The following is a 121522-nucleotide window of genomic DNA, read 5'->3' as shown; positions in this document are numbered from 1 at the left end:
ATGGAAAAAAGTGCAAACCCCTTGCCTTGACTTTGGAACGATCTCTGTAATCCAGTCATTTCTCATCTACACTTTGGTCATCCACTCACCATTTCCTGAAAAGACCTGTATGTAATTTCCAAACTCAGTATTTTACCTGTGCCTTCTCCCTGAAAGATGTACTCCCCCCACATACCTGATGGTTTTCTCACTCTTAAGAGATGGTCTTAAAGAACCCATGCCTCACAAAGTGTGCCCTTGATCACATTCTCTGGGATCCCTCACATCAGTATCTATCTTCCCCACTAGACCATAACTGGCACAGGCGTGACGCTGATCTGAATCACCTCTGTCCAGAGCATTGACCAGCACAGTGCTTGGCATAGCACAGATGACACTAAACTTTCTGTTGAATTGAATGAGTAGTGCTTGCTAAGCTAAATCTTAAAGTATCTTTGCATTGGTTGATTTACTGATTGATGCGACCTGCAAGCTTTCAGGTCCCTCTGGAGCCTCCTCGTGCTTCTCTGAGCTCTCTCCTATCTTCTCTTCCTCCTCCCTTCCTCCCTGCAGTCCCAGAACTGGGCTGTCCCTGCCCCACCCTCGCCCTCTCCCTGGAAGCTCACCATCCAGACGTTGGCTCCTCACCTCCCTATTTCCCTGAGGGCCTGAAGACAAGGAGTTAATTGGCCATCCTCAAACGTTTTACTGCCAATCTTTTTGGAGATGTGGATGAAGAGGGATGACACATAACAAAAGACAAAGGTCCTAGAATCTCATGGAGTTCTTGTCTTTACCCTAGACCAGTGGTAGCCTAGAAGTCTTTCTGTGATGATAGAAATGTCCTATACCTGTGCTGTTCACTATGGTAACCCCTAGCCACATGTGGCTGCTGAGCACTTGAAATGTGGCTAGTTGCAACTGAAGAACTGAATTTTTAAAAATGCAAACAGCCACATGTGGATACTAGCTACCATATTGGGCAGTGCTGGACAAGACTCAGAAGTAGACAGCCTGGGGGGATAACGCCAATACAACATAAGTGCAGGCCCAGAAGGAAGCACAGAATGTGTGGGGGTGCAAAGAAAGGGAAAACTCAACTTGGGGCAGGGGAGAGGGGTCAGGTGAGCATTTCTGGAACTGCTCCTTTAGCTGAGTCTTGAAGGGTAAGTAGGAATAAGCCCGGGAAAGAAAGGCATTTGCCAGAGAGAGCAGCATAAGCCTGGAGGTGTGTGAGTATGTTAATGTTAGTGAAATAATGAGAAAGGAATGGGAGAGGACAGCCCAGGTGGTGGGCATGGCACATCCTAAAGGAGAGGTGGGCAGTCGCCATATCCTCATTGCTCTGTTGCCAACAGGTTTTCTCACCCAAGCCTTGGAAGCTAAAGACCAGGTGACATGTTGGGCTATATAGCATCTCTGTTATAAAGCTATTATTTTTCCCTTTGTAATGAATGATTATGTTGAGGGGAGATGCATTAACATTATATATTTGTCTTGTTATTCCTCAAACTTTCACCCACCAGTTTTAGCATTCACTGATGATTCTTGAGGTGTCCAAATGGTGACTGACCAATGCTATCATTCTTTGCACTTGTATTAGTTGGCTCTCCAGTGTAAGGGAGAGCTTTCCCTTTTCCTACATTTATGTATTTATAGTCTCATGGACTCATAGTTGTCTATCATTTCAGTGAATTATAACGCATTAATATCATTCTTTATCTCGATGTTCAAAATGTCCCATATATAGCCAGCAGGAAGATGACTCCTGTGTCCTTTTGGCAGCTGTCCATCTTTCCTGAGCACTTCCTTATTTTCTGGTACCACAAGATGCTCCAGATTCATCTTATATTTTCCCTGACCCAGTCTTGGAATCAACCACTTTTTCCAAGGAGCTCTGGTTCTTTTTGGTTGAGAATGGCATTTAGAAACCAAGATTTGGGCACTAGGTGTTTTGTTTTCAGGATTTGCTTTGTTTTCAGCATTTGATTTTTTATTTGGGAAAACTTTGAGCATCTATTGATGATTTTCTAACTCCATCATTCTTTGAAGGAAAAATTTTTCCTTTTCCCTCATTTTATTTATTTATATCAGTGTGGAGTCATGGATTTTTATTTTACTCGAGTTATAAGTAACTTGAGTAAAATACTATCATAATTCATTTGGAATTATCATTGTTTTGAATGTATCATTTTATTGTTATGCATATGTATTGAGCACATAATATACATCTCTCTCTATCTACCTATCTATAAATCTCCACAAACTCACATAGAGACCTTGATATCTTAAGGAGGCTCTTTTAATAACCTAGGCTAGAAAGTCAATGGCTCTCTTGGGGAGTAGATTATAAAAAGGCATGGGGCAGAGGGGATAAATTCCAGAGCTACTTAGGATTTAGAACTTGCAGCTCATACCTACTTTAGAATTGGAAGGGACCCTGTTTTAAAATCAAGAAAGTGATGCACGAAGTCACTATGCAGTTCATCCAGAAAACATGGATGGAGTGAGTGTGGTCAAGAGCAGAGCCAAGCGTTCCAATCACTGCTCTGTACCAGTTCCATGCCAGACCCTCTCTCCCAGGTGCATGGGTGAGGCCAACCCAACCTCCAGCCCAGGGTGATCTCCCTGCCGCTTCTCAGTTCTTAACCCTGCAGGGCCCAGACTCAGGCTGGTCCCAAGCAAGATCCAAAGATTGAGAAAGGATCCCATTTCCTGAGCACCTGTTTTTCGAGGGGCACCATTTGAGTCTTTTACAGGCAGAATTGTATAGCAGACAGACTTGAACAGTTTGTACTCTGCTACTTACTAGCCATGTAACTTGGTTAAGTTTACACTACTCTGAATTTCAACCTCCTCATCTGTTATATAGGTATAACAATACCTATTTCATAGTACCTGGCTTTTGAGCAATGGTAGTTATCATGATCTCTAATCTTCATAACCACCCTGTGTGGAAAGGATTATATAGTCTCATTGGACAAATGAGAAAAGCGAGGTTCAGGGAGGTGAGGTACATGGTAGATCTCAGTGGGTGAATGTTAGCTGCAGGAAAGCAGAGACCATGTCTGTCTTGGTCACTATTATATTCCTAGGGCCAAGAAAAGTACCTGGTGCATAATAGGAATTTGATAAATGTTCGTGAATGAATGAATTGGGACTGACTGGGCTTCAAGGAGTCTATGCAGTTTCCATTTGCCCTTCCAGAATGGTGGGTGGTGTCTGGGCTAAGAACCTTAGAGAAGGCTTTGGGAAGGCTAGGCTGAGCTGAGACCCCAAACCTGGTCTCCTGACTCCTAACTTGTGCTCTTTGCCCTTCACTGAGTAGCCTCAAGATAGAAAGGTCGAACTTCTTTCAACCTAGGATTCGGCATATTCTCTTATCTTCTTTGTTCTCTTCACCTTCTCCTGCCTAGTTCTACTATGGTGGGAGCAAATGACAAGAGCATTTGACCAAGAGTCAGCAACTTCCTGTGTATCAATGGGCAAGTTGTTTAATCTGTCTGGCACTTGGTTCCTCATCTACAGGTTGGGTAAATTGATCTACATCTTTCCCAAAACTGTTGCAAAGATTAAGGGAAGTAATTGGTATGAAAGAGCTATGTGGGCTGTTAAATGCTTACACCTGTGAGAGACTAGTGATTTCTTTCTTTCTTTCTTTTTTTTTTTTTTTTTTTTTTTTACTGTTAGTAGCATTACCTTGCCTAGCTTTGTTTCCTGTCCATACAGTTGTTCAGTTGGGTCACTCACCTGTTTTTCTGGTGGAGAAGGGTTGAGGTTTCTCCTGACACTAGAAAGCTAGAAAGGAAATGTCACTTACTATATCTATTACTTGGGACAAGTTTCCTCACCAGGCAAGTAGGGGATAAAGATTCCAAGCATTAAAGGCAATCTAAGGGTTCAAGTGATAAAAAATCTGAAATCACTAGGCACAGTGCCTGGCACAAAGGAGATTCTTAATGAGTTTTGACATACTGTTTGTTGACTCTCAAGAGTGAAAATAACAGTTAACAGATACTGAGGGCCTTCTATATGCTGGGTAGTATACAACAATCCTTCAAGGTAGGTATTATCACCCCCATACAACATCACTCAGTTTCAGAACCTGGGACTTACCCAAGGCCACATAACTAGAAAATGGCAGAGCTGGTGGGACTAGAAGTCAGGCCTCTCTGACTACAGGGTGTGAGTTCCTACTGGTGTTCCCCACTCCCTTAGAGATGATGCCCTTAACTCAGTAGGCAGAATGAATATACTTAACTGGGACATGGTATAGATTAGAAACTGGTATAGATTAGAAACATGATTAGAAACTGTTAACTGAAGGAATGACACTCTCCATCCCCTTCAAACATACTCAAGCTTACAGCAGATGCTTAATATATCCAGGAAATGTTTGCAAAGAGTATATATTATTTTTAGTGAATATATATTAAGGCTGCTCAAAAATATACATTCATTTTTCTGTTTACTCAGCATTTATTTACTGCTTACCATGCCAGGCACTAAGGATGTATAAGATCACAAGGTCCTTGCCCTTAAGGAATTCACAGTCTGATGGAGGAGCACAAAATAAGCACTTAAGCAGCATGTAGTGAAAGTTAAAGTTGCTCAGTCATGTCCCACTCTTTGCAACCCCATGGACTATACAGTCGACGGAATTCTCCAGGCCCAATACTGGAGTGGGTAGCCCTTCCCTTCTCCAGAGGATCTTCCCAACCCAGGGATCCGAACCCAGGTCTCTCACACTGCAGGCGGATTCTTTACCAGCTGAAGCTGGGAAAGCTTCTTCACCAGGGAAGCCCAAGAATACTGGAGTGGGTAGTCTATTCCTTCTTCAGGGGATCTTCCTGGCCAGGAATCCAACCGGGGTCTCCTGCATTGCAGGTGGATTCTTTACCAACTGAGCTGTCAGGGAAGCCCAATCAGCATGTAGAGACGTATTCTAAAATGTGCACAGTAGGTTCTTGAACTATGTATGCTTTAGGCCCACAACCGACGAGTGACTTAGAGCTCCTCAAACGCAGTAGATGCCTGCTGCTGCTGCTAAGTCGCTTCAGTTGTGTCCGACTCTGTGTGACCCCATAGACGACAGCCCACCAGTCTCCCCCGTCCCTGGGATTCTCCAGGCAAGAACACTGGAGTGGGTTGCCATTTCCTTCTCCAATGCATGAAAGTGAAAAGTGAAAGTGAAGTCGCTCAGTGGTGTCCGACTCTTCGCGACCCCATGGACTGCAGCCCACCAGGCTCCTCCGTCCATGGGATTTTCCAGGCAAGAGTACTGGAGTGGGGGTGCCACCGCCTTCTCCAGTAGATGCCTGATCTATGGTCAAAGTATTGGTTTGATAGTCAAAACATTTGCAATAAACCTATTCAGAAACTGCTCACAAACATGCACACAATGGGAGCAGAGGTACACATAGTAGATACTCAAATAGAAGGAGGGGGCTATACACAATAAATACAATCCATGCACACAAATACGTAAGTACACTGTAGGCTCACAAGTGAGCACAGAGTAGGTACTTCAAATGGTGGGCACTGGTAGGTGATACATATAGTGTTGTTAAAATCCAATAGTTAAAATATACATACTCTCAGGCTTATTTTGTAGGGGTACATGCCACAAATGAAAGTTGCTCAGTCGCGTCCGACTCTGCGACCAGTCTATGGAATTCTTTAGGCCAGAATACTGGAGTGGGTAGCCTTTCCCTTCTCCAGGGGATCTTCCCAACCCGGAGATCAAACCCAAGTCTCTCGCATTGTAGGCGGATTCTTTACCAATTGAGCCAGAAGGGAGGCCCACATGCCACAAATAAGGACACGATAAAAGTGTTCATTAAAATGCTGATTGACAATGACTCTTTGGAGTTAAGGATGGAAGCCCCATCTTTGAGAGGCCTCTACACGCAAACTTGGACAAAATAAATATTTCCTTCCTCTCCTTGGGGCCCAGGGTTCTAAAAATCCGCAATTCCTGAGAAGGGAGCAGCATCCCAGCTTCCTTTTTTCAAAGCCCCAGAGGTGTCAGAGCCTAGACCTGGGAACTATGTATGTCTCTCATAATCTGCGGGCCTGCAGAAGGGTCCCTTGCCATCACGGACTCGAAGACGCCTTCTGTGGCCCACACCGGAAAGACCCGGGAGGAGAGCATGTTGGGGCGGGGCTCGCGCCAGTGTTGAGGTCATCGAGTGGGTGCCAGTTTAGACCCACCACCCACCAACGCCAACTCCTCTTCCGGTCTCCCTCCGTAACGCGCATGCGCAGCACTGGCCTTTAAACGTGCACCGCCGGTCCGTCCGGAAAGAGGGATCGGTTTGCTAATTTCAACTTTGTTCCTCCGCCGCTGAGGCGGACTATTTGCTCTCAGTCTGGGAAGCAGTTTTAAGTTCCCGCTTCCTGATAGGAGATCCATGCCTGCCGATTCAGCTCAGTCCCCACGGGATGATGGCTTCCTAGGGCTTGGCCTCACGCAAGGCATACGAGGCTCGGAGGGACATCCCGCGGAGGGATCCGGTTTGTTGTGGTGAAGGGAGGGGGGGAGACGGTGAGAAACCAAGATGGCGGCGGCGGCACTAAAGGCCGCGGCGGTTGGGAGTTAACTGTAGTGGTGAAGGCTGCGGTAGTTGGGAGACAGCGGCAGAGTTTGGAACGAACGGAGCGGGACGAAGAGGCGATAGAGTAGCGTCAGCCTGAGCCTCTCAGAGCGCGGCAGCTACACGTCCCCTGGGCCCTCGGCGGGCGGCGGCCGCCCCGCTTAGGGCCTAGTCTCCGAGCAGTGCCTCGGCTTCGTACAGCGGCGTCCGCCATGAGTCCTTAAGGGCGGTCCGAGCCCTCCAGTCCTAGGGCGCACCATGGAGCCGGGGTCTGACGACTTTCTACCGCCGCCGGAGTGCCCGGTGTTCGAGCCTAGCTGGGCGGAGTTCCGAGACCCTCTTGGCTACATTGCGAAAATCAGGCCCATCGCCGAGAAGTCGGGCATTTGCAAGATCCGCCCACCCGCGGTAAGGCCCTGGGCCGGTGGTCGCCGGAGATGATGAACTAGGGTAGCGGGCGGAGAGGTCCAGATCAGAGGGCAGCTCGAGGTGTGGGGAGATGGGGTGGCTGGCACCGTTGTGGATGCGGCGCGGGTCGGAGAAAGGGTGCTGGGGGCAAGGGGTCTTTCGTGGTGGCCCTAAGTCGGAGACCCACTCCCACTCCGCCCTTCAGGATCACTCTTAGTAAGATTCAAGAAAGGGATGCCTAGTGGCCCCGGGGAGAGTTCACAGAGAGGCACCCCAAACATCTCTTGGTTACCCTGAACCACCTAGGTCAAGGCTGCTCTAAAGGTCTTTTCTCCCATTTACTGGCATCACTTCTCTTAATGCATGCAGTGTGGTGTAATGGAAAGATCACAGCTCTGAAGGGAGATAGACCTTCAGAACTCCACTTTGCAGTTTACCAGCTGTGTGACCTTGGTCAAGTAATGTAATTTCTCTGAGCCTGTGAAATGGGTTCCATGAATGGTTATTTCGAGAATTGGATTAAACTAGGTAGCGTCTATGTGTAGTAGGTTCTAGGTAAGTGGTAATTATTGTGACTGCGAAGGTGTTTGATGTGGTCATTGGTTTGCTTCTATGTGGGTTGACTCATATTTACTCATAGCCTGCCAGGCCAATACATTTATGATAATATTCTGGGCTGGTAGACCAGTCAGGAAATCAGTCTCACAGGGAATGCTGTCTGGCTTCCCTGAGATGGGTTCAGCGAATTGTCCTCTTTTCTTGGTTGAAGGCAATATCTGGGCCTTTCCTGCCCATCACTACCCAGGCTTGAGTCTTGGACCAGTCAGCTTGGGGTGGGGTATGAGTCCTTCTCAGAAGATTTCTACTCTGATCTGTCCCAGGATGTAGGAGGTGCCAGATGATAGGATATTCTTGAACCCTCAGAAACAGAATGGTTGGATGGATGGAAGTATGCCTCCTTTGGAACCCTTGATTCCCAGAGGTCAGCGACAAAGGGCGGTGTATCTTTATTCCTAGACCTGGCTTCAGGCCAAGAGAAGTCCCCCAAGCGCTAGGATACGCTGCCACCTTGCTAGCATCAAAGGGAAATGATGATACACGTTGTTCAGTTACCACTTGGGATTCAAAGGGCAGGAATTGAGTTTGGGTGTTTTTGAGCGGGTGTCTCCTGGCTGAAACCAAATGAGAAACCTCGCTGCCACCTGAGGAGGGCATCACAGGCCTCCTCATTTAACTTGGTGCTTTCTGGTGCTCAGCCATAGATCTAGGCTGGTTTCAAATGGATCCTTTGGGAGGTGTTGGGTAAGCTGATTTCTTCCTTATTGGAGCCTGGCCACATCTCTCTGAGGTATCCTTGTCCATGGTGGAAAGGCTAGCAGAAAGGAGAAGCTGGAGTCTTGGGCAGCCTCAGGGAGTATTCCCTGAAGTGACTTGGCAGGCCTGTGGGAAAGAGGCATATCTGACATAAGGGGTAGTTGAGCCTTGAATTTTCTGTCCCATTTTTCTGTCTTGGGCTTCTCAGGGCAGACTGGCGGTGTGCACGTATTGTTACCCTTCCTTGGGAGACCAGGAGTAGGAAATGTGACGTGTGGGTGTGTGTCTGTGTGTCTGTGTGTGTCTGTGTCTCCTGCAGGGGGCCTTCCTTTGTTACGCTTCTCTACTCCAACACTGTACTTCCCTCTAACCCAGGAGATCTGGCTCTTTTTGGTTTTGTTCGGTTTTCCCCTCCTGAAGAGCTGCTCCTAGGCCTCCTTTAGAAGTCCCTCCTAGCGGGGACTTCTGGCTGGAATTTAAAGCACTCACCCAAGTGGTGCTTGGGCCCAGAGTTGGAACGTTTGTAGGGGTGGGTGCTTGGAAATTGGAGGTTTGCCTAAAGAAGGGCAGGGGAAGGGTAATTTGGGTTCTGAATTGCTAGGCGAGTGGCTGCCACTCTTGGGGAAGATGAGTGCAAGGAGAGTGTTGGTATTCTGGAGTAGACCCAGGGGAGCTTGGAAGGGCCTTGCTTCTCGCATCAGGTGGCCAACCATTTTATCACCATCCTGCCAATACTGACACACTGAGTATTTGACACCTGAGACTATGGGACTGAAGGCAGGATGAGGGAGCTTGTAGGTCCCAGGGAGAGCCAGGCAGGGAGACCACTGAACCTTCCTCAGCTGTCTGTTGTATGTACAGCTTCTGCTCTAGGATTTCAGTTCTGCCACTGTCAGGTTGCTTGATGTTGCACTTATTCTTATCTCGAACTTGATTTAGGAGGAAAGAAGGGTGCCTGGAGTTCTGGGTTTGAGCACCTTCCTACCTGGGTTACCTGCGCTGAGGGGAATGCCCTACTGATGGGAGGCAAGGGAGCATGGGGAGCCTGTCTGGACTTGAGCCATATCTTTTTAGTTTGAGTTTTTTGTTGTTAGTTTTGTTTGTTTTTGCCCCTACTTCACTGAGTCCCATGTGTTTGCTACCTGCTTTGCAGGGGGTGGGGATGGGGATTATGTATGCATGTAAGTATGAGTCCTCTGGCCACTTTTCTAAAAGTGTGTGTACAGAAGAGGCCAGCAGCTTTTTATTCTCTTTAACTGTCCCTCCCCTTTTCCATGTGAATGCATGTATGAGTGAATACTGGTATCCTGGTGTAGTGTGAAGAGCCTTGGACCAGGGGTCAGAAGACAGAGGTTCTGGTCTTGGCTCTACCAGTAACTCAGCATGTTATTTTGGAGAAATCACCTTTCTTTTCTGGGCCTCATTTTCCCCATTCGTTAAATGAAGGCACTGGTCTAGGTTACTCCAGGTTCTTTTCACCATCCCAGCAGGAGCCAGGGTTCTAAGAAGGACTGCTGGGAGGGTGGAGGGAGGAAGGAGCATTGGGGAGGAGGCTCTTCACAGCTGCCTTTTGGGCAGGACACAACAAGCTCCAACTTGGCAGATCAGTCTCCTCTACTTTTGTTATCATTCCTAATTTCTCTCCTCCTCCCCAAATCCTCCCAATTTTTGCTACCACAGTCAGTGGTACATTCCAGCGCTTAGAACACCCCTCCCTCCTTCCTACTTCTTCCCCTACCTCTTCCTGGTACTGGGCAGGTGTTTGAGAGAGGACACATAGGAAGCCTTTCTGACCAGGTGAGTATTACAAATTCTTGCTCCTTGTTCCTTGCTCTTCCCTGCAGTGTCTATCCCACTGAGAGAACGAACATTAAAGGCCCAAACCTTTAAATAGCCCAAATTGGAGCTGAGCTACTCTGCATATGTATTGGGTAGTGAGGTCAGCCTTAGCTGTCAAGTCTTAATGGTGATTCCTTTGAATAACATTTTCATTTGAAAACCAGTTTAATTTTTCATATCAATCTTATGAGGAAACCAGGGCAGGAGTTCATATTGCCACCTTACAGTTAAGGAAACAGATTCAGAAAGGTAAAAATCCCATAACTAGTAAGTAGCAGAGCTAAAATGTGAACCCACGTCTTCTGACTTCAGGTCCTGTGTGCTCTCCAGTACAGCACATGCCTCAGGGATCTGTGCATAGGGAGAGTTTGAAGTCAGCTGTTTTGGACCTCGTTTTTCTACTTCTTAAAATTGTACCACTGTACTGTTGGGAGGGAATCAGGAGATGTTTCCCAGGGTATGTGCATGGGATGTTGAGTATGGACTTGAGGCACTTCTAAAGCTCTGTTGTGAGTTGTGTTTGTATGGGTTGGGTGTTTGCCAGGTTAGAAGGTCTGGGGTGGCTAGAGGTCTGGGAAGCCATGAATGGGGTGCTGAGTTGCTTTTGGTGCCCAGCCTGGTCTTGCACTATGCTGGAATAACCCAACTCCCTTTCTCCTCCTTACCACTCAGGACTGGCAGCCACCGTTTGCTGTTGAAGTGGACAACTTCAGGTTTACTCCCCGAATCCAGAGGCTGAACGAACTAGAGGTAAGAAGACTAGCAGCTGGTGGTGGGGTTGGGAGAATGGATACCTGAGCTCTGATCTACTTCCCTCCTACCTTCTCTGGCTGAGGTACTTTACCTAACTAGGCCTTTATTCTATCTTCTGTGAAGTTGCCTGGAGGGCATGGAGAAGCTTTAGAGCTCTGAATATAAACCAGAGCAAGGGCTTTTAGTCTCCCAGATCTGATAGTCCCAAGGCTGGGGATTGTGCTTTTCCCACAAACATTTGGTACTTCTGAAACTCCCCTGTCAACTAACCCACCCTACTTAGGTCAGCAAAAGAAAAATATGAGGCTAACTGAGACCCTTTCTTGCTTGGCCAGCTGAATATGTCCTCATCTATCCAATTCATCTACAGCCCTGTGCTTCCTACCTTCCTTCCATGGTGCTTGGTAAGGTGGAAGGTGAGGTGGATGGGCAGGAACAACAAAAGAACTGGTCTCTGTGGAAGCTGGAATGGTTACAAACTTGGACAGAAGGTCAGGCAAGTAGGCTTTTCCCTCTCCCTTATGTTCTGTACAGGAAATATAGACCCTTTGCATGGGTAAGGTGAGGTTCTCCATGAAAGACTTGAGAATGTTCCAGAGCAATGAGAGTAGATGCCCTTAAGCCAGTTCCAAGTAAAATCCTGGAGTTTCCCTTGGAAAATGTAGATTAGAAGTATGCTACATACTCCTCTCCCTCATTTTTATGTATCTTCAAGCCTTAATAGATGTCTAAGGGTATGGGGCTGACTGTTAGGCCCAACCAAATACCCATAACTTAAAAGGCTACTTATCTTTTAGACTGCAGATCCTCAGCCTTGGCACTATTGACATTTTGGGCCAGGTAATTTATTGTCATGGAGGGCTGTCCTGTGCATTGTAGGATGTCTGTCATCCCTGTAGGATGTCTGTCAGCCCATTAGATACTAGAACATATTACCCTCTCCCAGTTATGGCAACCAAAAAATGTCTCTAGACATTACTTAAATGTCCTCTGGAAGGCAAAACTGCCACTTGCTGAGAATCACTGTTCTACAGTCAGTCTAGGTACTGTTCCGGTCAGGGCAAAAATCATCTTTTGTATGGGATACAAGTTCCTTAGAGAAATGGATCTGACCAGGTCTCTTGGGGTATAGGTAGGGCAAGGTGTAGCCTACCATAGGACAGGGGCAGGTTTTCTAGAGAGAGAGTGCTGGCTAATGAAGGAGGGAGAGGGGGCAGGCATGAGGCCAAGGCTGGAAAGCTAAGGGGTTGAAGTGGAAGGATTAGGGTTCCTGGCCCCTTAGGGGTTCTCATAGCAAAGGAGTCATAGGATGTTCCTTTCTATGGATAGACCTTAACTTTTCCTCATCTGTGAAAGAACTGTCCCTGTATCCCCCAATGGGATCAGAGCAAGGTAATGAATGGTAAAGACTTAACCTAGTTCTCCCTAAAACTAGGCCCTCTGACTAGGGTGAGGTGGTTATAGACTTGGGGAGCCCTTCTTAGGTCACAGATTTCAGGAACGCATGGCACATGCCTTGTTCCTAGGGTCTTTTGCCCACACTGGGTCCTGGATAGGTCAGGTGCCAGTGCTGCTTTGGTACACCATCTCAGTTCTTTAGGCCATTTTGTCTTTAGCATGCACTCTCACCCGTTGGCCATCATGGAACAAATTTCATGGTGCATGTGAAGAGGTGAATGTTCTCTTTTGGAGCCTTCATTCTCTAAAACATGCCTAGAGCTTAGATATAATTGTGTAGTTTCCAGAGGGCATTCACTGTTCCTCTCATAAGTCTACTCTTCTGGGGTGAGTGGACGGGGCAGTTGTTTTATTTCCCTCCTAATCAGAAAACAGGGATCCAGAGAGTAGAACTGATTTACTCAAAACTACCCACTCCAGTATTCTTGCTTAGAGAATCCCAGGGACGGCGGAGCATGGTGGGCTGCCGTCTATGGGGTCGCACAGAGTCGGACACGACTAACGCGACTTAGCAGCAGCAGCATACAGCAGATTATTAGCAGAGGAAGAGCAAAAACTTATTTGACACTCAGATTTCTTGGTACCTGCTGTGTGACTTGAGGAAGCAGAGGCTCTGTAAGAGATGATGATAATCACACAGCCCTGTCAAGGAGACTGAGAAAGAATATATGTAAAGCTTTGGCTGTTGTGACTCAGCCTGCTTTGTTTTGGGACCTTGGGCTTCTCCTGTTGACTGGAAGGTGACAAAGATAACAGAGGTGGGTGAGGTGCTACCTAGAGTTGAGGATCCAGTTCACTGGGAGAGGCCTGCTGCTCTGTAGATGAAGTGGGCTGCTCTGTATCCCTTCTCCTGCCCTAAGATTAGGCCAGAAGATGGTCAGGTAGAGGGGGAGGCCAGCCTCTCTGAGCCATTTCTTCTCCAGGCCCAGACGAGAGTGAAACTGAACTACTTGGATCAGATTGCCAAATTCTGGGAAATCCAGGGCTCTTCCTTAAAGATTCCCAATGTAGAACGGCGGATCTTGGACCTCTACAGCCTCAGCAAAGTAAGAACAGGTTTTTCTCAAACCCCTCCCCACCCCACGCCTTAATATCCTCGGTATTCTGGGGGCCACCTTGGTTTGGATATTGGATCTCTAGGCTACAGTGGAAGGGGCACAGCCTGGTAGCACACAAGCTGTCAGCAGAACTTCTTGGCATCCCTTGGCTACAATTTGAGTCTGAGTGGTGGAGGTAGGAGGGGGTAGCCTCCAATGAAGTAAGGGGATGGAGTTGTCCTCATTGTTCTTTCTGTACCTACACACAGCGAATCATGTCCCTTCCTGCTTGTCCTTACAGATAGTGGTGGAGGAAGGTGGCTATGAAGCCATCTGCAAGGATCGTCGATGGGCTCGGGTGGCCCAGCGCCTCAACTACCCACCAGGCAAAAACATTGGCTCCCTGCTGCGCTCCCACTATGAACGCATCGTTTACCCCTATGAGATGTACCAGTCTGGAGCCAACCTGGTGGTAAGGATGCCAAGCCAGGGTAGGAGTAGGCTTTCCTCTGCCAGATGCAGATTTCCACACTTACTCTTACTGGAACTGGTTCAGTGGAGTGGACTGGACACCTGGAGAGATCTGGAAAGAGATGAAGTCTGATTGTTGGGGAGATGTTTGGAAGGAGGGTTGGTATAAGCAAAAGCATGAGAAGTCTTAGAGTGTGTGCTGGTGTCAGTGGTAAAGACCAGTTAGGCAGGGCCTGTTGGCAGGGGAGGGGGGATGAAACCACAACTTTGGTTGCCACTGAGGGAGGGTAGAGGGAAGTCCTTGCTGTTGGGGGCTGGGGCCCCATGCCCTGACCCTTACCCTTCACCTATCCCCAGCAGTGCAACACACGTCCATTTGATAATGAGGAGAAGGACAAGGAATATAAACCTCACAGTATCCCCCTTCGACAGTCTGTGCAGCCCTCCAAGTTCAACAGCTATGGCCGGCGAGCCAAGAGGCTGCAGCCTGATGTGAGTGCTTCCCTACTTTTAACAGAGCTGTAGGGGTGAAGAGTTGTCTCCCTCTGACCAAGACGCTCTTCCCTGTTGTACTCTCCCTTCTCTCGGTTCTCTGAGTTCTGAAAAGTAGTGTGCCTCTTTCTGGCTTCACTCTTGCTCTTCCTCTACTCTCAACTGAGCTTCTGAGCTGGGTTTTGATGTCTTCGCATAACATCTTCCCTGTGTCTGCTGTTCTTGCCTGCCTTGTTGCTTTCCTGACTCACTCTGCTTATAGGAGAAGAACTCTCTTTCTCCTTACACCTATATTCTAGCCTCAGAAAGAAGCTTATGTGCCAGCATTCTTCTGGGCGTTGGGGCTACAACAGAAAAGAAGATGGACCCTGTCCTTGGGCTCACCAAAGCATATAATTTACCAGACCATGTTAGTCTCTGCCATTTATTGGTAGTGTCAGATACTTAGATTTCTTTATGTATATCTTTCTCAAGCCCCTTGTAACTGTGAGATAGGAGTTACTATTCTCATTTTACAGTTGGAAAAACTGAGATCCATCTTAATTGCATTCCAGGAGAGGGATGAGGAGGGAGCTCACTCACCCTCAGTCTCCAAAAAGCAATCTAAATTCTTGCCATGGCCCACCTGTGCTTCAGGCCTGACATGAACTAGTCAGGACTATGATATAGTCCAGGCTGTTCTTTTAGGATGGGGCAGCCTGCAATCTTGATTCATTTCCTTCTTTCCTCCTAGCCGGAACCCACAGAGGAAGACATTGAAAAGAATCCTGAGCTAAAGAAGCTTCAGATCTATGGGGCTGGCCCCAAGATGATGGGCCTAGGCCTCATGGCCAAGGATAAGACTCTGCGCAAGAAAGGTGAGGCCTGACAGGCTGGGGAAGTGTGAAGAATGGCCTCACCTGGGGAGAGGAGGCGGGGCCCTAACTGTTCAGACTTGTACTTTAGAGCCATTCTCTCTCCCAGATAAGGAAGGGCCCGAGTGTCCCCCTACTGTAGTGGTGAAGGAGGAGTCAGGCGGGGACATGAAGGTGGAGTCAACCTCACCCAAGACCTTCCTGGAGAGCAAGGAGGAGCTGAGTCACAGCCCAGAGCCCTGCACCAAGATGACCATGAGGCTCAGGAGGAACCACAGCAATGCCCAGTTTGTAAGGACCCAGCCCTGACTTCCTAATGCTCTGCTTCTCATCCCTTCAACGAGCATTTCCCCAGCATGGCACTGGACCAGGTTGCATTAAACAGAAAAGTGGGCCTGGTGGGCCCTGCCCTCAGGTAGCTCACTTAATTGGGGAAACAAGGCCAGCTCACATGGAACAAAGAACAGGAAAGGGTGATCAAGTGCTGTCAACATGAAGTGCTGGAAGGGTGCAGAGAAGGAGACTCCCTCTCCATTGCTTCAGGATAAAGGCTAAGCTCCTCATTACCATGCATGATCCAGTCGCAGCAGACCTCTAGCCTCATTCCCCAGCACTGCCCACCTTACTTCTCTGCTATAGCCACACTGAACTACTTGTAGGTATGTTTGTTTTCTCCCTGAGATGTGCCATGCTTTCTTGCCCCATCCTTTGCACATGCTGTTTCTTCTGCCTGGAAGAGTTTCCCCCTGTTCTCTGCGCCATTGCCAAATCTCAGTTTGCCTTCAGATTTCAGTTAGTTTCAAGTGTCACCTTTTCAGTGAAGTTCTTGTTCAAGGCTGTTCCTCATCTCCAACTGATTTGTGTGCTTCCTCCTCTAGGTTTCCATAGTACCCTTTTATGGGGAGCTATTGGCAGTTTCTACACTGCCTTTTAATTTTTATGAACTTGTGCTTCTGGACTATTGTATGCCTTTAAAAGGAGGATACCATGTCTTATTTAACACTGTACTGTAGGGTCTGGCATAATGTTGAACACATAAGTGTTCAGTAAATGTTTATTGAATGAATAAAAATGGGGAGTTCAGCACTGAATGATAAAGACTCTTCTCTCACAGCTCTACCAATTAGTTTATTTGGGGAGATTCTTGCTTGCAGTTTAACTCCTGACCTAGCATGACTAACCTGTACAAGGCCATGAATGATCCAGCCATCAAGCACGGTGGGTTTCTAACAGAGATCTCTGTGGACTAGGATACTGTCTGGAGGAGTATTATGTTTGAAAGGCTGGACGGGGCTTGGGTTGATGAACTGTTGCCTCCCTCCCCTGGCAGATTGAGTCATATGTGTGCCGAATGTGTTCCCGAGGGGATGAGGATGACAAGCTCCTGCTGTGTGATGGCTGTGATGACAACTACCACATCTTCTGCTTGTTGCCTCCTTTGCCTGAGATTCCCAAGGGTGTCTGGCGGTGTCCAAAGTGTGTCATGGCGGTAAGGACTTCCCAGCCCCAATCTATGTCTGCCTCATAGGCTGTCCTTGCCTTCCTTCATCTGGTCTTACTGAAAGCAGCCTCCTAGCTCAGCCACAGTCTTATGTTTTGGGTCCCTGAGGTTGGTCTAGGTTGGGCAGAGCTTTGGGAGAAAGAAGAGGAGGGCATTCAGCCTGTGTTCTCTGGAAGCTCTCAGACCACCTGGGGAGTTGAGGTTCATAATTAGATTGTATATGATGACATATAATCAAATGTTAAATTGTGTGTTAGAAATTCAGATGTAGAAGTTCAGAGGAGAGGAAAGTGACTAAGAGTAGTAATCAGGGAAGGTGTCAGCAATTAGATTTGGAGGACAGGAATATGAAGAAAAAAATGTTCTTTTGATTTCCAAGTTTTTTATTTTTTATTTCTTTTTGAAAGCTTGGAAAATAGACAAATTACCTATCATCTTACCACCTAGAGATAACCATTGTTAATAGTCTGGTGTATTTTCTTCTCATCTTTTCGTTGTTGGGTATATATAACTAACAGGTCTGGGATCATACTGTGTACTTTCATTTGTTACTTTATAATCATTTTTCTGTATTATTTATTCATGGGTATGATTTCTTGTAAAGGGTTCATCATGTGGGTATAATATTTATTATTTTCCTTCTGTTGTGATAATTAAATTGGTTTGCCCTGTTGTAGACTTCAGTTACAAGCATTGGGCAGACTTTCTAGACTGGGGGATGAAGGAGTTCAGGAGTAAGGATATGTGGGGATAACATACCTAGTGCAAGAGAGGCAGTGAGGAGAACACCTGAAGCAGCCGTGAGGGCTAAGAGGCCTGGTAAGTCTGCCAGTTTCATTTCATGAGCCTTTTACCTTAATCCAAATTCTGGGTTGCTCGTCTACATCTTTCCCTGGGTTTCTGGGAGAGTAGATGTTGATAGTCTCTCACCCTGTCAGCTGTGGTCATAGAGTCCAGGTATGCATGTGCACGCGGATACACACACATACACACACACGAGGAAAGAGACTGGAGCAGTGTAATGCCTTGGTAGTGGTGGGGATTCCTTTAGGGAGGAGTTTGAATGCCAATAGTATCATAGACAACAAAGATTGTCAGGTCTACTTAGCTCTCTTCTTTAAGTGGTCTTGGGCTGGTAAACCAGGTTGACATTTAGATTTCAGACATGAGCAGAAGGTGCGTCTGCCTCGGGTACATACAACTCTCATCTAAAACCATGAATATAAGTACAAAATGAGTCAGACATATGTCCTGTCTTATGAGACAGTCTAAAGAACAGAAAGTGTGGAGTTTGACACTAAGGGTTGTTGTCTTTGTTTCCCATCCTCCGAGCTACTGGAATATTCAGTGTTGTTTTCCCAGGTCTGTAGTTCCAGTCTCGGCATAAAAAAGTTTCTCTAAGCATCCTGTATAAGCTCACATTTTGTCTTGAAAGAAAGATAGTGACGGAAGAGCATGGCGTAGCATATTAAATCAGAGCCCATGGTTTAGATAGTCAAGTCCTGAAGGAAGAGAAGATGAAAGCATGGTAGAAGTGCATGTGAGGAATGAAGAGACTTAACTGCACTGAAGTGCTAGGAGAAAAAGATAGAGCTATGATGTGAGACCTGCCTCAGGGGCCTTCAGTACAAACCTAGGGCTGTTCTCCTTCCCGATTTCTACCCCATATTCCAGCTCAGCTTTTGGGGATTCTCCACCTCTTTGCCTCTGCCTTGGTGACGTGTTCTCCTTTGGGTTTCAGGAGTGTAAGCGCCCCCCTGAAGCCTTTGGCTTTGAGCAGGCTACCCGGGAATACACTCTGCAGAGCTTTGGCGAGATGGCTGACTCCTTTAAAGCCGATTACTTCAACATGCCAGTACACGTAGGTGATGGAGGGCTGGGGTAGTGTCAGGGCTAGGGTCATAGGCGCCTGATGGTCTATAGCTCACCTGGGTCAGTGGGGCCAGGATGTGATGAGCCACAGTCATCAGCTACCCCTGTTCCTTAGATGGTACCCACAGAACTTGTGGAGAAGGAATTCTGGCGGCTGGTGAATAGCATTGAGGAAGATGTAACTGTTGAGTATGGGGCTGACATCCATTCCAAAGAATTTGGTAGCGGGTTCCCCGTCAGTGACAGTAAGCGACACCTAACCCCTGAGGAGGAGGTGAGTAGATGATTCATGGTTATATTCAGCTGTGTGACTTAGGCAAGTCCTTCAGTTTCTGAAAGACTCAGTATCTCTATAGGAAGGGGACTGTTATCCCTGCCGTATGTGTTGCTGTGAGATTTAGATGGGAGGATGTGTGTAAAGAGCACAGCCTAGTATCTTGCATGGCATCTCCAGCCATGAGATTGGCTATTTTTTGTCTGTAGAAAGGGAATAGTATCCATTTCGCAAATTCTATAAGAATTAAATGAGAAGGTATTTGAAGTACCTGTCAGAGTACCTGGCTCATTCATAAGACGTGTTCAGGGACTGGGATTGTTAAGTGCAGGAAATAAAGAGGCCCTAGGCCTGTATCGCAAGAAGGGTACATTTTGGTCCAGAGCAGGGGCTTTTAACTGGCAGGTACTTTGGCGAGTGGGCACATCTGTAAACTTTCCTAAAATTGAAGTAAGGTGAAGTGAATTGAAATTTTTTCTATGCATTTGAGGGAGGCAGGGGGAAGAACATCTGTAGTATTTTTTAGACATTTCAGAAAGGTCTATGACCTCAAAATTAAGGTTCCCTGGGCTAAAGAACTCAGCACCTTAGCAAAACTCTCATCTCTTTTCCACAAATACCTGACCTATCAGGAGTATGCTACGAGTGGTTGGAACCTGAATGTGATGCCAGTGTTGGAACAGTCTGTACTGTGCCACATCAATGCAGATATCTCTGGCATGAAGGTGCCCTGGCTGTATGTGGGCATGGTCTTCTCAGCCTTTTGTTGGCATATTGAGGATCACTGGAGTTACTCCATTAACTACCTCCACTGGTGAGTGGGGTCCTGGGCAGCCAAGGAAGCATTCAGGGTGGGCTCTTTGAGTGCCCACTCTACGTGTCCCCTTTCTTTTTGGCCAGGGGTGAGCCGAAGACCTGGTATGGGGTACCCTCACTTGCAGCAGAACATTTGGAAGAGGTGATGAAGAAGCTGACACCTGAGCTCTTTGATAGCCAGCCTGACCTTCTGCACCAACTTGTTACCCTCATGAATCCCAACACCCTCATGTCCCATGGTGTGCCGGTGAGTGCCTAGGAAATGGGCAAGGAATAGGAATGAGTTAGTGATGTCCCGTATGGTGGTGGTGGTGGTCATTGTCTAGAATATACCCCCATGCCTTTCTCATTCTTATTCTCTCTTAATCAGACTGTAGGTTTGATGGAAATAATAGTGGTTAGAGATACAGTGTGATGGTGAGCCTCCTGGGCCAGATGTTTTGGGGCAACACCTTAAGGGTGGATTCCACCAGTAGAAGAGGGAAATGAAGGAAGGACTGGGCAAGACAAGTCTCCTTACTGTTAAGGGCACACATCATTTTCATTCACCTCCTATTAGTCATAACTTAGTCACATGGCCACATCTAGTTGTGAGAAAAACTGGGAAATCTGATTTTTATTAAGGATGGTCATGTACCAGCTACAAATTGGAGGTCATATTATGGAAGAGGGTGAGAATGGATATAGGGGGACAACTAGCAGTCACTGCTATACTTCCCATATTGTGACCCATCTTGGAGAATTGAGTAGGTCTGTTTAGTTAACAGGTCAGAGTTCTGTGGTGGTAATTACTTTGCAAATACATAAGTGTATCACATCAAAATGTTGTGCACCAACAGGTTATATGTCAGCCATATCTCAATAAAGTTGGTGGGGAGTGGGGGGAATTAACCTAAAAAAAATGCCAATATCTTTCAGCATTTAAAAAAAAAAGCTGAACTCAGAATCCTGGCTTGTCCTATTCTCCTTCTCTATAGTTTTCTCTCCCACTCTGGGTACACATCCTGGCTTACCTCTAAGGGGCTATATTCCTGGGAATTTCTTTTTTTTTTTTTTTTTTTGGAATTTCTAATGTTGATTAACATCAGCCAGTTTTCTGGTATGGGTCTTAAAATAACCTGATCAGTAGTCCTGTAGGAATAGGATTGAGTACATTTTCCACCTTTGCTTCAGTCTTACTCATTCTGTGGTTATACTTCTCCCTACTCCCTTCAACTCAGCACTCCCCCTACGCACACACCCCCACACCCCAGCCTTAGCTACCCTGCCACTTAGTCTGACATATGGGACATGGTAGACAATCAGTACATACTGAGTTAATCTCCTTGAAATTCCTGGTCACCTGAACAGCAGGTCTTTGGACTAGGTCAGTGGTTCTCACCAGAATTTCTTGCCTTCAGCTTGTTTTACTATACTATATAACCTGCAAGTAATACTTTTACACATTTTAGTGGTACTTAACTAAGGATTGAGATACCTAGGGAATTAGAGGAAATGAATTCTGCAACAGTTTAGGTCACCTTCCTCCACTTGAGGGAGGTGGTGGGGGGTTACATTTTCCCTCTCTGCATCACCCCATTTGAAAATGACTGGGCTCAAGGTATGGAAATGATCAAGGGCCCTTCAAGTTATGCTCTTCGCAAGTAGACATTGAGTCTGACCTTTCCTCAGGCTACTTCCTGATTCACAGCATCCTTTCTTTCCCACAGTGTCAAGAATTGTAAGAGTAGGAGAGGATTCTCCTTAAGGATTCAGACAGCTAAGATGCATGCATATATATATATAATATATAGCTATTCAATTCTTGGCTCTTGTTTAAAAAAGTCTTATCACAGACTCTTAAACGTGTGCTCTTTGCATCCACCTCCACAGCATTTCTCCTGCTCATGGCTCCCCAGCTTCTCTGGCCAGCTCTTGTCTCACCACCTCACCCTCTGTCTGCCCTGCCACTCCTATAGGTAGTTCCCGGCATCTCCAGGCTCTTTAGACTTGGCAGTATCCCCTCCATCCACGACATCTGATTTTTCATATTCACATGTTGGCAAACTGCAATTTAGCCAGCTGGAGCTCCCTCAGCCGTCTTTGACTGCCCCCACTCCTACCTGCCACCACCTTACCCATCTTCCCCTTTGGTGAGAGAAGGCCATTTCTTTTTTTGATAAAAGATATATAGTATAAGTATTTTTATTATAAAAGAAACTGCACCCCCCTTCAAAAAAAAAAGGAAATACAAAGGTCACCTCTATTTTCCTCCACATTTTGTTGTTTCCACCTGTTTTTTATGTAAATTTTGACATAACAGTAATTAGTGTATGGATTTTTATAATCTCTTTTGTTAAGTTTGATCATCTAGAATGGCATTGTTCAGCTTGATAGCCACTAGCCACATGTGGCTGTTGAGCACTTGAAACATGATTAGTCATAACTGAAATGTATTTAAAGTATAAAGCACATGTTGGATTTCAAGGTGTAATATGAAACAGTTTAAAATATCTCACTAATACTTCTGTATACCAGTTATACTTTAAAATGATATTGTGGATATGTTAAATAAAATATATTAAAGTTAATTTTACTTTTTTAATGTGGCTATTAGAGAATTTGAAAAGTATGTATGTGGCTGGCATATTTCTGTTGGACAGTGCTGGTTTAGAATGATTTTTGCTTCCTCACCATGAACTATTTATACCATCTTTTTTGAAAAACAACTTTATTGCAGTATAATTTACATACCATAAAAATCATGCATTTTAAATGCACGATTCAGTGAATTTACAAAGTTGTGCTACCATTACTATAATCCAGTTTTAAAACATTTCCATCACCCTGAAAGGATCCTGTGTACCCTTTTGCGGTCACTCTCCATTCCAACCCCTAGTCTCAAGCAACCACTAATTGACTGACTCTAAAAATTTGCTTTTTCTAGACAGTTCATATAAATGGAATAATATGTGGTCTTTGTATATCTGGCTTTTCATTTAGCATAATGTTTTTGAGGTTCATCTGTGTTAGAGCTTGTTTCAGAACTTCCTTTTTAAGGTGGACTAATATTATATTGTATGGATATACTAAATTTTGTCTATTCACCAGTTGATGGACTTTGGGGTCATTTTTTTTAACAGCTGCAGAATGTGAGGAAAGCTTTTTTAAAAAAACTATATAGGAAGGAAATAGTAAAGTGACATTGGGAAAATGAGGGTGCAGGAGCATTAGGTTTTATTTCTGGCTCTGCTACTTGAGGCTTTTCTAGGACTCAGTTTTCACATCTATAAAATCAAGGCTGGGACTAGATATTCAACAGATATTGCTAGAACTCCCTGTGTGCAAGACCTCTGGTCAACACCCTGAAAGCAAATAAACCAATCCCTGCCTTTGGTCGTGTGCAGTTAAGTAGAGGACAGAGATGAGTAAACAACTGGAATAAAATATTATTAGAGGTGTTACAGAAGAACAACAGACTGGGTCATTAGGAAGTTAAGGGAGGGGTCAGGAAAGTATTTGTAGAAATGGTGACACTTTGAAGGAAGAGTAAGAGTTTGTCTGTTGGGGCCATGGCTTTATCATGTAGATATGAGGATTTGAGTGAGGGGTTCTCAGCAGGGACATTACATGATCAGTTTTGCATCTTGGTTGGGGAAGACAATTCTGATTGATAATGGGGGCCAGTACAGTAGTACAAGCAGTAAATACTGATATTGTCTCTAAGTAGGAGTAGATTTGAGAAGAAAATGTATTGGAGGTGGGAGCTGATACATGACCTGAATAAATTTGGAGATTCAATGCTGATTCTCTCCACATAATCTAGAATCTTAGCAGAGGAATTGTTGTGTTGAAGGGTATAAACCTTTTAGGTTCTTAGTATATATTGGCAATTTTGCTTTCTAGAGAAGTTATTGGACCCCATACCTGCACTGTACTTATTTCACTGTGTCTTCATCAGCGTTAAATGTTCATCTTAAAAAACTTTGTAAGACTTCTTGGTAATGGTGGCAAACTAAACATACACATGGCTACTTCCATTCCTTATTGAAACTTCACTAAAATGACACAAACGGATATTTTTTAAGGTAAAAAAATCACAATGATGGGGAAAACAAGAAAAGAGACAATGAAAAAATTCTTGAAACTAAGAAACAAGAAAACTGAAACTTAAGTCAGTACCTGGAACATCTGAGAATCAATCTGAAAGCTGTGGGAACCTCACCCACACTAGGTAGTGGGAAATGTGACCCTCCCTCACTAGCAAAAGATTGTGAGGTGTACTTTTGAAATTGATCTCTGGATTGAGGTCTTTTAGGTACAGTTGAGGTATAGTGAAACTACTAGAATTCATTGTATACTTACTGAATGTTGAGGTTCCCAGCCATCCTCCTCCACGTGACTCTTAGAACACTGGTAGCCAGACCTTTTTTTTTCAGGCACAGAAAATGGGAGAGTTTTCTCTGGGGACTCTTAACTGGCTCAAAAGGAAAGACCTAGAATTTCCCAAACTAAGTGGCTTTACCCTACAGTGAAGCTCACAGTTGACAGACTTCATCTCAGTACTCAGAACTTCTATTCAGTCTTTTCCTTTCTTACTTTTGAATATAAGTAGATAACCGAGAAAGCTCTAGAACAAAGTAGAACCAAATGGTAAAAAAACAGTTTGAACAGAGGCTAGGCTGGGAGAAGTAAACTTCAAAAAGAAAAGGAAAAGAAACCTTATTAAAACTTTCAGAGATGAGCATATGTTGCAAATGTAAAATAAGAACAAGATGCTATTTTAAAAGAACATGCTAAGAACAGAAAAGAGCTCTTGGAAATTAAAATTAATGATAACAAAAGTGGAAAACTAAAGAAAAAGCATAGAAGATAAACAGTCAAGGATATCTCCCAGAAAATAGAATAAAAAGTTAAAGGTAGAAAAAGCTAGAGAAAATCAGAGAATTTTCTTCTGGTAGTTCAGTATTCAATAATTCTCTCTGAAAAGAGAATAAATGAAAACTGAAAGGATCAAATTATTAATGAAAGTGTTTAAGAAAATTTCCCTCAACTACAAGAGTTTCCAGAATCAAAGGGCCTACCCAGTACATGAATGAGAATAGATCCACACCAAGGTATATCTGGTGAATTTTCATATCAAACACTGGGACCAGAAAACTCGTAACAAGCTTTCTGAGAGAAAACTGGTTTCATTCAAAGCATTACAAATCAGAATGGCTTCAGACTTTCAAAAGCAACATTGGAATCCAGAACACTAGAAACATGCCTTCAAAATGGTTTTCAACTTAGAATTTTATATGTGCAGTCAAATTATCAAGTGTGAGGGTAGAATAAGGATATTTTTCTAAATTCTTCCCACTGTTTCTCAGGAAGCTGTTGGATGATGTGCTTAATTAAGCACAGCAAAGGAACAGACCAAGAAAGAGGAAGACATGGGATCTAGGAAACAAGAATCTGTCATGGGAGAGTGAAAATCCAGGGAGGGCAGCTGGTCCCAATTGTAACAGATCATAAGGCTCTATGAGAGATTGCTACAAAAGGTGAAAAGTGATAGTTTTACATTTGTCAAAAAGGTTGGGATTAAATTACTAATACATGCATAGAACACTAAGCAAATTGAGAAATAGAAGGCTATTTTTAATATAGTCTTGAGGCGTGATATTTAGAATTGTTAAGGTGAATGCCAAAATAATCAGAAGAGGTGAAAACCAATGGCTGTAGGAAATGGAGAAATGGCAGGGCCTGCTGATTTTATAGCAGATCTTGTAGAACCACTTGGTGTGAAACTGCTTACATGACTGCTAACAAAATTTTTACTGAGAAAGGAATGGCCAGCTTAATGGAAAGTAATATTTTGAATTTTTATAAAAATTATTAAGTTGAAATATTTTGGTATATTTCCTGCTTTTGACTCAAATTCTCTTTTTTAAAATTAATTTAATTGGAGGCTGATTACTTTACAGTATTTCCAGTTGTCACAAATCAAAACCTTGAGAACGGAGACCAGTGGTCCTCTCTGTTGGAGTTGGAGTGTCTGGGAATCTGTTGTCAGACTGTTCCCTGAGACTTTCCTTCTTCTCTTTGAGGACTCTGCACTTAGATGAGGTTTCTGTAGACTATGGAAAACTTTTATCTCAGCGATCTTGGCTTTTCTTCCTCAGGTTGTCCGCACAAACCAGTGTGCAGGAGAATTCGTCATTACCTTCCCTCGTGCTTACCACAGTGGCTTTAACCAAGGCTACAACTTTGCCGAGGCTGTCAACTTTTGCACTGCTGACTGGGTGAGTCTGGAGTGTGATGATGGGTGGCAAGGAGAAGCAGGAGGGTGGGAGGGAAGCTGAGGCACCATTGCCTCCAGACTTGGCTATACTCAACCTTGAACCTGACCACAGCTGCCAGCTGGGCGCCAGTGCATTGAGCACTACCGCCGACTCCGAAGATATTGTGTCTTCTCCCATGAGGAGCTCATCTGCAAGATGGCTGCTTGTCCAGAGAAGCTGGACCTGAACCTAGCAGCAGCTGTGCATAAGGAGATGTTCATCATGGTGCAGGAGGAGCGGCGTCTACGAAAGGCCCTGTTGGAGAAGGTGGGTGGTGGGGAGAGTGCACAGGATTGGGTACCCTAGTCTGGCAGAGATAGGGAGTGGAAGAAATAGGAGTAGGCACCATTCTTGGGAAGTACTGAAAAGAACTAGACACATCTAAGTTGGAAACTACATTCCATTCTTTGCCATTTACTAATAACTGTTGGCAAGTTAATTTACTTGACTGAGCATCAGCATCCCCCTCTGAAAAAGAATGGAATTATAATAGTGCTTATCTTTTTGGATAGTTGAGTGGATTTAAGATGTTAAGTGGGCTTCCCAAATGGCTCAGATGTTGAAGTGTCTTTCTGCAATGAGGGAGACCCAGGTTCGATCCCTGGGTCAGGAAGATCCCCTGGAGAAGGAAATGGCAACCCACTCTAGTACTCTTGCCTGGAAAATTCCATGGATGGAGGAGCCTGGTAGGTTATAGTCTGTGGTGTCGCAAAGAGTCGGACATGACTGAGCGACTTTACTTTCACTTTCTTTTCTTTGAAGATGTTAAGTAAGTGACCCATAGCAGGTGCTGGTATAGCTGCTATTCATGATTATTTAAATAACACAATAAGACCAACTTACATAACGAAACCCCCACTTGCTGGTAAGCTGGACAACCTTTTCAGGTTACCTCCCACTCTATAAAATGGGAATAAATACCTAACTTGCAAGGTGGTTGTAAAGCTTGAGTAAGGTGATTTATGTCAAAGCATCTATTACTGCACTTTCAGTGTAGCAGCTGCCATTATTAATAATATGAACAAAATAATTGAAATATGGGATATTAAGAAATGCCATTTTATTGCAATTCAAATGGTTTAGCAGTTCAGATTGGGTGTTACTGAGTAGAAGGCAGATAGATTGCTTATAACTTATCAGTTTTGTTTGAAGGTGAGTGGGACTGCTGTTCATGTAGTTTAGCTGCCTTCTTAAAGCTCCAAACTTGCTCAGTTAGGGAATTGATTTAGTGAGAGTGCTCCATAGGATGACAAAAGAATGCTGGTATTGAGGAATCCCATGCTGGATCCCTTTTCTTAAAATAAGGAAATTTAGGCTAATATTGTCTTATTTTAAAGCTCATTTATAACTTCCCTATGAGTATGGGCTATAAGAATTGCAGCTTTGGTAAGTGTTGGAAGTCTGGGGCCTATCAGTCTGTGGTATTAGTTGATGGGCTTTTTTAGGCATCATTTTTTCTCTCTGTTCAGTGCTGTTATTAAATGATGACTTTGGGACTATGCTAGGCTACAGGAAGGAGCCAAAGTAAGGTGGGAAAAGTAGATGTTCCCATACTAACACTCAGAATTCTCTATATTTGGCCCTTACCTAGGAGAAGAATTCTGGAACCCCTAGTTTCAAAATTCTGTAAAAGATTGTATGTGTGTGTGTCTATGTGTTTGAGTCCTTTTTTAGCAAGAGGGCTCAAATTCTGTAAAAGATTGTGTGTGTGTGTGTGTGTGTGTGTGTGTATGTATGTATGTATGTTTGTGTATATGTTTGAGTCCTTTTTTAGCAAGAGGGCTCATAGCTTACATCCAGTTCTCTAAGGAGTCCATGATCCAAGAATAGCTAGGGGCTTCACCCTAAGAGCAGCATTCTCTAGCTTCAGATTCAAAATAGGCTGTAGTCAGATTCTCACTTTGTGCAAGTTACTCTCTCTAAGACTTTGAGATAGGCCTGTGAAATATGTGTCTTTATCTGAAAATTAGCTAATATCAGTAAATATTTGTTGAGTGCCTATTGTTCCCCTTCCTATAGTCATGTTATACATTAGACTTCCCCAAATCTATTTATTTTCTAACTGGAAGTTTGTGTCCTTTGACCAGCATCTTCCTATATTCCGACCTCCCTAGCCGTTGGCCACCACCATTCTACTCTGTTTCTTTTTTGTTTTGTTTGGCCATGCTGCAAGCCGGCTTGCAGGATCTCAGTCCCCCCACCAGGGGTTGAACCCAGGGCATGGCAGTGAAAACCTGGAATTCTAACCACTAGGCCACCAGGGAACTCCTCCTACTCTGTTTTTAGGAGTTTGACTTTTTTAGATTCCATATATAAGTGATACTCTGTGATATTTGTCTTTTTTGTCTGATTTGTTTAACTCAGTATAATGCCCTCAAGGTCCATCTGTGTTGTCACAAATGGCAAGATTGCTGTCTTCCATATGGCTGAGTAATGCATATTCCATTATATGTATATGTACATATACACATACATACACCACATCATCTTTATCCATTCATCCATTTATGGACTCTTAGGTTATTTCCGTATCTTGGCTATTGTGAATAATGCTGTAGTGAACAAGTTCAGATACCTTTTTGAGATCCTAGTTTCATTTCCTTTGGAGTATACCCGGAAGAGGGATTGCTAGATCATATGGTTAATTCTATTTTTAATTTTTTGAGAAACCTTCATATTGTTTTCCAAAGTGGCTGTAACCAGTTTGCATTCCTACCACAGTGTACAAAGTTTCCCTTGTCTCCACCTTCTCTCCAACATGTATCTCTTTTCTTTTTGATGATAAGCCATTCTGACAGGTGGGAGGGGATATTTTGGTTTTGATTTGCATTTTCCTGATGGTTAGTGATGTACATTTTTTCATGTACCTATTAGCCATTTGTATATCTTCTTTGGAAAAACATCTTTTCAGGTCCTCTGCCCAGTTCTTATTCGGGTGTTTGGGGTTTTGCTGTTGAGTTGTATGAGTCCTTTATATACTTTGGATGTTAACCGTTTATCAGATAGACAGTTTGCAAATATTTTCTCCCATTCCACGGGTTGCCTTTTCATTTTGTTGATGATTTCTTTTGCTGTGCAGATGCTTTTTAGTTTGATATAGTTCCACTTATTTATTTTTGCTTTTGTTGCTTGTGCTTTTTAAAGATACCATGTACAAGAAATCATTGCCCACACCAATGTCCAGGAACATTTTCCCTATATTTTCTTCTAGGAGTTTTATGGTTTCGGTTCTTAGGTTTAAGTTTTTAATCTATTTCAAGTTAATTTTCATGAGTGATAGAAGATAAAGGTCGTTTCATTTTTCTACATGTGATTATCCAGTTTTCCCAGCACCATTTATTGAAGAGACTATCTTTTCCCCACTGAGTATTCTTGACTCCCTTGTCAAATATTAGTTGAGTCTATGTATGAGAGTTTGTTTTGGGGCTTACCATTGGTTTATGTGTCTATTTTTATGTCATTACCATACTGTTTTGATTACTACAGCTTTGTAATATAGTTTGAAATCAAGAAACTTGATACCTCCAGCTTTGTTTTTCTTTCTCAGGGTTACTTTGACTGTTGAGGGCCTTTTGTGGTTCCACTAGTCTGAGTGCTAAGATACTTTTCTATGTCCTTAGTGACTTTACCTTTGTTAATCCCAACCCAATGAGGATAGTACTATAGTCTCCACTTTACAAAATAGGGAAACTGAAACCCAGAGAGATTTAAATAATTTACTCTATATCAACACAGCTAGATTTGTAATGTGCAATGGACTCATATGAGCAGGATTTGTAATGTGCAGAGCACATTTGTGGCAGGGTGGGATTTGTAATGTGCAATGGACTTACACAGAAGTTAGGTCAGTACAGAAGACAAAAACTATTAGAATCAAAATTTCTCTCTAAAATCCCCAGTTGCCCATAATGTATAGCATTATATTGTCTTTCAGTTACTCCAAGATAGCTGGCTTTTCCTCCAGTTTTGGAGTGGATTGCTTTTTCTTCATCTAATCAACAGATAAAGTCATTGGCTTAGGTTTGGAACTTTAAACACTGGATACAAGCACATAGTTTATTTCTCTTAAGTTATAGATGTGTATGCAGTGTGCTGCTAAAGCAGCCAGCACAGTGCCTAGAGCACAGTGGGCACTGAGTGCCTGGAAGCTAGCATTATTCCCCAGTACCTGACACTTGTCTTGGCCACTTCCACATATTTCCATCTCTCTGGTGCCTTGGTCCACGTTTTCCTCACCTTCTCTCACCCCTAAGGCCCTTTCTGCTAATCTGAAACTTACCTGATTTTTCTTCCTCTCAACCTACATTGATCTTACCTTGCTTCATATGATTACCCAGCTTTGAGAGTCTGGACTTCACGGAGGCAGTGTGATCTGTGGAGTTTTGTCTCCTTCATAGCTCCTAGCACAGATTTGAGTCTTTAACGTGGAGCTCAGTGGTGGCTGAGTTAGGGGTTTCTGCAGCCCTGTTCTGCTTCTATATAATGAACACCCCCAGGGCATCACCGAAGCTGAGCGAGAAGCTTTCGAGCTGCTCCCGGATGATGAACGCCAGTGCATCAAGTGCAAGACCACGTGCTTTCTGTCAGCCCTGGCCTGCTATGACTGCCCTGATGGGCTTGTCTGCCTTTCCCACATCAATGATCTCTGCAAGTGCTCCAGTAGCCGGCAATACTTGAGGTGAGCAGGGGGCTTACCTGGGGGAAGTGGGCTGAGGAGGGGGATGTAGAACTGGGCCAGATGTGCTCTTTCCTGCCCTCTTCCCATAGGTATCGGTACACCTTGGATGAGCTCCCTGCCATGCTCCATAAGCTGAAGGTCCGGGCTGAGTCCTTTGACACGTGGGCCAACAAAGTGCGAGTGGCCCTGGAGGTGGAGGATGGGCGGAAGCGCAGTGAGTGATGGGGGGACGGAGGGACTCCACAGGCAAGTTCTATTCCCTTTTCTTCTGTACCCTCCACCCCCTTCCTCTGCCTTTACTCAATACTGCCTACTCCTTGCTGCTCTTATTCTCTCTCCAGGCCTTGAAGAGCTGAGGGCACTAGAGTCAGAGGCCCGTGAGCGGAGGTTTCCTAACAGTGAGCTGCTGCAGCGACTAAAGAACTGCCTGAGTGAGGCAGAGGCTTGCGTGTCCCGGGCTCTGGGGCTGGTCAGCGGCCAGGAAGCTGGGTATGGCAGCGTGAGGCATTGGGCACAGATAGCCTACTAAGGAATGAGCACCTTAGGAAAAGGACTTTTGGTGGGGGGTGGTGGTGAACTCTGAGTACCATTAGCAGGTGACATCAACAGGAAGCTGACAAGCACTGCCATTGGAGGAACTGGGGAGGCAAGGAGGCCAGGCAGCTAGAACGGAGGGGCGTACCTCAGTTCGAAGAAAGCTAGGATTGTCTTTTTATCAGTACCTGAAGGTACTGATTTCAGACAGGCTGAGGTCAGGAGTTGTTGGAGGTTTAGGAATAAGAAAAGGACACAGAAGCATACACTTAATCTGACTTCACAGTAGAATATGGATTATAATTGTCCAGCTTCTGTTGCCATCAATTTCTAAGCTTTCCCCATCAAATAAATCCTATATTCCTCTCTTCTAATTCTTTCCCCTCATCATATGAACATGCATGTATCTTAAAACTCTCTCTCTAACCTGGGCATTTGCAGGGAACTGTGACGTATGAGAGGTCAAGGTGGGCATGTGTGAGGAAAGGTGTTGGGCCTTAGTACAGAGATGAAGGGAGGGGACTGGGTTGGACTTGAAACCCTACATGTGAAACTCTATAGCCCCCACAGGATGACTGGTCTGCAGATGACCCTTGCTGAGCTCCGGGCCTTTCTGGACCAGATGAACAACTTGCCTTGTGCCATGCACCAGATTGGGGATGTCAAGGTGAGGAGGGGTGAACTTGGGGTACTGCTCAGGGTTTGGGGGAGAGGGAGGGGGACCTGAGCAGCAGGCCAGGACAGGATGCACCTGTGAGTAATAGAGGTAGGAGGCAAAGGGTTTAGCAAACTGCCTGTTAGAAATGGGATTTGAGGCGCAAGTGGCAAGGGTACAGATACAGGATGTGTAGTCAAGGAAAGGTTTCCTCTTCAAGGTAGAAGAGGTGAAAGGAAGTAATAAGGGTGTTTGTGGGCCTGGAAAGCTGAGTAAAGTTCAAGAAGGTACAGAAATAGGATGGAAAGAGCAGTGGACACCAGTGTGAGTGTAGAGATTGTGAGAAGGCCAAGCAACCTGTGCAGCCCTATGGACTGTAGCCCGCCAGGCTCCTCTATCCATAGAATTCTCCAGTCAAGTACTGGACTGGGTTACGGTTGCCATGCCCTCCTCCAGGGGATCTTCCCAACCCAGGGATCAAACCCAGGTCTCCTGCATTGCAGGCAGATTCTTTACCTTTAGGGAAACCCTTTAGACTCCTGACCAATCCCTATTAAGAATCTCAAGGAGTGGACCCAGAGATCTGTGTTTTAACAAATGTCCTAGGGTATGTAGTGGGCAGTGAGTATTAGGAACCACTGCTTAGGGCCTGGCGAAGGGAGAGTGCCTAGACCATGCTAGGTTCTCTTCCCAAATACTGAAGGGTAAGAAGGTAAGTAGGGCAGAGGTATGTGGTGGTGGGACCTCTGTGTGGGCTCTGCTGAGGAGTTTGTTTTTTGTTTGTGTCCTGGTAGGGTATTCTGGAACAGGTGGAAGCCTACCAAGCTGAGGCCTGTGAGGCTCTGGCCTCATTGCCGTCCAGTCCAGGGCTCCTGCAGTCCCTGCTGGAGAGAGGGCGGCAGCTCGGAGTGGAGGTACCTGAAGCCCAGCAGCTCCAGCGGCAGGTGGAACAGGCACAATGGCTGGATGAGGTTAAACGCACACTGGCCCCCTCAGCCCGAAGAGGCACCCTGGCTGTCATGCGGGGACTGTTGGTAGCAGGTGCCAGTGTGGCCCCTAGCCCTGCTGTGGACAAGGCCCAAGCCGAACTGCAGGAGCTACTGACCATTGCCGAACGCTGGGAGGAGAAGGCCCATCTCTGCCTGGAGGCCAGGTAGGTCCAGCTTCTTCCCCTCCCTGCTCTACTGCATCCTTCAGAGTTTAGCAGAGAAGCTGAAGATGATTCCCATGGGCGGCCTTGGGCACCAGACTCCTATACTGGTGGATTGACTAAGCCTACCCTCCCTCTTTTGTTTAACTCTGTATTACATGTAGAGGCAGAGATAGTCTTATGGAGAAACAGATGGACAAATGCAGAGCTATATAGAGTACTAGCTACACAGGCTGACGTGTACACACGCTCATGAGAAGTACCAACAAGCGACGTGTGCACACACTCATGAGAAGTACCAACAAGCAGATGAACACCTGTCAGTAGAAAGACCCCACACATGGGACAGTCTGACAAACTGCAATTCCCAGATTAATACTGTGTGTGTAGGCACTGCCAGCAGGCGGACAGACTGGTGGACAAACAGCATGGGGATACGGCAGAAGTTTTGGTGCGTACAGTCTGGAACAAGCAGAGACTGACAGCCGCTTGTAGGCAGAATACAAGCAAGTAGGCCCAAGTGGCAGCCACAGGGGCTCATACTGCTATACCCAAAAGTCAGGCTGGGCTTCTGGTCACGGAGACCATCCCAAACTGAGGCCTCTTTTTTCCCTACCTTTAGGCAGAAGCATCCACCAGCCACGCTTGAGGCCATAATTCATGAGGCAGAAAACATCCCTGTTCACCTGCCCAACATCCAGGCTCTCAAGGAGGCTCTTGCTAAGGCCCGGGCTTGGATTGCTGATGTGGACGAGATCCAAGTGAGGACCCTGTTGCCCCACCCACCCTTCACCTCAGATCTTCAGTCCAGATGCGAGAGATGTCATACACTGTGTTGTTCTGGGTTGAGTTGGGTTGGCTAGAGCAAGGAAGGGGGCATAGCACATTGTGAGGAGGCAAAACGTGCTTGGTGAGCAGTGTGAAGAAGGGTTGCGAGGCTGGCCTGAGGGAAGATAGGATGCTGGTTAAGATGAGAATGGTAGGGGCAGGGAGGCTAAAAGAGGCCAACCACAACCATGTAACTGGGCTGGTGGTCCTGGGGACTGCCTGGCTCTCTGGAGGCTGAGCCAGTGGACGTACCAGTTGGAGGAGAGAACCAGGTTGGCGTACCTTCCTTAGGATGAGTCTGTTTTCTTCTGGCTTAAGACTGTGAGTCCAGTCCATCTTCCCAATTCAGGACCAGGGTCAGAGTAGCATCAGTAGATGTTGGCGAGTGGAATTGAGCTTTCTCTTGCCCTGTCCCAGAATGGTGATCACTACCCCTGCCTGGATGACTTGGAGGGTCTGGTGGCTGTGGGCCGGGACCTACCTGTGGGGTTGGAGGAACTGAGACAGCTAGAGCTGCAGGTACTGACAGCGCACTCCTGGAGGGAGAAGGCCTCCAAGACCTTCCTCAAGAAGAATTCTTGCTACACTCTGCTGGAGGTGAGGCCTGGGACCTGACCCACAGCCTCTCCTGCCTCTGACCCAGATGTGAGACAGCTCATGTGAGAACGTGGGTTTGGGGGCTTTGGGTATGGGAAGGATGGGAACCCCAGACATTCCCTCTCTGCCTGCCTGCCTCAGGTGCTCTGCCCGTGTGCAGACGCCGGCTCAGACAGCACCAAGCGCAGCCGTTGGATGGAGAAGGAGCTGGGGTTGTACAAATCTGACACAGAGCTGCTGGGGCTATCTGCGCAGGACCTCAGGGACCCAGGCTCTGTGGTAAGGAGCTTAGGCCCAGATGGGGAGAAGAGTCTGGCAATGATAGTGTCTGAGCCTGGTGACCATGGGCAGACCGCTTGCTCCCTGTGTGTCAGTTCTCTTGGTTTGGGAGTGGGGTGTTCATGGTGCCAGAGAAGGAGGGTTGGGGTGCTGACCTCTCCTCCCCTGTCCTGGGCACGGCAGATCGTGGCCTTCAAGGAGGGGGAACAGAAAGAGAAGGAGGGAATCCTGCAGCTACGTCGCACCAACTCCACCAAACCCAGTCCACTGGCATCATCGACCACAGCTTCCTCTGCAACCTCCATCTGTGTGTGTGGGCAGGTGCCAGCCGGGGTGGGAGCTCTGCAGTGTGACCTGTGTCAGGACTGGTTCCATGGGCGATGTGTGTCGGTACCCCGCCTCCTCAGTTCCCCAAGGCCCAGTCCCACCCCATCCCCACTGCTGGCCTGGTGGGAGTGGGACACCAAATTCTTGTGTCCGCTGTGCATGCGCTCACGGCGCCCACGCCTGGAGACCATCTTGGCACTGCTGGTAGCGCTGCAGAGACTGCCTGTGCGGCTGCCTGAGGGTGAGGCCCTGCAGTGCCTCACAGAGAGGGCCATCAGCTGGCAAGGCCGTGCAAGGCAGGCTCTGGCCTCTGAGGATGTGACTGCTCTGTTGGGACGGCTGGCTGAGCTTCGCCAGCGGCTGCAGGCTGAACCCAGGCCCGAGGAGCCCCCTACCTACCCTTCAGCCCCCGCCTCTGACCCTCTCAGAGAAGGCAGTGGCAAGGATATGCCTAAGGTGAGCTGTGCAGCCCAGCTCTTTCACCCTTAAATTCCTGTTTCCTAGCCCTTGCCCTTAGGCTCCAGCCCTACTACCCCTGCTCTCTGACTTTTGGTCTCCTTTGGCCTGGCCTTCTTGCCCCATTCTGCCTCCTCTCCAGATCCCTGTAATGCTCAATGCTGGCAGCCTGTGTCTGCCCTTCTCCAGGAGGTGGAGGGTCCCAAGTCTGAAGTTGGGGGGCAGCAGTAGGATCTGGTTCTTCAGTTACCACTACCTTTTCTTGATCTCTCTGGCAGGTGCAGGGGTTGCTAGAGAATGGAGACAGCATGACCAGTCCTGAGAAGGTAGCCCCGGGGGAGGGCTCAGGTAAGAGAGGTAGGTCCAAGTGTGGGTAGGCTGTTAGTGGATTTCACCAGAGTGATCCCTGTGGTCCTTAGCTCTGTTGGGGTAGGGGGCAGAGGTATAACCAAGAGTAGCCTCTAACACAACCTGTCCCTGCAACCCCCCAGACCTGGAGCTGCTGTCCTCGCTGTTGCCACGGTTGACTGGCCCTGTGTTGGAGCTGCCTGAGGCAACCCGGGCCCCCCTAGAGGAGCTCATGTTGGAGGGGGACTTGCTTGAGGTGACCCTGGATGAGAACCAGAGCATCTGGCAGCTGCTGCAGGCTGGGCAGCCTCCAGATGTGGAGCGGATCCGCACACTTCTGGAGGTGAGGAGAGGACAGGTCCTGTGCAGAGCTAGGAGGTCAGGTGGAGCAGGCAGGGAGCCCAGGCCTGACCACTTGCGCTGCACCTCTTTTTGCCTGTTGTGATCACAGCTGGAGAAGGCAGAGCGCCATGGGAGCCGAGCACGGGGCCGGGCACTGGAGAGGCGGCGGCGGCGGAAAGCAGATCGGGGTGGGGAGGGTGATGACCCAGCCCGAGAGGAGCTAGAGCCAAAGAGGGTACGCAGCTCAGGGCCAGAGGCCGAGGAGGCCCAGGAGGAGGAGGAGCTGGAGGAGGAGACTGGGGGTGAGGGCCCACCCCCACCCCTGCCCACCACTGACAGCCCCAGCACCCAGGAGAATGGCTTGGAGCCTGCACTAGGGGCCAGTTCAGGCTCCTCGGGCCCTTTCCCCACTTTGACTCCCCGGCTGCACGTGCCCTGCCCACAGCAGCCGCCTCAGCAACAGTTGTGACAGTGGCTGAGCCTAGCACAGACCCCAACAGAGACCCCTTGGCCTCAAGGATCCTCTTTCTGACCATCAAGCCTGCTTCTTGGGAGGTGGGCGAGTAGGGGGGATGACCACCCCAGCCCACCCCTGAGTCCCTTGACTTTTATATTCTGACTCCAAGGTATTGTTCAGACCTCAGCTCCTGGGGGCTGGCCCCTGGAGTCCCCCTCCCTGGTAGCCTCTAACCAGCATTCCTAGACACCTGAGGCAGATAGATGGATGGGCAGGTGGCAGGGGGTGGCTGGGGCTGGGCCAGCACCATTCCAGAGAGACAGCCAGTGCATATGCAGACTGGGGGAATCTCCTCTCCCTTCTCTCCCCAGTTGTGGCCCTGGCCAGGCCATGCTACACTAACCTCACCTCCCCCCTCACTCTTCCTCCTCCTTCCCCCCTTCTCCTGCCTCCGTCCCTCCCCTCACCTCCTTCTCCCTTCCCCTGACTTCCACCCAGGAGGAGGAAACTTCACATAGCTGTGCTCACAGTTTATTATTTTAAATAAATTTGGTTGGGGAGCTGAGGAGGGCTCCCTGAGATCTGAAGAAAGCTTTTGGTGCTTGTCCTCATTACCACCTTGACCTTCCCTCCATGTCCTGCCCTGTCTCCTTTCCTCCTCCTGGGTTCATGTTGTAATAAAAGAAGATTGTTGGTGTGTAATTAATTTGTTCAAAAGAAAAAAAAGGCAAAACAAGAAACTTGGTTCCAACTGAAGCCTATTTTAATTTTATTTTATTATTTTCCTCTTGTTAGAAATAAAACCCTTAGCAACATTTTTTTGAAACATGTTTCTGAAGTGCGTTTCTCTTCGGAAGGTCTCCATCACCTGTCAGTGAAGAGCTGCAGTGCTGGTGGAACACGAGGGCTGAAGCCAGGGAACTCTGAGTTCTGAAACGAGTTCTACCAGGTTCTCCTTAACCATGGGCAAGACATCCCAATTCTCCCCCGACTCCACCCCCAAGCCAGTTTTAGCCATCTCCCAAGAGATAGGCCGTGGCACGTAACTCCTGCCACAGCCTCCTCCAACTTTATGCCCTCCTATATACCCTCTTCGAGCCCCTAGAGGTATGGTTTGGGGGCAGGGCTTTACTGAGGTATAATTTACACACAAAATTCACCTGTTTTAAATGTACAGTTCAGTGATTCAAAGGGATGTTTCTATCCTGCTTAAAACCATTCATGATGCATCATTGCCCTTAAGATACACACGGACACATGGTTGAACCTTAAACAGTGGGTTTGAACTATGAGGGCCCACTTAAACTCAGATTCTTTCCAATAAGTATGTATTGACACTACTGTCCTGTACACCATGTGTCAAATCCACAGATGGTATGGAAGACTGGCTTTAAAGTGACATGCAGATTTTCGACTGCACAGGGGTCGGTGCTCCCTAACACACACATGTACACACACACCCATGTAATCTCATTTTGGAATGCTTTCCTGTCAGACCCATATGCTGGGTCTTTCAGGGGCCCTTCCCTGGTTTTTCTCTACCCTAAAGGGTTTTTCCTACCTCTGTGAATGAGGACTAAAGTTAGGTCGTTTACAATCAGCAAGTTCACTTTTTAAAAAACAGCATTACTATAATAGATTTTACATACTACACAGGTTTCACTCACGAAAGTATACAATTCAATGGCTTTCAGTATATTCTAGCTGCATAGTCATAACTGCAAAAGGTTTTAGAACATTTTTGTCATTCCAGAAAGAAACTCTACACTCGTTATGCATCATCCCTCACCCCTGGTCCCCCACTCCTAGGCTACCACTTACTCTATAAGGGTTTGTCTATTGTGGACATATATAAGTGGGATCATACAATATGTGATTCCTTGTGACTGTTCTTTGACAGCATAATGATTTCAAGGTGAGTTCACTTTTAAATATAGATTATTAATGGTGACTTTATATTGGATAGATTTTTTTTCCCCTCCTGGGCCCCAAAGTCTTTAAAATGAGGGTGACTAAGGCTCTAAAATCAGAGATCATCACTGGAGTTAACATGTTTTTAATGGGGGTTTGCATGCATCTATTATACTGGCAAGAAGACAAACCACGTTGTGTCAGATTCATAAAGGGATCCTAGTCCCTCCAAAGGCTAAGAACCGCTCTTTGTAGTCCTTAATACTGTGTTCAGAGTCCGCCCATGATGGGAGGATACGGAGGAGGAAGCAAGAGCACTATCCCAACTAAGCCAGCCCACCAGCATCCTATCATGCCTGGCTCCGGAAGGGCTTTTCTTTCAGTGTGCTTGCACAGAGGGCTTAAAGGCTAATGGGCAGGCTTTGGTGCCTACCCCAGGAACCCAGAACACTGCCACTCTTGCCTTTTCTCATCTGAATGCTCAGTAGGTTCATTTTGCTTCTCTTCTTCCCCTTCAAAGATTTCCAGTTGATAGTAACCTAGTGATGAGAAAGCCTACCCCCTTCTAGCAGCTTTGATTGGTTGGGGCTTTGATTTGACATCTGCCTCAGCCCTGCCTCCAGTTTTCCAGCCAGGAGATGGTGGGCTGTGCAAGTTACAGGAGGTATGGGCCAGTGGACACCTCTAACTTGGGCTCATTTTGATCCCAGTCCATGGGGAAAGCTTGGTCTTTTGTTTGCCCACTTATATGGAATTGAGCATGAAAAGTGGTTAGAGGAGACCACCTGAGAGGAGACTGGGATGTGAAAGCTGGGACGGACAGGAAAGGGCTCAGTCTCTCAGCACTTCACTACCACTCCCACGTGGAGGTAGACCCCATAACAGGATCCTGGTCTAACAGGAGAGGAACAGTGCCTACAACCTGTACCAGTTCCCCTGCTTGAGAACTCGACCCAGGCTCAGGGCCTCCAAAGGAAGGGGCTTACCAGTTTCCAGACAGCCTTTCCCATCTTGGCACTGCCCTGCCCCATCCCTCAGTGATGTGCATTCCGTGAGCTCTGCAGGAGAGGTGCTAGCCCCCATCATGTGAAACACAGATCAAATATGACCTCTTCCAGAGAGCTTGCTCTGGGTGCAGATGTGTCCCCCTTTTCCAGACTCACCTAGAAAGGAGTGACTGCCCTGGGGGATTCCAGATGAGTGGCAGATGGGGAGAAAGAGCACTGGGGAAGCACAGTATCTTCATCTCGAAGTCATTTTCTTCTGAAGAGACATCATTTTGCAGACAGATGCAGTTTCACAGCGGCTGCCAAATCCCTCAGAATGGCTCCTGAGTCTGCAGTGACAGGGATGGGAAGAGACATCACTTCTACTAAGGACTTTCCAACCCCTTCCCCCTCCGTAGTGCCCCCACTGTGCTTTAGGTGGTACCTGAAACACTATTCCCACCCCCAAGTCCCCTGTACTGGGAGTTCCTAGAGGGAAGGCAAGGCCCAAGCCTGAGGCCTCTGCTCCCACTTTCAGTCAGGGTTCAGAAGAGAGGAGACAGGAGACAGGAACAGCAGTTGGAGTCTCATTCTGTTCTCTGCAGTGCATAAAGCTCCTTGGTAAGGGTGCTATCCCACAGGAGTGGGGCCTGGGGTCTGAGGTCCATGATCACTGAGACCCTGAAGGGATAGACACTGACCATGCTTCCCAGAAGCTCTGAAATTGTAATGATGGGAAAAGAGGGATTTGGAGACAGAAATGCATTCCCTGCCTCTGGGGCACTCACCTTCCAGGAAAGGGAAGGGAACTCCTTCCTTGTGAACTCCTTTCTGGGTGCCAAGCTACATGTGAGATATTCACAAAGTCTTTGTCGTATACACAGGAAACAGACCCCACAAAGAATGTGTCTAGCTCAGGTAGTATCAGCTGGGATTCCCACTAAATCTTTGAACCTACAGCTTGGATCCAAAATAATCAGCCTGCCCCTGGGAAACAGTTCATAGCTGGGGTTCAGTGTTGCTGTCTACTACTGTTGGCAGGTGGGACCTCAGCAGTGCTATAGCCAGATTGTCTTTGGTAGGTAGAAGTCCACATGCTGAACTTGTACATAACCTCCATGCCTTCCTGTATTGATTATGTATTACTGCATATGTGTGCTAAGTCACTTCAGTTGTGTCTCTTTGTGACCCCATGGACTGTAAGCCCTCCAGGCTCCTCTGTCCATGGGATTCTTCAGGCAAGAATACTGGCATGGGTTGCCATGCCCTTCTCCAGGGGATCTTCCCACGCCAGGGATTGAACCCGTGTCTTTTATGTCTCCTGCATTGGCAGGTGGGTTCTTTACCACTGAGCCACCAGGGAAACCCCTATTCAGTTCAGTTCAGTTCAGTCGCTCAGTCGTGTCTGACTCTTTGCAACCCCATGAATCGCAGCACGCCAGGCCTCCCTGTCCATCACCAACTCTCGGAGTTCACTCAGACTCATGTCCATCGAGTCAGTGATGCCATCCAGCCATCTCATCCTCTGTTGTCCCCTTCTCCTCCTGCCCCCAATCCCTCCCAGCATCAGTCTTTTCCAATGAGTCAACTCTTCACATGAGATGGCCAAGCATATGGACTTCGACCTACCAAAGACAATCTGGCTATAGCACTGCTGAGGTCCCACCTGCCAACAGTAGTAGACAGCAACACTGAACCCCAGCTATGCACTGTTTCCCAAGGGGCAGGCTGATTATTTTGGATCCCTGCTCTCATGTAACACAAGCTGTAGGTTCAAAGGTTCAAACTGGAGTTTCAGCTTTAGCATCATTCCTTCCAAAGAAATCCCAGGGCTGATCTTCAGAATGGACTGGTTGGATCTCCTTGCAGTCCAAGGGACTCTCAAGAGTCTTCTCCAACACCACAGTTCAAAAGCATCAATTCTTTGGCACTCAGCCTTCTTCACAGTCCAACTCTCACATCCATACATGACCACAGGAGAAACCATAGCCTTGACTAGACAGACCTTAGTCGGCAAAGTTACTGCATATGTATTACTGCAAATTACTTCAAAAACAGTGGCTTAAAACAACATGTTAGTATCAACATATGTACATTACCATGTGTAAAATAGCTGGTGAGAAGTTGCTATATTACATGGGGAACCCAGCCTGGAGCTCTGTGATGAACTAGAGGTGTGGGACAGGGGGAGGGAAGGGGAGGGAGGCTCAAGAGGGAGGGGATATATGTATAATTATGGCTGATTCGCATTGCTGTATGGCAGAAACCAACACAACATTGTAAAAAATAAATTTTTAAAAAATGCTGAAGAAAAAACCTAAATAAAACAACATTTATCTCAGTTCCTGTAGATCAGAAATCTGGACACAACTTAGCTGGGTTTTTATTTCAGAATCTCTCACAGGCTACAATCAAGGTGTCAGATGGGGCTGCAGTCATCCCAAGGCTTGACTGGGGAATGATCTGCTTCCAAGCTCAATGTATGGCTGTTGGCAGGACTTAGTTCCTTGTGGGCTGTTAGACTAAGTGCTTCAGTTTCTTGCCAACTGGTGGTGGAAGCCATCCTCAAATTCCTTGCTGTATGGACTTTCCCACAGACCAACTCACAACATGGCTGCTTATTTCAACAGGGTGATCAACTGAGATGAGACAGGAGTGTGAAGGGACATGGGGAGAAAATTGCACACACAAGATGGAAGTCACAGTCTTTATAACCTAGTCTCAGAAATGACATCCTACCACTTTTACAATATTCCACTCACTAGAAGTAAGTCATTAGGTCTAGGCCACACTCTCAGGGAGGGGGTTATACAAGGATGTAAATATCAGGAGGTGGGGATCATTGGCAGCCACCTTGGAGACTACTACAGTTTGTCCTCAGGCCCCAATAATTTATGTCCCTTCCACATGCAAAATACATTTACCCCTTCCCAAGGTCTGTAAAAGTCTCAATTCGTTAGAGCATTGTCTGAAAGTCCAGAATCTCATCTAAATCAGGTCCAGGTGTGAAGGGCTCCTTTGGTGTATTCCTTAAGTGTGACTCTTTAAGTACTATTCCCCCCTCCCCCACTACCGGTAGATCTGTGAAATTTAGAGACAAGTTATCTGTCCCCAACACACCCCAACATACAATGATGGAACAGACATAGGATATTGGCTACAGACATTCCATTTCAAAAAGGGGAAATGGGAGACACAAAGGAGTCACTGGTCTATAGCAATTGTGAAATCCCACTGGGCACATGGAAGTTCCTGGATTAGGTTTCGAGGCCTGGAAATAATTCTCTAGGGTTTCTGGGCTTTGCTTGGCTCTGCTTTCTGGACTCTTGGTCCCACCCTCTGTGCTTTCCTTCCTTTTTCATGAAAGGGCTTCCCTTGTAGCTCAGTCAGTAAAGAATCTGCCTGCAGTGCAGGAGATCCAGGTTCGATCCCTGAATTGGGAAGATCCCCTGGAGAAGGAAATGGCAACCCACTCCAGTATCCTTGCCTGAAAAATCTCTTAGACACAGGAACCTGGTAAGCTGCAGTCCAAGGGGTCGCAAAGAGTTGGGCATGACTGAGCAACTAACACTAAGCACATATTTGCAGATGAGTAGTTTCCCCAGTTTGCTTCTTGCCAGTATAATGTTGGGGGTCCAAATGGTTTTTTATCATTTTGTACTGTGCCTGTAATCAGTTGCCACTGTGAAATGATTCCAATAGTGGGGCTTGGTGTACCCTTCCTGTCAGTAGGCTGGGTACTCAACAGTTGCTATAGCCAGACTCGCCTTGGTGAAAGTCTATACTGTAGAGCTTGTGTCTAAATTCCATGCATGCCACCATGGCCATTTTGTTCAGGAGTTCATTGGATAAGAAACTGAAGTTGGCTGGCATCCACAGGATAGAACATCTTATCCATCTGATTGAGTCTTCCTCAACAGTTGTTTCTCTCTGCTGCTCATTTCAGAGAAGGCAATGGCACCCCACTCCAATACGCTTGCCTGGAAAATCCCATGGATGCAGGAGCCTGGTAGGCTGCAGTCCATGGGGTCGCTAAGAGTCCGACACAACGGAGCGACTTCACTTTCACTTTTCACTTTCATGCATTGGGGAAGGAAATGGCAAACCACTCCAGTGTTCTTGCCTGGAGAATCCCAGGGATGGGGGAGCCTGGTGGGCTGCCATCTATGGGGTTGCACAGAGTCGGACATGACTGAAGCAACTTAGCAGCAGCAGCAGCTGCCCATTTATGTGTGATATGAATACCTTCACACCCATTCCAAAAGGGACATCCATATGCCTCTTCCCCAGACCTCCCCCTTGAACAATATTTCGATCTTGTTCTAAGTCCTGGACCACCTAGCCAAGTCATTACTAACTACACATGAATCAGTGGATATCTAAACCTCTGACCATTTGTGTGACCAGTCACTGAAAAGTTACCTTCCCATTGTCCCCAGGATCAACCCTAAGTGGAGCTATAACACTGCAGCTAGCCATGTCCAGCTGGTGCCAAAATACTATGCAAAACAATCTGTGAACCAAGCTTAACTATTGTGCCTCTGAATCACCTGGTCACAGGGAACACCCCATTAGATTCAAGTGTGAGAAAGGGATGGCAGTGCAGCCAGTGTATGAGACACCTGTTCAGACAGCTTACTTTTTTTTCTTTTAATTGGAAGCTAATTACTTTTTGCCATACATTCACATGAATCAGCCATGCACATATGATAATATACATGTTTCAATGCTATTCTCTCAAATCATCTCACCCTCGCCTTCTCCACAGAGTCCAAAAGTCTGTTCTTAACATCTGTGTCTCTTTTGCTGTCTCACATATAAGGTCATTATTACCATCTTTCTAAATTCCATATATATGTGTTAATATACTGTATTGGTGTATTTCTTTCTGGCTTACTTTGCTCTGTATAATAGGCTCCAGTTTCATCCACCTCATTAGAACTGATTCAAATGCATTCTTTTTAATAGCTGAGTAATATTCCACTGTGTATATGTACCACAGCTTTCTTATCCATTCATCTGCCAATGGACATCTAGGTTGCTTCCATGTCCTGGCTATTGTAAACAGTGCTGTGATGAACATTGGGGTGCACGTGTCTCTTTCAATTCTGGTTTCCTCGGTGTGTATGCCCAGCAGTGGGATTGCTGGGTCATATGAAAATCACTGCAGATGGTGATTGCAACCATGAAATTAAAAGATGCTTACTCCTTGGAAGGAAAGTCATGACCAACCTAGATAGCATATTCAAAAGCAGAGACATTACTTTGTCAACAAAGGTCCATCAGGGGGCCCATCTCTTATGAACCCAAATTACAGGGGAAAAAAACACTACAATGTTTTTAAGGAGGCTGGTGCTTACTTGTATTAGTTAAAAGTAAAGTTAGCTTTCTTTAGACAGAAAAAAAAAATCTGTGAAATTTAAGACAATAACATTTACTTCTTGCTCCTGTAATCTTCCAATATAACCATTAATAGCTGGACTGCCTTTTTCTAAGTGGTGATTCAGGGTCCTAGGCATCTTCTGTGTAGATGATCTGCCACCTTCAAAATGTGGTCACCATTGTACTGTTGTCATCTCCATCCCAGCCAAATAAAAGAAGGTAAGACCATGTGGGAGGTTTTAATGAGCTAGGCCTAGACTGTAGCGTATAGCACTTCTGCTCACATTCCATTAGCTAGAACTCAGACAGCGGTCACATTCAACTGCAAGGGATGCTGAAAGATATAATCTGAATTAGTCCCCAAAAGGAAGAATAAAAACAGGCCTAGTGACCACCTAACTAGTCTCTGCCTATCTCATAATGCATGTCTTGAAGCCTTTGTGAAAGGAGTGTCCACATAGTTAGGGGGTGAGTTAGGTGGGTTATACAGAATGAATTGATTCCAGCACTCTGATTTTTTTTTTTTTGAAAAATTTTACTGTGTTTGGTTTCCATGTGGAAGCACTGGCAGAACTGAAAAGAGGCAGCATGTTCCACTTAGTTTTCTGAAAGATCACATAGCTAGATGAAATCTCTCCCCACCCAAGGCTGATTTAATAAACCTTACCTCAAACTCACCCCAAGCAAAAGATTAAAACAAATGTTTGTGGTGATCATTTAAAAACAATACCACGTGTGAGATGGTCAGCATCTGGATTTCTGTGACTTCTGCATTTGATGTGTGCTCTTCGCCCTCTCACCTGCATCCAACCCCCCCGCACCCCCCTCCCTGTCCTCAGGCCCTTCCTCCTTCAACTAAGACTCAACACACAAGTGTGCAAGTGGAAACGCTACTCAGTCTCAGTACTGCAGGCTTAGGTGTCTGCCAATTCCAGCAGATGGACGGTCATCTCTCAACTTTGTAATGTTGCCCTTGCATCATGGTCAGCTAATGCAGGTCCACTGTCTCTCAGGTTGAAATACAGACAAGATATGGGTACGTACACATTTATGGGTCTAAAATATCAGAAAGTAAACCCACTGTGAAAATTTACAAAATGAGGAAGAGGGGGGTCAATGGGTTGGGGGGGGGTCTGTGGCTGTTTCACTTAGGCAGTAACACTGCTGAATGGACACTGTGCTAGGAGAGGGAGGGAGGTTGGGTACTCAGACAGTAAGCAGAAGAAACAAAGGAAACAGGGCTTGCCTGAAGCTACGTCATTTTCTTCTTGTGATTGTGTAAGGCATTTTAAGGACTTCCCTGGTGGCTCAGACGGTAAAGCATCTATCTACAATGCGGGAGACTCGGGTTCAATCCCTGGGTTGGGAAGATCCCCTGGAGAAGGAAATGGCAACCCACTCCAGTACTCTTGCCTGGAGAATCCCATGGACGGAGGAGCCTGGTGGGCTACAGTCCGCAGGGTTGCAAAGAGTCAGACAAGACTGAGCAACTCCACAAGGCATTTTAAACTGGAAAAACTTCTTTCCTTCACATTCTTCCAAATAATCATTTGGAATATAACTTGTGATTCAGACTACAAATAAGACCCCTTTCATCTCCACCCCCCACCTCCAAAATCATTCTACACACCCAGGGCCCATAAAGTACAAGGCAGGCAATTGATTTCACAAATCAGGAGGCATTGTGCTCACATGGGGCATGAGGCCACTGTGTCAAGGACAGTTTTTAGGGCTTCAGCCCTGGTCCTGGCCCTCTCAGACCACAAGGGGTAAGAATCCATCTTCAGTGAAGATTTAAGTCCCAGATCCTTAGAAAAGTTCAATCTTCCAAGACTGAACCAGGAAGAAATAGAAATTATGAACAACCCAATTACAAGCACTGAAATAGAAACTATGATAAAAAAATCTCCCCCCAAAAAACAAAAGCCCAGGACCAGATGGCTTCACAGGTGAATTCTATCTAACATTTAGAGAAGAGCTAATGTCTATCCATCTAAAACTCTTTCAAAAAATTGCAGAGGAAGGAACACTTCCTAACTCATTCTATGAGGCCACCATCACCCTGATACCAAAGCCAAACAAAGACAACACACAAAAAGAAAACTACAGGCCAACATCACTGATGAACATAGATGCAAAAATCCTCAACAAAATTCTAGCAAACAGAATTCAATAATGCATTAAAAAGCTCATACACCATGATCAAGTTGGGTTTATTCCAGGAATGCAAGGATTCTTCAATATACACAAATCAATCAATGTGATACACCATATTAACAAATTGAAAGATAAAAACCATATGATCATCTCAATAGATGTAGAAAAAGCCTTTGACAAAAATTCAGCACCCATTTATGATTAAAACTCTTCAAAAAATGGGCACAGAAGGAACCTACCTCAACATAGTAAAGGCCATATATGATAAGCCCACAGCAAACATTATTCTCAGTGATGAAAAACTGCAAGCATTCCCTCTAAGATCAGGAACAAGACAAGGGTGTCCACTCTCACGACTATCATTCAACATAGTTTTGGAAATCCTAGCTACAGCAATCAGAGAAGAAAAATAAAAGTAATTCAGATAGGAAAAGAAGAAGTCAAGCTCTCACTGTTTGCAGATGACATGATACTATACATAGAAAACCCTAAAGGTACTATCAGAAAATTACTATAACTAATCAGTGAATTTAGCAAAGTTGCAGGTTACAAAATCAATACACAGAAATCACTTGCATTCCTATATACTAACAATGAAAAATCAGAAAAAGAAATTAAGAAATAAATCCCATTCACCATTGCAACAAAAAGAATGAAATATCTAGGAATAAACCTACCTAAGGAGATAAAAGACCTGTATACAGAAAATTATAAGACACTGATGAAAGATATCAAAGATGACATAACAGATGGAGAGATATTCCATGTTCCTGGTTAGGAAGAATCAATATTGTGAAAATGACTATACTACCAAATCGATCTACAGATTCAATGAGATTCCTATCAGATTACCAATGGCATTTTTTACAGAACTAGAACAGAAAAATTCACAATTCATATGGAAACAAAAAAGACCTAGAATACCCAAAGCAGTCCTGAGAAAGAAGAATGGAGCTGAAGGAATCAAACTTCCTGACTTCAGATTATACTACAAAGCTACGGTCATCAAGACACTAAGCTACTGGCACAGAAACAGAAATATAGACCAATGGAACAAGATAGAAAGCCCATAAATAAACTCATGGATCTATGGGTACCTTATTTTTGACAAAGGAGGCAAGAATATACAATGGGGCGAAGACAGCCTCTTCAATAAATGGTGCTGGAAAAACTAGACAGCTACATGTAAAAGAATGAAATTAGAACACTTCCTAATACCGTATACAAAAATAAACTCAAAATGGATTAAAGACCTAAATATAAGATCAAAAACTATAAAACTCTTAGAGGAAAACATAGGCAGAACACTTGATGACATGAATCAAAGCAAGATCCTGTATGACCCACCTTCTAAAGTAATGGAAATAAAAACAAAAGTAAGCAAGTGGGACCTAATCAAACTTAAAAGCTTTTGCACAGCAAAGGAAACCATAAACAAGGTGAAAAGACAACCCTCAGAATGGGAGAAAATAATAGCAAATGAAACAACTGACAAAGGATTAATTTCCAAAATATACAAGCAACTCATACAAAATACGAGAAAAACAACCCAATCAAAAAGTGGGCAGAAGATCTAAACAGACATTTCTCCAAAGAAGACATACAGATGGCTACCAATCACATGAAAAGATGCTCAACATCATTCATTATTAGAGAAATGCAAATCAAAACTACAATGAGATATCACCTCACACCGGTCAGAAGAGCCATCATCAAAAACTCTACAAACAATAAATGCTGGACAGGGTGTGGAGAAAAGGGAATGCTCTTACACTGTTGGTGGGAATGTAAATTGATACAGCCACTACGGATGATGGTACTTAGATTTCTTAAAAAAGCAGGAATAAAACCACCATATGACCCAGCACTGTATGACTCCTAGGCATATACCCTGAGGAAACCAAAATTGAAAAAGACACTTGTACCCCAATGTTCACTGCAGCACTATTTACAATAGCTAGAACATGGAAGCAACCTAGATGTCCATCGACAGATGAATGGATAAAGAAGTCGTGGTACGTATACACAATGGAATATTACTCAGCCATAAAAAGGAACACATTTGAGTCAGTTCTAATGAGGCAGATGAACCTAGAGCCTATTATACAGAGTGAAGTAAGTCAGAAACAGAAAGATAAATATCATATACTAATGCATATATATGGAATCTAGAAAGATGGTATGGGAGAATTTATTTTCAGGGCAGCAGTGGAGAAACAGACATAGAGAACAGACTTATGGACATGGGGAGAGGGGAGAGAGTGAGATGTATGGAGAGGGTAAAATGGAAACTTACATTACCAAATGTAAAATAGATAGCCAATGTGAATTTGCTGTATGTCTCTGGGAACTCAAACAGGGGCTCTGTATCAACCTAGAGGGGTGGGATGGAGAGGGAGCTCAGAGGGAGGTTCAAGAGGGAGGGGACATACCTATGGCTGATTCATGTTGAGATTTGACAGAAAACAACAAAATTCTGTAAAGCAATTATCCTTCCCTTAATAATTAAATTTTAAAAATCTCCTATTAAAAATTATTTATTTAAATTGGAAGATAACTTCTTTACAATATTGTGATGGTTTTTGCCATACATCAGTATGAATCAGCCATAGGCATACCTGTGTCCACTCCCTCTGAAGCCCCCTCCCACCTCCTTCTCCAGTCTCTCTCTCCAGGCTGTCACAGAGCACCGGCTTTGGGTGGCCTGCATCATACATCAAACGCTCACTGGCCATCTATTCTACATATGGTAATGTATATGTTTCAATGCTATTCTCTCAAATCATCCCACCCTCTCCTTCTCTGACTGATCCCCAAAGTCTGTTCTTTATGTCTGTGTCTCCTTTGCTGTCCCGCAGGTAAGATTGTCAGTCCCATCTTTCTAGATTCCACAAATATGTGTTAATATATGGTATCTATTTCTTTCTGCCTTACTCTCTACAATATTACACTGTATAATAGGCTACAATAGGTTCATCTACCTCATTAGAACTGACTCAAATGGGTTCCTTTTTATAGCTGAGTAATATTCCATTGTGTGTATGTAAGGAAACTATAAGCAAGGTGAAGAAATGACCTTCACAATGGGGGAAAATAATAGCAAATGAAGCAATTGATAAAGAATTCATTTCCAAAATATACAAGCAGCTCAAGTAGTTCAATACCAGAAAAACAAACAACCCAATCAAAAAGTGGGCAGAAGATCTAAACAAACATTTCTCCAAAGAAGACATACAGATGGCTAATAAACAAATGAAAAAATGCTCACTATAGCTCATTACTGCTACGTGGCCGACTTGTAGTGACCCATGGACCGCAGCCCACCAGGCTCCTCCGTCCATGGGATTATCCAGGCAAGAGTACTGGAGTGGAGTGCCATTGCCTTCTCCGAGCTCATTACTACAGAAATGCAAATCAAAATCACAATGAGGTACTATCTCACACCAGTCAGAATGGCCATCATCAAAAAGTATACAAACAATAAATGCTGGAGAGGGTATGGAAAATAGGGAACCCTCTTATGCTGTTGGTGGGAATGCAAATGGATGCAACCACTATGGAGAAGAGTATGGAGATTTCTTTAAAACTAGGAATAAAACTACCATATGACCCAGCAATCCCACTACTGGGCATATACCCCGAGGAAACCAGAACTGAAAAAGACACCTGTACCCCAATGTTCACTGCAGCAATATTTACAATAGCTAGGACACAGAAGCAACCTGGATATCCATCAGCAGATGAATGGGTAACAAATGATTTTAAAAAGTGAAAAAGAGGGCTCCCCTGGTGGCTCAGTGGTAAAGACTCCACCTGCCAATGCAGGAGACAAGGGTCCGATCCCTAGTATGGGAAGATCCCACATGCCATGGAGCAACTAAGCCCATATGCCACAACTGTTGAGCCTCTGCTCCGGAGCCAGTGAGCCAAAACTAAGCCGGCATGCCCTAGAGCCCGTGGTCTGCAACAACAGAAGCCAATGCAATGAGAAGCTGCAGTACAACTACAGAGTAGCCCTGCTCACAGCAACTAGAGAAAAGCCTGCATGCAGCAATGAAAGCCCAGCCCAGCGAAAAATAAATACAATTATTATATTTTTTCAAAGGAAAAAAGAAAAGCAGAAAGGACGATCTTTTAAAAACAAAACACAGAGACTTTTTTTTCTGCAATGTTCTGCCATTTTACTTGAGACATTAAACAAAAAATGTTTTATTTAGAGTTGTGTTGGTTTTTCGGTTTGGACATTCATAAGACCCAATCCAAGGGTAGTGCTAGGATGTGGTTTGTGTCTGAGTGGCAATGCTGGTCAGAGTCTTTCAGATCATATGCTGGTACGGGTCTGCCTTCCCTTGGTCTGGCATGACAAAGGGGCTGGCCCAGCCTAGAGAGAAGGGGTGGCCAAAAACGGCTTTCAGGTTCACCCATGTTGTTTTCTTGGCCCATCTTCTGTCTTCCTTTTTCAGTTGTTCTATTCCCGTCTCATCTGTGCAGATGGAGAGCATCTGGGTCCCAAACATGGCCGATGTGAAAATGAGGAAGACAAGCGCCTCCAAGCCGAGGAAAATGAGGAGGGTCATCGTGGTGGCCGAGGAGGAGCTGCAGTCTTCTTCAAAGCAATGCATGAAGTGGAATACCACCAAGATGAGGGAGTGCAAGGAAATGAGAGCTACGTACATTGTAAACAGGACGAAGTACTTCTGGTTCTTCTCGCCGACACAGTTGTTGATCCAGGGACAATGGTGGTCCATCTTCCGAATGCACCGCTTACAAACCCTGCAGTGGTGGGCTCGGTCGGGCTTGATGCTGCAACATTTGGGACAGTTGTACAGCACTTGCCCAGACGTCAGCTGTAAAATCTCGATGAATTCTTTAGTGGCATTTCCTTTGGGCACAGCCCCAGGGTCGGTCAACATGGCCCGGCAGTGGGAAGCCAGGGCCAAGGCGGCCAGCAGGCTGAACACGATTCCGTTGATGGCGCTGTACATGTAGTCCCCGGATGGAATCAGCATGACGAAGAGGACCACGAACTCCGCATATAAGACCAGAAACCAGGTGACAACGGCAAAGACAATGCCACAGCCATCGCGGATGAACCACATGGTGCCCGTCGGATAGGGGTGGGAAGGTGGCACGCACTTCTCTGACTGGAAGCACTCTGGTTTCCACTCAAGGTCTCAGAAGCAGCGGGCGGGGATAAACATCGTAAGTTATTCTGTCCATACTGGCCTTGTGAAGCCGCAGGCAGTTCCTCAGTCCCAGACTCCTGGTGGGGCTCCCGTTGCCGCCACCGTCGTCGCTCCTCAGGCAGCCTCCGACCCGGGAGCCGACCTCAGGCTGCAGCGATGGCTCCCCGGCAGGAGGCGCCGCAGCTTCCGGGATTCAGCGGGACGCGAGGCGGCGCGCCCATCAAGCGCCCCTCAGTGGGGTGGCGGCAGCTGCAAGAGCCGGCGGAGCCCAGCACTCTTATTGCCCTAAACCTTTGGAAGTCAGTTATGCTCACCAGAATACCACCGATGTCACTAACATTTGGATTCCTCCCTCTACACTGTACAGTTGTACAATTAACATAGGCTACTGTTGAGTACAGGCTTCCCCAGTGTGATGGCTCTGACGGTAAAGAAGCTGCAGGCAATGCAGGAGACCCAGGTTCGATCCCTGGGTCAGGAAGATTCTTTGGCAAAGGGAATGACAACCCACTCCAGTATCCTTGCCTGGAGAATTTCATAGGCAGAGGAGCCTGGTGGGCCCCAGTCCACAGGGTCAAAAAGAGTCAGACATGACTGAGCGACTAACACTGTTGAGTCCAGGTTTCAATCAGTAGGACTAATCTTAGAAATACTGCTAGCTGCTTTAGCTAACACAGTACATACATCCAGGAATGCTAAGTGCACCCATACTGAAAAGTCTGGCCCTACCAAAACCAAAGATATCACAAGAAAATTACAGACCAATATCCCCTATGAATACAGATGCAAAAATCCTCAACAAAATACTAGCAAACAGAATCCAACAGCATACTGAAAGGATTATACATCATGATCTAGTGGGATTTGTTCCAGGAATGCAAGACTGGTTCAACATCAGAAAATCAATCAGGGTTATAGATACATCACATTAATAGAACAAGGGAAAAAATAACCTACATGATCATCTCAACTGATGCAGAAAGGGCATTTCAGATGCAGAAAAGGCCTATATCTAATAAATTCAGCAAAGCTGCAAGGAACAAGATCAACACATAAAAATCAGTTGTGTTTTAAAATGAAATTAAGAGCAATTTCATTTACAATACCATCTAAAAGATATCTGTAGGGGACTTTCTTGGTGGTCCAGTGGCTAAGACTCTGCACTCTCAATGCTGGAGGCCTGGGTTCGATGTCTGGTCAGGGAACTAGATCCCACATGCCACAACTAAAGATGCCACATGCCACAATGAAGGTAGATTTTTTTTTTTTTCGCTGTGTAGAATGTGGGATCTTAGTTCCCTGGCCAGGGATTGAACTCACACCCCGTGCATTAGAAGCTTGGAGTCTTAACCACTTGACTGTCAGGGAAGTCCCCAGATTGGAAGATTTTATATTAAGATGTTACTAATACACAAAGCAACCTACAGATTCAACAAAATCCCTATCAAAATTCCAACAGCCTTTTTGCAGAAATGTGGAGATGCCAATCCTCAAATTCATATGGAATTTCAAGGGGCCTTGAATAGTCAAAACAATCTTGAAAAAGACAAATCAAATGGCCAAGTGGTTTTTGACGAGAGTGCCAAGTCCATTCAGTGGGGCAAGGATAGTCTATTCAACAGAGGGTGCTGGTGCAACTGGATTTTTATATGCAAAAGAATGATGTTGGACCCCTACTTCATACCTATACTATTAATTCAAAATGGATCAACAGCCTAAATACAAGAGCTAAAACCACAAAACTCTTAGAAGAAAACACAGGGGTAAATCTTTATGACTTTGGATTTGGCAATAGGTTCTTTTTTTAAATTTATTTTTAGTTGGAGGAAAATTGCTTTACAATGTTGTGTCGGTTTCTGCTGTACGACATGAATCAGTCATAAGTATACATACATCCCCTCCCTCTTGAACCTCCCCGCCCCCAGTCCCACCTCTCTAGATCATCACAGAGCATAAGCCCTGAAAATATTATTCGAAGAGAAATAATCCAAACATAAAAGGACAAATATTGTTAAGATTCCACTTACATGAAATATCTAGAACTGGCAAATGTATAGGGACAGAACGTAGGTTAAAGGTTACCAGGAATCAGGGGCAGAGTGGAATGGGCGTTATTGCTTAATGGGTGCAGAACTTCTATTTGGGATGGTAAAAAAAAAAAAAAAGTTTTGGAATTAGATAATGGTGATGGTCGCACAACATTTTGAATGTAATTAACACCACCTAACTGTATACTTGGAGAAGGCAATGGCAACCCACTCCAGTACTCTTGCCTGGAGAATCCCATGGACAGAGGAGCCTGGTAGGCTACAGTCCATGGGGTCACTAAGAGTCGGACACGACTGACGACTTCACTTTCACTTTTCACTTTCATGCAGTGGAGAAGGAAATGGCAACCCACTCGTGTTCTTGCCTGGAGAATCCCAGGCACGGGGGAGCCTGGTGGGCTGCCGTCTATGGGGTTGCACAGAGTTGGACACGACTGACGTGACTTAGCAGAAGCAGAACTGATACTAGAAAGTGGTTAAAATGGCAAATTAAAAAAAATTTTATTTTAATGAGGCTAATTACAATATTGTGGTGGTTTTTGCCATACATTCACATGAATCAGCCATGGGTGTACAGGTGTTCCCCATCCAGACCCTCCCTCCCACCTCCCTCCCCATCCCATCTCTCAGGGTCATCCCAGTGCACCAGCCCTGAGCACCCTGCCTCATGCATCGAACCTGGACTGGCGATCTATTTCACATATGATAATACACGTTTCAATGCTATTCTCTCAAATCATCTCACCCTCGCCTTCTCCCACAGAGTCCAACAGTCTGTTCTTTACATCTGTGTCTCTTTTGCTGTCTTGCATATAGAGTTATCGTTACCATCTTTCTAAATTCCATATATATGCATTAATATACTATATTGGTATTTTTCTTTCTGACTTACTTCACTCTGTATAATAGGCTCCAGTTTCATCCACTTCATTAGAACTGATTCAAATGCATTCTTTTTAATAGCTGAGTAATACTCCATTGTGTATATGTACCACAGCTTTCTTATCCATTCATCTGCTGATGGACATCTAGGTTGCTTCCATGTCCTGGCTATTGTAAACACTGCTGCGATGAACATTGGGGTACACATGTCTCTTTCAATTCTGCTTTCCTCAGTGTGTATGCCCAGCAGTGGGATTTCTGGGTCGTATGGCAGTTCTATTTCCAGCTTTTTAAGGAATCTCCACACTGTTCTCCATAGTGGCTGTACTAGTTTGCATTCCCAACAGTGCAAGAGGGTTCCTTTTCTCCACACCCTCTCCAGCATTTATTGTTTGTAGACTTTTTGATAGCAGCCATTCTTACTGGCATGAAATGGTACCTCACTGTGGTTTTGATTTGCATTTCTCTGATAATGAATGATGTTGAGCACCTTTTCATGTGTTTGTTAGCCATTTGTATATTTCTTTGGAAAAATGTCTGTTTAGTTCTTTGGCCTATAAAATGGCAAATTTTATGTTATATATATTTTACCACAATTAAAAATGTTTGGCCCAATCTAAAATTGTATTTATTTCCCTCTGATCTATCATGCATATAATCAATTCTCACATATATTATTGGTGCTTCTGCCAACATAAATTAGACTTTCTTCTTACAGGTCTGACATACAGGAGTCTGAATCCAGTAATGGGGATGGAGGCACCAAAAGGTGATATGAATGAATGGATCTCGAGAAAGATCAGCCAATCGTTGGAGGATCCCCAAGTCACTCAGGTCCAGTCCCATTAGACTGGGGAGGAAGGGCTGCTTCTGCCACCAAGGGAGATTCAGTGGAAGCTGGTGCTTAGGGATCGCTCAGGTTAATGCAAATCAACTTGGATGCTCCAATTTCAATTCCCAAGGTCCCATTCTTCTGACAACCAGCAGACTTTAGGTTTCACATAAGAGACCTGGAGATCTGGTGAATTCAGCCTGCGGTGTAATTCAACAACCTGCAGTATTTGGCTTTACGACTGATTTCAGGCTACATCAGTCTGGTGACTAGAAGAGATACAGAGGTTTCTTGTTTGTTTTTTAATATAGGCTCTATGTTTTCAGAGAAACTTTTAGGTTCAGGCCCTGTTGTCTGTCCCATGTCAGTACCACCAGTACTGTCAGTTTTTAATTTTTGCCAATCTGAGAAGCATAGTATCTCATATGGTTTAAATTGGCATTTCCCTGAAAACTAATGAAACTGAGCACCTTTTTGTGGCCACTTACTGGCTATTGGATATTCTCCTGTGAAATGTTCATTCAAATCTTTCAAATATTTTTTAATTAAAAAAATTTATTGGCCACGGCTTGTGGGATGTTAAGTTTCCCGACCAGGGATAGGATCTGGGCCCTTGGCAGTGAAAGTATGGAGTCCTGTCAACTGGACTGCCAGGGAATTCCCTGTCGAATATTTTTCTATTGATTATAGATCTTTTGTTGAACTGTAAGATTTCATTTTGTAATCTGGATATGAAATCTTTGATGGTTTTAAACGGTGAAAATATGTCTTTTCCCATTCTGTAATTTACCTTTGCACAGTTTATGGTATTTCTAGGTGAAAATAAGTGAAAATCGTTCAGTTGTATCTGATTCTTTGCAACCCCATGGACTATACAGTCCATGGAATCCTCCAGGTCAGAATATTGGAGTGGGTAGCCATTCCCTTCTCCAGGGGATCTCCCCAACTCAGGCATCGAACACAGGTCTCCAGCATTGCAGGCAGATTCTTTACCAGCTGAGCCACAAGGGAAGCCTAGGTGAAAATAAGTTATTATTTTTAACATAGTCCATTTTATCAATCCCTTTATCATTAGTAATTTTGGTGTCTTGTTTAAGAAATGTTTTACTATCCCAAAGTCAAAAATAAATTCTCCTATGTTATCTTCTTTGCTTTTCACATTTAGGTTTATAACTAATTGTGAATTATTGATTTTTTAGATATGTGAGGTAAACATCCAATTTAGATATTTTTGTTTGTTTGCTTATTTTCCTATTTGGACACCCAATTGTCTCAACATAAAATTGCCCTGGTACTTCTGTTTTCCAGTGCTACATTTTGTTAAATCACACACATGGGTCTTTTTCTGAGCAGTTTGTTCCACTAGGCTAGTTTTCTATCCTTGTGCAATACTATGGGGCTTTCCCAGTGGTCAGTGGTAAAGAATCCACCTGCCAATGCAGGAGATGCAGGAAATGCAGTTTCGATCCCTGGATCAAGAAAATCTCCTGGAAGAGGAAATGGCAACCCACTTCAGTATTCTTGCTGGGAAATACCATGGACAGAGGAGTTCGGTGGGTTACCATCCATGGGGTCACAAGAGTTGGACACAACTGAAGCTACTTAGCATGCATGCATGGCAATACTATGGTCGGAATTATTGTAACTTTATTTTAAAAATCTGATCATCTGATAGAACAAAACTTCTCTGTTGTTCTTCAGGAGTAATATATATTTTTGGCCTTTTTCATTTCTATATAAATTTTGGAAGTAGTCAAGTTCTACAAAACAATGACTACCCATTAAGGCTTTATTTGGATTTATATTGAATCTGTAAATCAATTTGAAGAGAACCGACATCCTTGTAATACTGAGTTCATCAGCCTGTGAATACAGTATATCACTTCATTTGTTTACATCTTCTTTAATCTCTCTTTAAAAAGTTGCAGTTTTCTCCACAAAGCACTTACATGTCCTTTTAAGATATATTTCTAAATAATTGATTTTTAAATGCCATTTAAGTGTTAATTAAAACATTTTATTTTCTAACTGCTTCTGGCCAATAAATTTATATGCAGTACAATTGATGTTTGTAAAGTGATTTGATATTCAGTAAACTTTAATCCTGGGATATTTATCTCCATTCTTTAAGTATTTTCTCCTCTCGTTTTTTTATTTTTACTCTTTTTCTGAGACCACTATCGAGGCTTTTCTATTTTCCGTTTCTCTTAGTTTTTTAACTTAATATTTTCTACATATTTATTCTTCTGCTTTCTGAAAGAATTCTTCAATCGAATCTTCCAATTCCCTTATTCATTCTTTATCTGTATTCAACCTATTTTACTCCTCTATTGTGTTCTCTATTTCAACTTTATATATTCTTCATAGCTTAATATTTCCACTTTTCTGTAGCCTGAGGGAAAGGGTAAGGGAAGATCCCAGAGAAGGTGGTGATTAGCTGTCTGGAGTGATGAGTTAGGGGGTGTCTGATTATAAAGAGAGAGAGGAGAATCACCCTGAGGGTGCAGCAGTAGCTAAGGCCTAGAGACCAGACAGCAGGGCCCTGCTCTCCTGCTGAGAATGGCTGGAGCAATGAGTTGAGAGTGGGGTGGGAGGGAGATGCTGTGGGAAACTGCAGGGCTTTAAACTTCACATGGCCTTGGTCACTGAGAGCCTTCACTTGTGAGCCCTGCAGACTATGGTGACCTCCAGAAAGATGGCAGCTTCAAGACAGTGTTGGAGGACACCCAACCCTTTGAGGTGAAGAGAGTCCTCTCCACTTCATGCTCTGGTTCCAGCACCTGCCAGCTCTGGTTCCCTTGGGCACCTGCCATAAGGTCCCTCGTTTCTTTCCTGGGGAGGAAGGTAAGTGGAGACAAGAAGGAGACTTGGACCCAGAAAAGGCACCTAGAGAACCTATGATTATATCTGGATTTTGTGGGATGCTGGGGATGGAGGTAGAGAGAGGGAAGTGGTCCAGATAAGGACAGGAGTAGAGGGAGGCAGCCACAATAAAGGGGGGAATCTGTGGGTGAGAAAAAGATGGTGGGGGAGGTGCCAAGAGTCTACTTTGGAACAGGGCATAATCTGGAAGGATTTACGAGCTAAGGCTGGTGAGGGAGGGGCCTGGGCTTGGAGGTGCCTGAAGGCCATGGCCATCATTTCTCAAAAGTCACTGAAGGTCATATGTATCTCTCTCCCTGTCCTGGTTGCCCCAGGGCCTCCTTCCTAGTGGTTTCCTGGCAGTCAGGTCTCAGGCTCTTCTAAAGTTCTTCCATCTTTCATGCACCCTTGCCTCTTTGAGGAAAGGGTACCCCATGTTTTATCCTCATGATCTGCTCCAGATAGGTAGTGCAGGGCCTTGACAAGAGTGAAACCTCCTGGATGATAGCTTCTACAGCGCCTCCTTCCCCTGAGAGGACCCCACACAGAATCCTTTCAGGAGATTTTGGACAGTGGAGTGTCCCTGGAGTTTTCTGATAAAAGGTTATATAGCTTTGGGGAGGAAAGATAGCTTGTGGACACATACAGGGATGAGTGGAAGTGTGTGGAAAGCACAGGAGTTGCATCCTAAGGGTCAGTAGGGAGGCATGAATGTGACTCCATCATCATGGCCTTGATCCACAGGGAGACTTTGAAAAGAAGAGGGTGCTGAGGACCAGAGTTAGGGAAGTTTGTTCAGACAGGTCAAGAAATCAGAGAGAGAGAGGCATCTGTGAGTGCCCCATGGTACAGAGTATAGAATCCCTGGTTGACATCCAGGTTTCCTGCAGGACTGGGATCACTGGTGTAGACCACACAGAAGGGAAACCTTTGGAGAGGACTTCAGATGCAAACAGGTCTACAAAGAATATGAAAAGGAAAGCAAGCCATAAGGCTAACAGGCTCATGAACAAATGCTCAAACTAAGCAGCCATCAGACAAATAGAAATTAAAACAAAATTAAAGGGGCTTCCCTGGAGGTCCAGTGGAGCTCTATGATTCCACTTCAGGGGGCGCAGGTTTGATCCCTGGTTGGGGAACTAAGATCCTACACACTGCATGGCCCAAAACAACAACAAAGACTAATGCAGATATATTGTTACACCTATTAGACTGGTGAAAAAAATTTTAAAGCTGAATAAGACCAAGTGTTGGGGTGTGTGTGTGAAGCTGTAAGTTCAGTTCAGTTCAGTCGCTCAGTTGTGCCTGACTCTTTGCAACCCCATGAACCACAGCACGCCAGGCCTCCCTGTTCATCACCAACACAAACCCATGTCCATTGAGTTGGTGATACCATCCAACCATCTTATCCTCTGTCATCCCCTTCTCCTCCTGCCCTCAATCTTTCCCAGCATCAGGGTCTTTTCCAATGAGTCTGCTCTTTGCATCAGGTGGCCAAAGTATTGGAGTTTCAGCTTCAACATCAGTTATTCCAATGAACACCCAGGACTGATCTCCTTTAGGTTGGATCTCCTTGCAGTCCAAGGGACTCTCAAGAGTCTTCTCCAACACCACAGTTCAAAAGCATCAATTCTTTGGCACTCAGCTTTCTTCACAGTCCAACTCTCGCATCCATACATGACCACTGGAAAAACCACAGCCTTGACTAGACAGCCTTGACTAGACAGACCTTTGTTGACAAAGTAATGTCTCTGCTTTTTAATATGCTGTCTAGGTTGGTCATAACTTTCCTTCCAAGCAGTAAGCATCTTTTAATTTCATGGCTGCAGTCACCATCTGCAGTGATTTTAGAGCCCCGAAAAATAAAGTCAGCCACTGTTTCCCCATCTATTTGCCATGAAGTGATAGGACCAGATGCCATGATCTCAGTTTTCTGAATGTTGAGCTATAAGCCAACGTTTTCACTCTCCTCTTTCACTTTCATCAAGAGGCTCTTTAATTCTTCTTCACTTTCTGCCATAAGGCTGGTGTCATCTGCATATCTGAGGTTATTGATATTTCTCCTGGCAATCTTGATTCCAGCTTGTGCTTCTTCCAGCCCAGTGTTTCTCATGTACTCTGCATCTAAGTTAAATAAGCAGAGTGACAATATACAGCCTTGACATACTTCTTTTCCTATTTGGAACCAGTCTGTTGTTCCATGTCCAGTTCTAACTGTTGCTTCCTGACCTGCATACAGGTTTCTCAAGAGGCAGGTCAGGTGGTCTGGTATTCCCATCTCTCTCAGAATTTTCCACAGTTTATTGTGATCCACACAGTCAAAGACTTTGGCATAGTCAATAAAGCAGAAATAGATGTTTTTCTCAACTCTCTTGCTTTTTCGATAATCCTTGTAAATGGCTGATAGGAGTGAAGATGGAGCAGCCCTTTTGGAGGACTCCAGTTAAGAACATACACTATGCAAGTCCATGCCTTGACATATATCTCAAAGAAATTCTCTCAAATGTGCATGAGGAAACATACTGGAGGGTGCTCATCACCTCAAAATTTGTGATGGCACAAAGAATCAGAAGCAATCTGGGTGTCCACTCTTGCTGAGTAGACAGGAAAAATAAGGATTTTGTACACCATAGTGCTGTAAAGCGGCTGAGGTTGCTTTCTGTCTTACATGCAAGAATATGTCTTACAATATATGCTGCCACTACTTATTATAGACCAAGAGTGGAACAAACCCAAATGTCTTTAACAGATGAATGGATAAATAAAATGTGGTATATCCATACAATAGAATATTGTTTGCAATAAAAATAGGTGATGTACAGACCCATGCTAAAACATGGACAAACCTTGAAAACATTATGCTAAATGAGAGGAACCAGAAACAAAAGATACATGTTGTATGATTCCATTTATATGAAATGTCCAGACTAGGAAGTCTATAGAAACAGAAAGTAGATTAGTGGTTGCCTACATGCTAAGTTGCTTCAATCGTGTCTGACTTTTTATGACCCTGTGAACTGTAGCCCTCCAGGCTCCTCTGTCCATGGGATTCTCCAGGCAAGAATACTGAAGTGGGTTGCCATTTCCTCCTCTAGGGGGTCTTCCTGACCCAGGGATCGAACCCGCCTCTCTTATGCCTCCTGAATTGGCAGGTGGATTCTTTACCACTAGGGCCACCTGGAAAGCCCTAGGTGTTGCCTAGGGAGGTGGCAGATGGAGATTGAAGGGAAATGGGAAATGACAGCTAACAGGTACAAATTTTCCTTTTGTGAGTGGTGAAAATATCATAAGCTTAAATGGTGATGATGGTCTAACAACTCTGAATATGCTAAAAGACACTGAATTGTACATTTAAATGGGTGAATTGTGTGATATGTGAATTGTATTTCAATAATAGTGTTATACTTAGTATGTATATTTTAGACAATTATATCTCAATAAAGCTGATATATAGATATATTGCTGATATATAAAGCATCTATCTATTTATTTGGACTTCCCCGGTGGCTCAGTGGTAAAGAATTGGCCTGCAATGCAGGAGACGTGGGTTCAATCCTGGGTCGGGAAGATCCCCTGAAGAAGGAAATGGCAACCTACTCTAGTAACCTGCCAGGAAAATCCCATGGACAGAGGAGCCCTGGGGCTACAGTCCATAGGGTCACAAAGAATTGGATACGACTGAGCAACTGAACATGCACACATCTATATACTTATCTATCTATAATCTATCTAAACATATTAGAGACATGGATGATTTTAGGGCTGGGACCAGAGGGTTAAGACGGGCTTAAAATGAAAGGAACGTGTCAAAAGCACACAAAAGCCAACTTAAAGGATCTCCCAATGTCCAAATCTGGGGAAATTTGAGCAACAAAATAAATAAAGAGTGTAATGAATCATAATCCACAAACTAAAATAAGAACTCATGAGTCCCTACAGATGTAAACAAATGAATGAACTAGCCTCTGTCCATGGGTTTCTCCAGGCAAGAATACTGGAGTGGGTTGCCATTTCCTCCTCCAGGGGATCTTCCCAACCCAGGGATCAAACCTGCGTCTCCCATTTCTCCTGCATTGCAGGTGAATTCTTTACCACTAGAGCCACCTGGGAAGCCCAATAAATAGGGGAGAAAGCAAAGTCTTTAATACAAGAGAAGTCTAACTAATAACATTAAAAAAGTGTAGAAGGAACAGTTGAAATAGAAAAATCACTATCTGGAAACACTACAGTAACAACTGTATCAGGCATGAATCATTCAGTTCAGTTCAGTTCAGTCGCTCAGTCGTGTCCAACTCTTTGCGACCCCATGAATCGCAGCACGCCAGGCCTCCCTGTCCATCACCAACTCCCAGAGTTCACTCAAACTCACGTCCATCGAGTCCGTGATGCCATCCAGCCATCTCATCCTCTGTCGTCCCATTCTCCTCCTGCCCCCAATCCCTCCCAGCATCAGAGTCTTTTCCAATGAGTCAACTCTTCGCATGAGGTGGCCAAAGTACTGGAGTTTCAGCTTTAGCATCATTCCTTCCAAAGAACATCCAGGGCTGATCTCCTTTAGGATGGACCGGTTGGATCTCCTTGCAGTCCAAGGGACTCTCAAGAGTCTTCTCCAACACCACAGTTCAAAAGCATCAATTCTTCGGCGCTCAGCTTTCTTCACAGTCCAACTCTCGCATCCATGCATGACCACTGGAAAAACCATAGCCTTGACTAAACGGACCTTTGTTGGCAAAGTAATGTCTCTGCTCTTCAATATGCTATCTAGGTTGGTCATAACTTTCCTTCCAAGGAGTAAGCATCTTTTAATTTCATGGCTGCAGTCACCATCTGCAGTGATTTTGGAGCCCAAAAAGATAAAGTCTCACACTGTTTCCACTGTTTCCCCATCTATTTGCCATGAAGTGATGGGACCAGATTTAGTGGATGCTAAAATTAGTGGGTGAAACCTTGGTGAAACACAGAATATTTGTGAAGATATTTTGAGTGTCTCGTCACAAGTTAGTTATTAATTACAAAGGTGAAAATAGCAATCTTACAGTGGAAGACACCACCTTAATCAAGTGATAAAAGTTAATATCATCAATAATATGATATATGAACATCCCATACCCCGTCATGACGGACTGGGAAGGCTGCATCACTTCTGAGGTCCTTACCAAAAATGCATACATTTAATCTAATCTAATCCTAAATCTAATCATGCAAGAACATCAGGAAAACCCAGTTGAGGGACATGCTATAAACTGACCAGTACTCTTCAAAAGTGTCAACGTCATGAAAAACTGGGACAGCCCGTGGAACTATGGTAGTTTAGAGGAGACCAGAGAGACATAATAATGATAACTAACTGTATTGAGGGATCCAAGAACAGAAAAAGGATATTAGGTTACAAACTGGTAAAATCTGAATAAAGTTCAAGGTGAAATTTGAATAGATTAATAGTATTGTATCAGTGTTGATTCCCAGGTTTTGATAGTTGTACTATGATCATGTAAAATGGTAACATTGGGGAAGGTGGGTGAAGAGTATACGAGAATTATTTGTATTGGGTTTGCAACATTTATAAGTCTGAAATTATAAAACAAAAAGTTTAAAAAATTAAAGGACATATTGCTGTGTAAACAGGAAACAGAATGAAATATACAACATAACACCCTTAGATATATTACAAATACATGCACACACAACAATATATTTTACCAGGACAAACAAAAGGCTATATAACATTAAATATTAGCTTGATTTCCTGAGAATGGTGACTAGGAAAAGAAAAAGAAATCAACCAATTCATCAGGAAAGGGAACTTAACTTGGACCCTAGAAGTTTTTCTGGAGGGGGCGGGATTGGATTTAGACCTTGCAGGATGGATGGAGAGACTTGGGAGACGTAAGGGGTGGTCTGAAACCATGATAGTGGCAAAATGTGGAAGACAGAGCTAGATGGGCTTTGGAGGCCTGCTTTGAGCGAAAGGGCATAGTCCAAAGGGGCTGGGAGTTGCAGCTGGCTAGAGGGACTCAAGCTCTGGAGATGCCTTGAGGGCCAGCCTCCTCTCTGGCCATTTCATTCCCTCAACTACTGCCAGGACGTGCCACAGGGATTTAGCCCTTTCCTGCCCTTTACCTGGTCCAGTCAGGCCTCATTCTCTTCTAAAGACCTCCTTGCTGGCATATCTCTGTCCTCTGCATGTTGGCATACACTGTGTTGCCTCACGATCAGGTAGACTGGAGTGTAGGTGAAAGTCCAGGCCTTTTCCCCAGACTGGGGCTGAGCGACAGGCTTGATCAGGGGCTGGTGCTCCATTACTTCCTGATTCCCCCTAACTGTAGACCTCAGTGGCCCCAGCTGGGCCTGTCCTACTGTGTGGTCACCTGTTCAGCCTATAGCTTGACCTGGGATAGCCCTGACATCGACCCCTCTATACAACCAACCACTGCAGATGAACAGCTGAGGCCCAGCAGTGAAGGAGAATTACACAGCTCAAAATAACCTGGAGTTAAAACTCCCCTCCAGGTCCTCCCTACCATTCTATGCAAAAAAAAAAACTCTCTCACCCCAAGAAAATGGACGTTAAGGTTGATTATGCCCAGCTCCCAGATGGTCCCAGTCTCTGGTCGATCTCTAGAATTCCTTGCCCCAACCGTTTGCTGCTGCTAAGTCGCTTCAGTCGTGTCCGACTCTGTGCAATCCCATAGACGGCAGCCCACCAGGCTCCCCCGTCCCTGGGATTCTCCAAGCAAGAACACTGGAATGGGTTGCCATTTCCTTCTCCAATGCATGAAAGTGAAAAGTGAAAGTGAAGTCGCTCAGTCGTGTCTGACTCTTCACGACCCCATGGACTGCAGCCTACCAGGCTCCTCCACCCATGGGATTTTCCAGGCAAGAGTACTGGAGTGGGGTGCCATTGCCTTCTCCGGCCCCAGCCGTTTAAGAGATAACTAATCCGAACAACCTTGGAGAAGAACAGGCCCCCTTAAGACAGTAGATTTCCACATATAAGCCTATATATACTTACTCTTTTCTTGGGTTAGGGCAGCAGCTTACTAATCTGACTGCTGCCCCTTCCTGCCTCATTAAAGGTGATCTGTTCTGTAAAGTGCCGGTCTCGTTCTTTTTCCAAACATGGCGTTCTCTAACTCCCTACACACGGAGCAGAAAGGGGCCCAGAAGGAGCAGGTACATTGGGTACTCAGAGGGAAGGAACCACCCACCCAGAGGCTACTGAACTGCTTGGGTGCAAATGCTCCTGCCTCCAAGGATTACTGGCTGTGTAAATTTTGGCAAATAACTTAGTCTCTTATAGTCTAGATCCCATATCTTTCTAATGACGGAGAACAGTAGAATAATAATACCTACCACAGAGGGTTATTGTGAGAACTAAAAAGATTATGCATTTAGTAGTTGAGTAAGATAATTAAATACGATTATGTATTTAGTATGGCTTCCCTGGTGGCTCAGGAAAGAACCTGCCTGCAAGGCAGGAGACTGGTGTTCCATCTCTGGGTCGGGAAGATCCCCTGGAGAAGGGAATGGCTACCCATTCCAGCATTCTTGCCTGGAGAATTCCATGGGCAGAGGAAGCTGGCGGGCCACAAAGAGTAAGACACAATTGAATGACTTTCACTTTCACTTCTTTTCCTGTATTTAGTGTTCGGCATAAATCAAGTCCTCAGTAACTGTTAGCTGCCATTATTATCATTAGATGTTCTCAGTCCTGGTGCTTGGGCTCCCAGAGCTGGAGCAAGACTATAGCTCAGAGGAAACATCACCTTGGCTGTGGCTCCAATTCAGAGGAGGTATGGGGGTGCGGAGAAAGGAGTGGGAAGAGGGCTTGGTGAAAACATGTGCTACTTTGGTTTTTTATTTTGGTTTTTTTTTTTTTTTTTTTTGGTTGTGCTGCACATCATGTGTGGTCTTAGTTCCCCGACCAGAGATAGAAGGGATCAAATCGGTTCCTCCCCCACCTCTGTGCAGCGGAAACCCTGGGTCTTAATCTCTGGACCACCAGGGAAGTCCCTCTATTTATTCTATATAGTTGTGACAAAAATAAACTATACAGTATTAGAGGAGACAGTAAATCTTTCATTTGTATAAATATGGAAATAAACTATTTTCACATTTTAATGACACATTCGATCATCTTTTTTGGAATATACATTTTACATAAGGTTTTATGCTGGAAATGGCTACACACAATTCCTGATCAGGACTTCTCATAATCTCTTCAAAATCTTGACTGTGGCTATTAATGAGATTTTTTTTTTTTCTCAAGTAGGCGGTGGTAAATGGAAAGGAAAAATTTATGAGTTTTTCTCACCACTAGCCAGAATTTCTACTTCATTCTTGAAATCATTTAAATCCAGTTGAACATCTTAATGGTTTTTAAATGATGATTCTTTCCTTGAAGTTATTCACATTATTCTACTCCATTAAAATTTTTGTCTTTGTGATTCAAATTATAACAGCAACATTACCAAGGGAATAACTTTTAACCTCACTTTTCCAAAGCTCCAAAAACTTTCCAGAGTTTTTGCTTTTAACTCCCCAAACTGTCAGTTCACATTAACTTCTTTTCACAAAATCCTTACAAATTTCTATAAACTATATTCAGGGACCAAAAAATTCAGCTCATCTCTCCACAAATCTGTCAGGTACCAATTGACCATGGAAAAAAACTTTCAATTTTTATTGTGGCTCACAAACTTTTGAAAATATTCTTCCTCTGACTCAGCTCACACACTTGTGAAACAACAGAGAATGTTCTGAGCCCTTGTCTTTATACAAAGTTGAAAACAGGAGAGAGGTTAGTACCTTGTATTTCATTTCACCATACTGATACTACCATTTCCCATAGAAATCAGATCAAAAGGCAAACTCTTACAGATGAAGGCTCCTCTGTATAAAACAATAAATAAAACAATGTATTACTTAAACCTCAGGTTTTCAGGACATCTTCCTGTCACCATGGCCTCACTCACCACACAGACTTGTTTCAAAATGTTCATAAAAATGCAATGCATGATCCTGGATTGAGTCCTTTTGCTATAAATTTTAGGCTATTATTAAGATAACTGGTGAAATCTGGATGGGATCTGAGAATTAGGTGATAGTGATGGATTGACATTAATTTCATGACATTGATGGGTGAATTGTGGTTATGTAGGAAAATATCCTTGTTTGTAGAAAAGCACATTGAAATATTCAGAAGTGATGGGCACTAGGTCTGCAACTTGCTCTCAAATGGTTCGGAAAAAAAATTCTCTGTACTGTTCTTGCAACTTGTCTTTGTGATTGCTCCAAAATAAAAAGTAATTCATGAAATATTTATTGGAATAGTTTAACATAGAATCGTCTGTTTGGTATTGTTGCTTCTCTCAAACATTTTGTATACAAATCAGACATTTAAGCTGAGGAATGAGGGCTTGTTGGGCATTCAAATCCAAATTTGAGATGATCCTTAGAGAAGGAAATGGCAACCTACTCAGTATTCTTGCCTGGAAAATCCCATGGACAGAGGAGCCTGGTGGGCTATACTCCACGGGGTAGCAAAGAGTCAAGCACGACTGAGCGACTTCACTTCATGATGTAAGGCTTCCCTGCTGGCTCAGTGGTTAAGAATCCACCTACAATGCAGAAGACCTGGGTTCGATCCCTGGGTCAGGAAGATCCCTTGGAGAAAGAAATGGCAAACCACTCCAGTATTCTTGCCTGGAAAATTCCAAGGAGAGAGGAGGCTGGTGGGCTACAATCCAACAGGTCATGACCGAACGACTAACACTCATGATATAAACACCATTCACGGACGTGGAGCTGGTTTTGGAGATATGATGACATCGCATCTTTACCCCAAAAGTCCATTATGATATTGTGATGGTTAATTTTATTTGTCTATTTATTTCTGGCTGTGCTGCATGGCTTGCAGGATCTTAATTCCCCTCAGCAGTGAAAGTGCCCAGTTCTAATCACTGGACCTCCAGAGTATTACCTTGTAATGGTTAATTTTATGTGTAAATCTTACTGGGCCATAGGGTGCCTAGATATTTGTACATTGTTCCAGGTGTGTATGTGAGAGTGTTTTTGGATGAGATTAACATTTAAATTAGCAGACTGAAGAAAGCAGATTGCACTCTCTGATTGAGTGGGCCTCATCCAATCTGTAGAAGGCCTGAATAGAACAAAAAGGCTGACCCTCCCCCCCAGGTAAAAAAGAATCCTTCCTCCCTAACTGCCTTCTAACTGGGACAGCAGCTTTTTCCTGACTTTAGACTCAAAGGAAACAATGGCTCTTCCTGGGTCAGTTGGCATTTGGGCTGGAACTACACCACTGATTCTCTTGAGTCTCCCACTTGCCAACTCACTCTGTAGATCTTGGGGCTTGTTAGCCTCCATAGTTTTATGAGCCAATTCTTTCTAAAAAAAATCTCTATCTATATATACACATCCTATTGCTTCTGTTTCTCTGCAGAGCCCTAATCTTGATTTTGATAATGAAAACAGTCTAAAGGAACAGAATTTTAAGAATGAGTTTCTGAATTGGTTCTGGGGTTTCTTGAATTGGCTTTGTAATCTGATTAGCGTTTTGAGACTGGTGGCTACTTCCCTGGTGTCTCAGATGGTAAAGAATCTGCCTGCAATGCAGGAGACTGGGGTTCAATCCTTTGATCAGGAAGATCCCCTGGAGAAGGAAATGGCAACACACTCCAGTATTCTTGCCTGGAGAATCCCATGGACAGAGGAGCCTGATGGGCTACAGTCCATGGGGCTGTAAAGAGTTGGACACGACTGAGCGACTAACACACACAATGACTATCCCAGTGGAAAAGAAAGCACTGATATTCCATGAACTGCTCATAGAGATACACAAACTATTACCAGTGGATACTCCTAATCAACTACTCATAAGGAGCAAGGATCTATATATTTTTGAACATTTTTCTTAAATTAATGAATATAATGAGATTGTCTGGTTGCTTCTAAGGTTGATCTACAAAGTGGGGAAAGTAAAGAATGAGCTCAAGAATTTGAAATTCCAGCACAAGACCTGACAGCTTCTAGGTGTACCCTGGAGGTCATTATCTCCTGTAGTTCCAGGACTGAGATTGCTGAAAATCAAACCCAGATTCTCATCCTGCAGCTGGCTGAATTTCAACACAAGTTGAACTCCTGGTCTTACAAGGTGTCCCCTGTTAAAGTGAGAGAGAGCTAATTGGTAAGGAATAGGATCCTGAAAGTTGGAATGGTGAGGCCAGGTCTCCTACAGGAACACTGCCAAAAGTTCATACTGTTAATCTTTCTCTCAGCCTCCACAAAAGGACCTAGAGCTTTTACTAGGGTAACTGTGCATTGAGTAACGGAATAAGCAGATCTCTGGGGGGACTACCGGACACTGACTCTGAACGGACATTACTTCTAGGAGACCACTGTGGGCCACCAGTCAGAGTATGGACTTATGGAGGTCAGGGGATCAATGTAGGTTTAGCTCAGATCTGTCTCGCAGTGGGCCACCTGGGTTCCCAAACCCATCTTATGGTTCTTTCCCCAGTCACAGAATGCATACTTGCAGTAGATCTACTCAGCAGCTGGCAGAATCTCTACCTGTTTCCCTGACCTGTGAAGTGAGGGCGACACTAGAACTGCCTCTACCTGGGAAAATAATAAACTAAATGCAGTACTGCATTCCTGAGGGATTGAAGAGATTAGTGTCACCAGCAAGGTTTTAAAAGATGCAGGGGTAGTGATTCCCATCGCATCCACATTCAGCTTTCCGATTCGGCCTGTGCAGAAGACAGATGGATCTTGGAGAATGACAGCAGATTGTTGCAAGCTTGAGTGAGTGGTAGTTGCTCCGCTGTGTCTGACTCTTTGTGACCCTATGGACTGTAGCCTGGCAGGCTCCTCCGTCCATGGAATTCTCCAGGCAAGAATACTGGAGTGGGCTGCCATTTCCTTGCAAGCTTAACCAGGTGGTAACTTGGGTTGTAGCTGCTGTACCAATGTGGTTTCATTGTTTGAGCAAATTAACATATCCCCTGGTTCCTGGTATGTGGTTATTCATGTAGCAAATCATAATATTTACGTCATGGGATAAGAGAAGAGGAGACATCATACAAGGACTTTACCTCCTCTTCTGGGGAAGGGGTTCATTCATTTTTGCTGTACACAGGACAGCTGTATCATGTTAAGTAGAAGGATAACCTTTGTATTATCTTCATTTGGAAATTAAGTATAATTTAAGGAGATGCCTATGAGTGTCAAGTTGAAGGAGGTAAACTTGTGATGGTTAATTCTATGTGTCAACTTGATGGGGTCACAGACTGCTAGCTATTTGGCCAAACATTATCTTGGGTGTTCCTGTGAGGGTCCTTTGGGATGAGATTAACATGTGAATTGGTAAACTGAGTAAAGCAGATTGCCCTCCCCAATGTGTGTGGGCCCCATCCAATCTGTTGAAGGCCTGAATAGAACAAAAAGTCAGACTTTCCCCAGAATAAGGGAGAATTCTTTATGCCTGACTGTCTTCGAACTGGAACATCAAGCTTTTTTTCTGCTTTTCGATTTAAAATGAAACACTGGCTCTTCCTGCTTGCCCACTCACCCTACAGATCTTGGGGCTTGTCAGCTTCCATAACTGTGTGACCTAATTCCTTAGGTCTATTGCTTTTGTTTCTCTAGAGAACCCTAATACAGATTTGGAAACAAATATTTTTTTATAAATTAAATCTATTTATATGTAAAGTTCTCAAAATTGATATTTAATATTAGGATGCATTAAGAATACTTAAAATGAACTTCATGAACACTTAAAAATCTATATATGGTAAATGAAATATTAATTTCTGGTTAATTTGATAATGAAAATTCAAAAAATTCTAAATATTCAAAATAAACATTATACTTACATAATGAACATATTTTGAATTACAGTGTTTTTAAAGTGGTGTGCATGCTAAGTTGCTTCAGTTGTGTCCAACTATTGGTGACCCCATGGACTGTAGCCCGTCAGGCTCCTCTGTCCATGGGATTCTCCAGGCAAGAATACTGGAGTGGGTTGCCATTTCCTCCTCAAGGGAATCTTCCCAAACCAGGGATCTAACCCACATCTCTTCTGTCTCTTGGCAGGTGGGTTCTTTACCACTAGCACCACCTGGGAAGCCCTTTAAAGTAGCAAAGGCCTATAATCAGCCCACTCTGACTTAATTATATGATACCATTATTATGTTTTCATATTTTTCTAAAAGTAGAAGATAACTCAGTATAAAATTCCATCAAAAATCAGCATATGGTTCACTGTTAAACGCGTATTTCATTTGGCAGGGTACTGCCAGATAGCCCTGCCCAAGTCTACACTCCCAGCAGTCATGCAGGTGGGTTTGTAGGTCCTTACAGCTTCATCAGCACTGGGCATTATCCTGTTTTCTAATTTTGTCAGTCTCATAAATGTAAAGTCAGATCTCACTGTTATGTTAACTTCTCAGATTTCCAATTATCTTGAATACCTCGTCATATATGCTCTTGGCTTTTCAAATTTCTTCTTCGGTAAACTGTCTATTCTGTGCTTTGCCCAATTAGTAGTGGGTATTTTTTGTTGATTCACAGGAAGTCCTTGGATGCTCTAGATGTTAAATCCTTTGTTGATTTAAACACTGCAAATATCTTCTCCCAATCTGTAGATTATCTTTTACCTTTTTCCAGTGTCTTTCACCAAGCACAAATCCTTTAATTTGATGTAATCAAATCAATCAACTCTTTACCATATGAATTACAGTCTTGCACTTTTATCTAATAAGTCATTCCAAGCCCCTAGGTCACAAAGATATCCTCCTATAATTCCTCTTATTAACATTAGAGTTTTATCTTTCACATTTAGGTCCTCTATCTAGAGTCCATTTTTTGTATGTGGTATGAGGTAGGGGTCTGTTTTTATTTTTCTCCAAGTCATGAGTCAGGTTTTTAAACACCTTCAACAAAGCAACTGTCCTTTCTCCATTTATCTGTTACACGCTAGGTTCCTTTATATCCACAGGTCTGCATTTATGCTGTTCTATGGGTCTACTTTTCCATTTTTGTGCTAATGCCACAGTTTATATTACTGAATTCAAAGAAATAAGAAAGAAACAATGGTAAGGCAGAAATAAATGCCATAGAGAATAACAGACAATGTCTTTGAAAAGACTCATAAGGGAGACAAATCTCTGACAAAGAGTAATAAAAAAAGTGAGTGGGGGAAGAAAATTACAAAAACAAGATGTAGAATGAAATTCTTTTAAAAGAAGAATGATGAATAATATGCCAATGAGTTTGAAAACCTGGATGAAAAGGATACATTCCAAGAAAAATATAACATGTCCAAATAGACACAAAAGTGAGGTATTGAATAGGCCAGTGAGTATTAAGGAAACCAAAGTGGTAGTCAATGAACTCTCCTCCTTCAAAACACTACTTGATTTTGTAGGTGAATTGTAGCAAACTTTCAAGTTTCTGATCTTATGCATAATAACAAAAGAGTGAACTTATCCATTTAATTTTTTGAGCTTAGTACAACCTAGATTGAAAAACCAGATAAGAATCCATGAAAAGAAAATTCTAGGGCTGTTTCATTTATGAAATGAAAATCCCCAATAAAATGTTAGCTAATAGACATTAACAGTGTATTCAAAAATATAGATTATTACCAGGCAGAGTTTACCCCAGCAATATCAAACATTACCATATAAATGGTCTAAAGGACAAAAGCTTTTAGATTTTTCTGCATCAATTGAATTAACCATAAGATTAGTTCAATTGATGCAGAAAATCATTTGATATATTCCTTTTACGTTGAAGTTAGTGCATTATCTTGATTTTTAAGAACTGTGTAGGTGGGTTCCATTAGTAGCAAATTTCATTTCAAGAAAGTAGAAGGTACATTGGGTCTGATGAGTTGAGACTTCCTGCTCTCAGATGACACTGAGGCATATTGAGGACTAACAGAACAGTCTAGTTTCCTTACAGATGCTGGGGCTTGGGAAGGGACACTCTAAGTTATTAGTTGTTGATGGTAGGTGAAGGCAGTTTTGGGGAACTGGAGTGTCCTGAAACGAGAGAAACAAAGAGATGCTCAGATCAATCTCAAATGAGTCTGAGATAGATTCATGGAGAAAATGAGGTGGGTTCAGAATTCTGAGACGAAAGGGGTGACATATTCATTAAAGTGCTGTGGGTTCGGAACGTGGTGGCAGACCTGTTGGCTCTCAGGAATAAATTGCCTTTCTTACCGGGAGGACAAGGCTACTGCATCCATTCTGAGTTGGTATTAAGATGCCATGTTTGAGTGGATAATAAAATGGTGGCTCAGACAGTAAAGCATCTGCCTGCAGTGCAGGAGACCTGGGTTTGATCCCTGGGTTGGGAAGATCCCCTGGAGAAGGAAATGGTAACCCACTCCAGTACTCTTGTGTGGAAAATTCTGTGGACTGAGGAGCCTGGTAGGCTACAGTCCATGGGGTCGCAAAGAGTCGGACATGACTGAGCGACTTCACTCTCTCACTCACTGTACAGCACAGGGAACTATACTCATTATCCTATGATAAACAATAATGGAAAAGAATATTTTTAAAAGAATGTCTATATATATATATATGGATGAGATGGTTGGATAGCATCACTGATTCAATGGACATGAACTTGGGCAAACTCCAGGAGATGGTGAGGGTGAGGGACAGGGAAGCCTGGTGTGCTGCAGTCCATGGGGTCTTGAGGAGCTGGACACACCTGGTGACTGAACAACAACATACATATATGTATCTGAATCACACTGCTATACAGCAGAAATTAACACAACACTGTAAATCAACTATAATTTTTGAAAAGATGCCATGAGCCTGGATTGTGGGGGTGGGCTTGGGGAGAGTGGATGCGTGCATGTCTATGGCTGAGTCCCTTCGCTGTTCGCCTGAAACTACCACAGCGTTGTTAACTGGCTACACCCCAACACAAAAGAAAAAGTTCAAAAGAAAAATAAGACGCCATGTTTGAGAACATTGATGACAGGCTCTTTGGGACAGAAAGGTAATCATATGCTGTGTAATTTTTACAAAAAAATACTTGACCGCATCGAGTCTTAGCTGCAGCATGCAAGACCTTCTGTTGCGGTGCACGCACTCTCTAGTTGCGGTTGGCAGGCCCAGTAGTTCCAGTTCGCGGGCTTAGTTGCTCCCCGGCATGTGGAATGTTCCCAGACCAAGGATTAAACTCGTGTCCCCTGCATTGACAGGTGGATTCTTATCCACTGTACCACTAAAGAAGTCTGCAAGGAATATTTCTAGTTGATATGTTAGTAGACACACGGGTTAAGGCAGGAAGGCACACAACACAGTAACAGGAAGCCATTTCATAAGATTCAGGACAATTGGCTTTCTCTCAATTTCAGTTTCAGTAAACAACAAGTTGAACGAGTAAACTGAGCGTGGGGAGATTAGGTGGAACAGGTGGCCTTAATATTGAGGGGGAAATGCGTATTTGCCCATCAATGGAGATGGGGATGCTAGGATTGGGAGCCAACATGAGATATTGTGGCCAGAAGTGAGCTGAGTAGACTCGGTGTTACCCTCATGATTCTTCTCCAGGCTGAGGATGGCTGAGGTTTACACAAGCACTCATTTTCCCAGCTGCCGGGTTTTGTTTCTTGTTTTTAAAACTATAGAGGCAATTTTTTTCCCCTCTTTTGCTCTTATAAGAACATGACTTTAATCTCTTGCTTTCTCCACTGGTTTTTTGAGTTTTAGTGTGAGATGGGCTGATGCACCAAGCGTTGCATTGGAATCCTTCAGGAACACTGGGCAGGAGTCCACAAATCAAACCTTGGAGAGATGACCACTCAGAGGGGCCTTCAAAATCTTCCACCTTGGGAAACCTTCTGTAGCAACCCTTTATCATAATAATCTTCATGTGATTTGACTTTGCACCTGTTGATTTTGAAAAGATTTGTAAGCCCCATCTGCTTTATCATGTTCAATATTCAGGGGCAGAAGGTAAAGGGAACTCATTATCTTTGACCACTAGACTGGATGTCTTTTTATTTATTTATTCATGCATCCCATTTTCTCTGCATTCTCCATTTACATTTCCAACCCTCTGCCTCCATAGGCAGATATTCTAATTTGTTTATTGTGATTCTCTTTGATTCTATGTGTTCTGTCAGGTGTAAATGTTATTGGGGTTTAAAACTGTGCTTCTTCAAAAATTTTAACTGCAGTCAACATATAGAAAAGTTTCTAAAACTTATTTGTACTGTTTGTTGTGTTGTTTAGTTGCTAAGTCGTGTCCGACTCTTTGCGACGCCATGGACTGTAGTCTGCCAGGCTCCTCTGCCCATAAGATTTTCCAGGCAAGACTACTGCAGTGGGTTGCCATTTTCCCTTCCAGGGGATCTTCTTGACTCAGGGATCAAACCTGCGTCTCCTGCACTGGCAGGTGTATCCTTTACCACTGAGCCACCAGGGAAGCCACTGTACAGTTTAAGGAAGAGTAATAAAATATCCAAGATTCAGAACTGGAACTTTACAGTATTTTAGAAGCTGCTTTGTATCTTCCTTCCCCCAAGGAAACCATTATCTTGACCTTTATGTTCTCATTCTCTTGCTTTCCTTGAAAGTTTTGCCCTAGACAATATATTGTTTTGTTTTGAAAATGGTTGTGGCCAGCACACACCTAGCTGGTTACTGAAGTTGCTGTTGGGTGAAGATGCCCAAAAGTGGGTAAGCTGAACAGAGTCTCTTGGTCATAATCTGGCTTCAGCTTCCCTAAGAGTTTATGAGAACTAAGCCTGGGAAGGTCAGAGGGTAAGGTCACATGTGCGTTCAGGGAAACACACATGGCTCACCACAGTCAGAGCACCAGCAGGCTGCTGTGCAGACCAGAAAAATTAGTTGTCTGATTAACAATATATTTTGACAGGAAGTAGGCCCCTCTAACTTTTCTACTTCTCATTTCCCCGTGACCTGCCCCCACTTCCCAGCATGGGCAAGAGTAGAAGACAGCAGATAATTTCTGTTTGGTGGAATGTATGTCCACATCTGATTTAGACTGTGCAGTGCTTGGAGGGAGGATGTGCAGGAGCTTCAGCAGCATGTGGTCAAATTAGCACAGATAAACTACAGATACTCTGAGTCAGGTTCCCCTAGGCATTCTGTCCCCAGGTTAACAGAGGACAGGTGGGGCTGTTTCCTCCTTAGTGAAGAGCAGATGCTAAAGGATGAACACCACAGAGAGTAGGTAAACTAAGACAAAGGAATACGTGCTTTCTGTTTATTTTTTCCTTTCTCCCTTGCTTGTTTTGTTTATTCCCTGTTATCCACACTCCCAAATTTCTATGTCCAATTGTTCATTGCTATATACAGTTGGCATATATAATTGTTTTGTGTATATTGATCTTGTATCTTACAACTTTGGGAGTTATTAGTTCTAGTAGTTTGTTGTTTGGTAGATTCAACTGGATTTGTTCCATGCCAAATCTTGCCTCACAGGCATCTCTTTGAATGTGTTTAACTTATATCCTTTTAAGGGGCTTCCCTGGTGGCTCAGATGCTAAGAATCTGCTTGCAATGCAGGAGACTCAGGTTCAATCCTGGGGTTGGGAAGATCCCCTGGAGAAGGGAATGGCAACTCACTCCAGTATTCTTGCCTGGAGAATTCTAAGGATAGAGGAGCCTAGCAGGGCACAGTCCATGAGGTCGCAAAGAATTGGACACGACTGAGAGACTAACACCACATACATATACCCTTTTGAGTTCTTTTAAGATGTATATTTGGTATATATGTGCATGCATTTGTAACTTATGAGAATAGTGTTTTGTTTTATGGCTTATTATTTTTCATCCAGTGCTATGTGTAGAAGATCACCAGTATTGCTCTGTGTATGTCTAACTCACTGATCTAACTGCTGAAAGGCCAACTATGGAGTGTATCCCCTGGTGACAGCCAGAACGACCCCAACTCCCCACTGTTGCAAATCACACTATAACAAACATTCTCCTACCTGACCTGTTATGGATCTGTGTGAGAATTTCTTCAGGTGGCACATGAGGATATTGACTGGATTATGTATTGCCACATTCATCTCTGGGATGGCTGCCCATGTCCCTTTTATCACTAGAAGTGCATGAGGGTCCTTAACCTCACATCCTTATTACAGGACATGCCATGATTGTTGTTCAGTTGCCAAGTTGTGTCTGACTATGCGGCCCCATGACTGCAGCGTGCCAGGCTTCCCTGTCCTTCACTATCTCCCTGAGTTTGCTCAAACTCATGTCCATTGAGTCAGTGATGCCATCCAACCACCTTATCCTCTGTTGCCCCCTTCTCCTTTTGCCCTCAATCTTTCCCAGCATCAGGGTCTTTTCCAGTGAATCGGCTCTTCACATCAGGTGGCCAAAATATTGGAGCTTCAGCTTCACCATCAGTCCTCCCAATGAATATTTAGGGTTGATTTCCTTCAGGGTTGACTGGTTTCATCCTCTTGCTGTCCAAGGGACTCTCAAGAGTCTTCTCTAGCACCACAGTTGGCATGGTTGAGCTTTCTAAAATTTGGCCATCTATGAGATCTAAAGTGAAATCTCATAATTTCATTTTGTACTCTTTTATGATAACCAAAGCATTTGCACATCTTTTCTTATCAAGTTTTCTACTTCAGCAAATCACTTGTTTGTATCTTATGGAGGCCCCTCTACTGTTTTTCCTATGGTGGCTCTATCGACAGCACTGATCCTGTAGGAAGGCTGGACCCTAACCAAAGCTTCTGTACTCTGTTTCAGGTTCTGCAGTGCCTTTATATTTCTATATGAATTTAAAAAAATTTTTTTAATTTTATTGGCTGCATGGTATGCAAGATCTTAGTTCCCTGACCAGGGATCAAATCTGTGCCCCCTGCAGTGGAAAGTCTTAATCATGGACCGCCAGGGAAGTCCCTCCATATGAATTATAAGATCACCTTGTCCAATTCTGCAAAAAAAAAAAAAAAAAAAGCCTGCTTAGACTTTTTTAGGGATTATGTTGAATGTACAAATTGGTTTGGGAAGAATGGACATCTTAACAATTCTTAGTTTTCTGACCCATGAACAAGATGTATCTTTCCATTTAATTTGGTCTTCTTTCAGCAATATAGGTCTTTCTGTCAGATATATTCCTAATTCATATTTTTAGATATTATGCTGAAATTTTGAAAATTTCTATGTCCAATTGTTCATTGCTGTATAGAGTTGGTATATATAATTGTTTTGTGTATATTGATCTTGTATCTTGCAACTTGGGGAATTATTAGTTCTAGTGGTTTGTTGTTTGGTAGATTCAATTGGACTTTCTACAAAGATAGTCACACCTTCTATAAAATATATAGTTTTATATAACTATAAAAATATAGTTTAACTTCCTCCTTTCCCATCTGAACGTCTTGCCTTTTCTTCTCGCTCTTCTTTCCTTATCTGATTGCACTGGCAAGAACCTCCAGTACAATGCTGAACAGAAGCGATGAAACCAGACATCCTTCTGTTGTCTCTGATGTTGGAGGGTAAAACTTTCAGTCTGTCACCACTAAACGTAGTGTCAGCTGTGGATTTTTTGTAAATGCTCCATGTCAGGTTGAAAGGTTCCCTTACATTCCTAGTTTGCCAGTGGTTTTCTTTTTAAATCAGGAATGGATGTTGGATTTTGTCAAATGTTTTTCTGCATTTATTGCAATAATCATACGGGGTTTGGAGGGGAGTTGTTAAGATGGTAAATTGCAATGACTGATTTGCTAATGTTAAGTCAGCCCTGCATTCCTGAGATAAAACTCTGCTTGGTTATCTTTCAAAATACATTGTTGGATTTGATTGGATAAAATCTTGTTCACAATTTTTGCATTTCTTGAACTTTCACTTTTGACACTTTCCTCAAATATGCCTCCCCACCAAGCACTTACTTTCAGTATGATTCACTCCTGTTCATATCCTCTAAATTCTGTCTGAGATAGTTACTAAGGCTGGGAATTTCCCTAAACTCAGAGGGGGACCAGAAGAATTTAGAACAAAGATTGAAAGCATTTCTGATGTGGTCAGTTCTACCTCTGAGAGTGTGATTTAACTCTTGACAGTAAACTTGCTTTCAAACAGACTCATGTCCTCAACCTGAAGAGCCATCACACCCTTTAAAAAGCCTCTCAGTACCTGACGGCTTAGTTCCTAAAGAGAATTATTAAATGCTTAGGAAATCCCTTACCCTAGATTGCCTCCCCTGGTGGCTCAAACAGTAAGGAAGCTGCCTGCAATGCAGGAGACCCAGGCTAGATACTTAGGTCAGGAAGATCCCCTGGAGAACAGAATGGCAACTTACTCCAATATTCTTGCCTGGAGAATTCCATGGACAGAGGAATCTGGTGGGCTATAGACTATGGGGTCGCAAAGAGTCAGACACGACTGAGCGACTAACACTTACTTACTTACCCTAGATTAAGCCTCACTATCAGTGATCCCCCATTTGGTATTGTTCTGGTCCAATGAGGAAATAGCCAATGTGGGTCATCTCTCAAGAGGGGTTTACCCTTAAACCCAGCTTCCTGTTTTCCCATTGAAGAATCTTAAACCATTCTGACTGCCTAATGAACTTGGTATCTCATAGCCTGAAGTACCCAAATAACTCCTCTAAATTCCCAAATTTGTGTGTTTTGAGAATGGTTTTCATTTCTAAGAGCGCTTACTACCTGCCAGTCTCTAAACACATTAGATATATTTACTCATTTAATACCCTCAATAACTCTGTGAAGTAAGTACTATTAGTATCTACATTTTTATAGAAGATAAAACTAAGAGTATAGATGTTAAATGACTTGTCCAGCTATGAAATGGCAGATCTAGGATATGAAGCCAGGCAATCTGGCTTCAGAGTACACTGCACTACCATGCTATCAAGTGACAACTGTGGCGCTGACGCATGCTTGCACAGTAATGGAGTCCCTCCCTCAATATCATATAAACTCTAAGTCTTCAGAATATGTTATGTCTTTGGTATCTGTGATGCCTCTGGCCACATCTGGTAGCCAGTGAGTTTCTCACTGATACCCAAATACACATACTTAGAAACAAAAACTATGCAAGGAAAAGAACACTTTTTTTGAAAGACACTATTATTTAATGTCCTCAGAGTGACAAGAAAAAAATACTGCATTCATGAAGCAAGATCAAGAAGCTATACAAAAAAACATTTAAAGAACAACAACGATGAAAAGCCCTTAGAGTTAAGCAACAATCAAAGAAGGATCTTCAAAACAGCCAGAGAAAAAGAACACCTGAAAAAAAGGGCAAACTGACAACAGACTTCTCAACAGCAACAGTGGAAACCAGAAGACAGTGTCATAATATTTTATGTGTTGAGAGAAAAAGAGGTAATTCAGAATTGGGGGCCCAGCAAAACCTATCTTTCAAGAAGAATAAAATATAATAAAGGCATTTACAGATAAATACAGATTCAGACAGCTTCCTGTTAAGAGATCTGCACTAAAGGATCTAAAGTATGTATTTCAAGAAGGAAACTTATCCCCAAAAAGGAGGTCTGAGGTTTAAGAAGGAGGGTGAGCAAATAAAATAGTAAAATAATTATTTAAACACTGACTGCACAAAATAATATTGTTAATGTCCATCTAGTATACATGTTAGTATCTTCCTTAGAAAAGAAAGAACTAAAACAGTAGACAAACATGTAAATTGGGAGACATTAGTATTTGATAAAATCCTTGTATTGTTTGGGGTGGGGGGTTATGATACTGTTTAGACTTTACACTGAATATTTATGGTAAATTTTCTAGACTAACCACTAGAAAATCTCTGGAGGGACTAATTAAGAAAGAGGGAAAAGACACAAATAAATAATATGAACAACATAAAAGATAAAGCAGAAATTACACAACAAGAGGATACAATTAATTTGAGAACTTAGATGAACTGGACCAACCAGTTTATTTACTGGATAAGCCCTCTAATAACTTTGACCAGACAAATATGGTAGATGACCAAAGGCGCAAAAATCCTAAAGAATTTATCAGCAAGACAAATCTAGGATGCGTAAAAAAAGATTTAACATAAGATGAAAATGTCGGGTTCATTCCAGAAATCCAAGAGCCAATTAACATTAGGAAGCTCCTATAACAAGGTAGCCCTGCGGCTCTGAGGGGCCAGCTCAGTCCTCTTTGTTAGCCTTAGAGAGGGGGGAAGCTAAAGGTAGGTCCCCTGGGGAGGGGAGGAGTCTCTTGAGAGGGCAGGCTGGGGAGGGGTCCGAGGCTTGTGAAGGCTCCCACCTCGCATATATACCCTGTTACAAGAACATACTCTGAGGTAGGTGCAGTAACTTCATTTTACTAAGGCTTTTTAAAAGGTTAGGAAACTTGACCAAGGTCCCAGTGTTTGTAAGTAGTTGAGCTATAATCCAAATCCAGGTTGGTCTGGATCTTCAGCTCATGTTCTTAACCACTAGGCCATTCTCCCTTTAATACTGGTGTTCAGTAAATGGTGGTCAGGTGCCAAGTACTTCACATATGCTTTAACACCCACAACTATTCAAGGTGGGTATTCAAGTCATTCTACTGATGAGGAAACTGACACTTAAAGAGGACAGGTGACATGGCTAAGGTCACACAACCAAGATATGGGGGCTCCATACTTTGAAACTGGGCTTGCCAGACTCTACAACTAACTTGTCCTAGAGTATTAGAGGTATGAATTAATCCTAGAGGAGGTTAACCCTAATGTCCGAGAATAAGACAGGCAGGCAGGCCCTGTCTATTTCCTGAAAGATGAATAGTCTTTGTGCCATGGTTGGTATCAAGGAGTCAGAAGAACTCCTCTCCACGAGATCTCTATACAAGTTGTTGAGGGAGATCCAGGACAGTGGGAATGACCCCAACCCCAGGGGAGGCACAAAGGAAGCAGGTAATATAAACACTATCATCTATTTCAGGAATACAGGAACGTTGGAAGCTGGTATGGACAAGTTTGAGGACAGTCATGTCCAACCAACTTTTCATTACTTTTCTGGAGTTAACAGATTAGCATGTCAGAGGAGGTCACAAACTCCTCAGGTCAGAATTTTGGTCTCCTAGAATGATCTCATAGAAAAAAAGGCGAACAGTGAATGCAATTAGGTTGGTGTACAGCACACTGCTTCCCATCTTTGGGCCTTTGCCCATGCTGTACCTTTTGCCTGGACTGCCTTCCTCTCCTCTTGCTAGTCATCTAGAAGATTCCTACTCATCTTTTTTAGAGTCAGTTCACATACCACCTCTTCCAAAAACCTTCCTTGGTACCCTGAGCTGGGTTGTGTGTTCGATAGGGGCTCTCACAGTCTCTTTTATCGTCACTATTACTGCATTGACCACTGCCCTAAGTTGATGGTTCTGTATCTGAGAACACATCTGTTCATCTCTGTGTCCTCAGTGAGGGACAGGAGGCCTGATACATACTAGATGTCCTGTCAACTTTGCTGCAGTGAACTTATAACTAGTTGGCTGGTTAAAACCAGTGTGACAATGATTAGTGAACTGATGTTGGCCCAGAGAGGGTGTCTCTAGCGGCACGCCACTGGGACCTGTGTGTATTGACAGCATTCTGATGAAATCAGTGGGTTACAAAAAGCCAGGGGAGTAGGCCACACATTAAACAGAATTAGTATCTAAACAGTCATGGGTAGACAGAAACACTGGAGCCATGCTGGTCCACAAGGGGGTTAGGGGAAAAGCCAGGATTTAAACCTCACAACCCGTTGTAGCCTTTACAATGGAAAAAAATTTTCTGAACTGAAACTTACCTCCCTGAAGTGTCCACCATTACGACAGCACTTACTATGTTCCAGGCTTTATACCATCTGCTGTACCACCACCCCCAACCTAAGTACTACAGAAAAAGTCTAATGGGGGTGATCTGCTTGGCCTGGGGATCAATAAACAGCTTCTCACAGGCTGGAGAAAGGAGGATCCTAGCTGGGACCAAAAGGCCTAATGAGAGCAGCGGCTTTGGTTTTCACCAAGTAAACAGGTAGGCATGACAACACAGTAGTTTGAGGACTGTTTGAGAAAGAGGCTGGTTTACCTTCAAGAGCCCAGGGTATAGAGCCAGTCGTAAAGACGGAGTCTTGTTACTACCCTATCAACTCTGAACCTGCTTCTCAAAAGAATCCAGAAGCTATCCTCACTGCTTTTTTACAGCCCCTATCCTTCTGAACAATGACACTCAAGCTCCTTTGCATGGCACAAAAAGCCTTCATGCCTAGTTGAGTTCTCAATGCGTTTCTCCCTCTATCCTCCACATTAATTCATTCATTAATTCACTCAGTTTATTCTAAAAATATTTATTGAATGTCTATTAAATATGACTATGCACTGTTCTTAGCACTAGAGAGACAACTATGGACAAAACAAGAGTCCTTGCTTTGTGAAGTTTACAGTCGATTGTGGAGAGACAAACACTGATCACAGTAAGTAAATATATCAGGTGGTCATCAGTGATTTGTAGAAAAATGTAACACAGAGAAGGATAAGAGTATAGAAAGTGAATGGGGCTATTTTAGATATGTCAGTCAGGGAATGCTTCTCTAGGGAGGTGACATTTGAGCATACTGGAAGTGACTGGGTAAGTCATCAGATTATCTGGGAAGAAGCATATTCTAGATGTGAGACTAGCAAGTATAAAGGCTCTGAAGTTGGGAGGGGCGGGGTACCTGACGTACTTAAGGAACACAATGTGGTTGGAGAACAGTGAGTAATGGGGAGAGTGGAAGATCAGAGAGGTGATGGGGACCAGGTTGTGTAAAGACTTTTGGGCCATGGTGAGGGCTTTGGCTTTTATTCTAAGGGAGCTGGGAGCTATGGGAGAATTTGAGCAAAGGAGGGACATGATCTGATATGAACTTTAAAAAGAATTTCAGAGAAGAACTAGTAATGGTATTAGAACAGCAGGCAAAAGAAAAAAAAGTTACTAAGAAAACAGGCATACAACAGAGAATATGTAATCCAACTGTACTATGTAGTTGGATGTGAACAATATTTATAATGCTATGCTTAGACAAACAATGATTATTGGTTGAATAATAATTGAATAAAATGTTTAAAGAAATAATAAACGCAATCACAAAGATGAGCAAGCAACAAGAGACTATTAGGGATGACTGGGAAGATTAGAAAGTGAAATACATGAAGTTTATATAAGTGAAAAACATAATTCTTGAAATAAAAAAATCAGTGGACAGATTAAACAGCAGATCAGACACAGCTAAAGAGAGAATCAATAAGCTGAAAGACATAGCTGAACAAATTGCCTAGAATGAAGTTCAGGAAGACAAGACAACAGAAAACATCAATGAGACATTATGAAATATGGAAGATAGAATGAGGAGGTCCAAAATACGACCAACTGAATTCTGAGAAAGAAAATATAGAAAGAATAGAAGATAGGCAATATTTGAAGAGACAGTGGCTGAGAATTTCCCAGAAATTATGAAAAACATAAACCCAGAGGCATGAAGAACATCTCCAAAGTATAATAATAAAAAAGAAATACACATGTAAACACTGATAGAATGAAACTGCAGAATCCCCTGAATATCCACCCCCCAAGAAAAGAGAAAAAATAGCAATTAGACAGATAGTAGACTTCTAATATTACCTATAACAAACTATGTTTTAAGAATGAATAAATAAATTCACATGTAATAAAGACTAGAAGAATTAAACACCAACAGACATGTACTGTAAGAGCAGTTAAACACTGTAATCATAATGAAGGAAAATGATCCCAGAATGATGTCTGAGATGCAAGGATGTATGCATGTAAATCCGAACACATACGATCTATGTAAAATATACTAATGATGTTATATTAGTGAGGTTAGGGGAGAAAAAGGAACAAACAAACATACTCAAAAAAATAACACGTAGTTAAGATAGGAATAACTAGAGTTGAAGGCTTCAAAGGTTCCTGAATTCTTCAAGAGGGAGGTTAAAATACTGTCAACTTTAAACCTTGTAAGTTAAACATGTATGGTAAAATTTCAAGGATAACCACAGAAAGAATGGGGAAAAAAACTGGCAAATTCCAAAGAGTAGGAAGGAAAAACTAGTCAAAAAAGAAAACAAATAAATTTCAAAACTAAAAAAGCCAGGCCAAAAAAAAAAAAAAAGAGAGAAAAATGAAGCATCAAAAAGGTGGTAGTAGGAAATAGAGGTTAAAAAGTATGGCGGTAGAAACAAGTCAAAATATATCACAATAAATGTAAACAGACTAAAGTCATCATTAAAAAAGAGATCATTAGATTAGACTTTTTAAAAGGTCCAGCTATATGTTATTCCCAAGAGATATAATTACAGTATAAAGGCATGAAAATGTTGAAGAGTAAAAGGATGGAAAATTATATAACACACAAATCCTAACAAGAAGAAAAATTTGTGTTGCTATATTAATGTGAGATAAAACAGACAGGAAGAATGCATCATCAGGAATAGAGAGGGTCATTACATGCTTACCAGGAATATATAACAATTCTTAATTTGAATATTCCTAATAAAATACTCTCAAAAATAAAAAAAAAGAACTACAAGGAGAAATAAACAAATCACCATCATAACTGCATATTAATATACCTTACAATTATTGGTATATTATGACCAAAAATTCAGTTTATATATAGAAAATGTGAACAATACAATGAACAAATTTGATAACAGACTTATATAGAACTCTGTATTCAACAATTAGAGAACATACATTCTTATCAAGCACATAGGAAACATTCAAAAATATTGATCACTACTAAACCATAAAACAAGTCTCAATAAATATCAATTTTTAATCACACAGATCACATCCTCTGACTATAATGCAATTAAGACAGACTTCAATAACACAGAGATAAATTTTTAAATCTCCAAATATTTAGAAACACACTTCTATATAACTCGCAAGTCAAAGAAGTAACCATGATGGAAATGCTGAAGTACTTGGAACCAAACAATAACAAAATATGACATGTCTGAACTTGTAGAAAAGCAGTAGTTAGAGGAAAAGTTATATCCTTAAATGTGCAAATAAGAAAACAAGAAAGGCTGAAAATTAATGAGCTCAGTGTCAAATTTAAGAAATTAGAAAAATAACAACAAAATAAATCCAAAAAATGTGGAAGGAAGGAGATCAAAAAAGATAAGAGCAGAAATTAAAGAAATAGAAAACAAAGACAAAATAGAGAGAAGCAACAAAGCCAAAAGCTGGTTCTTTGAAAAGACTAATAAAATAGACAAACCTCTGGTGAGATTGATCAAGAAAAAAAGTGAGAAGGCACAAATTACCAATATTAGCAATGAAAAAGGAGACATAACTACAGATTGTATACAGCAGAAAAAAAAAATAAGGAAACTTTATGCCAATATACTTGAGAAGGCAGACAAAATGGACCAATTCCCAGAAAACTGTAACTTAGCAGAATTGATTCAAGACGAAAAAGAAATCCTGACTAGTCCTCTAACTATTAAAGGAAGCAATAGATAAAACTCTTCCTACTAAAAAACAAACACAAGAACAAAAAATAACAGGAGACAAAATTTCCCAGTTGATAAGTGGATGACAGGTAGGTGAAAAAATACTAATCCCCTTAGACCTGGAGTGTTCGCATAGGACCTAAGGCAGTGGAGACCCTAGGCAGGCCACTTCTCTCTATGGGCAGCCTCCTATTGAAATCCTTAGAGGGTGGCCCTTAGTGAAATGGGGGTCTGACAAATCCCTCTGCAGTCCCTAAAGGTGGTGAGCATGAATGACTAACATCCAGCACTCAGTTACAGCACTGTGCTAAGCAGGGCCAATGAGGAGCTCTAAGACTTGGACAGCCTCTTCAGTAGCCAGCTTCTGTAGTCTTCTGCTCACTGAGGACAAGGGGCCCGTGGAGCTGCTGGAGAAGTCTGTGTTCCAGTTGCCAAGAAATACCACACACGACACAAGTTGTGACTGGATGGGGTGGGGCTGGGTGCAGGGAGGCCAAGCAGAGGCTTCTGGAGAATGTAGCTCCAAGGAGAAGCCCTGAAAACTGTCTTCACGATACCGGATACTTCTATCCGTTTGCAGCTGATGAGCCCTTTTAATGGTGTCCAAGCTAGCTGCAGGGTGATGGTTCTAACAATGATGCATGTTCTGCAAATAAGAGCTTCATCATTATTTTGAAACAGTTAATACAAAAGAGTTCAACTGGATCTGAAATCTAATCACATTATCACAAGAAATTTCAAAAAATATATTTGTCAGTGAAACAAAAGCTGTTAGATATCATTTCACTTGTTAAACATTTTTAAACAACTTAAAAGTTTATTTTAAATACTTTATCACCTAATTGTACAAAAAAAGATTTTTATTGATTGTGACTGTTAAGAATTTGAACAATACTTCATTAAAAAGTCTTGATCAGGATTTGTGTGTAGACATTTCAAGCATAAAACTTGATATAAAATAAACATGTTAAGGAAGCAAATTTCAAGTTTTTAATTTAAAAATTTGAAAATATTTAAAGTTTAATATTCACTTAATATTAAAAATGAAAACACCAGACCAAGGTGGTTTCACAGGAGAATTCTACCAAACAGATCATTCCAATAGCATCTTCCAGAACACTGTAAACGAGGGAACACTGACTCATTCTATGATGCAAGCAGAACTTGATGCCAAAAGCAAATAAAAACAGCCTGAGAAAGGAAAATCAAAGACTGGTTTAACTCATGAACACAGATATAGAAATCCTAAACAAGATATTAACAAACTGAGCCTAGTATCATATAAAAAGGAAAAGATCATGACCAAGTTGTATTTACACCAGAAATACAAGTGTAGTGTAACATGCGGAAAATCTATAAATGTCATTTATCACATCATCAGATTATTGGAGGGACAAAAATATAATCATCCTAAGAAACAGAAAATGTATTAGATAAAGAATACAATACCCTTTCATGATTTAAAAACAATAACAAAAACTTCTTATCATAGATGAACAGTATAGAACTTGTTTAATCTGATAAAACCTGTAGGAATCTACAGCAAATATCATTCTTACTATGGAAAAGTTAGTGGTGTTTCCTCTAAAATATCCAACAAGTCAAGGAAGCCCACGGCCATCTCTTCCATTTGCCATTGTACTGGCGGTCCGGGCATCTCAGTAACACACAAAAAATAAAAGCATGAAGATTGGGAAGGAAAAAACAAAACTGTCATTATTAATAGCTGATATGGCAGTCAACATAGAGAACACAAAAGAATATATAGACATCTCAAAAGGAAGCAGGGCTCTGAGAAATGGTCAATTCTGGGGTTGGGGCAGGAAGATAAAAGATAAGTAGAGAGTATTTTGTAGAGGTGGCAAATATGGAAGTACTTTAAAAAAAAAGGATGGGGGCCATGTCAAAGGGACACAGAAGCCAAACTAAGAGCGTCCAGTGGCTAAAGCTGGAACAATTTGAGCCACAGGACAAATAACAGTATTGGATTTATAACTCAAATTATTAAACAAATATATATCAGTTCATACTGATATAAGCAAGCAACTGAATAAATAAGTAAGCAAACAAATAAAGGAGAAGAAATAAATCTTTTTTATAGAATTCCAGATACTATATGTAATTACACCTCCTTCCAGAGGTGGAACTTAGTTTATTCCCTTCTCCTTGATGGTGAGTTAAATTCTTTCAAAGAAAAGAGAGTGAAAAGGGAAAAAAATAGCAGCTTTACAATGGAGAAATCTGGCAAACATTACCTTAACTAAGTGGTGAAAGTCAACATCATCAGGGATGTCATAGGGATATCACATCCTCCTGATACAATGTGATGGAAATGACACTTCAACTCTGTGGTATTCTTTCCAAGACCAACCCCAGTCTAATTATGAGGAAACTTCAGACAAATCCAAATTGAGGGACATTCTATAGTACATTTCAAAACTGTTAAGGTTATAAAAAACAAGGAGACTAAGAAACTATCATAGACCAGAAGACACAAAAGAGACATGACAACTTAAATGCACTGTGGTATTTGGAATTGGATCCTAGAACAGAAAAAGGACAATAGTGAGAAGACTCAGATGTCTATATAAAGTCTGAAGTTTAGTTAATAGTCATATACCAACGTCGTTTTCTTAGTTTTCATGGTGAAGAGTATACAGGAACTCTCCATACTGTCTCTTTATTTACTTTTCTATAAATAAAATTCTTCTAAAATTAAAACTTTGCTAAAGGTAATGAAAGTTTAGCAAGATGAATGGCTATAACAACAATATAAAAATCAACTTCATTTCTATACACCTGCAAAAGAGATAAAACATATTAAATAACATGATCTCATTTACAGCAGCAGATTAGAAATGAGATTTAAAAACAGATCTCATCTATAAAAGTCATAAATAACAAGGAAAAAAACTAATACAAAATATGCAAAACCCTATATAGAAAATTATAAAGCTCTACAAAAAGACATTCAACAATTTATTTAAAATGAAAGGATATATCATGTGTAGAGCTAGGAAGAGTCACCATGATAAACACAGCAATTTTCTTCAAACTGATCTATAGATTTACTCCAATTCCAATGTTTTTGTAGAACATGACAAGCTTATTCTGAAATGTGTTTGAAATAACAAAGGGCCAGGAATATATACTACTACTAAAGAAAAATAGGATGGGAAAATTTTGCTCCATTAAATACCAAGACTCTTTATGAAGTTAAATAATTAAAGGTAGTATAGTACTGATTCAGGGGCAAAAAGTCGGCCAATATCAGAGATCCCAGAAACAGACCTACACAAATGTGAAACTTTGATGCATGACAGAAGTGGCACTTCAGATCAGAACACTATCCATGGGGACAATAACACAACTGGCTTTCTGCCCTATGACTCGTACCACACAAAAATTGATTCCAGTTAGATTGAGGACTTAAAAGTGAAAGGTAAACCTTTCACTTTTATTAGAAGAAAATAAAGAATATCTTTATGACCACAGGTTAGGGAAGACAATACACAAAAAGAACTGGCTACAGAGAAAAAAATTGAATTGTTTAACTCACTTAAAATTAGGAATTTCTGCTCATGCAAAGACACCATAAAGAATAATAAAAGGCCACAAACTGAGAGAAGATATTCAAAACATGTAACTGACAAATGATGAGTAGTATCCATGGAATTCTCCAGGCCAGAATACTGCAGTGGGTAGCCTTTCCCTTCTCCAGGGGATCTTCCCAACCTAGGGATTGAACCCAGGTCTCCTGCATTGCAGGCAGATTCTTTACCACCTGAGCCACAAGGGAAGCCCAAGAATACTGGAGTGGGTTGCCTATCCCTTCTCCAGCGGATCTTCCCAACCCATGAATCGAACCGAGATCTCCTGCACTGCAGGCGGATTCTTTACCAGCTGACCTATGAGGGAAGCCAAATAACTAAAACTTTTCTGTAATTCAATAAAAATGATAAAAAATATCCATTTTTAAAATGGGCAAAAGATATTAACAGTCGTTGCACAGAAGAAGAAACATGTATGACCAATAAACATGAAAAGGTGCTCTACCACATTAGTAATGTAAAAAATGCTAATTATGTCCACAAAGACTCACTATAATGACAAAAATTTAAAAGTGGGACAATATCAAGTATTGATAGAGTGTGTGTGAATCAATGGGACCTCTTATAAATTGCTGAAAGGTGTGTAAGTTGGTAATAACAGTTTAAAATACATTTGGGCATAATCTTGTCAAGATGAATGTTTATATGTCTTATTAACCAGAAATTCCATACATAGGTATATAACTTGGAAAAGTGAGTGTGCAAGAGTACCAGAAGACATGTACAAGAATGTTCACACTAGCACTTTCTATAAGAGAAAAAGCTAGAAATGATCCAAATGTCCCTCAACATGTAAATGGATGAATAGTTTGTTTTGGGGTCACCCAATGAAATATTATACAGCATTGAGAATGAACAAGTTACAGCTACATGCAAAACAGGTGAATCTTAGAAATGCAATAGTGAGGGAAAAAAGTAAGTCACAGAAGACCACATATAGTATGATACTAGTTTTTTATGGATCTCACAACCAAGCCAAATAAACAACATATTGGTTACACATCTCCAAAAATATGAATAAAAAATAAAAAAGAGGGAGATGGCAGGGAGGTTCAAAAGGAAGGGGATATATGTATACCTATGGCTGATTCATGCTGAGGTTTGACAGAAAACAACAAAATTCTGTAAAACAATGATCCTTCAATAAAAAAATAAATAAATAAAGAGCAAGGGAATGTTAAATACAAGACTTAGGAGAATGGTAATTTCTGGCAGAGGGTGGGAAATGGGACAGAAAATGACACAGAGATAAATGCTATCATTAATGTTGTTCTTGGGTGGAGCTGGAGTTCCTGGGTTTTCATTATTATTATCTTTATAATTCATATATATAATGTATATATTCTTTTATTATATGTCTAAGATATTTTATAAGAACAAACATAGAATGGGAAAAGAGTAGGAAGAAATGAGTAGGAAGAATGATTTCTCTTTTGAAGAGTTTTGTTGTTAGAGAAATAGAAAAATAAATTCATATTTACAAGGGGATGTGGGACAAAGAGAGTTTTAAATTTTTTAAAGATGGGAGCAATAGGAGATCGATGGACTGGCAGTGAGGACGCTGATAAGCCAGCTATCCCTCTTAAACAATGAAAATATGGGCAAACCAATTTAAATCAATCAGTTCAAAACTCCGGCAATTAACAAGGGCATAAAATGGAGTGAAAATAATTGATCCAAGAGAAACAACTAAATCATGGCAAGATACCAGGTTCTGTGTGACATTTTTGTGTGTGTGACACTTTAACTTGTGACTATTCCTATACCCCTTCCCTCTCCAGCTAAGTGGTTCAGTACTCAAAGGTGAATAAATTTCAGAAAACATAGACGCCTTGGGCGGGAATTTAAAAGGAAATCATGGAGAATGAGACAACTATAGAGAACTCTGAAAAGCTCTGACATATTCCAGGGAATCTAAAGAACTGTCCACAAGAAAGAGCCAGGAAATGAGGGGGCCGAAGTCATGACTTCTGGCTGACTGTGAGGCTCTGTGTAAACAGAAAGTGAGAACTCAGGCTACCTTGCAATCTGGCTGAAATTTGAAGGCATGCCTTCTCACACAGATCTCCTTGGCAGAGGGTGGAAGATATATAAAGACATTTCAGGAAATCTGACCAATCACTGGTTGACCACCAAATTATACTTACCAGGTATGACCCCTAGGAATCCAGGTTTAAAAATAAAAACAATAATAATAATAAAGCTAGCGGAGAACTCAGAGGCCACATAATACAGGGAATATACAATCCACAGAATTAGTCAAGGAAAGCTGCCAAATGAATGACAACAAGAAAAATAACAACCACACAACACATGTGCGCACACACACACACACACACAAACCAGAAAAATAAACCTTGAGGGTGCAAGAGTTTGATACTAGAATTTTTAGAGTAGAATATCTAAAATGTCCAATTTTTGACAAGAAATTAGGAGTCATACAAAGAAACAGTAAAGTATGTTACATATACAGGGAAAAATGCAGCCAAAAGAACATGTCCCCGAGGGGGCCAATGCTTGGGACTAAATAGACTTTAAATAAACTATTACAAATATTTTTTGAAGAACTAAAGGAAACCATATCTAAAGCAGGAAAGTATGAGAAGACTGTCTCACCAAATAGAGAATATCAATAAAGAGATAGAAATCATTTAAAAAATCAAATAGAAAATCTGGAGTTGAGGAGCTTCCCTGGTGACTTCAGCGTAAAGAATCTTCCTGCCAATTCATGAGACACAGTTTGATCCCTGGTCCGGGAAGATGCCACATGCCATGTGGCAACTAGGCCCATTTGCCACAACTGCTGAGCCTGTGCTCTTGAGCCAGTACTCTGAAACAAGAAAAACCACTGCAATGAGAAGGCCGTGTACTGCAACTAGAGAAAGCAAAGAGTAGCCCCTCCTTGCTGCAAGAAAACACCCACACACAGCAATGAAGATCCAGCACAGCCAAAAAATAAATAAATAAATAAATTTTTTTTTTAAGAAAAAAGAAAGTCTGGAGTTGAAAGGTATAGTAACTGAAATAAAAATTTCACTTAGAGGGGCTCAACATTGAGCTGGCAGAAGAGGGAAAGGATAAATGACAGGTCAAATAGAGATTATCCATTTTTGAAAAGCAGAAAGAAAAAAGAATGGAAAAAAAAAGAAACAACCTCACACACCTGTGGGATACCATCAAGTGTACCAACATACACAAAATGGGAGTCTTGGAAGGAAAAGAGGATGAGAAAGGGGCTAAAACATCACAAATTTGAAAGATATCAATCTATATGTTCAAGAAGCTCAAGTAGAATAAACTTGAAGAGATCCACACTTAGATACATACAGAAACTGATGAAAGTCAAAGACAAGAGAATCTTGAATGTAGCAAGAGAAAAATGTACATAAGGGATCCTCAATAAGATTAATAGCTGATTTATCATTAGTAACCATGGAGGCCAGAAGACGGTGTAATGACATCTTCAAAATGTTGAAAGAAACAGATGGAGAATTCTTTATCTAGCTAAACTGTCCATCAAACATGAACAAAGTTAAACAAAAACTGAACAAATTTGTTACTAGTAGACTTATCCTACAAGAAATACTAATTTAAAGCTGAAATGAAAGGACACTAAATGTTAACTTGAAGGTATTATGACAGAAAGTATTTTTGTTCATAACACTTTTCTTTTCCTATCTGTTTTAAAAGACAACTACAAAAGACAAAGACAACTACACAGACCAATAATAATAAAACTGTGTTGCAGGCTTACAGTGTATAAAGAGGTAATTTATACGATAATGATACTATGAAGGAGGGAAGAGGAAACAGAGGTATACTGGAGCAAAGTTTCTATATACTATTGAAATTAAGTTAGAATTAACCCAAAGTAGACTGTTTCAAGTTAAGATGTAATCCTCAGGGCAACAACTAAGAACTTAACTCAAAAATAAATAGTTAACAAAGAAATTAAACAATTTATAATAGAAAATATCTACTAGATACACAGGAAGAGAGGAACTGAAGAACAAGGGAATAGAAAAGCCATAAGACATACACAAAGCAAGTATCAATCCTTCACAAACTCTTCTAAAAATCAGGAGGAAACACTTCCCAATTCATTCTATACAACCTGTATTATCCTGATACCAAAATCAAACAAAAACAAGAAAATTACAGACCAATATCCCTTATGAATACAGATGTAAAAATCCTCAACCAAACACTAGCAAACCAAGTTCAGTTACATATAAAAAGTGTTACATAAAATGACCAATTAGGATTTATTTCAGGAATGCAAAGTGAAGTTTACTACCTTAAAATTAACCAATGTAATGTATCAATTAGTAGAACAAACATAAACTCCACAGGAACATCTCAGTAGATGCAGAAAAAGCATTTGACAAAATCCAACATCCATTTGGATCATTTACAGAATGATCTCTGTTCATTTCCAAGGAAAACCATTCAATATCACGGTAATCCAATCTATGCCCTGACCAGTAACACTGAAGAAGCTGAAGTTGAACGGTTGTATGAAGACCTATAAGACCTTTTAGAACTAACACCCAAAAAAGATATCCTTTTCATTATAGGGGACTGGAATGCAAAAGGAGGAAGTCAAGAAACACCTGGAGTAACAGGCAAATTTGGCCTTGGAATACGGAATGAAGCAGGGCAAAAGCTAATAGAGTTCTGCCAAGAGAACGCACTGGTCATAGCAAACACCCTCTTCCAACAACACAAGAGAAGACTCTACACATGGACATCACCAGATGGTCACACTGAAATCAGACTGATTATATTCTTTGCAGCCAAAGATGGAGAAAATCTATATAGTCAGCAAAAACAAGATCAGAAGCCGACTGTGGCTCAGATCATGAACTCCTCATTGCCAAATTCAGACTTAAATTGAAGAAAGTAGGGAAAACCACCAGACCATTCAGGTATGACCTAAATCAAATCCCTTAAAATTATACAGTAGAAGTGACAAATAGGTTCAAGGGATTAGATCTGATAGACAGAGTACCTGAAGAACTATGGACAGAGGATCATGACATGGTACAGGAGAGAATGATCAAGACCATCCCCAGGGAAAAGGAATGCAAAAAGGCAAAATGGCTATCTGAGGAGGCCTTACAAATAGCTGTGAAAACAGAAGCAAAAAGCAAAGGAGAAAAGGAAAGATATAAGCATCTGAATGCAGAGTTCCAAAGAATAGCAAGAAGAGATAGGAAAGCCTTCCTCAGTCACCAATGCAAAGAAATAGAGGAAAACAACAGAATGGGAAAGACTAGAGATCTCTTCAAGAAAATTAGAGATACCAAGGGAACATTTCATGCAAAGACAGGCTCAATAAACGACAGAAATGGTATGGACCTAACAGTAGCAGAAGATATTAAGAAGAGGAGGCAAGAATACACAGAACTGTACAAAAAGATCTTCACGACCCAGATAATCACGATGGTGTGATCACTCACCTAGAGCCAGACATCCTGGAATGTAAAGCCAAGTGGGCCTTAGGAAGCATCACTACGAACAAAGCTAGTGGAGGTGATGGAATTCCAGTTGAGCTGTTTCAAATCCTGAAAGATGATGCTGTGGAAGTGCTGCACTCAATATGCCAGCAAATTTGGAAAACTCAGCAGTGGCCACAGGACTGGAAAAAGTCAGCTTTCATTCTAATCCCAAAGAAAGGCAATGCCAAAGAATGCTCAAAGTACCGCACAATTGCACTCATCTCACACGCTAGTGAAGTAATGCTCAAAATTCTCCAAGCCAGGCTTCAGCAATACATGAACCGTGAACTTTCAGATGTTTAAGCTGGTTTTAGAAAAGGCAGAGGAACCAGAGATCAAATTGGCAACATCCGAGGGATCCTCGAAAAAGCAAGAGAGTTCCAGAAAAACATCTATTTCTGCTTTATTGACTATGCCAAAGCCTTTCACTGTGTGGATCACAATCAACTGTGGAAAATTCTGAAAGAGATGGGAATACCAGACCATCTTCTTGAGAAACCTATATGCAGGTCAGGAAGCAACAGTTAGAACTGGACATGGAACAACAGACTGGTTCCAAAGAGGAAAAGGAGTACGTCAAGGCTGTATATTGTCACCCTGCTTATTTAACTTAGATGCAGAGTACATCATGAGAAATGCTGGACTGGAGGAAGCACAAGCTGGAATCAAGATTGCTGGGAGAAATATCAATAACCTCAGATATGCAGATGATACCACCCTTATGGCAGAAAGTGAAGAATTAAAGAGCCTCTTGAGGAAAGTGAAAAAGTTGGCTTAAAGCTCAACATTCAGAAAACTAGGATCATGGCATCTGGTCCCATGACTTCATGGCAAACAGATGGGGAAACAGTGGAAACAGTGTCAGACTTTATTTTTTGGGGTCCAAAATCACTGCAGATGGTGCTTTCAGCCGTGAAATTAAAAGACGTTTACTCCTTGGAAGGAAAGTTATGACCAACCAAGACAGCATATTAAAAAGCAAAGACATTACTTTGTCAACAAAGGTCCATCTAGTCAAGGCTATGGTTTTTCCAGTGGTCATGTATGGATGTGAGAGTTGGACTATAAAGTAAGCTGAGCACCGAAGAATTGATGCTTTTGAATTGTGGTGTTGGAGAAGACTCTTGAGAGTCCCTTGGACTGCAAGGAGACCCAACCAGTCCATCCTCCAGGAGATCAGTCCTGGGTGTTCATTGGAATAACTGATGTTGAAGCTGAAACTCCAATACTTTGGTCACCTGATGCGAAGAGGTGACTCATCTGAAAAGACCCTGATGCTGGGAAAGATTGAGGGCAGGAGGAGAAGGGGATGACAGAGGATGAGATGGTTGGATGGCATCACCGACTCAATGGACATGAGTTCAGGTAGGCTCCAGGAGTTGGTGTTGGACAGGGAGGCCTGGCGTGCTGCAGTTCACAGGGTCACAGTCGGACACGACTAAGTGACTGAACTGAACTGAATATCCATTTGTGGCAAAAAACACTCAGGGAACTAGGAGTAGAAGAGAATTTCCTCAACTGCTAACAACATGCTTATTGGAGAAATACTCAATACTTTCCCCCTAAGATCAGGAAGAAGATAAGGATGTCTGCTCTTGTTGTTTCTAGTCAATACTATAACTCTAGCCAGGGTAATTAGTCAAGAAAAAATAAATACAAGGCAACCAGATGGGAAAATAAAAGTAAAACAACCTCTATTTGTAGATGACATGATCTTATATACAGAAACTCCTAAGGAATCTAGTAAAAAAAACAAAACAAAACAAAACTATTTGAACTAATAAACAAGTTCAGAAATGTGACCAGATAGAAATCAATAAACAAATCAACTGTATTTTACACACTAGCACTAAACAATCAGCAAGTGAAAGTAAGAAAACAACCCCATTTATAATAGGAGCAAAAAGAATAAAACATCTAGGATAAGTAACAAAATAAGTGTAAGACTTGTACACTGAAAATACAAAACACTTTTGAAAGAAAGAAGGCACGGATTGGATGACTTAATATTGTTAAATGGCAATACTTCCCCAATTAATATACAGATTCAACACTATCTCTATAAAAATTTTAGCTGATTCTCTGCAGGAACTGACAAGATGATTCTTAAATTCATATGGAAATGCAAAGGACTTAGCCAAAACAATCTTGAAAAAGAAGAACAAAGTTGGAGGACTCCCATTTCTTGATTTAAAAATTGACTACATAGCTAATTTAATCAAAACAGTGTGGTCTGGCATAGTAACAAACATGTAATTCAATGGAATAGAATTGAGAGTTCAAAAATTAACATTTACATTTATGATTTATGGTCAACTGATTTTTCCCAAAGTCAAGACAATTCAATGAGGGAAATAATACTCTTTTCAACAACAGGTGCTGGGACAACTAGATATCCACAAGCAGAAGAATGAAATCTGGACTCCTACCTCACAGCAAGCACAAACATTAATTCAAAATGGATCACTGGCTTAAATTTAAGAGTTAAAACCATGCAATTCCTAGAAGAAAACAAAGGAATAAATCTTTGTGACCTTGGTTTATGGAATGATTTCTTGTATATGACAGAAAAAGCTCAAGTAAGTAAAGAAAAAGCCAGATAAATTGAACTTCATCAAAATTAAAAGCCTTTGTGAATCAAAGGACACCCCCAAGAAAGTGAAAAAATAGCCCACAGAATGGGAGGAAAGATTTGCAATTCATATATCTGACAAGAGACATATTTAAAATATATAAAGAATTCTTACAATCCAACAATAAAAAGATAAATAATCTAATTTTAAAAGGGCTAATGATTTAAGCAGACATTTCTCCAAAAATGATGTACAAATAGCCAATAAACACACGAAAAGATGTTCAACAGCATTAATTATTAGGGAAATGTAAATAAAAACCACAATGAGACACCACTTCACACTCATTAGGATGGCTATAATAAAAAAGACAGGCAATAAAATAAAAAGTGTTGAGGATATGAAGAAACTGAAACCTTAAACATTGCTGACTGAATGTAAAATGTGCAGTCTCCTCCTTTTCCTATTTTTTTGCCATGCCTCAAGGCATGTGGGATCTTTGTTTCCTGACCTGGGACAGGACTCATGCCCCTTTCAGTGGAATAACAGTGTTTTGACCGAAGTCTAGTGCAGCCACTTTTGTGAACAGTTTTGACAGTTCTTCAAAAAGTTAAACACAGAATTGCCATATGACCAAGCAGTCCCACTGCTAGGTATCTACCCAAGAGAAAAGAAAACATATTCTAAGTGAAAGAAGCCACTCACAAGGGCCAATATACTGTATGATCCCATTTATATGAGATGTCTAGATGAGACAAATCAATAGAAACAGAAAGCAGATTAGTGGCTGCCTAGGGTTGGGGGGAGGGGGAGTCGTGGGGAGTAACTGCTAACGAGTATGAAGCTTCTTTTTGGAGGGAATAAAAATGTTCTAAAATTGACTGTGGTGATGGCTGCACAATGCTGTGAATATACTAAAGACCACCGAATAGTACCCTTTAAAAGGGTGAGTTTTATGGTATGTGAAATATATCTCAACAAAGCTGTAACAAAGAGATGGAAGCAATAACAGGATGTCTGTGTGCTAGTGGGAATAATCTTGTAGAGAGGGGGAAATTGAGGCAGGAGAGAGGGAGAAATTGCTGAAGCAATATCCTCATGTAGGTAAGAGGATAGGATCTAGTGCCAAACTGGAAGAACAGGATTTTGATGACAGTATGGACAATTTTTCCATAGGAACAAAAAACAAGGCAGAGTATATGAGTACAGATGCTGTTTGGTATTTGGCTGTAATAATGGGAATCTGTGGAGGTTTTCTTCTGATGGTTTAAAATTTTCAATCAAGTGGGCAGCCTGAGCCTAGGATGGAAGAGGAGGTGTTCGAGATTTGAGGAGAGAGAAGGCATGAAATAGTCATCTAGAAGGGCAGGCCAGTGAATGGTCTAGGGAAGCACAGTGGAGCTGGCAGAGTTGGATTTAAGCAGGGCTGGTGTTTTGCCTGATAAGTATGCTATAGCGACAGAGGGCAAGGGAAGTGAGGATGTATGCAAGGGGATGATTATTTTGATGGACCACAGAATCTAAGCTGATTAAAGGAAGGACATGGGAACCTGGAGAAAGTAAACGGTAGTGAAAACGTTCAATCCCAGTGGCATTGAAGGGCTGTTGGAATTGGGGTGCTGGAAGGAGTGAGCTAGAACGATAGATACTGGTTGGAGAGCAGGATGCCTGAAACAGATTATGGAGGTGATGCAGTCACAGGTAACTGATACAATGGGGAAGACTATCAGGGTGCACGCCTGAGGTGTGGCTGAAGGCAAGAATACCATAGAAAAACAGACTACAGAACTGACAAGAACATTGGAAGGGTCATCTATGAGGATATTAAAATCACCAAGAAGTAGGACTGGAGTAGTGTTACACAGAGTAACAGTGAGCTGGTAGCTAAATTTTTCTAGGAATGGGGCATGAGGCATGAGGCAGGTACATGTGTATGTCTGTACCTGACTATAACAGACAGATAGGTGATGGTATAGTCTGATGACTTGAGATTTAAAACAAAGTGGTTGATACTCATATAATCTTAATGTAACTCTCCATAAATTAGTCATTAATTACAAAGGAAAAAAAAGAGTACAATGGAGAAACCTGCAGACATCAACTTAAACAAAGTCAATGTGAACAAAACCAGTATTGCTAAACTGACATCATGCGCCTCCTGATAAAAAGCACTGAAGGCACATCTCTTCTGTGGCATCCTTGCTTAACTATAATCACAAGAAATATCAGACAAACCCAACTTTTATAAAATCACTGCCTAGGACTCTTCAAAAGTATCAAAGGCATGAAAGACCAAGAAAGACTAAAGAACAGTACCAGATTAAAAATGTCTAAGGAGAGAGTACCATTCAAGATGGCGAAGTAGAAGGATGTGCGCTCATTTTCTCCTGAGAGCACCAAAATCACAACTAGTTGTTGAACAAACATTGATAGGAGGATGCTTGCTGTTGTTTAGTCAGTCACTAAGTCATATCCTACTCTTTGTGACTCCATAGACTGTAGCCTGCCAGGCTCCTCTATCCATGGGATTTCCCATGCAAGAATACTAGAGTTGGTTGCTATTTACTTCTCCAGGGGATCTTCTTGACCCAGGGACTGAACTTGGGTCTCCTGCATTGCAGGCAGATTCTTTACCACTGAGTCACCAGGGAAACCCAAGAAGGATTCTGGAACACACCAAAAAAGTTACCCCATTTCCAAAGACAAAGGAGAAGGTGCAAAAAGACAGTAGGAGGTTTGCAACCATGATAAAATCAAAGCCCACATCTATTTCTCCCACAAACTAGAGAAAAATAATACCAAAGATGTTCTCCCACTGTTGTGAAGGTTTTGAGCCCCAGGTCAGACTTCCCAGCCTGGGGAGCCAGCATAGGAACTAGGAATCTCCAGGGAATCTGACTTTGAAGGCCAGCAGGATTTGATTATAGGACTTCCACAGGACTGGGAGAAACAGAGACTCCACTCTTGGAGGGCACAAAAAAAATCTTGCATGTACCAGGATCCACAGGAAAAAAAGCAGTGACCCCACAGGAAACTGAACCAGACCTACCTGCTCATATGGGAGGGGCTCCTGCAGAGGCATGGGTCAGCAGTGGCTCATCACAGAGATGCGGGCACTGGCAGCAGTAGTCCTGTGCCTTGGCCTAGGCCCATGGAACCTGTAGACTCCAGGGCTGGGTTACCTCAAGCCAAACAACTAACAGGGAGGAAGCGCAGCCCCACCCATCAGTAGACCACTGGATTAAAGTTTTACTGAGCATGGCCCTGCTCACTAGAGCCAGATTCAGGTTTTCCCACTGCCAGTCCCTCCCATCAGGAAGCTGATACAAGCCTCTTAGCCTTATCCACCAGAAGGCAGACAGAAGAAGCAAGAACTATAATCCCACAGCTGCTGGAACAAAACCCAACCACATCACAGAAAGTTAATCAGGATGAAAAAGCAGAAATTTACATCCAAGGGATGAGATAAAACCCCAGAAAAACTAAATGAATTGGAGATAGGCACCTTCCAGATAAAGAATTCAGAATAATGATGGAAAAGATGCAAGAAATGTTTACCAAAGATCTACAGGAACTAAAGAACAAACAGAGATGAATAATACACTAGAAGGAATCAATAGCAGAATAACTGAGGCAGAAGAATGGATAAATGACCTGGACGACAAGATACTGGAAGTCATGGCCACAGAGCACAATCGAGAAAAAAGAATGAAAAGAAATGAAGACAGCCTGAAAGACCTCCGGACAGCATTAAATCCACCAACATTCTCATCACAGGGGTCCAGAAGGAGAAGAAAGAATCTGGGAAAATATTTGAAGAGATAATAGCTGAAAATGTCCCTAACATGGGAAAGGAAATAGTCAACCAAGTCCAGGAAGCACAGAGTCCCAAGCAGGATAAACCCAAGGAGGAAAACACCGAGACACATGATAATCAAACTGACTAAAATTAAAGACAAAGATAAAATTTTAAAAGCAACAAGGGAAAAAGAATAAATAATATAAAAGGGAACTCCCATAAGGTTATCAGATGATTTCTCAACAGAAACTCTACCAGCCAGAATGGAATGGCATGATATATTTAAAGTGATAAAAGGGAAGAAACTACAACCAAGAACACTCTACCTGCAAGACTCTTTGTTCAGATTTAATGGAGAAATTAAACCCTTTCCAGACAAGTAAAAGTTAAGAGAATCCAGCACCACCAAACCAGCTTTATAACACATGCTAAAGGAACTTCGCTAGGCAGGAAACACAAGAGAAGGAAAAGACCTACAAAACACAAACTCAAAACAATTATGAAAATGGTAATAGGATCATACATATCAACAATTTCCTTAAATGTAAATGGATTAAATGCACCAAACAAAAAAAAAAAAAAAGAAGAAGAAAAGAATAAATGCACCAAACAAAAAACATAGGCTGGCTGGGGGGACGAAAACACACGTGCACATAAGCACTTCCACTTACCACATCCTTCTACGTAATCCCCCAAACTGTATGTGATTACTTTATATTGTTAGGTTAATCACGCTCCCATTATGGCTAGCAATTGTAATTATCTTTTATTTTTTGTCCATTGACTGTGAAAACTGATTAATATCTTTTACTATTGTGATTATATAACTATTATTCATTCAAAACCATTGTATCATGATTGGTCAACAGAAATAATAAAATTCTATATCATAAAACTACCATTTAATAGAAAAACCTGCAATCAATTTTTAAAATCCAAATACATATCAGAATTATCTTGTAACTGGATGAAAAACACAAATGCCGAGGTTTTGCTTTTTTCTCCAAAGCTTAACTCCAGGTGTGTTTCTAATAAGCAAACATGTTTAAAAACAATTGGAAGATATGATGATCTTTTACTTTTATCTAGCTTGTTTCACTTTTTCTATTTCATATTCAGTGCTCGCATTTCATTTACTTTATGTTTTTCCAGTTTCTCAGTCTCGTTTTTTGTTGTTCTTTCTCAAGCTTTTATCAAGTGTAGAAAAGCTTTTGTATACATATATAGTATGTATAATACAATATAGTATGTGTAATATATATATTTTAGAAAACTCACAACTTTTTGCATAGCCAAAGAAATCATGACATTTTGATTCCACTTGTTTGACTAAGCATGAATAGAATGCTAGATTTCTAATTTATAGTCACTCAAAACTTTGATATCGTTCTATTTATTCTGGCCTCTAGTATTATTGCTAAAAGTCTAGAAAGCTTACTACCTTAGTGATTTAAAAAAAAAGGTTGAATGAGGCTTGAAATTTCTACTCCAATTCTGAGAATATAAAGAAATACTATGCTGTAAAAAAAAAATCCAGTAAATTAACGTGTGATACAGTATTATAAACTAAAGTGTAGATTTTATTCAAATTTCATAAAATTCTGTTAGTGTCCATTATCTGTTTTCATACCTTAGTCAAGATTCTATATAGCATTTAGTTGCATTGAGCAGCTTCAGCTGCATGCAACAAATTCTGATAAATTCTCTTTTCATTTTTATTCTGTTATATTTTCTAATTTTTCTTGTTATGGCTTATTAGATACATTCATAATTTAAAAGTAGACATTTAATTTCCAAATATATGTTTTTTTAAAGAATCTTTGATATTAATTTCTCATTTAAATGCTGCAATCACCCTCTGTTTTTTCAATGGCTAAGTCAAAGTAAATGTCTCTTGGTAAATGTCACATTGTGCTTGAAAATATGTGGGTTATTTTTGAATATCTTTTGATATTGATTTCTAACATAATTCCACAGTGATAAGAGAACAGACTCTGTATGATTTCAATACTTTCAGACCATGAAGTTTTTGCACCTTGTTTTCTGTCCCTGGATATGTTCCAGTGTTACTCAGCTGGTAAAGAATCTGCCTGCAATGCAGGAGACCCAGGTTCAATTCCCAGGTTGATATGTTCCAGTGTCTCCTGGTTTATAGTCTATGGGAACTTGAATAGTATTTGTATCCTGCTGTTGTGTGAAAATTGTATAAATCTTAATTATGTTGAATTGGTTCATAGTACTTTTCAGGTCTACTATATCCTTATACTTTTCTGTTTATTCATTCCATTAATTTTTGAGAGTTTGATATTGAAACTCCAACTAAAAATCTTAAATTTATCTACTTAAAAAAGTAACCGTACTTACTACATAGTGGAACTATATGTAAATTTGCTCTGTATTTTTCAAGTCTCCTGTAAATGTGTTATCATACTTTCATAATTTAAAAAAGAAAAAAGGTACACGGTGATGTATTATTGGAGATAACCTAAATAAGTACGTTTGATTGAAGAAATAATTGCATTGACACACGCTAATTTCTCATTGTTGAATATAATAAAAATTTTCATGTATTCTCATGGACAAACTATATTCATAGAAATGTGTAATATATATGTTGGGCTTTTCTTCTCTACAGGTTTGTAAACTGAAATTTAAAAAAAATGTATAGTTGATTTACAATATTGTGTTAGTTTAAGGTGTATAACATAGGGATTAGGTTTTCTGTTTTTGTTTTATGTATTTTTCTTTTTGCAAATTATATTCCGCTATAGGTTATGACAAGATATTGGGTATAATCCCATGTTATACAAGAAATTTTTGTTGCTTATCTAAAAAAAAGTGCCTAAGGCGATATGACAGCTAAACACAATGTGGAATCCTGAATCTAATGGCAAAACCAATACAATATTGTAAAGTAATTAACCTCCAATTAAAATAAATAAATTTATATTAAAAAATGCAGCAAAGATTCCATGTGCCACAACTAAGACCCAATGAAGCCAAATAAAGAAATATTAAAAAAAATTATAGTAGTGGAAAAAATGATGAAATTCAAATAGGTTCTATACTTTCATTAAGAGTATTGTACCATTGTTCATTTCCTAATTTTGATAATTGAAATGTAGTTGTGTAATTTCTTAACATTTGGGGAATCTAAGTGAAGGATATATGGGGATTCTTTGTATTGTTTCTATAACTTTTAAAAAGTCTGAAATTATTTAAAAATAAGAAGGTTTTAATTCTAAAAAAACAATGTTTAAGGAGGAGGGAGAGAAAATGTCTAGAAAGGACATATAGAGTGAGGACACCTACTCTCATGTCCTAATCTCCTGGCAGGAGGGGTATGAGGGGGCTGCTGGGGGAGCAGAGTGCTCAGGGAAAAGCCAGATTTCTATTCAAGTAGTTGTTCCCAGTGAGGGATTGAACAGACAGGCAAGGGGTGTTTTGGGAGCATTTTTGACTATCAAAATAATTGGAGATTACTTGTGACATTCAGTGGGCACTGACCAGGGATGCTCAGCATTCTGCAGTGCACAAAACAGCTCCACACGGCTAACAATCATAATGCATCCCATGCAACTTTAGAATGTTCCATCAGATAATCACGTAGGTGAAAAACCTGTTCATTCATTCATTGATTCAATAAACATTTATTGAGAGACTACTATGTCCAAGCATTGTTTCAGGTAATAGGGATACATCAGGACACAAACAAACCATGTCTGCCCTTCTGGAGTTTACAATTGAGTGCGAGAGTCAGACAATAAACAACAAACATAATAAAGATGTAAATTATGTTACGTAAGAGGGTGAGAAGCACTATGGAAAAAACAGAGCAGGGTATGTGCTAGGAGAGTGCTACAATTTTAAATATGAAGGTCAGGGTAGGCCTCATTGAGAAAGTGACATCTGAGTAGAGGCCTGAAGGAGGTGAGGGCATGAGCTTTGTGGATATTGGAGAGGGGAGCATTCTAGGTACAACGGATGGCCCAGTTCAACCTCCTGAGGTGGATGTGTGCCTAATATGTTCAAGTAGCCTAGAGGAGGTCAGGATGGGTGAAAGAGAGGGAGTAAGTGGGGAGAGTCGTAGGAGATAAGATCAGAGAGCTTATGGGAGCCAGATTATGGATTTTAATATATAATGACTTTTCCAGTAATTCAACCATCATATAAATTGAGGGAAGATTGTACTGTGTTTTGTTTAGAACCTTATGAAGAACTGCTCATCATCGAGGAAAATCACATCACCCTATCCATGGTTTCTGAGTCACAGTGTAGCTGTCACACTCCCAGGTACAAGCATTATATGTACAGTCCCAGGTACAAGCATTATATATATATATATATATATATACATATATATATATATATTCAAGACCACTCCATTATGTTCAAGACCACTCCATATGTCTTCCAGTGGAATTATATCCCAGCCTTTACATATTGAAATATATATTTTAAAAGAAAAAAAAAGATAATCAAATATATTACTTTATTATAAATTATTCTTCCTTTACTTCTCCCTTATATCCAATTAGAACACTATATTGGTTTTGACGGGAATTATGTGTGTAGACGGATTCTATTATCTATGCACTTCAGTTCAGAACAGTGAAGGAGATATTTCAAAATGTACATTATAAAAATGGAGTGCTGTGTCCAAAAGGTATGCGAACCACTAAGGCAAGGCAAAAAAACCCAACAGGACTATTCAGAAACCAGGGTGAGAATGAAGGGGATTTTGCTGATGACTGAAGGTGAGTTCCAGACGCCTGGTCAACTCCGGGGCTGTAATGAGAAGACCCCTGGTCTCTGGTTTTCTTGTAGTAACTAACATGATACAGGATAGGAGCCTGATTCACTTTTTCATCTAAGCTGCTCCCCACCCTACGGGGGTAGGTCTCACATATTTAACACAATAGCTGGGGAACATTGTCTCCTCAATGAGGCCAGAAGCAGCCTAAGGCCAGGCTCCGTTTGTTTACCCACAGAACAGACAAGAGCCCCAGACTAAGCTGATAGGCACTCTTAGGTCAAGCTCATTGCTATAAACAATGTACCTCTAACCAGTTGGGAAAGAGGCAGAAAGAGGAAAAGCAATAACAGAGAAAGAAACATTCACAAAGAAGAACCAATTGGGGTGGGGGGGAGGGTCAGAGACAGGAAAAAATAAAGGCAAAAGCCAAGAGAGACTATATTCTTTTCAATCATAACAGTTATTATTTACTGACACTTTTCTAGGGGCCAGGCAGCAGGGCAAAGTGAGGCACATGTATTGTCTCAGGAGATTATTAGACTCCCATTTGACAGATGAGGAAACTGAGGCCCAGCTGGGTGAGGCTCGAGGTTTTACAGCTAGTTTTTATTGGTTGGATCAGGATTCAGCCTTGTAGGTCTGGGTGGTCTCCTATGTCTCAGAGAGGGAGCCAGACAGAAAGGTAAAGGCAGACAGAAAGGTGGGGACAGACACGGAGTGGAGTGGGCAGAGAGAGACGGAGACTTTGAGACAAGCAAGCAGACAATCACGTGAGCTGCAGACCTGCAAAGTACACCGTTTATCAAGAGACAGAAATGAGGGGAGTGCGGAGGGTAGGCATGGGGTTGGGCTCCGCAGGGTACTTACCTGGTCGCTGTCTGGGGCCGCAGTAGCACTCGCCCTCCTTTCGCTACCCGCACGATCCTCCGCAACCTGCTGACCTAGGGTTGAGAGGCCGCCGGGATAAAAGCTCGCCCAGGTCCAACCTCTCACGCGCTCTGGCTAGGCATCTTCCCCCCCGCGTCCCTTACCCCCAGTCTTTACAGAGTCTCACCGGGAACCTTGGGCCGTCGGTGCCGCCACTGCCTCGCGCAAGAAGATTCCAGGTACCGGCAACTGGATCTCGAGAATGCACCGGATGCGTCCCTCCCGCCTGGCAGAGTGCTAGGGGTGGTCTCAGGCCGCCACTGCTACAGATGGCTCCAGGATCCTATTGGAGGAGTGCCCTCCTGTCTTCCCTGGGATTGGCTGGAGGTGGAAACACTTTATTTTTACACCGCCCCCCCCCACTAGGATCCAAGCCCAAGAAAACCCGCCCCTCTGGGGGTCTTTGATTGGTTTATGAGCCAAGCCCATCCTTTAATAGGATTGGTCAGGAGGAGGATCGTCATCGCTCTTTGCCAGTCGGTTCGACAAGTCTTCGGGCGGTTGGTTGGGAGCACGCAGGCGCGAAGCCCAAAGTGAGGCCTGGCGCGAGTCACTGGACAATCTGAGATGCGCAGCTTCTTGACGTTTTATTCTCCGTAAACCACCGCTCCGCTAAGAGACACGACTCTGCCGCCAGTTTCCCGTAGGTTACCCCCCCGCCCCACCTGCAGGCATTTCTGAGCCAGGTTTCTCTCGCTTAAAGTGAACGTAGTTCCCAGTTTTATCCCTGGAGGATGAGGTGGTTATAGGCGTCTGGCCAGTCACCCACCAGCCCCTGCTACTTGCTGATTAAGACATTGGTCAAGTGACAACCTCATTCAGAGCCTCAGCTTAACCATCTGTGAAATGGGAAGATAATTTTTACAATCTTACCTGGAAATGCCATCCATTCAATAGGGGATTCAATTAGAGAACATAAATTAGTTGCCTGGAGCATAAATAATTAAGGTCTCCCCTCCCAATTCTTGCCTTTGCCATTGTTTCAGATTTAGGGATCTATGGCTCAGAGAAGCAAACTGATTGACTTAAGGTCACACAGCAGTACGACCCAGAATAAAACCCCGGCTTCTGTCCTCCAGACGAAAAGGGTTTAAGAAGGGAGGAGATACAGGAAGGCCTTTCCTATTATCAGGGTTTCTTAATTTGGGTTCACAAACCTCACTCCAGTCCAGCTGGGACAGGGTTTAGAGGGGTTCCTAAATTTGGATGGGGAAAAATGTTTTGTTTTTTTTTTCCACTCTCCTGTAATTGAAATTTAGCATCTTTTCAGCAAAGAATATAACTCGCCATAGTAGTAATAGTACCTGTGACTCCATCACTAATAGAAATCACAGAGATTTTCATGTCATATTATAGATGTTGCACATTTCTTGAAATATCATATAATCTCATCTCTATCTCAAAAGCATATTTGTCATTAGACTGTCCATTAGATCTTGTGATTGAATGGGTTAACAAGGAGCAAATATATTACTATAACACGTATTTGTTTTTCTATATTTTAATAACAATATTTAAATATACTCAATATTTTATGGCTTTAATTATTTTATTTTATGCATTCAAAAGATATTGTTTTCTGAGAAAAGATGCATAGGCTTCACCAGATCACCAAGCAGGTCCATAGCACCCAGAAAATGTTATGAACACGTGTTTCAACTCTGTGCTCCAGGGGGACAAAAACTTGGTCTGTTCATGTTCCCTTGCTGTGTTCTTATCACTGAGTTTCTATCAGGCACACAGCATGTGCTCAATAAATATTTATGGAATGAAAAATAGGATGCTTCCCTAACCATCCTCCACATCCCCAACCACGGGAGCCACTGATGGCCTTTTTGGTCACCAAAGAAGGAGGGATCTAGTTTCCTGAATTTAGTTTTGTCCCTGCCAATCTACTTTTAGTCACAGAAGTGGGTGGCACTTTAAAGGTCTGGTCCTAGGAAGTCCTGGGAACCTTACCCTCAGGAGGTCGCTCCAGGCTTCAGGGGAGTGGGGTGAGTTGTGATGGATATAAAGATAAGTAGCTTCAGCATGGGAACAGGCCCTGGGGCACATTGGATCTACAATTCCTTACTCTCCTCCTGGTTTCTGTTTGGGGTCCCAGCAGATGGGCCTGTCTTCATTAATCTTCAGCAAAGAATATATTCTGGAGTTGGATGTGAACTTAAGGACTTCTAGAATAAGTCCTCCCTTTTGGAGAACCAGATTGGGCAGAACTGAAGCCACACCACGCACTGAGGAGTGAGGGCACAGGGAAAAGATGTCACTCTAGACAAAGAACATTTTCTTCTCCCATGCCTCAGTCCAGGACATGAGCATCCTGGCCAAGTATATTAGAATCCCATAATTGGGTCCTAACAGTGTCCCTGAAGTCAGAGGCCCTCTCTGACAGGGTGGATAAAGAGGAGCCAGGGTGAGAGGCTAGGGATTTAATTAGAGAGATAGAGAGGAATCAGGGAAGAGCATGATGAAGGCCAGACTTCAGAGGTTTGCTTTAAGACTAGACTCCATTTGGGATCTTAGGCTGGTTGCTTTTCCTGGGCTGATCCCCCAGCATGATTAGTCTGTCTGTAGATGGGAAAACTGAGACCCTCTAGAGAGGGTGAGAGAGTCACGTTGTGTTCCAGAGTAGACTCAGGCAAGGATACACAGGTTATCTTTCTCCAGGTCCTTTGCCCCTGCTGCTTTCCCCTCCCCTCCACTGCATCACGTGCTCATTAGGACTGACTCCAGATACTGCTCATAGGTGTTTCTTTCCTTTGTCCAAGATGCCTTGACTCAGCATCCTGTACTCTCAGCTTTGGCCCTGGGGCAAGATGTTCCCCCTTCTGGGCCAGAGTCTCCTCTACCCACTTCTGATAGTGTGGTCCCAGGTTAGAACCAGAGGCATCTAAGCTTCCACGCTTTCCCCAAAACATTTATCAGGATCTGGAGTATATCCAAGATCTGGTATTCTAACCATTTCACAGGAGGTCCCACAGCAACCTGGCAGTCATCTCTGACTTCTCTCAATCCCTCTTTTTCTATACTTAGAGCCTGTTGATTCTAGCATCTTAAAAGCACTCATAGAATACACACATTTCTTGTGCAGGAGAATTCTAATTAGTTTATGTAAATACTTTCCCATCAAGGAGTTGGAGGATAACTCCCCACTCCCTAAGCACGGGCTATGCTTAGTGGCTTCCTTCCAGAGAGTACAGTATGGAAGGTGGGGGAATGGAGTGACTTTACAGTGGAAAAACCTGACATACACTACCTCAGCCAGGTGATCAAGTTAACATCAACAGTGATAACACATATTGATAGCATGTACCTTTGATATGATACAAAGAGAATGGTACTTTATTTCTGCGGTCCTCCTTTCCCAAACCCATAACTCCTGTCTAATCATGAGGGAAATACTAGACAAATCCCAACTGAAGGACATCCTGCAAAATACCTGACTAGTATTCCTCAAATGTTGATGACTCCAGGTCATCAAAAATGAGAAAAATCTGAGAAACTGTTACAGCCAAGAGGAGTCTATGGAGACATGATGATTAAATGTAATGTGTCCTAGATGGCATCCTGGAACAGAAAAAGAAAATTTAGTGTAAACTAAGGAAATATGGACTTTCATGGGGGCAGGAGAAGGGGACGACAGAGGATGAGATGGTTGAATGGCATCACTGACTCGATGGATGTGAGTCTGGTGAACTCCAGGAGATGGTGATGAACAGGGAGGCCTGGCGTGCTGCGATTCATGGGGTCGCAAAGAGTCGGACACGACTGAGCGACTGAACTGATTAATAATGTTTTGATATTTGTTCATTAATTGTGAAAGACGTACAAATGTAAGATGTTAACAATAGGGGAAACTGATGAGGTATACTGGTAGGATATAGGGACACTCTTTGTATTATCTTTGCAATGATTTTGTAAATCTAAAACTTCCAAAAGATAATATACCTCCCATATCCTTCCCCATCACGCCATTCTCACTTTAGGTATAGCATCCACTTTCTCACTGCTCTCCCTCCCTCAAATCAATGCTCCTGGCAGCCAGCAGAGGGCATGATGTAAAACACAAATCAAACCATCTGAAGCCTTTCCCCAAAATAAGAGCATCGGGTGGAAAGTTCGGGAGGTATATTGCAGAAGACATACCCGGATGTCTGGGATCTCTGTGTAAGTTATGATTAATAAAGAAACTGGGAGGTTTCTGTGGTGTTTGTGGAAATAAAGTTCCTGTATCCAAAACGTAAAGCCACTGGGCCTTTCCTCAGATATCTCCCAGATAAAGCCTGTCTTTCAGACGTCCAACTCCTGACCGTTCCCACCCTGCCCCCACAGCTACATAGTAATTTTCCTTTTCTCTTCCTTTGAAAAGTAGTGAAAGTGTTAGTTGCTCAGTCCTGTCCGACCCTTTCCGACCCCATGGACTGTAGCCCGCCAGGCTCCTCTGTCCACGGAATTCTCCAAGTAAGAATACTGGAGTGGGTAGCCATTCCCTTCTCCAGGGGATCTTCCCCACCCAGGGATCCAACCTGGTCTCCCGCATAGCAGGCAGATTTTTTACCAACTGAGCCACCAGAAACCCCTGCTTTTATCTCTATGCAAACTCCCCAGCCAGGACTCTCTTTTTTTCTTGTCTTCTCTCCCAGGTCCAGCCCCAGAGATCATGCACCTTCTTCCTGAGAGAGCACTTATGCATTACTGGTTTAAGTCCTAACTGATATCATTTTTATTTCACTACATGCGAATGAAAAAAAATGGATTCCTCTAGCTCCCCCTCTCCCAGCTCATACTAGGCCCAAGGAAATGTTTGACGCACGATAAATAAAAAGATCACTGAATAAAATGTTCCAGGGCGCAGGGCGTTTCTATGCGCATGCGCGGAGGGGAAGGCGTGGGAAGCTGTTAGCTACCTGCCTGGGTCTACTGCGGCCTCCGGGAGAGGGAGGGGCTTCCTCAGCCTCGCCCTGCCATTGGTCAGAATGGTCCGCATTGACCGGACGCAACATCTCTGCGGTAGGGAGGAGCTCGCCCCTAGCCAGGCACCCCCACCCTCAGCAACTACCATCTTCCTGGCCCCTGCATAGACGAGGCACCTACTTGCGGGCCTGTGGGAACGGAGACTGGCTGCTGGGGACCGTGCACCGAGTGGGACAAAAGACTCGAAACAGCACTTTGAATTTGCTCACACTTTTATTAGGATTACCAGGGTCCAGAGGGAACGAGGCGGGACTTCTGGGGGAGGGGGACAGGAATACCGCAATGGCGAAGCGGCCTTGCATAGACACCAAGGCGGGCTAGCGGGCACAGCTGGGAAAGGTGAGGAATGGAGGAAAAGAGACTTGGGAGAACAGGGTGGCAGCAGAGCCCCCCAAGGCCACAGCAGCCCTCCCCGCTTCGGGATCAAGGGTGTCCACTCCACACAGCACGAGGAGGGGGATAGAGGGGCCCTGACCAAAGCATCACGATAATACGTTTAGCAGCACACAGAAGCCTGCGGGGGAGGAGGGCTAAAAGGAAGGGGGAAACCCCCATTCCCTCCCCCCAAAATAAGAATTTCTCAATTACTAAACCATAAAAATAAACTTTAAACCCGTGTACGAAGTCAGTCACCCCCCAGAAGTGCAATGCGGGGCCGCTCGGCCCTAGCTGATAGGGAGGGCAAAGGGGGCAGGGGGAGAAGGATATAGAGAAGCAGCCCCTGAAAGGGTAAGACGTTTATCCCATTTTGCCCCTCTTTCCCGGGATGGCCCAAGGGTTTTGGACCTGAAGCACCTTCTCCATGTCGGAGTCTTCTGAGTCTTCCTCTCCTGAGTCTTCTTCAATTCCTTCATCATTGCTGTTCTCACCTTGCTCACTGCCTGCACAGGAAAGAGAATCAAGGAGAGGAAAATGGAAGAGGGTGGTTAAATGGACAGGTAGATGTCACTCTTCATAGGGAACAGAGCCCACAGTCAGGTTTTGGGGGGCCTGGGACCACTCATCAAGCACCTCTGCTTGGAACAAGCAGCCAAGTATGTGTGTGAACTCAAGCTAAGAGAGTAAGGGGCAGTGGGAGGAAAGCAGGAAGGCAGGGTGGGCTGCCCGTCCTAATTGATACATCTCTGAAAGTAGCTTTTTCTCCCAGTGTATGCAATGTGTGTGTCTCTTCCTGAGCTCTGACTTCAGCTGAATAAACCTTCTATTCATCCAGAGGCTGCTCCCTCTTTTTCCCTGGTGTGATTCAAATAGGCCTAAGTCTGTCTTCTTTGGCCCAATTCCCCACCCCTGCTCCCACACTAGGGTTGTGCAGATAACTCTGCCTCCCCTTTTCTGAAAGGAGATGCCACTGAGTAGGAGGGGATGAGGCCGGCAATTCCCTCAGTTTCCCTACCTAAAAATATGTCTAGATTAAACCTACTCGCTCATTCAACTCCTTTCTTGGTGCCCTCAATGGAAGTTTGCCAGGGATACCATGGCCAAAACTCCCAGGAGTGGCTGGTCCTCCTGCTCCTTCCACCTCCCCTACAGGGCTGCCTCTCCTCTATTTTGCCTGAGCTTCAAACATCCCCCCTTGTCTGCCTTCTGCCATCTCCTTCTCAGCCAAGGTTTGACTCTATTACCTTAACCCCTGCTCATCCCTCCCCCTTCCTACTGTGGTCTGGCTCTACCCCCACCAAGCCACTGAAACTACTCTTCCCAAGGTCATAGATCATCTATTCAGCTGCTAATACAATGAACACATCCTGGCCCTCATTTTACTTGCCCTTTCAGGACCACTGGACACTGCTGACAATTCCTTCCTTCTCAGAATGTTCCATGACCTAGTTCTCCTAACTCTACCCTCTCAGAGTCTCAGTTTCCCCATCTATAAAAGGAGGATAATAGTACCTACTTCTTAAGAGTTGCTGTGAGAATTAAATTACTTAAAGCAAGAAAACCATTAGTACAGTGTCTGGCACATAGTAAACACTTCATTAATGTTAATTGGACCCAATTAACATTAACTGGCCCCAGAATCCAGATATAGGATTCTGCCCTGGCTTGTTACCTCCTTTCTTTACAATTTCTGACTTCCCAGACATACCACTAACCACCTGCCTCTCAGACACCTGTACCTGTGTCCAACAAGCCCTTCCAACTCCATGTTCCTCTCTGCATCCCACCAATCCCACTGCCATGCCCTTCCCCATCTCATGAAATGGTGCTTCCTTTGGCCAGTCATCCGGGCCAGAGCCAAACATGGCAATTACCTTAAATAATGCTTTCTCCCTCAACCCTCCATATGCAACCCTTCCTCAGCATTTCCCAAAGTGCTTTTTTTGGTGGGCAGTGAACAATGGCTTCTGTGATCAACGTTTGGGAAATGCTGACTTCCACAATGTTTAAATAGGTTTCTTAGAGCAGGATTTATCAGAGCCTTTCAGGTGCCAATGTACATGTGACTCTACATAAGGACATTATTGTATGCAGTATTTCCTCAACATATTTGACCACTGAACCTTTTTATGAGAACCTTTTGGTGAAGGGTCTTTAGAAGACAACTTGGTAAACCCTGACAAACAGACTATGCATTTTCACCCTTCTAGGTTCTTTTTCATGTGATCCCTTCCAGCAAGAATGCCCCATAATGTTCCTTAATGTGAAGGCAGCCTCCAATTCAAATGTTACTTTTTTCCTCTAGTTCTCCCCTTCCTGATTCTGGAGATACAATTAGCTCCTCCCTCCTCTGGGATCACTGAACACACTGTTCACTTCACCCCCAGCTCCCCAAGCAAGCCTGGGAGTTCTCAGAAGGCCAGGGCTGGGTACAGAGTGTGCTGAATTGCAATGTGTTTGCCACTTTTTCCCCTGTGTGTGTGAACCTGTCTTAATTTACCACTCACTGCCTCCTATCTCTTCTCTCTGCTTCATTTGTCTTGTGCTCTGTTACAACCTATCTGCCTATCACCAAGAACTGAAATTTGTTTCTTTGGTTTTGTTATGTTTGTAAATTAAATGTTCCTTGGCCTTGCTTAATTTAAAAACTTACTGAGAATGCTTTTTTCTTTTCTCCACAAGAGCAGATTGTGCTCATGCCTTGATACTCTGATCCTGGCCAGATTTTCTCTGACAGGAGAAAGGAGGTAAGACAAAAGGTGAGGGTCCAAAGAAAAAAACAAAACAAAAAAGGTGAGGGTCCAGCTCACCTTCCTCACTGCCCTCCTCCTCTTCCTCCACTGACGATTCTTCAGAGATGTTCTCTACTTCGTCCTCATAGTCATCCTGGTTGGTATTGTTACGGTGATCCTTGTCAGAGTCTTCAAGGTAATTCTCGTAGTCTTCAATGTCTCTGTCATCATCATCGCTGCCTTCATTGTCACCTTCGTTGCCATCATCATCACTACCTTCATTGTCACCTTCATTGCCATCATTATCTTCAATATCACTGCCATCATTGTCTCCTTCATTGTCACTGTCACTGCTGTCCTGGTTGTTGACACTGCTCCTTTGGTTCCCATCTTTGGGGTTCTCATCATCACCATTGGGGTTCTCATCAGCATTCTCATTGTTGTCATCAGGGTTCTCTTCGTTCTCATCAGTGTTGTCATCTTCAGGGTTCTCACTGTTGTCATCAGCACTCTCATTGTTATCAGTGGTTTCATTGTCATTGGGGCTTTCATTGTTGTCGGTGGTCTCATTGTGGCCAGGGCACTCGCTGTCACAGAGGCTCTCACTGATGTCAGTTATCTCGTTGTCAGTGGTCTCGAAGCAGTCAGTAGTCTCCATGAAGTCAGAGATCTTGACGTCATGAATGGTCTCATTGTCAGTGATACCATCACTGTCTGAGGTCTCTCCAATAATGTCTTCCATGATGTGATAGTCATCAGAGTCTTCCACGATCACCACTTCATATTCATCCTTGTTTTTACTGTGGGGAAGTCTGGGGTTGAGTATAGGGTTGGTGGGAGGTGATGTACCCAGAGCAGACAAACACTGAAAGGTGGTAAGTAACAGGGGAGGCAATAGGCTACAAGGGTTCCCTGGGATGAGGCTAGGTGGAGAGAGTCCCATTTCTAACCCCTGAGCATAACCTCAGCCAATCACACCCCATTTCTGGGCAATATGTTTTACCCACTTGTAAAACATATTGGATTAGATCATCTCAAAGGTCCCTTTTGGCTCTATGAATACTGTGTGACACTAGCCTAGTCTTTGCCCCACCCCTAACAAACCACCTCTCAGCCATCAACCCTCTGCCATCACCTTTCTTCTTTTTCTTGCTTCTTTCTGCTTGTTCTGTAGCCCCCTTCTCCCATCATGTAGTAACGCACAGGGTTAACCCACAGGTCATTCTTGATAATCTGTTGAAAGAGACAGGGGAAAGGAGCTATGAGCACAAGTCCCAGAGCCTACTCCCAATCCCCCAGGCACCTAAGGGTAAGCCTAGCAAGGTCTTCCCTGACAATGCCAGGAGGGGCCCCACCTCAGCAATCCTGTCAGCCTCTGGGAGGCTATGGTTTGAGAACCAGCTGAAGAAGCTGTGGCTGGCGTCCTGGTTCCCATGCCTGTGGGCCTGAGGTTCCTGGCCCCGGTGCCAGCGAATTGGGGTGGAGTGAGACACCAGCCGGCCTGGGGAAAAAGGAGGCTACAGAGAGGGCACTGGACAAGGTTAGATGGGGGGGGGATGAATTTGCTCTGGGGCTACCTCTTACCTGAGCGGTTGCGCTGGAACTCCTTGACAATCACCATATTTGTGAAGTAGGGGTTTGTCTGGAAGTACAGCTTCATTTTGTAGCCCATGGAGATATGTCTGAGATCCTGTACCTGCTCAGGGTGGGGGTAATGGTGGAATTCCCACCACACTGTGGCCCCTCCCACCCAATCCCCCCTCACCTCCAAGGACCAGATTCCTTGCCCAGTCCTAGTAGAAAAGATCTCTCTTTGGCCTGACCTGCAGGTTGGTCAAGTAGCGGAAAATGTCTTCATCACGTTGGTTGATCAAGATTGAAATTTTGGGGTGGTTGAGGAACTGATGGAGGGAGCAGTTTAGGTCAAGGAGTGACTGTTCAATGAGAAGGAGGGAAGGCAGGCCAGGCGGGGCTACGCAGGGCAGAACAAAAGAGAGGCTGGAGCAGAATTCCTTCTGTGCTCATGTGATGTATGTGGAACAAGTAGGTCATGCAACAAGACCCATACTTTTATTCCCATGATACCATGTGGTGAGAGCCTGTGTTTAAAAATATCAAACCTCTATATTAGGTGGCCCTGCCATGGTTCATATCTGCTGTGTGTTTGGGTGCTGGGAGTCTATACCCAAGTGATGTTGTCTCTGAGTGTTCACAAGACATTGTGTGTCTGGGGGCTAAAGGCCCATGTCCAAATGATGTTATATCTGGTTGCCGATGGCCTGTTGTCACATGATGTTATATATTTGGGTGTTATGGGTATGTGTCCACATAATGTTGTGTGTCTGTGTCTGAGAGCCTGTGTCCAGGTGATGGTGTGGTCTGGGTACTGAGGACCTGTGGCCACATAATACTGTGCCTGGGTACTGGGGGCCTGTGATCATGTGATATGACAGTATCAAGTGTCTGTGTCCATGTAATTCTATTAGGATGTTAAACCCATGTGTTCCTAACATGTTACATGGTCCCCCAGAGATAAGCTTATCACCAACAGTGAATTATTGTTATTTCCTTCATTTAACTTCTTAATCTCTATTCCTAGATACCCCTTTTCCTGATTCTTCAGGCACTGGCCCCCTCTCTCCAGCCAGGATTGGGGTCTCCCTAGAATCTAAGTAGAGACCTAGGCATGCACAGCCATGTGTGACTTGGGTACCCTTTCTGGGCCAATTCTCTGCTGTATGCCCTTCCCCTCCTTCTTCACTGTCCTCCCCCTCTCCCCACTCCTCGTTTTACCATCTCTGGTCCAATTTTTCTGGTGTGTCTCTGTCCTCCCGCTTTCACTGTCTGTGATCCATTTTCTTTTAATGCTATGCTCCTTATCTTTCCCTTTCCCATATGTGGTCCAGTTTTAATGGGCTCTCCCTCCCCCTTCACCATCCCCAGTCCAGCTTCTCTGATGTTTTGCCACACTCCTTCCATCCCTTCTCCACCAGACTTCCTCATTCTTCCAACAGGGGCCCGCCCCCACACCCTTTCACCCAGTCTGTCCCTCCTCCCACCGCCCCCCACCCAATTCTGGTCATGGGCTCCTGGCCCATGAGTATAGATGACAAGGATACTGCTTTGACCCAGAAGCCTGGGATATGCTGGATGATAAGATCTCTGCGCTCCAGGAAGGGTCTCCGCATCTGGATGAACTTGCGCTTGAGACGGAGGAAGGCCTTTCCTGCCTTGATATTCACCGCCTCCAGGTCTAGTTGAATGTTTTCCAGAGCCTGCAGGATGCACTCTATCTTCTCAGCATTCTTCTCTGGGCTTTCCCTCTTCACCTTCCTGGGCTTTCTCTTCCTCCTCCTCCTCCTCTTCCTCACGCTCTCCTTTTCATCCTCGTCGTCGTCTTCCACGATGATGACGGTCTCTTCTCTCCCCCTTGGACCGGCTAACCTCTGGTACCCCCGCCCCCCTGCGCTACAGGTTTCTAGGGCCTTCTCTCCTGCGAAGCTGCTGGGCTCCGTCACCTGGAAGTCAATCTCCAGGCTTCCCCCAGAAACCTCTGAGGGAGAGAGCGTTTCTAGGCTCTCCGCGAGAGGGGGCGACCCCCCGTACCCTGACTCGACTGCGGGCTCCCAGTCGGGACCCCCAGCCCCCAGGGTGAAGTACGCGCGGATACCCCCCTCCTCGAGAATGACATAGGGCGGAGGCGGGGGCAGAGCGGGGCCCAGTCCCACCCCCATCATGTCAGCCAGCACCTGTGCCGCCTCGGTTTCCTCCTGGAGCCTCGGGCGCTGCTGAGGTGGAGGCAGGGGCAGGCGCAGGAGAGGAGGAGGAGGAGGAGGAGGCGGCGGCGGCGGCGGCAGCAGCTCGCTCTGAGGGGGCTCAGAGCCACTAAGGCGGCGGGCCTTGGCCGGAGGCCCTTCATCTGCGCGGTCCATGGTGACCGCGTTCGCACAGCTCGGCCCTTCGCGCTCGGCCGGGCCGCCGCTGCTCGTCACACCGCAAGCGAAAATACCGAGCCTCACGCGACCAGCTCCGCTCTCAGCCTCGCTGTGGCGCTCCCTCCCACAGCTCCTGCCGTACTCCCTCCGCGCCAATCGTCAGGCCCCGCCCCCTCGTGACGCCAGGGGCCGTCCCGCCTCGCCATTGGCTTCCAGCCGTCGCGGCGGCCCTTGCGCCCCCTAGGCCCCCGCCTGCTCGCACGCAATCTGCTTGCCAACACCGCACCTCATCACTTTCCCATTGGCTTCCCTCAGGCCCGCCAATCACCCGGCTGACTCCCTCAGCGACCGCCTGGACTGTGCAGGGCGATTGGCCGCGGGGAGATCTGAGGGGAAGAAGCCCCTCTCCCTCACCCGCCAACGTTTTATCCAATGGGAAAAGTACCAGTGGTTCTGAAGACCCAAACGCAAAACAAAAAACAAGCGCAGGCAGTGAGCAGGATGTGCTCAGATAGACTCGAGAGCCTCGCTGTCATTCTCTCCCTCCTCCCCCCTCCCTGTCGGCAACTACGCACTTCTTAAATCTGCCCCTTCCCCTCGGCCCTGCTTTCGCCCCTGCAGCGGCGAACTCGGACGCGGCGAACTCAGGGCTCGATTGGCCCTGAAGGAGCCTGGGGTTTAGAAATCGAAGGTCTTTCGTTTGGAGCCAGGTTTTGACGTGGCGTTTCCCATTTCTGCAAAATGGCTCTAGCAATAATAATCACACCAAAAAACTAACTTCCTCTGCGTCATGAAAATTATTGTGATTCAGTTCATCTGCTAGATCTTTCTAGGACTATTTCTTCAACTCCATACTTCTTTCCACCCTTTCCTCTCAATTTCCTCAGTGTATGCTGCTTTTAATTTTATTTTAGATTTTTTTGGGAGGAGGGCAAATGGATGGTCTCTCAT

At 43.2% G+C, this 121522-nt stretch overlaps 3 protein-coding genes, 1 long non-coding RNA gene and 1 pseudogene across 31 annotated transcripts; 1 reads left to right on the top strand and 4 right to left on the bottom strand.

Annotated features, from left to right (window-relative positions):
- The first annotated feature begins 6525 nt into the window (after positions 1-6525).
- Positions 6526-37443, top strand: KDM5C (lysine demethylase 5C). Of its 26 annotated transcripts, none has more exons than XM_060407749.1 (26): positions 6526-6983; positions 10809-10886; positions 13271-13393; positions 13686-13856; positions 14216-14347; positions 15081-15204; positions 15311-15492; positions 16532-16690; positions 18444-18563; positions 18690-18848; positions 19481-19662; positions 19749-19911; positions 25808-25927; positions 26039-26233; positions 30463-30644; positions 30734-30858; positions 30986-31133; positions 31740-31845; positions 32628-32986; positions 33606-33744; positions 34229-34408; positions 34550-34687; positions 34871-35470; positions 35755-35818; positions 35962-36161; positions 36270-37443. In XM_060407749.1, exons 1-26 carry the CDS (start codon positions 6834-6836, stop codon positions 36627-36629), a joined length of 4659 nt encoding a protein of 1552 aa, XP_060263732.1. In that variant the 5' UTR covers positions 6526-6833; the 3' UTR covers positions 36630-37443. The 26 variants fall into 26 exon arrangements, with proteins under 26 accessions (XP_060263732.1, XP_027819049.1, XP_011962064.1 ...); XM_027963248.2 differs by having other exon boundaries at positions 35749-35818; XM_012106674.4 differs by having other exon boundaries at positions 35749-35827.
- LOC105605459 (uncharacterized) lies at positions 37363-108791 on the bottom strand. 3 transcript variants are annotated; one of them, XR_009598826.1, is made up of 4 exons: positions 108680-108791; positions 108493-108566; positions 39692-39864; positions 37363-37559 (listed from the first exon to the last, which is right to left on the bottom strand). It is a non-coding gene; the product is annotated as an uncharacterized LOC105605459 (long non-coding RNA). The 3 variants fall into 3 exon arrangements; XR_009598825.1 differs by having other exon boundaries at positions 37363-37547; XR_006058315.2 differs by having other exon boundaries at positions 37363-39864.
- LOC105605460 (palmitoyltransferase ZDHHC3-like) lies at positions 51247-52407 on the bottom strand (annotated as a pseudogene).
- Positions 80978-87345, bottom strand: KANTR (KANTR integral membrane protein). The gene has a single exon (XM_060407764.1). It carries the CDS (start codon positions 87221-87223, stop codon positions 86993-86995), a length of 231 nt encoding a protein of 76 aa, XP_060263747.1. The 5' UTR covers positions 87224-87345; the 3' UTR covers positions 80978-86992.
- Positions 108792-113720: 4929 nt separating the features above from the next.
- TSPYL2 (TSPY like 2) lies at positions 113721-120684 on the bottom strand. Its single transcript, XM_015104896.3, has 7 exons — positions 119756-120684; positions 118460-118537; positions 118221-118332; positions 117992-118137; positions 117772-117869; positions 116715-117436; positions 113721-114407 (listed from the first exon to the last, which is right to left on the bottom strand). Exons 1-7 carry the CDS (start codon positions 120566-120568, stop codon positions 114265-114267), a joined length of 2112 nt encoding a protein of 703 aa, XP_014960382.2. The 5' UTR covers positions 120569-120684; the 3' UTR covers positions 113721-114264.
- Positions 120685-121522: the final 838 nt, after the last annotated feature.

The sequence above is a fragment of the Ovis aries genome, chromosome X (genome assembly GCF_016772045.2).
Source record: "Ovis aries strain OAR_USU_Benz2616 breed Rambouillet chromosome X, ARS-UI_Ramb_v3.0, whole genome shotgun sequence".
Taxonomy (NCBI): Eukaryota; Metazoa; Chordata; class Mammalia; order Artiodactyla; family Bovidae; genus Ovis; species Ovis aries.
This window is presented reverse-complemented; position numbering and strand designations above follow the sequence as displayed.

Bases quoted from the DNA above. Each gene is read 5' to 3' on its own strand.
- KDM5C (XM_004022068.5), top strand. From the start codon at position 6,834: ATGGAGCCGGGGTCTGACGACTTTCTACCGCCGCCGGAGTGCCCGGTG. The intron at 13,857-14,212 runs GTAAGGATGCCA...ACCTATCCCCAG, and splicing joins AGTCTGGAGCCAACCTGGTG to CAGTGCAACACACGTCCATT. The intron at 19,663-19,748 runs GTGAGTGGGGTC...CTTTTTGGCCAG, and splicing joins TCCATTAACTACCTCCACTG to GGGTGAGCCGAAGACCTGGT.
- KANTR (XM_060407764.1), bottom strand. From the start codon at position 87,223: ATGTCTCCTTTTTCATTGCTAATATTGGTAATTTGTGCCTTCTCACTT.
- TSPYL2 (XM_015104896.3), bottom strand. From the start codon at position 120,568: ATGGACCGCGCAGATGAAGGGCCTCCGGCCAAGGCCCGCCGCCTTAGT. The intron at 118,538-119,755 runs GTATCCTTGTCA...TCCCTCCATCAG, and splicing joins CAGGCTTCTGGGTCAAAGCA to TTCCTCAACCACCCCAAAAT. The intron at 118,138-118,220 runs GTAAGAGGTAGC...CTTTTTCCCCAG, and splicing joins GTTCCAGCGCAACCGCTCAG to GCCGGCTGGTGTCTCACTCC.